This window comes from Eptesicus fuscus, chromosome 17, assembly GCF_027574615.1.
Source record: "Eptesicus fuscus isolate TK198812 chromosome 17, DD_ASM_mEF_20220401, whole genome shotgun sequence".
In the NCBI taxonomy this organism is placed as follows: Eukaryota; Metazoa; Chordata; class Mammalia; order Chiroptera; family Vespertilionidae; genus Eptesicus; species Eptesicus fuscus.
Window position 1 is genome coordinate 36,458,946 of NC_072489.1, and position 144,179 is coordinate 36,603,124.

Consider the following 144,179-nt stretch of genomic DNA (forward strand, 5'->3'; position numbering starts at 1 on the left):
GGAAGGCAGGCGAGCAGTTAGGGACAATCAGGCAGGCAGGCAAGTAAGCAGTTAGGGGCATCAGACAGGCAGGCAAAGTGGTTAGAGGCAACCAGGCAGGCAGGCAGGCAGAGGCGGTTAGGGGCAATCAGGCAGGCAGGTGAGCAGTTAGGGGCGATTAGGCAGGCAGGCAGGCAAGTGGTTAGGAGCCAGTGGTCCCAGATTGTGAGAGGGCACAGGACGGGCTGAGGGACCCTCCCCCCTGCCCCCCGCCCGCCCCCCCCGTGAGTGCATGAATTTCATGCACTGGGCCTCTAGTTACTTTATAAAACACTCAATGCTCCATCATCACTCAGCCATGCAGTGGAGTGGTGGAAAATTGGCAGTTCAACTACTTAGCATATAGCAATGTATGTGGCAGTATTGTAACAGGAAAAGTAGACTGACTAAAAGAAGTGCTCAATCAACGTGCTAAATTTATATAGGTCTGTGGACAGAGGGTTTTCAGATCTGTCACAAGGATGTTTTGCTGGTCTATGAGATTATTAAGTGCACTACTAAGACTTAGTCATGAACACTTACAAGAACTATGCATTCGCATTAGGTTTTCCAAAGTTCCTACGACTAACAAGTGCCGTGCTGGAACTACTATTTTGAAGAACTACTATTTTGTAGTTCTCTCCTCTCTAGGCAAATCCAGACCTTACCCCACCCCCATTCTGGTAAACAACAGTAATGAGAAACCTGGACTCACAGGTTATAGGTGAACAGTGGGGTGAAAACAGAACTTAGGTCTGGGAATTCTTACTTTCTGTTAAAGCTTGTGTGTCATAATTTTTTCCTTGTTCTTTCCCAGGAAGTAAAATTCCAAAGAAGTGCCAATTATGACATAATCTATGATCATGCATTGTCAGTAAAAAGACAAGGGGATCGTATGAATTATATTCATTCCACTTCAGGCCATTTAGAAGTTGTCAATGATCATTTCTGATATTTTCCAGTGTCTTATATACTAAATGTAGAGATTCCTTTTTTCACTTTTTTTCTCCTTTCCTTCCTTCTGCCCTTCCTTTTCCCCCATCCCCTCCCCCTTTTTCCTCCCTTCCTTTCTTTTAATGAAACATATATTCTTTTTATATGCTCTCCAGTTGATAACTCTATATAGAGAAAGACAACTACAAGGAAAAACCTTTGTTCAAACATGGCCATTTTTTGTTCCACTCAGAGCTGTTTGTGCTTTGGGCATTTTCTGAATAAGGCTGAAGAGACAGTGTGTCTATCAGCGTCTGGTCCGTAGCAGATTGCCAGATTACGATGTTATCCAAGGGTCTGGAGATTAGAGTAAATGAATGAGCTCTTCCTTTCTAGTTTTATTTATTACCTTAATTATTTAGAAGGAAGAAAGGGAGGGAGGGATGAAAACTGATTTGTGAAAGCCAAATATTAAACTATTCCAGGCTTCCAAAGTAACTTTGCCTACTGAAACAATTCCCCTACACACAGTCACAAGAACCTCTTCTCTCTCACAATTTTTGAGATTCGTCCCATATATACAATTCTTAAAAATCATCTAAGTGTCAGCTTTGGGCATGGGGACATGTTTTATTTTGTAGGTATATATACTGTGTACATATGACCTGGAAGAAAGTCAATTTGTTGAGGTGCAAAGAACACAGAGATCTGGGTTCTGGGCTTAACTCTGCCACATGTTGCTGTGTGACTTTGGGCAAGTAAATTCACCTCACCAATTTTTAGTTGTTTCATCATATATTAAAGACTTTACATCTACAGTGGTTTTATACATTTCTCCTTATATTCCTCCAAATTTTTATTGTAAATCTTCGTTGAATGCTATTTGGTTCATAGGGACTCATGACTATATCTTCACTGAGGAAACTACACTTGATCAAAATAAAAGTGTTCACTTTTTTGCTACCACTTATTGCCTTTTCTCTTGAATTCTTCATTCATCTCATCATAATGAGTCTTTTCCTTTTTTTAGCCATTTTGATTGACTCATTGGGGGTAAAACATGGAACAACTTTATTACACAAATAATGTTTTTTAGCTGAATTGAATAACTGTTAACAATATTTCAGTCTGATCGCATAAATTTCAGTCAATATCAGGTTGTTGGCCCAGCCAGTGTGGCTCAGTGGTTGAATATCAACCTATGAACTAGGAAGTCACAGCTCAATTTCCAGTCAGGGCACATGACCAGGTTGCAGGCTCCATCCCCAGTGTGGGGCATGCAGGAGGCAGCTGATCAATGATTCTCTCTCATCATTGATATTTCTGTCTCTCTCCCTCTCCCTTCTCTCTGAAATCAATAAAAATATATATCTAAAAAAACCTGGGGGGAAAAAATCACAGGTCAATCAGTGCTGTTGTCTAGGTTGCCATCTAGTGATCAAAATTCTACACAGCAGGCAAGGAGCCCTGAGACTGTCACCACTGAGAGCCACCCTGCTCCTTGAAATTCATTGCTGATATCCTCACACTCCAGTTCATCCAGTAGGTGGGTGCGTGCTAAATGCCCAGTTAACTGCTGTGTGATTTGAAGTGAGTAACCTCATCTCAGCCCGCACCAGACTTTCTCTCCCGCTCCCCATTACTCGTGATCTGCCTGGAGAGCCGAGGGGTCAGAGCCTGGGGAAGGTACACAAGAAGTAGAGTCTTTCCTGGAGACGATGGGAAAACTGAGCTGGAGGAAAGGGCAAAGCCAACAACTGGGCTGAAAAGGTGAGGTCTGAAATTCGTGGCAAAGTCAGGTGGAATCAAAGTCAGAGAAGCAGAAATTCAATGTGATTCAAGAGGGGGTTGGGGAACTCTGTCAGCACCCTCCCTCTCAGGGAAGGAGGAGGGACTCACAGGTCACAGCTGTCTACCAGGCAGTTACCATTTTCCAGCCTAGCTCAGCCTCTTATCACTCAATGCCTCTGGACTCGCCCAATGTAGCTGACCCCTCCCTCACTCTTCATACTGAGCCCTCCCTGCCATTCTCCACTTTCAGGCCTGTAAAAATCCCAAATTTAAGTTCTATTAGAGAGCTGGGAGATCCCAGCCCATTTGTCAACCTAATCCCGATCAGAGAGGACTAAATAACCCAACACTTAAGTTGACTGTACAGTGGATTAAACAAGCAAGGAGGGGGTGAGCCATTGGCTTCCTAGATGTCAGACAGGAAATTGAATTGGACAAACCTAATCAAACTAGAGGCCCAGTGCATGATCCCCTACACGCTTTCGCTTTCGATCACGGGGGAGCTGGGTGCCTGTCTGCTGGTGCACCAGACCTTTCAGAAGCCTCCGCGCACCAGAGGCTTCCGAAAGGCCTGGTGCCGGAGCGGACAGGCACCCAGCTCCCCCGCTTTTGATGGTCCATGGCGGGACGTGAGCTCACTGCCGCAGAGGCCCCTTCTGTTCCACAGCACAGCCATGGCGCAGACGCTGAGCTCGCGCCACCGCTAGTGACACGAGCTCAGCGTCCCGCTGGCCTAATCGGCTACCCCGGCCACCCCAAGTCCCGCCCTCTGCGCCTCCTGCTGGCCCAATCGTGGGCGTAGCGGAGTGATGGTAATTTTCATATTACCATTTTATTAGTAGGATGGAAGTACTTCACTTGGACGACTAAAAAGAAAATGAGTGGCCAGCCCAAAACGACATTTAGGCTTCATAGATCTTGTGGAGAATTTACTTCAAATGCAGGTTCCAGGGCCCCTCCTCTGAGATTTTTATTCCTGTACATCTGGATGACACCTGGGAACCAGGGTATTTAAATTCCCCTGTGAAATGGGATGCAGGTATTTTCAGACCAGACTTTGAAGAGCAAACACCTATCTTTCAAATGCCTCTGCATAGGAGACGGTCCGTCTGTGCAGGCTGCATCCCTGTTGTGAATTATGAAGCGGGCCACCCTGGTTCTGGTGTGGGCCCGGCTACCACCTCCTGGCCATGGTTGACTTCCTTTGTCACTTGCCTGCAGGGAGGTAACCTACAGATCTACTGACATGAATACTCCGCTCTGTCCACAGCTGTCTTTCTCATTATATGAATCAATACATTGGCAATCACTCATTTTCATTTCTGTGGCTTTGCTTACTACTGGTCCCCTGCAAAAAGCAGAGCTTCTCTCCTGGTGCAGACAAAGCCTGCTTTCTGCCTTCACAGACACTGCGCCTTCCTGTGAGCAGATCAGTCTCATGTGCTGACACGTCCAGAAGAACGTTCAGAACAGTAATTTCCAGCTCAAACCATCTGCTCTCAGCCCAGCAGCATCCACTGTACTCAGAGCCTCAGCCCCGCCCACTTGGCCTTTGTTCTCAACTCCCAGGGCCACCCACGGTGTCACCCTCTCCCAGGGCCTTGGGGAGACCCCCCCCCCCCCCTTTACTGAGTGCTTCTTATTCCCTACCACTTCTTGTCTTTCAGACACCTCTGCTCCTTGTTCTCTGAGCTCATCTCTTTCCCTCCTCGGCTTTTGGTCTGTGCTGTCAATCATTTCAATCTGTCTGCTTTCTGCTCTTCTCCCCACCATCACCCCCTCCTCCCAACAGTGGAGCTACAGTTTCCATCCCTGCTAGTGTCGGAAATTCTGGAACAACAAAAGACCCCTTTCTGTTATCTTTGCTTAGTGCATGCCTGACCCCAGAGAGGAGCTGGCTGTGTGCCAGGTCGCAGGGACAGGAGAAGGCGGAGGAAGACTCACCCACCAGCAGGGTTAGAGCCAGACCCTCCTTCCTGTGTTCCACTCACTTCAGGGAACACCACCCCTTGTGAACAGCCTGAACCACATGCATTAGCATTCCCACTGCATCGCCATTCAATGAAGAGAACAGAAGAAAGGCGCACGGAGATTAGACCAATCTTCCTTCCCAGGCAATCCCGGCTCTTAATAGTGGTCTTGACTGACAGACTGCCCTTCAAGCTGTTTACCTCAATAGATGAGAGACAGCCCCAAACAGCTTCTTTTCTTTAGCAACCTGTTATTAAGCCTCTCCTTTATGCCTTCTATCAAGTTTGTCATCCTGTCCTGCCAATTTCTGTAGCCACCATCGTGGTTCTCATTGCTCTAATTCTCATCAGCATCCTTCCTGGCTACTCAGGGGGTCTGATTTCTGTGTTGTCTTCTCTCTCTCCTACTAGAGCAATCTCCATGACGTTCACCATCTCACTTCTGGCTCAGAATCCTACCGGGGCAGGCAGACCGAGGCCCCTCCCGGGTCTCCACAGCCCAGCTCCACCTTAACTGACCCTACTTCCCAGCACAGACTCCGCTTTGCATCCCATCCTGGTCCAGCACCCCAAGGCTCCACCTCACACCTGCCTGCAGTGCCCTCACCTGTACACTCTTCAAAACTCTACCTCTTTCTAAAATGCCAGCCTCAAACTGTGTTGTTTAGAACAGGCAGCTAGGACACAAGGCTATGGTGAGATGGCGCTGGGCCACGGTCCGAAGGTTTCGGCTCTGAGACGTCTACTTTTCAGCCATGTGACCTTGGGTAGGCAACTTAACTCCTCTGAACTTCAGTGTTATTAGACAATAACCATACTTCACAGGGCTCTGTCTTTCCAACCCAAACTTGAAGGATAAATCAGGGAAGGGTTTTACTTTCCACCAGCTCAGGTCTGCCACGGGGTTAGAGCAGCTCTCCCTTCCTGGTCCTTGAACAACAGCTTTCTAGGAACTTTGGGTAGAAGAACAAATCTCACTTCCAAATACTAAAAAGTCCAGTCCAATGCAATTACAACCCCAAAAGCTCCTCCCTCTGCCCCTCTCTTCCCCCTCCCACCCCCTCAGGTTTTGCTCCTGGCTGGGAGACCTGCTGCCCTCCACCCTTTCATCCCTTCCTGCTCTTCCACTCTTTTGCCTGCATCTGGGTCTTCCAGAGTCAGGGCAGGAGGGGGAGAAAGAGAAGAAAAGTGGCCAAGTCTTTACTCAGCAGGCGCTCTCTGAGCCACTGATGCCCTCTGGCATGACAGGAGACTAAAGCCTGGCTCTTCGGTGGGCGTAGATGTGTGGATTGTTTGGAGGCCCCTCTAAGACCTCTGCACCGCTCCCTAAACAAGGCCTCGCGCTCTTCAGCCGGCCCTCGGGGTCCTGTGCCCAGCAGCACACGACACATGGCCTCTTCTTGGAAGAGGGCCGATTCAGTGGGGTCTCAATAAGATGGATGGAGCCAGTTATCTTCCCCAACATCTAATCGCCCAGGGAAATCTTGTGTCTTCGCCGTACCAACACCAGGCATGCAGGTTCCACAAGCTCCCTCCTCCCCTGCCACTGGGCAGCACAGCCTTCAGAATCTGTCTTTCCAACCCAAACTTGCTGAAGGATAAATCAGGGAAGGGTTTTACTTTCCACCAGATCAGGTCTGCCACAGGGTTAGAGCAGCTCTCCCTTCCTGGTCCTTGAACAACAGCTTTCTAGGAACTTTGGGTAAAAGAACAAATCTCACTTCCAAATACTAAAAGTAAGCCAGGCATTGCATAAACTCCATAAATGGTCATTATCAGGAGGCTGTCCTCAAACAAAAGGCAGCTCAGTGTCCACAGCATAGCCAGTCTCTTCTTGTTGCTGAGCCCTAGTCATTTTTTATCCCATTTCACCTTGAAGGAAGATGGAGCGCGGAGCTTACCACTAACTAGGTCAAGAACTCAACAACGCTTCTGCCTCAATGACATTTTCAGTCATCTCTCTCTTCCAGGGTCTCTTTGCAAAGACTAGAGATGGGTGAAGACAGTGGGAGATGAAAGATCAGTTGGGCCTCCTCAGTCTTGCACAGATGTGCCTAAGACTACAGTTATAAATGTGGGGCTACTTAGCATCTATTGTACTCAAATTTGGAAGCCTTATCAAAAAGTCCAAGACCTCAAGAAAAGTTCCTTTCAACATTCAACCGATGGAGAACAATGCAAATTATGTCAAATTCTTGACACAGAGCCAGGCATTGCATAAACTCCATAAATGGTCATTATCAGGTGGCTGTCCTCTAGGAATGGATAAAGCAGTATACTAGTATACATATGAGGTAATTTGATGCTAGTCCTCTCCCAACTCTGTGTAATATTTATCTGTACGTTGCAATATAAATCTATTGTAGACTATCTCATTCAATCATTCTTTCATATGCTTATGAATTGTATTTTTAATTAAAATGTGAACTTTCATTGAAAGAAATAGGTTTTTGCTCTGTTCCCTATAACATCAAAAATGGGGCTGAGCATGTCCTAATTATTTAAGTAATATTTGTTGATTAATTTCTTCTCTCATTTTTCTTTATTTGACCTTCAATTATATTCAATTTATGATCTGATCACATTTTTCTTTGGTGATCATCCTATTGTGTGAGTATAGGAAACTATAAACTTGCTGAGCGTAGATGTCAAAGTGTTTCCTTCTTTGCCATCCGCTTTTCAGTTTAATCCATGAGCAAAGGTGAATAGACAGGGACGGCAGAGCACAGGTTGCAGAAGAAAGGCGAGGCCCCATGAGTACATTGTACTTAATAGAGAATGAGGTCGTTAGAGACTTTCTGAAAAATAGCTTAAGTCTTAGAGATTCCTACAGGGGAATCAGACTGGTTAGCCAAAGGCTGCAAGTCCAGTTCAGACTCACAGGAAAAGAGGCAGAGGAGAGCACCTGCAGAGGAAGACTGGCCAAGGAAGGAGAGGGGATGGGAGCAAGGTTACAGGTCAGAGACAAGGCATCAATGGGCGTATCTTAAGGTTGACAAGAGGCCCAGGACTGAGAATCTAGGCAGAACCTGGCCCAGAACAGGCATTCTCAACTGGAGGGGATTTTGCCTCCGAGGGGACATCTGATCCTGTCTGGGGACATTTTTGGTTGTCCTGACAGGGGGGACTTCTGGCATCTAGTGGGGAGAGACCAGAGATGCTGGTGAACATCCTACAATGCACAGGTCAGCTGGCCCACCCCCCACTTCCTGCACGTGCCCCTCCCCCCAACAGTAAAGAATTATCTTGCCCAGGATATCAATAGTGCCAACGAGGAGAAACCTTGTCCCAGAAAGAGGCAAAATGGAAAGTTAACATGAAACAGACACCATGAAAACTAGCAGGAGTAAGAACTGGGGGTTACCGACAGGATTCAGGGGACCTTACCAGAACCCAACTTGGGAGGTATAGCTTCTCATGAACTTGACAGGGATTTGGAAGCCATTCCCTCCACCTTGCTCACTTTGGGGCCCCAGGCTTCCCTTCCTGCTCTCTGCTTCCCAGCACATGGCCAGGCTGCCACTCCACCCCTGACCCCAAATCTGTACAGAGGCATGAAATACCATCATTGTGCTTATTTGACTTCTCAAAGGGAGAACTGGATTGGCCAGTCCTGGCAACGAATGCTCTGGCTCTGAGTCCGACTTGTAATCAACTACAGCCAGAGGGAAAGCTCGTGTCCACTCCGCAGGGCTGTGGCAGGCCCTGCAAGAAGCATTTTTCCCTCAGAGATGTGAAGAAAAAGAACACGTGAGGCAGAGGGAAGAGAAGCCTAAAGAGCTCAAATCAGGTGGCCTGAAACCTTGATAAAAGAGATGGCCAAGTCCCCTGCCCAGAGTGGGTCCTATGAGAAGAGCGTGGGGAGATGCAGAAGTGGAGAAGCTGAGAAAGAACAGCTGCAGAGAACTTGCAAGGGATCGAGCAGTGGCTCTGAGGATCTCCAGGGAGAGGTGCCTACTCAACCCTGCGAGGAGAGAGGGTTCCTGCCCAGGCCCAGGTTCCGGAGGGCCCACAGATCACTGCCACTGAGGTCTTTATTTGTTGTTCTTTTTCGGTCTTGTGGAAAGTTTTTTTGAAAGTGTGATAAGAGATTAAGCAAATGGGAGTTATGGGAGACACTCAAGCTAAATTGGACTTTCCAGGACAGATTATGAGGGCTGAGCATTCACAGGGCATCACCTACTGTACCCTGGGAAACCAGAGAAAGGGGGGGGGAGTCCAGGCTGTCTGGGCAAGTTTCCCACCACCACCCCCCTGCTCAGGTGGTGGGCCAGTTATCAAGTTACTGCCTCCCAGTTCCAAATACACCCTGCATTGCCCGCTCTGTGATAATGCAGATGGGCCCTTTAAGCATTTTCCCGCAGCAAGCACAGTGGTAAGCTTTATCAGCAGGGAACTTTGGAAGAGGAAGAGTTTCTCTCCCTAGTTGCCATGTGCATCCACTTGCGTCTTTTCCATCCTATTGCACAGCTATAGGAGCTGTGGGACATTGAACAGCAGGCAATTGCCCAGCACACAGCACTTTGGCAAACTTGCAGCCGTGGCCTGGGGACCACTTCATTGTAGCCCTCCTGATGTGGGTAATATGTTCTACATACACACATATAACACACACGTTATGTTATACATACATAAATGACATAAATGTGATGTGTGTGTTAGCAATGATCTCTATGCTGTGGGATCATGGACAATTTTTATTTTACTATTACATATATGCCAGGAATCTAGGCCAACGAAAATATATGTGTTTTCTCAGATTTTATTTTATTTATTTTGTTTAAATATATTTTTATTGATTTCAGAGAGGAAGGGAGAGAGAGATAGAAACATCAATGATGAGAGAGAATCACTGATCGGCTGCCTCCCTGCACGCCCCACACTGGGGATCAAGCCTGCAACCCAGGCATGTGCCCTGGACCAGAATCGAACCTGCAACCCTTTAGTCCCCAGGCTGATGCTCTAGCTACTGAGCCAAACCAGCTAGAGCTGATTTCTTTGATTTCGAAAGATAATCTACTTTCTCCTGTCTTTTACAAATGAAAATCCCCCCAGTTCAACTAGTATATATCAGTAGATTAACTGTCCTCATGTAAGTGCACGGAACTGTTACACTGAGTTCTTGCATTGCTTTGGACGTGGTGAAATACTCAGAAACACACAGTCACTTCAAGTCTACTATTACCTGCTATTAAAGACTACGGCAGCCCGCCTGGGGGGATTTGTACAAAACATAGAAAAATACATCTTGTATTTCTTTCTTAAAACTTGGGAGGTAGGAGGAGAAATTAAAAGGAATGAGGAATGCAAGCAAATATGAGTAATTACACGTGCGAATGTGTAATTATTCCTTTGGAGTGTTTCTTTTACCCTTGCAAATGTATGTTCTGAAACCGCACACGATGACTGGTATGTACCCTGAATCTCTACCTTAATTGCCTTATTGATCTTGGTGTTCCATGAAGGAAAGCCGCAGGAAGGAGAGGGGCGGTGGTGCACTGGGGATGGGTTGCATTTGCAAAAGTAATTCTGCTATAATATTTGATAAACCCAGCTCTCTGCTCTCTTTCCTGTAGGTTAGAAATGTTTGTCTCTAATGCCAAACTGAACGTATTCCTTAGCATTTAAAAGAAACACCCAAGTACATAATCTTAATGTATTAAATCAATTTTAATTTCTGAAAGGGGTGTGTGTGTGTGTGTGTGTGTGTGTGTGTGTGTGTGTGTGTTAAATTCTTTTCCAAGTAAGTCTCTTGGATCATACACCATTGTTCTTTCTTGAGAATAGATTCTTCCTAAGTTACCCACCCATATTTTTAAATTTGCCAGGATTTGAAATAATTTGATGCATTTTTAGTGTCAAAATTATCATTGGAGGAAAAGTTCTACACACCAAACGTTCACCCCAAAAAAGGGGACTCTAAAAATACAAATGTTTGGTTGTTCATGCCAAGAATCAAGGCTAGAGAAGAAGTGAGTTCATGCCTGCCCAAGTTAGAGAGAGAGAATCTGCTGTGTCTCACAGCACAACTCGTCCCCATCACGGCTTGGAGGCCCCTCCCAAGGTGCCCTTCCTCACAAAGGCTGGGTGAGGATCCGGTGAGGTGAGGTGAGGCATATGAGACTGAGTTTCAAACGGCAAGGCCCTTCCTAGATGTTAGGTAGTTTGGGCAAAAGGGAATACACATAAAACGTATACTATTGTACGTATTTGTATCTAAGTGGAAGTTTGGAATAGCTGATTCTTGTTACAAAGAATGAAGGGAGTTGGGAAAGGAATGCATCTTTACTGACTGCTTTTTCTGGTCCAGGCACTGTTCATCCAGTCTTATTAATCCCTCCAGCAATCCTGGAGGTAGATATTAATATCTCTATTTTACAGATGAGAAAATCAGAGCTCACACAGCCAGTAAGTGGCAGAGCCAGGATTTGATCCCAACCCGTCTGCCTTCAGAAACCTACATGATGCTGCTTTTGTAGAGGAAACAATCTTGGGTCATAGCCAATTACCCTGCTTGCACCTCCACTGCCACCCCATTCCACAGACCTGAAGGGGCAGAGTGGGGGGAGAGCACCAGGAGGAACTGCCTAAGGCATGCTGCCCAATGGTGGCTGAGCTGGGGGTAGTCCAGGACTCTGCACAAGAGTTGACTGGATGCCCAGAAGCTAGGAAGCTGCTGCATTTTCTGCACAGAAAAAGGAAAAGATATTCACCCCCACAGCAAGTCAGCAGATCCGAAAGCCACTGGAGTCTGATAGTTAAGTATGTGTATTTTTTAAGCTCTAACTTCCCCCTCCCCATAAATTAAGGAACATAAGAATTTTAAAAGCAATGGCAAAAGAAAATTAATACTACATAGTCAGCAAGGGGAAGATCAAAACTATAGTGTATGTTGTAACACTAAGCTATTATTAAGAAATGGTCATTTATTTAATACTATATAAATTGTATTTATATAATATTAAATAAACCATATACACTGAGTGGCCAGATTATTATGATCTCTGAATGCATAATAATCTAGCCACTCAGTATACATATATATATACTAGCGTTCCCGTTGCAGGAAAAATCCTGCAATAGGATTTCCTGCTGCACTCTACCTCGCCTCCCCTCCACCCTTGTTGCCCGCCCCGCCTTCTCCTCCAGCCCGCCTGCTTTTCCGTTTGCCCCCGGCCCCACCTCCGCTCCGCCCTTGTCACCCGCCCCGCCTTCTCCTCCAGCCCACCTGCTTTTACCTTCGCCCCGGCCCTGACTTCGCTCCTCCCTTCTCCTCCCTCCCGGCTTGCTTGCTTCTTCGAAGCTTTACTCCCTTCTGCAGCTCTTGGCTCTTTTGAGGCTGTCTTGATATGCAAATTAGCTGCCATGTTTGTTGGGGGTAATTTGCATACTCGTCCTGATTGGCTGGTGGGCGTGGCTTGGCTGGTGGGCGTGGCTTAGGTGTAGCGAAGGTGCGGTCAATTTGCATATTTTTCTATTATTAGATTATATTAGAGGGGCCCAGTGCATGAATTCGTGCATGGGTGGGGTCCGGCCAGCCTGGCCAGGGGGAGGGGACATGGGCGGTCCAGCCTGTCTGCTGGTCAAATTCCTGGTCAAGGGGACAATTTGCATATTAGCCTTTTATTATATAGGATATACACTGAGTGGCCAGATTATTATGCATTCAGAGATCATAATAATCTGGCCACTCGGTGTATAATGTTATATATTATTTCTATTACAATGACAGAGTAAAATCATGACTATGATGTAAATACCTAATTGATTAGTATGTCCCAACTTTTTAATATATGACCTATAGGTTTGTGAAGCATGTTGTGGGTATGGGTGGAAAAGTAGGACTATCACATCAGGCTGTAGCATGTTTCAATCTCACATGAGAGGTGCTTAGCTGTCACCTGAACACATTGTGCATTTTAATCTATATATATAAAAGCCTAAGTGACCGAACGACCAGTCGCTATGATGCACACTGACCACCAGGGGCAGACGCTCAATGCAGGAGCTGTCCCCTGGTGGTCAGTGCACTCCCACAGAGGGAGCACCGCTGAGTGCTGTGAGCCTTTCCAGATCTGGACTGACTGGGTGTGAGTCTGTGGCAGGCGCAGTGGGGCCAGGATGAGCGGGAACAGCAGGCAGGAGTGGCAGGCGGCATTGGACTGCTGTTTTCAGCCCAATCCCCACAGGCCACGCCAAGGGATCCCACCAGTGCACAAATCTGTGCACCAGGCCCCTAGTGGTTAATAAAGGACCAGCTTCCTTTACTCAGGCTGCTCCTTCAACCATGAAGCAACACACACACACACACACACACACACACACACACACACACACACCAGGAAAACTCCTATCATTTTTCAAGGTGTCTCTCAAGTGCAATGTGTTTACTAGGTGTATCAGTTAATAATGCAGATTTTTTTCAATAGATGGAGTTACACATATGTTGATATATATGCGATTTTAAAATGTAAGCTATTTTGTTGTATTGAACAGCAAGCTTCAAAACTTCATATGTCAAATTTTCTGAAGGTGTCAATATCATAGATATTTTTACGCTTAAAAATGTCAAATTTCGTGCCCAAAAAAACAGCATTTGCATAAAGTTTTAATTCTTTATTTTATTTTGAAGAAAAAGTTATCGTATACTTCGGGAAGCTTATGGTGAACATGCTCCATCTCAAGATACTTGTGAACTCTGGTTTAAATGCTTTAAAAGTGATGATTTCGATGGGGAAGACAAAAATGTCCAGGTCAATCGAAAAAGTTTGAAGACCAACAATTACAAGCATTATTGGATAAAGATGCATGTCAAACTCAAAAACAACTTGCAGAAAGATTAAACATTGCTCAGCAAACAATTGCCAATCATTTACAAGCAATGGGAAAGATTTTTAAAGGAAGGAAAAAGGGTGCCACATCAACTGAATGAAAGACAAATGGAAAACCGAAAAGTCATCAGTAAAATGTTGCTTCAACAGCACGAAAGTATTTTTTTGCATCGAATTGTGATTGGCGATGAAAAGTGGACTTATTTTGAGAATCCCAAATGCACAAAATCATGGATTGACCCAGGTCAATCATCAACATCGACTGCAAGGCCAAATCACTTCGGAAAGAAGACAATGCTCTGCGTTTGGTGGGATCAGGAAGGTGTGGTTTATTATGAACTTCTAAAAACAGGTGAAACCATTAATACTGATCGCTACCGACAACAAATAATCAATTTGAACCATGCTTTGATCGTGAAACAACCAGAATGTGCCAGAAGAAACAGCAAAGAAATTTTGCTTCATGATGACACAACATCACACACTTCAAAACCAGTTAAAGACACTTTAAAAGATATTGCCTGGGAAGTATTAACCCACCCGCTGTATTCACCAGACCTTGCTCCTTCAGATTACCACTTCTTCCGATGGATGGCACGTGCACTTTCTGAGCAGCATACGAAGAAGTGGAAAATTGGGTCTCTGAATGGTTTGCCTCAAAACAAGAAAAGTTCTATTGGGACAGTATCCACAAATTACCTGAAAGATGGGGGAAATGTGTAGCTAGTGATGGACATTACTTTGAATAAAGCACTTTGGATGTTTCTCTTGAAATCATCGTGTTTTGATTATAAAATCCGCATTATTAACCGGTACACCTAGTAAAAGCTCTGCCAGACGCACTTAGGGAGGATTACTTTCTCCTCTGCATACTCATAGATCTTTGTACATACTTCTGCTGTAGTTTCTTTTCACACTGTGCTATGGTAACTACCTCTACTGCTAGACCAAGAAATCAACAAGAGTAGGAACTATGTCAACATCTCCGTATTCTCAGAGCCTACCTCAATGCGAAGCATACAATAGAATCTCAATGTGATGAACAAAACTACCTGAAAGGAAATGTTTACTGCACTAATACCCTCATGTCACCACTAGGGAGCAGTATGATCAAGATTAAACATCACTCAGGCCACTGTTCCTGCTGAAAAAATCGCTTTTAAAAAGCTGTATCTCATTTCTCAGATTCTTTGTATATTTTTTGCCATGCCTTTTCATCAATTATGTATCTAAATTTGAGGAAATATTCGAAAAATGTAAAAAGAACACTTGAAACAGGCTAAAAGGAGTCTAGGGATGGATTGCCTGGCCTGGAGAGAAGAAATCACACGCTACCAAGGAGATTGGAGATGCTCCTATTCCTCTCAGCTATGAAGCAGCTCTCTCAACGTTACTGCTATATCTTTTCACATTTAAAGTACTTGTCCCTCCACATTAATCCCAGGGTGAAGCATCATGGCCTTTATGAAAATACTGAGGGGGAAAAGAATAAGCAGTTGTGGGTCAGTGCTGAGAGAATACAAATCAAATACAATCTTCAGTCCAAAAAGTTTCTGCCTAGCTGCTTTGGAAGCATAGAAATTCTATGCTACACCTGGTTTTCCTTCTGTTTAGATTTCAGGCCACTGAAGGGACAAGAAGAATTCAAGGGGCAAGTTTCTAATGAGATATCTCCTTCGTAAAATGTAAGTCAACTTTGGGAGAAACTCAATTCGGCCATGGTCCCAGATGACACCTCCTCCATGAAACTTTTCCTGACCCTCCCAGCTAAAAGTAAGCTCTCCCACATTTCACTCCCACAGTTCTTTGTGCCGCCCTCACCTTCTACCTGGCATTATATTTATGTAGGTATGTGCCTTTCTTTACTGGCACTCCTACAGGGTAAACGCATGTTTGTTCATCCTCATTATGCAAAGAGTTTCTATTAATATCTTGCATGTAGTAGGTGTTGAGTAAATTTTGTTTAATAAAACTAAGTGGAATTGAGTTTGTGTTCCAGTAATTAGGAATCTCAAGCCTGCTTTTTTTAGTCTGTTTTCACTTTCTCTTCACACAGCTGATTTAGCAGTAGCACTTATCAGTTTTAAACTCAGATAGATTCTTGTTTGATTTCAAAATGTCCTATCATACACATTTAGAGTCAGTGCCACAATTTAGCTAACAGTTACATGCAGGCATACCTCAGCAATGTTGCAGGTTGGGTTCCAGACCACCATGTAGTAGCACAATAAAGCAAGTCGTAATCTTTTTGCTGGTGGAGGGTCTTGCCTACAACCTGTAAAAAACACACCTATGAAGCACAATAAAGCAAAATATGCCCGTACTTATTTCACCTAACTTATTTCATCTGTGTTTTTAGGGGTATGACATTTATCAAGATCAAGTAAATCTGAATGGCAGTTTTTGATAATAAATGTCTGGCTTTAATGTAGGGGTTACAAGTGCAAAATAGCCAGTAGTTTCAGTTTCCTGTGTCTACAGCACGCCTCTGTCCAGGGAACCAGTGGACTAGAATCCTTTCACCTGGAATATTCTGGTTGCATTTTTCCTGAGGATCAGTTTTCTACTGCGGTATAAGAAAATTAGCAAGAATTTAGCTGCTAAAGCCAAGAGCCATTTATGATCAGCTGGACTAGACTGGGTTCTCTGCTTAGGGTCTCACAGGGCTGAGGTCAAGGTGTTGGCCAGCTGGCTCTTATGTGGAAGCTCTGGGAAGAAACCACTTCTAGGTTTATTCGAGCTGTTGGCAGGTCCAATCTCTTGCAGTTGTAGGGTTGAGGTCCTTGTTTCCTGGATAGCAGTCACTGAAGACTCTTTCCCTCAGCTCCTTTCCTATTCACGGTCTCCTCCATCATCAAAGCCACCAATGGCCTTTGGAGGAAGGGGGGCAGAGAGAGAAAAAAACATCTATTTGTTGTTTCACTTATTTATGCATTTATTGGTTGCTTGTTGTATGTGACATGACCAGGGATCGAACCTGTCATCACTGATGTCTCTCTCTCTCCTTCTCTCTTCCTCTGTCTCTCTGAAATCAATCCTATATAATAAAAGCCTAATATGCTAAGTGTCCGGCTGACCAGTCGACCGTTCAACCAATCCTATCTAATAAAAGAGTAATATGCAAGTTAACCATCACTCTGCTACACCCATAAGCCATGCCCACAAGCCACGCCCACCAGCCAATCAGGATCGAATATACAAATAAACCCAACCAAGATGGCTACAGCCACAGAGAGCAGGAGGGAGGCTTGGGTTTCCCAGGCAATGGAGGAAGCCAAGCTTTCCTCCTGCCCTTGTCGGCCTAGGCCTCCACTCAAGGCTACAAAGTTTCAATTATAGAAGGTAAACAAATCCAAACAGAAATGGCGGCAGCCACGGAGCTGGAAAGAGAGGGAGGCTAGGGTTGCCCCTGGCAATGGAGGAAGCCAAGCTTTCCGCACACCCTGGCCAGCCCCGGCCTCCGCTTAAGGCTACAAAGTTTCAATTATAGAAGATACATAAGTCCGAACAGAAATGGCTGCTGCCATGGAGCAAGCAGAAGGCTTGGGTCCTCTCCAGGCTACAAAGTTTCAATTGTAGAAGATAAATCCCAGATACCAGGGCCTCCGCTTGGGTCGCCAGGGGGCATGGCCAGCCTGCAAACCACCACAGGCCCCTCGTCCAAGCCGCCCTATGCCCCAAGGGAACCCCCACCCTGTTCTGGGACACCCTTCAGGGCAAACCAGCCGGCCCCCACCCGTGTACCAGGCCTCTATCCTATCTAATAAAAGAGTAATAGGGCAGATTGACCATCACTCCAACACACAAGATTGCTGCCCCCATGTGGTCAAAGATCCTGCCCCCATGTGGACACAAGATGGCTGTTACAAGATGGCCAGTAGGGTAGGGTAGTTGGGAGGGACCAGGTCGGCAGAGGAGGGAAGTTGGGGGTGACTGGGCATGCAGGGAAGGGCAGATTGGAGAGGGTGCAGGCTGGGCTGAGGGACACCCTCCCCCCCGTGCACAAATTTCGTGCACTGGGCCTCTAGTCAAAGCATAATATGCTAATATATGCTAAGGCTGCTCAACTGCTTGCTATGACGTGCACTGACCACCAGGGGGCAGACGCTCCAACTGGTAGGTTAGCTTGCTGCTGGGATCCAGCCCATCGGGACTGAGCGAGATGGAGGAACACGCCCTGGAGCCCTCCCATGGTCCCTCCCCAGCCCCGATCGTGCACTGGTGGGGTCCCTCGGCCTGGCCTGTGCCCTCTCACAATCCGGGACCCCTTGGGGGATGTCAGAGAGGCAGTTTTGGCCCAATCCCACAGGCCAGGCCGAGGGACCCCACTGATGCACAAATTTGTGCACCAGGCCTCTAGTAAAAAAATATTTTTTAAAAAAGAGAGAAATGGAATTATGCTGATTAATTCGGAGCCAGTGCCAACTCCTATAACCAGACTCGGAGACATGCTTCTAAAACACATGGATGGGGGTGGGGAGTGTGCATTCACCAGAAGAGGGGGAAATGAATGCTGGGAAGGGACTACAAGGCCCACTATACTTCCCAGATGGTACAGTTGCATTCCAGAGAGCACCATTCTCATGGAATGCAATGTGAAGGCTGCCCTTCCCCATCCCCACCTGATGACTTTGCAACTTGACAGCCCTAATCTCTGGGCAAAGTCTGAGTCTGTGTGTCAATAAGCTACCCAGAGCGTCTGCCGCACACAGTTTCTACCGTGGGAGAGAGCCGAGGGCACTGACATTTAGCCTGGCTTTCCCGGGCCTATCAACAAGAGTCTCATCAGCAGCGATTGACAAAAGTGTCTACCAACCTTACAGGGCCATGACTAAGATCCAGAGTGGCCTTTAGAAGTGCATTTCCAGAAGAGGTTTGTAATCAGTGTAAGTACAGAAGCCTATGATCATCAAGGTAGTCATGGAACTTGTTGGCTTTCCCCAGAGGCTTCTTTAAGAAGTATTAAAGGTATTAATACTTCTAGGTTAAGAGCATTTTTTTTCAAGAAGTATATGTTTTAGTGCCATTTAGTATTCTGTCACTAAGCAAAGCTCCTGCACAGTGAAAGTAAGGATCAGAGATAAGAAACAATAGTCCACGATCATCAGAATACTTCAGTACAGACCCCAGAGCCAGGAACTCTTAGATGTTCTGGAAGGTGTCCTCATGCTGGCAATGCCCGTATCACAGGACACCCCTTCCTATGAAGGAAAACATGACAGAAGTAGAGTCGCCCCAGGAAAGTTTAATGCACCTCCTTTTGTGCTGGGAGGAGACTTACCACGAGTGCATCCTGTGAATGCTAATGCCTATTGCCTAAATAGTGACACTGGGAACCCTACTGTCACATTTGTCTGCCCTTTAAAAAGAAACTCTGTGTTTCAATAACACAGCATTTACTAAAATCTTCCCAGGATGTCTGCTGTTGCTCTCCTGACCAGAACATGACTGTCACACAGTAACATTTGCAGATTCCCCCGAAGCAGAGTCTCTGAAGCACTTAACAGTCAACCACTCAATAATGTTTTCCAGCCTGTGGGCCTTGAGGTTGCAAAAACCTCTGGAGGCAAAGGAATTGTTAGCCAGAGATTACTAACTTGGATTGCAACCTGAATAAATGGTGATTAACTCAGTATCTCTAGTAGAAAGTGTTCCATTAGAATGTCAGGCAATAGGGAGGTGCCAGATAGGCCTGCAGTAACAGTCCTTTATTGTGGCCCAATGTGTGAGTCTTCAACATCCTAAGTGGTATACAATTATAGGTTCTCTAAATGAATAAAATGCACAACTACTCCTGCCATAAACAGTTTTTGAGCAACTATTCTGTGCTTTGTGGGGAGTAAGGAGATGCACAGTTTACTAGACACGATTCCTTAATTTCCCCTCTATAAATGGGCTGAGTCCCTACTCCACAGCACTACTGAAAGTAGGTTCCTGAGAAGAATACGTGAACCAGTCCTTAGAAAGTGCTTACTTAGCACAGTCCCTGGTACCCAGTAAATGCTCGTTAAGTTAGATTTATTAAGATGCATCATCATTTGCAAAGCACTTTTGTATGTTTACTCATTTTGTTTCACAACATCCATGTAAGAATAAGGAAACTAACTCAAGGACAGAGTGATTTTGCCAGGGCCACATAATTAAAAATGGAAGAACCAGAATTAAAATCCAAATTTCAGAATTCCTAATTTTACTCTCTCAAATATCTTGAGTTGAAATATAGATGCATCTTTTCTAATTCTGAAGAAGTTTATGCTTTTACAAATGTCATTACAATTCCTAATAACCGTAGAATTAAGATGACATGTTTTATTTGATTGGGGTTGTGTCTTTACAATGGGAAAAACGTGGTAAGCCAGTCAAAACTCAACCAATTTACCAGTTCTGGTGTGTGTGTGTGTGTGTGTGTGTGTGTGTGTGTGTGTACTGTGTAACAGGAATGTGTTCAGCTGCAAATGACAGAAAAACCAATTAATAAGAATTTAAACAAGATGGGAATTTGTCTCACAAAACAAGAAATCCAGAGCTAGGCAGTCCAAGCCGGTGCGTCAGTGCCATCATTTCAGAAATGTCCCGGATTTCTTTATCTTTCCACCACACTGTCCTAAGTGTTTTGACGTTTATCCCCATGCCTGCAGCCTCACAGGGACACGACGGGAGCACCACATCTACACACATCCTCATTTCAGGCAGAACAAAGGTAGCACAAACCAGACCCATCATCTGAATGAGCACAGCCCAACACTTGAAGCATTTTTTGTAACTCTTCTTGGAAACTGTAACTCTTCAGAGACCCATACAAGGCACATCAAGAAAACATATTTTTTCATTTCTCTGAGCTTACCAGGTGCCTCCTCACCAGCGCACTACAGACAGTGTGCTATACGTGTAGATCCAAGGAATAATTAGGCAGGCCCTTCCTCTCTACTAGTAAGCCTAAGGGGTAACAAACAACTAATGTGGAATGTAATAGGTGTATACGTGTAGGTGCAACATACTCTGGCAGCAGAAAGAAAAAACACACAATTGATTCTAATTAGGACATTAGGAAAATGCTTTCTTTGCAAAGAATTCAAGTGAATGCTATACTAGGGATTTCAGAGTTTTGCTTTGAAAGACCATTGAAGTATTGTTTTAAATATATTTTTATTGATTTCAGAGAAGAAGGGGGAGGGAGAGAGAGATAGAAACATCAATGATGAGAGAGAATCATTGATCGGCCGCTTCCTACAAAGAGATTAAGCCCGCAACCTGGGCATGTGCCCTAACCGGGAATCGAACCATGACCCCCTGGTTCATAGGTCTATGCTCAGCCACTGAGCCATGCCAGCCGGGCACCACTGAAATATTTTTTAAACAAAGGACTTTTAAGAAGTCATGTATTTTGAAAAGGTTTTTCTGATAGCCATTGGAACAGGTAAAAGACTGAAGGCAAGACCAGTTGGCAAGCTATGTAAATAATTTGGGTTAGAGATTTAAGGGCCTTGACTAAGTCAATGGCCATGGGAATCCAGAGAAAAAGAATCGATTCGAGTGAGGTCTGGTTCAAAATATAATGCTTGATGATCGTCTGTTCTTCAGTCTTGGCTCTATATATCATTGTGCAATTTTTTAAAAATTCATCTTCTAAAGATAGATTTTCCATACCACGGGGGGTATTCTAAAGAACTGAGTTGCACAGATTCAAACAGTAGGTCAGTATGTTCTTTTTCTAAATGACAAATCAAGAAGCATTATGTATGTAGACAGACAGAGTAGATAGATGATAAATAGATAGATGGGTTTTGTAAAGATATGGACCCAGGTCTTAGTGATTATCTGATGTTGAGTAGGATCCAGAGTTTATTTTTTTCATCTTGCTCATCTGCATTTTCTATCTTTTTCTATAATGACAATGTATTGTTTATGTAAAAAAGAAAAGCTATTTTTAATAATTTCAAAAAGCTATAGTCATTAAACCTGAAGAGTTTTAACAATGTTTTTAACAATGTCAGCATGGCTAAGGTAAACTTATTTCCTCAAGTGTACTACTTTGGGACAATGCTTAAGTTGAAATGTGAAAAAGATGATTTCTTTTAACAACAAATAAACCAAAAATTCACTATTTCAGAGCTACTCCTTAAAGTATTGGTTATAAAACACTCCTAAATGGCCTGTCAGAACTAACTTCACTATTGTTCTCTAGATTAGTATCACTTGTAATTTGGTCTCCTTTTCTTCCATGGAAGTAACCACTTCTCTAACCTTCCCAGCCCTCCCTCCCCCAAACTCCCATTCTCCACGGGCATAATTAATGAGCGCAGGCTTTCCATCCAGACTTAGGAATATGAAATGTTTCTCCTGACTCATTCCCAGTTTATGCTTGGATGCCATCACTATTGCACTTCTCGCCGACTCTTGGATAGCTGAAAAGTACACTTTTGTACAGAACTCTCTGTATGTCCTGCTCTCTCTCCCACCTGGGCTGCCGGAAGCATGTTGGTGGTGATTGGGAATGTGTCTCTCAAGCCCACTCATTCCCCTGGAACCCTCACTGCAGCTTTCCAGGGCCCTTTCCCCCTCCCCTCAACCCCCACCTCAGAGTGCAAGCGCATGAAGGAAGGATGGGGTGGTGCACTGAGAGCAAACTATTTAATAAAAAGCAGAAGAAAACATCAACAAATTAACATTTCTGACTTGCCTTATTCTGCCAATATTTAAGCATTTTTTTCTATTGAATGTGACTGCGTGTACAGACATACACACTTCTATTTAGTCTCACACATGAAAAGAGAAAGCATAAGGCATGCAATTCTCATCCAAACATTTTAATCACAAATTTCTAAATCCAGTTGAAAACAATAGAAAAGGAATATTTTTCCCCCTAGTATTCTATCAACCTAGCTTGGTAGCACAAAATATATTGAATTGTAGTTAAAGTAAAAGCTTCCATCTATAAAATAGCATTTGAGTTATTGCTGTACCAAAAGGTCACATACTGACTTGCTAAAAGTATGAAGTAAGTGTAGGTTTCTTTGTATAGGATGAGTATTTCAGAGGCTTAATAAGGAAAGAAAATCCTGAAAAATAATTTTTAAAAAGTATTTTAAGCCCTAACTGGTTTGGCTCAGTGGATAGAGTGTTGGCCTGTGGACTCAAGGGTCCCGGGTTCGATTCTGGTCTAGGGCATGTACCTTGGCTGCAGGCACATACCCAGTAGGGAGTGTGCAGCAGGCAGGTGATTGATGTTTCTCTCTCATCAATGTTTCTAACTCTCTATCCCTCTCCCTTTATCTCTGTAAAAAATTAATAAAATATATTTTTAAAATATTTTAAGAAGAATGTTTCAAAGTAATGTATTTAATACATAATTTCCCTCCAAGCCTAATTAGCAATGAAATACTTTTTGCTGACTATATAGCACGTACTCCATACCTTTTGCTAATATTTAAAAAGGTGATGACTGCAACTATATTAAAACTAGAAAGCCTTTTTCTAAATGAAAGTTATAATTTATTATTTATAAGGTAATATTGAATACTAATTATTATATTCATTACATTTTTGTCTCAGATCTGCTTGTTACAAACTCTGGGTTTGAAAAACATGCAACTTCATCTCATGATGCACTGTAACTAGTACTTAGTTATGCTAATAAATGAAATACGCAAAACAATAGATAAACACCATCCTATCCTTCGGTTTCAGAGGTATTTTTGGTTCTTATATTTGCATCTGGGTATCCTTGATCTGAAAATTCAGTCATCCTCGAATCAAACAAGAAAGTCACAATCTAAAAATATGAAGACCTGAAGGTCCAGGAATTCCCTATTTTCAATAGGGGATACAGCGCTTTCTTCCTCTCCTTTCCTCCGGTCAGCAGGTGTCTCCGCCCCAGCTTCGCCCGCCCCCGCTCAACCCGCCCCCCTCCCCCCAAAAGGAAAAGGAGGGGGCGATAAGAAAGGAAAGTAAATTGTGTTGGTGGCTTAGGTGGTGGGGGTAACGGGTTGTTTTAATTTCACGACTGAAAGCTTTCCTCTTCAGTTTTAAAGTTCTTACCCATTATTAATGATCTGACATTTTAAGGATTACGCAGCAGAGTTTGGGTCTGTCCATCTGTAACTTAGGAAAGGAAAGGAACACGGAAGGGATAGAGGGATAGGAGGCAGTAAAAGGATGCAGGGAGGGAGCAAGATGCAGGCGCGTGGGAGCGGGAAGGGAGAGGCGGACTTGGCAGTGAAAGGGGTGAGGGAAGAACAGGAATGGAAAGTGTGGCCTGGCCGTCCCGCCGTCCCACTGCCCCCTTCCCCAAGCGTTTCCTTCGTAGACGGGTCCTCAGGACCTCTAGAGAGGATCGGCCACAGGGAGAAGAAAGGCTGTCTGCGGAGGATGTGCAGGCAGGGGGCGCAGGCCTCCCTGGGGGCGAGGAGGGGGCGGCAGGGATGGCAGGGATCAGCAGCGGCCCGGGACCACCTGGTGGGCGCGGGGGAGGGAAAGGCCCCAGCCCACATCCTGAGGGTCTGGGCGTCCCCAGCCGGGCGGTCCCCGCCCTACAGGCGCTCTTGGGCGCTCTCCATCCATCGCCATCCGAATGAGACCCTCCGGTACGGACCCTCCACGCCGTCTCCCCAACACACCGCAAACGTGGCGTCCCGGCGTGGGCGGCGCACCTCCACCCTGGGGCCGGGGGTGGGCGGGGATGGCGCGGCCCGCGCCCCAGACCCATGAGTACCGAGCCCAGAGCGGCGGGGGCGGCCGCGGGGGTTCAAGCGGCGGGAGCGGCGGCGGCGGCCCGGGCGCGCGCGGGGGCGGCGGCGGGCGGGGCATCCGGGTGCGCGCGGGGCGGGCGCGCGGCGGGGGCGGCGCGGCGGCTGCCGGGGGAAGCGGCACCCAGAGCCCTCTCGCGGTCGCGGCGGCAGCAGCGCCAGCCCAGCCGCAGCCCGGACACCGCCGCCACCTCGCGCTCCCGCCGCCCGAGCCGACATGAGCGAGGCGGATCGGGTGCCCTCGCCCGCCGCGCCGCCGGTGGTGGCGGTGGACGAGAGGAAAGGGAAGGAGAAGGAGCCAGAGCGCGAGAAGCTGCCGCCCATCGTGTCGGCGGGCGCCAGCGCGACTGCGGTAGGTGCCTGGCGGCGGCCCCGGGGCACCCTGACGACGGACACGGGGAGGGCGGACCAGGGGCGCCCAGGGGCCGTGTCTCCGCAGGGGTCCCCCGGAACCCCCGGGTAGATGCGCCCAGGCCCCCTGCCTGGGGCCGAGTGAGAGTTGTGCCGTGTGGACCGCCGCGATCTCTTGGCCAGCTGCACCTTCCACCCTCGGGAAATGGGGTGCCCGGGTCCGCGGGCCGTTTCCCGTTATTTTCTGGGTGGGAAGGTGCATCTTCTCTAAGGACCAGCACCTTGGAGTCGGCGTTATCTGTTGGATGAGGATAAGGTGCCAGGCAGGCGGGAGTGGGTTTTCCACTGAGCTGTCTGCCTGCCTACCTTTGAGAAGCGGAGATGTGCCCCTTTTCTTAGCTTTTCCTTCCTTCCTCCGCCCGATTGAACGGGCTCCGCGGCGAGTTTCCACTTCAGTGAGACCTCCGCGCTGCTGTCAGGGTGGTGGGAGGCCGATGCCTCGGTGATGGTTTTCTTTTTCCTGTGGTACAGACCTGTGGGGGAAAGTGGGGAGGCCTTTTTAACCTGTTTATTTAAACTTAAGTTGCCTAAACTCGGCAGGGATGATTTCCCAGCTGGATTTTCTTACGGTTTATTTGATGAGCGCTCTGGGGCTTCAAATACATTTTGCCGGATGATGTAATGGCACAGCCCCCCTCCCCTGTTTTTACTGGTGGCTATGACTCTGGTTACTTGGGAGCACACAAAAATATCTCTGATTTTTAAGATTTTTATTTGAAATCATATTTAAACACTTTGAGAGTTTGCTTTGGTCCATTTAAAGATCATCACTTGTCATGCGGCTGCCAGTGACAAATAGGAAAAGTTTGGAGGGCAGGACACATTTTTTTTATTCCTCCTTCGTTTCTTAAACCCTCCCTCTTACGTGACTAAAAACTTAACTAAAATAACTCATTCTTCTTTACAGTACTGGGAATGATGTTTTGATTTGGTAGGTTTTACAAAAATATCTAAGGGTCATGATAACTGGAAATTGTTAGAATGAGCTCTTTACATGAAAGCAGTGCAGCCAAGTGGACAGTAATGACACATTTTAAAATGTAGGTCCAGTTGATTGGTAAATTGGAGTTGGTTAGGGATTACTTGGGGAAATGCTTTGAAGGAATATGTCACCCATCTGCTGGCAACACCAGTTCCTTCTGTTGGTACTCGGGATTCCAGAGCGGATCTAGGGAGTTACTAACTTGCAAATAGCTTGTTTCCAGAGTAGCTGTTCTAAATTGATTAAAACAATGCATGCATGTGCTTTCAGAAACAGGTATCTCAAGTGATCACCCTCCCAAAAATATTCATATATCTCAGTATAACTGAAAACTTGAAGGTTTGGAATAAAAACTTGGAGAAATTGATGCAGTGTGGACACAGTTATCTGACTGTTATCTGAAACCCTTGGGCTTTGGGATTCAGAGTTTTTCAGATTCTAGGAAGGTAATGCAGTACATATATATAATATCCAATATTCACTATAATCAAGCATATTAAGAGCTCTTCAGTGAAATATACGTGTTCATGCTAAATGAAGTGAAGTCAGAGTATAAGTAGCTTAATATCAGTTCAGATCAGGTTGGATTGTCAAAGAGCTTAACTAAGGTCTGTTTTGTCACCAAATGAGTTACAAAAACCTTTTAGTTTCAAGAGCTTATAGGATTTTGGAAGTGTTAACAATGGATTATGGACTTGTACTACTAGTGAAACAAAAGAAGAGTTCAAGTTTTTTAAAATTTTGACTTAAGCTCTGAAAAAACATAGACTAAATTAGGAGAGAATGAGGATAAGTAGAAAAACTAGAGATTCTGAAGGCAATTTCTGGTACCTTACAAGGTCTTTCAGGGATGGTAGCATTTTTTCCTTTTTTTTTTTTTTTGAATGGCATTTAGAATTTATGGGTCTTTGAATTGACAGGTTTGCCATTAGCACCGATGTTTTGAATCATCACAGGAGGGAAAATGACTTTTGCTCAGGTTTTGCAGCAAGAGTTACAGGAGCAAGGGGAAGATGAGGAACTTGATGATGATGATGAGGAGGAGGAGGAGAAGCAGCAAGAGGAGGAGGAGGAGCAGGAGATGTGTGTATGTGTATATGTCAAAGAGAGATTTCTAGAGCTGGAATTCTGAGTTACAGCAGTGAAAAGCCTAAGTCAAGAAAATATGTGCTTGGTCCTCTAGGGCAAGGGAGACAGGATAGCTGGGATGGTGACCGAGTTCACCAGCAGGTGAGGAAGGCCTTGGTGTGGGGCAAGGAAAGGCAACTAGTGTCTGGTTTGGTTTTCAGCCTTCACATGGATTAAACAGAGCTTCTAGGAGTTTGCTTAGGAACCTGATTGCCATTGATAACTTTTTTCTTTGAGTCATTTTATTTTTAAATATATACTTATTTAAACTTTTAGAAATATATATATATATTTTTATTGATTTCAGAGAGGAAGGGGGAGGTAGAGAGGGTTAGAAACATCAATGATGAGAGAGAATCATTGATCAGCTGCCTCCTTTATGCCCCTACTCAGGATCAAGTCTACAACCCAGGCATGTGCCCTTGACCCAAATCAAACCCGGGACCCTTCAGTCCACAGGCCGACACTTTATCCACTGAGCCAAACCAGCTAGGGCTAAAAATATATTTTTATTGATTTCAGAGAGATAGAAACATCAATGATGAGAGAGAATAACTGATCTGCTACCTCCTGCACACCACCTACTGGGGAGCAAGCCCACAACTTGACCAGGAATTGAACCATGACCTCCTGGTTTGTAGGTCAACACTCAACCACTGAGCCACACTGGCCGGGTTCTTTGAGCCATTTTAGTGATTCTTCCTTTTTACTCCAGGTTAACAGCTCTGTCTATGTAGATTGTGTTTATGACTCAAATAATGTAGCCCTGCAGTACTAGCTTTTTTCCAAAAATTATGTCATGTTTTAATGAAAGTTTGGAAATAATTTAGAGTGGTAGTGCCCTAAAATAATTAGAAGGCCAGGTTGTGATGGCCCTAATTAAGCCTGAAGAGTTAGGACTATATCCTGGAAATTTAAAGACAGGTGCAGGGGTGGGATTGATGGTGTTGGAAAGAGGAGACCTAAAGTGATTGATCCTAAGATCACCAAAGTGTGAAGGAAGTCCATTCTAGCCAGGAAGTACCTAACATAATGGTCTTAAAACAGATGGACCACAGAGTTACCTTGGTAGCATGTTAAAGTCCTAATTTACAGATCTCATGCTAGAGTACCTTGTTTTCAACCTTTGATGCACAGTAAAATAACCTAGGGGAACTTTTAAAGCCGTATTTGTCCAGGTCCAAATGTAGGCCAATTATATCACTTTCTGGGCATGGGACTCAGGCATTTTAAAAAATTTTTCCAGGTGTTGCTAAGATGGAAAATTGATGCTTCATGTACTGAATTAGAAGCTCTATGAAATCTGTATTTTAACCAGACTTCCCCAAGTCTACATGGTTTGGGGAGCAGCATTTGAAGTGGCCTAGTGAAAGGTATGGAGGCACAGCAGAAATCAGGTGTCGTGGGGGAATGGTGAGAACCAGCAGTTAAATCAGTTTGAGTTAGAGATGCCCAAGAGGCTCAAAATAGAGCCCTCACAGGACTGTCAGTGTTAGGGTTGGCCTTGCAGCTGTGGAGAGATGATGCCAGTCCACTGACTGGAGAATATGGGATTTGAAGTAGTGCATGGGAATGAAGGTCTGATGATGTAAATATTGAATCTACTGAGGTTGACAGCTTCGAGTGGAGCTGAATATTATAAACTAGTTGCTGATGTAACACAGAAGTTAAAAATATTGGTGGATGGGAAAGGAGAAAATGGTCAAAGGAGGAACAGAAATAATAGTGACAAGTGAGGATGAGTTTGTCTACTTCAACATTTACATCAGGTAAACAGGGAAGGGAGATTTTCCACAGGATAGGGTAGCAAAGAATGAAGTCGGGTTCAAGAAAGAGCTCAATTTTACTTAGGTCAGGGAGGTCAAGGGCAATGGAGGAAATCAGTTTGGGATTTGAAAGCGAAGTTGCCCACAGTGAAGACCAGGAGATGTGTCAAGTATGTGGACAGTGAGGGGAAGAGTTTGAGGGAAAGAATAAGGGTGTGGAGAGGTATTGATGGGAAGTCAGTAATAAGAATGAGAAGTCTGTATATGTTGTGTTGGATGTACATAAATGGGCTGTGGAGCCACTGTGCCAAAATGTAACTACCAGTTACCATCTATTGTTCAGCTTCTGGATAGATGTTACAGAAAACACACAGAGAGGGGACTTTTTGTTTTCATTTTGTTCTGTTTTTCAAAAAAAAGTTCCAACTTCAGGGTAGGCAGGGCCAACACATGACATCACAAAGCAGTGTGTGAAAGCCATAGAAACAATTTGAGCCATAGAAACAGTTTGCACTAGAGGAAATCAGAGAGAGATCACTGTGCACAGCTGTGCAGAAAGGCCTGATGTAAAGGTAGTTATTTAAGCTGCTGGCCATCGAAGGGTGACAGGACTCAGATGGGCAAAAGAAAGTGGGGAAAAGCAATCCAGTGGGGAAAGCAACATGAACAAGGCTTAAAGGGGAGAACTGGGGAGTAATAAAGCAAGCCCAATGGAAGCATGCTGGGACTGTGTGGGAGGGGGGTAGGACTGCATGGGGGCTGGAGCCAGATCACCAGGCAGAGAAATTTGGACATTTTTTTCCTGTGGTTAGTGGGAAGCCACTGGAGTTTCTTAAATAAAGGAACAACATAATGAAACCAGTGGTAATGGTTGGAGGTACTTAGACTGGAGGGGGGAGGAGGAAGAGTGTGAAGAAAGGAGCTTTGTAGTTAATTCCTGAGTTGATGGGTACATCCACTAGGGTGGTAGCGATGTGATCAAGTGTGAGGGATGGAAGAATCTTTATGATGTGGAACCTAGCTAGATAACAGGAATGAAAGAGAAGGAAGCTTAATGAAGAGAAAAGATGCTAGAGTTTCCAGATGAGTTGTTAGAGAAAAATGTTTACATAAAAAGGCAATCCAGCCAACATCACTACAAATAAACATATGTACTGTACTTTCCGGCGTATAAGATTTTCCTGGGTTAAAAAGTCATTTTATACACCAGAAAATATGGTATATTGGACTATATTGATGGGATTAGATATAATGGATTAGATATATTGGACTACCGTATTTTCCAGCATATAAGATGACTTTTTAACCCAGGAAAATCTTATACGCCCAGTCGTCTTATATGCCGGAAAATATGGTATGTGTGAACTTACATGAACCATGCCCATCTAGGTGTCTGAAACAATCTCATATATCGAAAATCTTGTGCCTTTTGTCTATTATGTTCTAAACAATAGGTGAGATGACAAAGACTGAAAGTTATAGGGGTGAAGGTGTTTTAAACAATTTAGTAAGCCACAGATATTGTAAAAATGTATCATATATAAGAATATATCATATGTGATATATTATAAAAATATCATATAAAATGTATATTATATATTATATATTTATTATATACTAGAGGCCCGATGCACTAAGATTCATGCAAGAATGGGCCTTCCTTCCCCTGGCTGCTGGTACCACCTTAGCTCTGGCCGGAGTCACCTTTCTGCTTTCCCATGCTGCCCAGAGGCCCCAAGCAGCTGGGATGGTGTGGAACGCCTCCGGCTGCTCGGCACTTGCATATGCAAATTAACCCACCATCTTTGTTGGGTTGATTTGCATACTCACTCCTGATTGGCGGCTGGGCGTCGTGAAGGTACGGTCAATTAGCATGTTCTCTTTTATTAGTGTAGATTATAAAAATATATCATTCCTTGCTACCCTATCCTGTGGAAAACCTCCCTTCCATGTTTACCCAACATCATATATATTTCTCTGCTTTTTCTCCCCTTTTTTTCCTAGTATTATAGTTTAGTCTTTGGGTGAAGGATCCTTTTTTGCATTGCAGAAATGTTAGACTCCTAAGCCTTATACGAATAACTAGTTGTTCCTAAGTTAATATTTGTAACTTGGTGACATTTTGTAAGCAGTCAGTAAACATTTGGGTGGGGGGGTTGAGTGCCTCTTAAAATAATCACTGAAATTTTACTAATTCAGTTGAATTGCAGTCCATCTGAAGTTTGAGCCTAGTCACTAAAGAAAGCTATATTTCAAATTAACTTGGTTTTGATCCAGATTTTTCTATTAAAGAACAAGAAATTGGTTGAGGAATGGTGACTACATCAAAATGTATGTTTTAAAAGTATTTTACCGTATATGGTAATCTATTGATGCAGTTCTTTTCCTATGTTATAAATTAAGTGAGTAAAACCTCCCATGCCACTTTGCCTTCCTGATAAGTCCTGAAATTTCTGGGTTTCAGGACCAACATGTCTTTTATATTAAGTCAGGTTAATTTTCAGTTATCTATAAGATTGATTGTATTGTGATGTTTTTGGTGTCAGAATTTTGTTTCAAAATCCACATCCTTATCTCAGCTTAGTCTCCTGTGAAAGATGTGGTTTCTATCACCTAAAGAAAGCAACTCCTCTTGGGCTGGCGTTATTTAGATTGGGAGGGAAGTTCTCACCTTGAAAGTAGCTAACTTTTCACATCTTACTAGAAGGATGTAGAATAAAGCCCCAGCATCCTAATAGGGAACTGTGAAAACACATGCAAGAAAGAAAAACAAAACAACTTGACCCAGCAACAGGGCCTAAAAATAGTCTCCTTTATAGACTCTAAATACAGTGGAGGCTTCTCATCTGATGTGGCCCCAACTGGTAGCTTAAGTTAGTTTGTTTAAAAAGTTGGTAAAGCAGAGTTTCTTATGTGCTTTTTATTTTAACCTAAAGCATAAAAATATTTTTTCACCCATCTTTTAACACAATAACCTTTGGGTATCTCAGGAAGCCAGTCATTCTTTTTTAAAAAATAGATTTTTGAGAGAGAGGGGGGAAGAGAGAGAGAGAGAGAGAAATTTGTTGTTCCACTTATTTATGCATTCATTTGTTGATTCTTGTATGTGCCTGACCGGGAATTGAATCCTCAACCTTGGTATATCGAGATGATGCTCTAACCAACTGAGCTATTGGACCAGGGCCTACTCTTTTATAAAGTAGTTTTTCCGTGCATCCCAGATAGTCCCTGGACTCACTGGGATGGAAGCAAGTAATTTATTGCTAAAATATTCATCTTTGGATTTGAAAACTAAATTTCACTGAGGTGTGGCTAAAAGTGTTCAGATTGCCATTGTCTCTATGTACATATCAGAAATTACCAAAGCAGGAAACTCAGTTCTTTTTCATTCAGACATCTTTTATTCTTTGTCTATAAAGTATTTTATACCATATTTAAATTTACCTTTCCAATGAATCCCTTCTTCCAAAATAATGCAGGAAATTGTGAATCAGAATATTAATTCTGTTCTTTTTTCCTAAGGGTATATGTTGGGTTGGCTCTAGTTTAGGAAAATCTATCTACATCAGCTCTGTCCAGTTAGAATAATGTGAACCACAAGTGTATTTTAGAATTTTCTAATAGCCAGCCCTGGCCGATGTGGCTCAGTGTTTGGAGCATGGTCCCATGCACCAAAGGGTCATGGGTTTGATTCCTGTTCAGGGCACGTACCTAGGTTTTGGGGTTTGATCTCGGGAGGGGCACATATGGGAGTCAACTAATCAATGCTTTTCTCATCAATGTTTCTCTCTCTCCCCCATCCTCTCTAAAAATCAATTTAAGAAAAACAAAACAAAAAAATTTAATAAAAAAATTTTCTAATAACACATTAAAAGGAATAACAATAAAGAGGTAAAATGATTTTAATAATGTATTTTTTAATCTAACATATCCAGAAATTTACCCTTTCAACATTTAATCATTATAGATGCATAGTGAGGTATTTACCTCTTTTTTTTAAAAAATACATTTTATTGATTTTTTACAGAGAGGAAGAGAGAGGGATAGAGAGTTAGAAACATCGATGAGAGAGAAACATCGATCAGCTGCCTCTTGCACACCCCCCTACTGGGGATGTGCCTGCAACCAAGGTACATGCCCTTGACCGGAATCGAACCTGGGACCCTGGAGTCCGCAGGCTGACGCTCTATCCACTGAGCCAAACCGGTTTTGGCTATTTACCTCTTTTTATACTAAGTCCTTGAACACTGTGTATTTTACACTTACTAGTTATCTCACTTTGCACTAGCACATTTCAAGTGCTCAATAGTCACATGTGTCAAATGGCTACATTACACAGTGCATATTTAAATCATATCTTCTTCCTAAGATTTCTTAGATTAATTCTTAGTCCTAATTACCCTTTATCCCTATTGTGGCAGTCCTCAAAGTGTGGCCTTCTACATCCTATATAATAAAAGCCTAATATGCTAAGTGTCTGGTCGACTGGTCGGCCATTCAACCAATCAAAGTGTAATATGCTAATGATATGCTAAGGCCGCTCAACCGCTCGCTATGACACGCACTGACCACCAGGGGGCAGACAGTCGACCGGTCGACCAGTCACTATGACATGCACTGACCACCAGGGGGCAGATGCTCCAACTGGTAGGTTAGCTTGCTGCTGGGGTCTGGCCGATCAGGACTGAGTGAGACAGTCCGGACATGCTCTGGAGCCCCCTCCTGTGGTCCCTACCCAGCTGGCCAACCTCCCGTGTCTCTCCCCCGGCCCCAATCGTGCACTGGTGGGGTCCCTCAGCCTGGCCTGTGCCCTCTCGCAATCTGGGACCCCTTGGGGGATGTCAGAGAGCTGGTTTCAGCCTGATCTCACAGGGGGAGTGCCGCTCAGCCAGAAGCTGGGCTCAAAGCTGGCGAGCGCAACAGCGGTGGTGTGAGCCTCTCCTGCCTCTGCGACAGCACTAAGAATGTCCGACTGCTGGCTTCTGGGGAAGTGGAACTACACCATCAGTTGGACATCCTCCGAGGGCGCCCGGACTGCGAGAGGGCACAGGATGGGCTGAGGGACCCCTCCCCCCAAGTGCACAAATTTTGTGCACTAGGCCTCTAGTCCTTTTATAAGTACTTGAGGTCAAACTACTTTTATAAAGATACAGAGAGGTTATTTGTCTTGTCTTGTTCCTGCTCATTCTCTCAGGAGTTGACAGTGTCGTTTTCTAGAGGCTACATGACTCGTGATATTGCAAAACTGAGTGCAGAAGCAGATGTAAGAATCCAGCTGTCTTCTATTCAGCCAGGTGTTAAAAATTCTTCTGAAATTGAACATGTCCTGGTGACTCAATCCCCTTTGATACCTGGCATGCAGACAGCTGAGCCAGTGCAGTCCATCTCCCTATGCATTTGTTACATGCTGTCTCTTCAGTAAATAAAACCTCCAGTCTGACCTGTCTAAATAGCTAGACTGCAACACTAATTTTCACTTGATATAATTTAAAATGCAAGCATTTCCAGCTTGTTTTGCAAAGTTAGTTTAAAATATGTTATAATTAATGAATTTTGTAGACACAGAAATTCAATTTAAAATATTTTAATTCAGAGACTGTAATATAATGAGATATTATGACTTTTAAAAGTTTCATTAGGGAACAGAACCAGCAATTATTTCTGTATCAAATTGTTAGAGAATGTGAACAGAGCCCTGGCCGGTGTGGCTTGAACAGAAATGTTTTATCTTCTAAGGCAGCTTTTGGGGATAGAAGATGAACAAAGTAAATTATACTAAAATTTTGAATATAATAGAGCTTGGTGTTCAATACAAAAGCTATTGTGGAAAACCACGAATAACCTTATTGGGGTCTGATAGAAAAATATAAAATTTAACTCAGATATAATCTGTTCCTCAGTAAAGGTTGAAAGTAGGAACTCGTGTATCAAAATAAAATGTTATATAAGGCTGACAATATTCAATTATGTGTTAGCAGGGGCAGAACTGGTACTTTAAGTATTTGTTTATTTAAATTTTTTGAAATTATATTATAATCTTACCTATACACTGTGTGATTGATTATACTAGTATAGTCAGAAAGATCATTCAGGTCTATGATAGGTACTTGTGAAATATGAACATGAAATTTTTCTACTGTTTATTAAACTCGTGGTCAGCCCTTGCTTAGAGAGTCATTTATTATGCCAGGTTTAAATATTTTGCGGTTTTTTCCTCAATGAATTCTTAGAGTGTTTCCTTCCCCCCCCCCCCCCCCCGCCGTGTTCCTTGTTTGTACTTATCTTCAATCTATAAAAGCTGGTTGGGTATCTTGCTACTCTCTGTTCTTCAGCACATCCAGCCCTTATTTGTAGACTGCCCACATTCCAGGACTTCATCTGGAATGCTCTCCTTCTGAGGGACTCAGATAACACTTCCAAACTCCCAGGAAACCAGATGTAATAACTGTGGTAGATGCAATTCTTAGAAGACTTGTAATGTTCTCTAATGTTTAATTTAGTCTAAGGTTTGATGTAATATTAATACCAAATAACTTCTTGATTTGATTCTCTAATTTTTAGTTAATCAGTTTACCATTGCACAACATACTGCCCTGCTTTTCCTCATGAAAAAGTCTTGGGTTATGTGTAAGATTTCTCTTGTGCAAGCTAGTATGGAGCAACTGCCATTGTGAGGGTTTTCTTTTATTAATCTATAATGCACTGTCAACCTAAGAAGCTGTGCATAATTAATTTCATGTCATCTCAAGTATAAAGTATCAAGAGACAGTCACCTTACAAACAAGAGACATATTGGGCCAAGGATTTTGTTTCATGTTGTTTTAAGCTTTTTTATTACAAGGAACAGGAAATCAGGCCATTTATGCCTCCTTTTGGGAAAAAAATGAGATTTAATGGAATGATGATGTGGATTGGGACCATAAAGCAAACAGGAACAAAAACTGGCTGTTCTCTGTGCCTCTGCTGTTCTCTCACTCTTAGTTGATCACTTATTTCCATGTTCCTCCATCTAAAATTTGGAAAAAACTCTTCTGACATCCCAGGAAGTATCAGTGTCCTTTGTGCCAGGCTACTTACTGTGTAGCCTACAGATGATGCCTTTCAGTTGAGTGCCTATCTGTTCCAATCCATGGCCATTCCTGCACAAAGAACAGCAGTGATGCTATGGGGACCATAGAAGCAAACACTGGATTTGGCAGCTGTGTCTCTTCCCTCAAACCTTTGTACCTTCCAGCCACTGGCCTATCTCCCCTTCCATAAAGCTTCTGTACAGAGCAACCCTGCTCATTGCTTTCATCTTCTAAGTTCCCATTCATTTGTCCATCCATTTCATAATAGTTTCTGCCACCTCATCCCCCTGAATCTGTTGACTGTCCCCATGATTTCAGTTGCTCATTCTTGAGACCTAACCACTCTTCATCTTGTGACACTACTGACCACTTTTTTTCTTTTTCTTTTTTTTTCTAATATATTTTATTGATTTTTTACAGAGAAGAAGAGAGAGGGATAGACAGTTAGAAACTCGATGAAAGAGAAACATCGATCAGCTGCCTCTTGCACACACCCTACTGGGGATGTGCCCGCAACCAAAGTACATGCCCTTGACCGGAATCGAACCTGGGACCCTTGAGTCCACAGGCCGACGCTCTATCCACTGAGCCAAACCGGTTTCGGCACCACTTTTTTTCTTGAAACTTTATCCTTTCCTAGTTTTTAATACCATGCCTTCTTGGATATCTTATCTCTTTGGCCATTCATTCTTAATCTTTGTCAGCTCAGATTATGCATCCCCATATTTCCCATGGTTCTGACCTTGTATTAGTTTTGCATAACAGTTGCTACACAGCAGCATAATGATGACCTTATCAATTAGAAATATATCATTATTTTGGTGTGAGAAGCATGCTTTTGCCTAGTGAGCATTAGTTCCTTTTCTAGTCATTTATAAATCATCCTATATATTAAAGGCTAATATGCAAATTGACCAAACGGCAGAATGACCGGTCGCTATGATGCGCACTGACCACCAGGGGGCAGACACTCAATGCAGGAGCTGCCCCTGGTGGTCACTGCACTCCCACAGGGGGAGCGCTGCTCAGCCAGAAGCCGGGCTCATGGCTGGCAAGTGCAGCTGTGGTGGCGGGAGCCTCTCCCACCTCTGCTTGCAGGCGGGTGGTAAGGTGTGAGGGGTTTGGACTGTAAAAGCCCTGGACTGTGAGAGTAATGTCCTGAGGGGTCCTGGACTGTAAGAGGGCGCAGGCCGGGCTGAGGGACACCCCCGGTTCCCACCAGTGCACGAATCTCGTATTTATATAAACTAGTCTAGAATTTTCTCCAAGTTTTTACATATTCTTAAATTATATGCTTCTTTATAGTGAGATGTCAAAATATGTCTAGTCTTCTGAAATATGAAATAAAGCATCTTACTTCATTTATTCCTTTTTTAAAAAATGTATGGATGGGTTCTCTGATTCTCGTTATACTTTACATTCAGACCTGAACTAGCTGTTACCATTTTGCCAGCTTTGGCCCAGGCTGCTGTTGTTCTTCATTCTCTGTTACTACTGTCTCAGTTCAGACTTCATTTCTTCCAATAGGTCTGGTCTAGCTTCTTGTATTAACTCCTCTTCAGTCTATTTCCTACACTGCTGCCAGAGTGATTTTTCTAAGGTATGGATATGATCATGTCATGCCCTGCTTCTAAGTTCTCACTGATTTTTCTCTGTCCCCTTCCAGGGTAAATCTGTATTCCACAGCCTGAAGGCTTCAGGATAAAGTCCCTGCCTACCTTTCCAATCTCATCTCACTGGGCCATTCTCTGTTTCGTATTCTATATTCTAACTACACTGCTTTCTAAATCCTATTACTGCTCAGTCTTAGGTAACATCCATGACAGTTATCAATGAAAAAAACATCCTTGATATATTAAGTTATTGTAGATATTTATAGCTGTTAACAAAGGGATTACTGAGGGGCTATTCATTGACCTCATTTTTCCAAATGTGTTATTTTTGTTAAATAGCGTGTATAAATGGAGTCTACAGTGAATCAAATTTGGTATTTGTTTCCACTATTATTTAAGATGTTCTGATAGAACAAAACATACAAATGAGCAACTTGGCCCAGTAGTTAAAAATCCTTACTTAAGTTTTCTAATATTTATATCAAGGAAAGAGTTCCTTTTTCAAATATATAGTTTATTTTGGTTTTATTTTCCTAATCGACATACTAGTTCTGTGAACTTGAGCATATTGCTTCAATTTATCAAGATTATGCAAATAATGTTATTTACCAAGTTTATCTTTTTACCTGAACTTTTAAAATTGCATCAAAGGACAAGAAAACCTTCAATGAATCGACCTGTGAAGTATCACATGCATGTTAACTATTGAAAATATTTGTGGAGGTCAGAAAAACTATGTTACCTAAATACAAAGTTAAAATAGCAGTTAACATGAATGGAGTGTGTACTATGTGCTAATTATTTTATACACATTATCTCAGTTTATCTTCACAATAACCCTGTGAGCAAAGTACTATTATTATCCCCATTTCTAAACTTTATTAATTTATAAGCAGTTAGATGATATGACTATTTTCATTTTATACCTAAAACAATTTGGTCCCAGAAAAGGTAAGTCGATGTTATATACATGTTTTGTCTGTCTATGCTATATCATCAGATTAAAATCTCTATTATAAATGTTTATGATTTCTGTAATGAAATAAATATAGCTAGTAGGAATTTTGCTGCAATGTTACCTTTTTGGTTTTTAGGGTTTGGACAGAGGATCCAAAGGCCAAATTTCGACTTTCAGCAGTTCTGTTTCAACTGTCAGCCAGAAGCAAGAAGCCGCTGAAAACAGAAGTTCACCCACACACCCTGCTTTCCCTAACATCAAGAACGGTAAAATAAATAAACAAATTTTGTAATTATAATTATTCATAGTATACATAATCTGAATATCCTGGCTGACAGTATACTTTTAAACTATTGAAAGAATAGTTTTTAATTACCCAGCATTGTTCTGATAGGTCTAGATAGTTAATACAATGAGAAAAAGATATAAACTGTGTAAATATTTACACAAAGGAGCAAAATCATTATTTTTGAGTGGTTATTATATAGAATAAGAGAGTGAAATACAAAACTTATGAATAATAAGAAAGTTTGATAAGGGAGCCAGACACAATGCAAATATATAAAAACTCAATAGATTTCCTTCATTTGAGCAGTAATCAATTAGAAGACTTGATGGAAATCATATTGAATATTTAGAAATAAACCTAAAAGAAAGTGAGCAGAACCTATATGAGGAAAACTATAAAACTTTACCAAAAGACTAAAAGGTAGTGTGAAATGAAAAATTTAACATAAATATTACAGCAATGTCAGGTACACCCAATGTGCTCTCTATGTTTAGTAAATTTTTCAATAGTTTTGTTTTTTTTGAAACTTAGGAAAATTATGCTCAATTTGATCTATCAGAATAAACATCTGGGAGGATGAAAGAAAAAATGAGGGGGGAGCTCAACCATCCATCGAACCATATGTTATAGAGCTTTGCTACTGATAACACAATCACCAAGACAGCCAACCAGATGGAAATAGATCATAAAGAATGTTGAGCACAAATTGTATTGAATTATTTTAAAAGTGAAATTAGGTCAATGGGCTAAGCTGTTCAAAAAAATAACTTTAGATTTAAAAAATACATATACACTAGAACACAGGAAATTGTTTTTATAATAAAATTCTTGGGATGACAACAATGCCAACAGCCATAAAACAAAAAATTGGTAAGTTTGAAAACATAAGAAAATTTAAAACTTCTATAGGAATTTTAAAAGTCATAAAGTTAGCCTGGCCAGTGTTGCTCAGTGGTTAAGCATCTACCTATGACTCACAAGGTCACAGTTCAATTCCCAGTCAGGGCACATGCCTGGGTTTAGGGCTCGATCCCCAATAAGGGGCGTGCAGGAGGCAGCTGATCAACGATTCTCTCTCATCACTGATGTTTCTGTCACTCTTTCCCTCTTCATCTCTGAAATCAGTAAAAATACATATATTTTTTAAAGTCATAGTTTAAGTTCAAGCATCTCAGTCAGTGAAAAACATATGCTTGACTCATAAAGATCATGAATATATCTGTAAAATGAGCATTCCATTAGAAAAAAAGGCAAAGGGTAGGAACAGACTAATCAAAGCAGGAAATACGGACAATTCATACACATGTGCAAGGATGCTCAGTCTCACAGTATTTAAAGAAGTACAAATTAAAACAAGGATTCAGACTTCCCAACTCATTTGCAGAGAATGAAAGTATTTAAATCTGTATTACTGTCTGAAGAGCATGAAAATTGGCACTTTTATGAGTGGAGGGCTTAAAAATGGATAAAAACCTTTCTGGAGGGCAAATTATTGACCTATACCCAATTTTTAAAATGTTCATATACTCACTGACTCAGTAATTCCATTTCTAGGAATTTATTTTAAGAAAATAGCGTAACATAGCATAACATGGAAAGAATGTATATTATTTATAATAGTTATATTTAAAGCAATCTAAGTGAATGGGCTAACTAAATTATGGTAATCCATATTGTAAACACTATGCTTCTATCGAGAAAAATGTGGTATGTATATAGAGTATCAAGGAGAAATGCCTTCAGTACATTGTAAAATGAAAAATGCAAGTTACACATTAACAGGTGGAATATGACTCCAATTTTTTCAAGATTTTTGAGCATATAAAGAGGTAACAGAAACCATTCCATTAGTGGCTTCCTCAGAAAAAGTGGGATTGGGTGCATATTATTAATATGTTCTATTTCTGTGTACAACTCTGTATTGTTTTATCACAGAAAATGTATGTCACTTGCATAATTTTAAGTACCCCTTTCTCTGTAACAAGACAAAACAAATCTGCAAAAGTTTAAATGTCCCTCACACTCGAACAGAACAAAACAAACCTAGAAATGATTAAGGACATAGTTTCCAGTAAATCGACTGTATCCATAAACTGCATGTGGTGTCGGTTACGTCTGCACAGGTTTTTTGTTGACACTTCAAGTTGGTACTGAACCTATTCTACACTCTTTCAGGGTAGTATTTACATTATCCCAGAACCTTCTTTGTGTGGACTGTTCGTTCAGATTTCCTAGCCCCTGATTTCACACTGATTCCTATAATCTTTTCTGTCTGTACAGATTATAATCTTGGTCTCTGAACACAACTTGCTAACTTGTATGCCCACACGCTGCCTGCCGCCTCCTTGGGTGGAAGTATTGACTCTGAATATGTCCACTTTCTTGAGCTCCCACCACGTGTGGGCTTCCCTCTCCCCTCTCATCTGCACCAGTCTTGTGGAGTCTTGACGCAGCCCCAACTGAAACTGGAGTATTTGTACATGCCAGGCTAGAGGAACAGACCTCTTAGCAGACTTTCTTTACCTTCTTGGAGCTCCTAGTGCTGATTTCTCCTAGCTGTTCTGTCCGGATGCCACCTGAATTCAGGCGTGGCATGGAGTTGGTATGTCAGAATTCTTTTACGGAAGGGGAATTAGACTAAGTCTTCCAAATGTAAACATGTTTATAAGTCCTTGATCTTTTGGGAAGCCTCTCTTACTTGCCAATAACGTTGTCTCAACGATGCAGCATTCCTGGCAGTTAGTACAGCTTTCTTCCCTCTTCTCTGATAGCAAGACCTGTGCCGGGTATTTTCTAACAGCTTGTCGCCCCGTCTGATCTTCAAGTGGGATGAGAGAAGCTGCAAAAGCCCAGCGTGGGCTCGCCTAGCAGCTGAGGGATGCCTTTCCTGTAGACTACATGACGTGGTATGCCTGTGGAGTTGGCTGTCCTTTTCAAGATCAGCAAGTGTGGGAGTTTTACCTACTATAACAGCTGCCGGGATGATACATCTTTAGAGAAACAATATACATGAGAAGTAATGGGGGAGAGGGTAGCACTAACTTCTCTCTTACTCTTTTGTATCCTCCTTTCTAAAGTGATTATGCCCCTTTCAGACTTATTTAAAACTTCTTTAAACAGCACAGAACATCTTTAAAGGAAATGAATTCATTTCTCCCCAAATCTTTAAAAATACCTTTGCACTCCTGGGTCATTCAGTAAAGAGTAGACAGGAACTCTGACGTTCCTATCAGGGGGCCGGCTCCTCTCCCCACTCAGTCTCTCTCAAAGAGCCCTGCGTGACATAAAGTACAGTTCACACACTCTGGAGAAAGGCATCTCGTGACCTTTGCCACGCTGACATAGCCCAGGGAGGACAGAGTGGTCTTCGGCTCAAACAGTGATCGGATCTGTGTATGGGGGCCTTCGCAGGTGAAGTACCACAGAGTTTCACAGTTTTTCCAAGAGCAACTTGAGAGGCAGGTGGGGAAACAAGCTGTTAGAAGAAACCCTGCACAGGACTTGCCATCTGGGGAGAGAAAGGGACTTGCAATACAGTAGTTGCTTTCAGATTCCTGTCCAAGACCTCACATGACCCATCTCCAGGTTTCCCTGGAGAATGAATGGATTTTGGACTAAATCTCTTAGATCCTTCCCTAGGTCAGAGTGAGTACCTTGCACATGGCTTTGCTTAACCCAGGCCCTGGGAGAGGTGTATCTATCAAGAACTCAGAATACCTTGCTGCATTTAGTTATTTACTTGTCTGTCTCTTTACTGGTCTGTAAGTGCCCCGAGCTTTTCTTTTGAAGAGGGAAAGGGCCATCCTTTTTATTTTTTATGTTAAAGTTAATTATTTTTAGTAAGTAACACATTTATGTGTTTCAAAAATCAAAATAATAAAAATAGGTGTTTCAGATGTCTCACTTTCATCCTCTTCCCTGCTTTTGTATTCTTTCCTGTGGTTTTTATAAAAATGAAAACATGTAAATATACATTCTCATTTTCCACCTTTTCTTAATGAAACAGTAAGTATATACACATTGTCCAGCACCTTGGTTTTTTTTTTAGTTATTGTATCCTGGATATCTTTCCATATCAGGACATAAGGAGCTTCCTTAGTCTTTTTTACAACCATATTGCATTGTACTGGACATATTAAAACTTATTTAATAAGATCTTATTAAAAGAAATTAGTTGTGTTCATTCTTTTGCTATTGTAAACAATGCCACAATGAATGACTGTATACATGTCATTTTGTTCACATATAGTTGTATCTATAAGATATTCCTAGAAGTCGGATTGTTGGGTCCGAAAGTAAATATATTTACATCTACTTGAGTGTTGAATTCACCTGTATATCTCCAGGATCCAGATCCCCTGGTACATGGAGTCTTTACTCAGTACTGTAAATTACTTACTCGGTGAGGAAGTATATAGGAGGCACTTTTTCTGGGTTTCTGGTCATTTTGCCCTGTTGGAATGTCAAACCCATTTAAGGCTATAATAAATTCTCTAAGTTATGCCAGATTAAGGCATCTATTCCATCAGAGATAACCTTCTATGAAGAGGACTTTGGATATTTTCATAACTAGACCCATACAAGAACATTTCACCTATGCTTTTGTTGTGGTTTTACAAACACATACATCATTTAGCTTAGTAAAAATTACATCTCCCCAAACCAGTGAATGTACCGTTTTATTTGGCTCTGATGGCTAACATCCTGTGAGTCAGAGTCTTATCCCCCTCTTCCTTCCTTTCTCTCTCCTACCTCAATTTTATTTCTTTCCAAATGTTCAGAAAACCCATGCTATAGAGTGATATAAACATCAACTGTGATGAGTAATCCACTCTGGTCTCCCCCGGTTTCAGTTCCCTGCCACTACTAAGTAGTCAAAAGCCAAACCAAAGTACTGAACTACCTACTCCCAGTAACTGGCACTGTGACCTGAGACAAACTTAATTCTCGTGAGTCTTCATTTACAGAAAGAGGAAATGGGGCGATAAGAGTTATAAAATACCTTCTACACCTAAGTTTTATAATTTAAAGAATTAATTTTTCAACATACTGATTTTTTTTTTTTTTTTTGCTCCCTGTTTTGTTTTGTTTCACATTTCATAATTTACTAGCACCTACTTCCATGTAAAGGTAGGGTTCAGTTTTGCTACTTGCTTTTAGACATGGTGGAAGGTTTCACATTACTTGATAGTGGGAATAACATGGGTTTTGTAACTTAACAGGGTGGGTTTGAATCCTGGCTCTGCTGTAACTTACCAGCTGTATGATCCTGGAAAAGTTATGTAACCTCTCTGTGCTGGTTTTCCCATCTGTAAAATAGGATATTAAGGAGCTACCTCATAAGGTGTAAAGATACATGAAAAACAGCATTTGAAAGTGTTGGGTTCCCTGCCTTATGGAATTTAGTAAATGTGAGCAGCTGTGTTGTGGGGAAAGGGAGTGTAATGGGGCTGAGCCGCTCTGAGTGAACACATTCATGCAGCCCCACTTCCCTGAGGTGGCCCTTGAAGGTCTCCAGAACTTTGGGAACGAATGATTTAGGCCATCTCTTTCAAAATGTCCAAACTGAGGCCTAAGCAGTTTCAATGGCTTGTGAATGTTATGAAAGTTAGTAACTGTCTAGTAGTAGGACCTAGTCCCTACTGGTGCTTTTTCCATTCTTATTATTAATTACAAATTATTAGAAAAGAAACGTAGGGTATAGCACTTTGCAACAGTGTGTCACCAGCAGCAAAACTATTCTATCAGCCTTTCCCCTCCAGCAGTAGGGGGATAAGGAACCCCAAGGCCCAGGTTCCTCCTTCCAAACACCCAACCTACACAGAGACTCCTGTTTCCCTTGGAAGATGCTGTTGCCATCTGTCTGGCTGGCCAGGAACAATCTTCCATTTCTTAATCATGGGGCCAATTTCAAATATCTGTCTTCATTTTGGTGGCTACAGTTACAGAAAGCTACATGTTACTAGTTTTCAATGAGAGTCAGCCTATCATAGCACCTTGAAAACACTGAGCTGGCAAAATGTGCCTGATAATCTCACACCCTTCTACATAGTTGTATTATGATCTTTAGGCTTTTAAAAATATACTGCCAGCCTCCACCATAACTTTGACTCTTCTTGCACTGGCTTCAAGTGTTTTACTGAATGTTTCTAAGCAACCAACTAAAATTGGCAACACTATTAAAAGAAAGGGGAAATGATTACTGCTTATCCTTTTAGCACAGAGCGTTCCCAAGTATTGGCTGAATGAAACCTAAATGACAGGTTTTCACTGATAAAAATATTTTTGCCTTTTTCAGTGTATTACAGTATTCTGCACTGCAGCAAAAGCTCCATCTGATAGAACAAAGATTTGCCTATTCTATTTATAATATCAGTTTGAGATTTAATTAATCTTATCACCACAGTTATTGATTTTCTCTCTTGAATTAGACTATAATAACCATCTGGGAGAACAAGCTGAAAGCCTGTCTCTGGAAACAATGCCTTGATATTCGGGAACATGAGAGCAGCTGCAAGCCTTTATACCTCCTTTTTTAATAGCTGAATGTCACATCCTGTAGTTTGGCTCTCATTCACTAATGTGAGCAAAGGATTCTGCTTTTATTTCTGACTCAAGTTCCATTAACATAGTACGCTAACATTTCACATTACTCTTCAGTCCACATTACCTTTGGAACTAAAAATAAATCCCAACTGGGCCTCTGGTTCAGACCTCATCCTGTAATTCTCTTGGCCTTGGCATTACTAGTTCTCCTACGTAAGAATCTCACCACTCGTGGCTTTGCCAAAATCCAGTTCTCTTCTTAATTAAATTGCACTCTTCCACCTCAGCATGGTCTTAATAAAAATGACTGGGTATAGAAATGTACATATATGCTCTGTGAGTGAATAAGTTAATTTATTTTTGAAATCAGAGTCTGTTTGTATCTAATAGTGGGTGTTTACAGCCAGGTTGGGAAAGGTGTGTGTGGGAAGGGACAGGAAAAAATGCTATCTGGTGAAGAGGAAGAGAAACTGTAGAGGAACCTCAAAAGGTAATAGTAACAATACTGGTTGGTGTTGGAGAGAGGAGACTATGTATCATCTATTTCTTTCCCATTAGGAAAGATTTCTAAACATAATAAGAAATCATTTGTTGAGATAACCTAATTTTACTTGCTACTAAACTCAGCTTCTGTCCAATTTGTACTTAAAGTACAAATTACTAGAAGTTGGATATTTCCATATGTAATAAAGAATGTAAAAACCAATTATAGACCTGAATGAAATAAATTTAGTCACGTGTTTTATATTGTCAGCATCACTGCTCTCCTAAAGCTGATGAGCAGTGTTTCTCGGTGTGACCCTCAGACCAGCAGCATCAGCAGCATCTGGGAACATGTTAGAAATGCCCCAACCAGAGCTACTCAATCACACACTTTGGGGGAGGGAGGACCTCATAATCTGCGTTTTAACAGGCTCTCCAGGTGATTCTGTTATACAGTAAGTTTACAAGCCATTACTGTTGAGTACAAGAAAATGACATCTCTGTACTACCTTCTAATATGAAATTTACTTTATTATAGACCTTAACACTAATGAAATGCATCATAGTCTGTTGAAGTCAGTGGCAGACCCCACGGATAGGTGTTTGTTTGGGAGAGTGGATAAGAGAGGCAGGAAGACAGCAGGGCTATGTTAGCGCTGCGATAATGATACAGCTGTTTGCTTACTTGAAAATATATTCTGATTATATTAGAGGAGAATTAAATTCTAGATATGTACACTTCCTTATTGTAGAATTTAGAGTCTATAAGATACTAATCTATTCTATTGGCTTGGAAATATTAATAACCAATTAATAACTTGAGAAAATATAATAACCAATGTAAAATGCTTATAGAGGATGGGCTCAACAGCACAATGAAAGGACAGGAATTAATGAGCTGGAATATAGAGCAATGGAAATTACCCAGTCTAAACAACAGAGAGAAAATAGACTTGAAAGAAAAAAATGAATTGCTCAAGAGACCTGTGGGACTATAACAAAAGATGTTACATCCTTGTCATTGGAGTCTTGGAAGGAGAGAAAAAAGAGCATAGGCTGAAAAGTACTCAAAGACATGACTGAAGGCTTCCTACATTTGTCCAAGAGACATAAACCTAGAGGTTCAAGAAGCTGAGCAAACCGTGCACAGGATAAACCCAACAAAATCCACATTAGGACATATAATTAAATCTCCGAAAAGTAAAGACAAAAAAAAAATGTTGAAAAGCAGCCAGAGAAACATGACAACTTACCTAGATATGGGAAAACCATTCAGATAACAGCAGATTTCTCGCAGTAACCATGAAGGCCAGAAGGAGTGGCTGAAAGAACTGCAAACCCAGAAGAATCCTATACCTGGCTGGAGAGGAAATCAATATATCCTCAAATGAAAGAAAACTAAGAATCTGTTGCCAGTATACCTATCCTAAACCAATGCATTAAGAGGTTCTCTAAGCAAAAAGAAAACAATAAAAGTAGGAACCTTGAAACATAAGAAAGAAGAACAAGATAAGCAAAAAATAGGTAAATACAACAGACTTTCCTTTTCCTTTCATGTTTTCTAAGTTACGGTTAACAATGGAAACAAACATAACATTGTAAAGGAGGTATGTAAAGGAGGTATAATTTCAACTAGTGAAATGATGACACCAGTAGACTGGTAAGTTATCTATATATATAGAAGCCTAAGCGACTGACCATTCAACTGTCCGACCGGTAGCTATGATGCACACTGACCACCAGGGGGCAGACACTCAGTGCAGGAGCTGCCAAGCTATGGTGACTTGGCAGCTGCGGTTCTCTGGTGACCCACCTGGAACTAGAGAGGAGGGAACCCGAGTCCAGGGTGTGTCACCCAAGAACCGTCCTCTTGCAATCCGGTACCCCTCGGAGAATGTCAGAGAGCCAGTTTTGGCCCGATCCCCACAGGCCAGGCCAAGAGACACCCCCTCCCCTGTGCACGAATTCATGCACTGGGCTTCTAGTGTGTATATAATATCTGGATATCTGGAGCAGATAAATCAAAATGGAATTCTGAAAAGTGTTCACATAACCCACAGGAAGGCAGGAAAATAAAAAACAAAAAATAAAATGACCGATTTAAGCCCTAACATATCAATAATCTATAATAATAAAAGCGTAATATGCTAATTAGACCGAACATCCTTCCAGATGACCTTCCAGATGAAGCTGGGGCTGTGAGGGAAGCCCGGGTCCCAGGTGCCAGAGGGAAGCCAGTGCTAGCAGCCAGGAAAAGGAAGGCCTACTCTTGCACGAATTTTGTGCATCGGGCCTCTAGTTACATATAAATGGTCTAAAAGGATAAGCAGGGCAAATCACCAAAAGCATAAGATAGATCTCCAGGGTTAGCATCCCGGCAGGTGTAAGCAAAGGAAGCATCTGGGCTATTTGATGGACCTGAGAACAGGAAAGCTGCAAAATAAGTAACAGGTATCCATTGGAGAGCTCAGGAGGCCAGTGAGAACAAAGGCTGAAATTGAGAGGTTCTGCCAAGAGGAGATGAATGCAGAGAGAGCTCATGCTAAATCTGAAGGGAGCATGTCACCCCTGTGAGTTCTCAAAACTGACTATTAGAGCCCCTTCCAGACCTGGGCCCCATACTGATTGATTTGAGCAGCATTGGAACAATAGGGATTAAGGAATGAGGATACCTAAATTAAAAGTGGAGGAGGGAAACAGGGCCTGGAAATCCCAGAAAGCAAGCTGCCATATATTTGAGTTCCACAAAAAAAAAAAAAAAAAAAAAAAGGGGGGGGGGCTACACCTCCTCCTAAAAGTTTGGGAAACTAATTTCAAATAATATTGGCAGCCCAGCCAGTGTAGCTTGGTGGTTGAGTGTCAACCCATGAACCAGGAGGTCATGGTTTGATTCCCTGTCAGGTCTCATACCCGGGTTGCAGTCTGGATCCCCAGTAGGGGGCATGCAGGAGGCAGCAGGTCAATGATTCTCTCAACCATTGATGTTTCTACCCCCCTCCCTCTCCCTTCCTCTCTCTGAAATCAATAAACACGTTTTTTTAAAAATATATTGGCCCTAACCGGTTTGGCTCAGTGGATAGAGCATCGGCCTGCGGACTCAAGGGTCCCAGGTTCAATTCTGGTCAAGGGCATGTACCTTGGTTGCAGGCACATTCCCAGTGGGGAGTGTGCAGGAGGCAGCTGATCGATGTTTCTAACTATCACTTTCCCTTCCTCTCTGTAAAAAATCAATAAAATATATTTTTAAAATATTGGCAACAGAAAATGAGCAAAAATCAAATTCCAGATTTGTTTTTAAAGAATAGTTCATTGATTTTTTAGAGAAAGAGGAAGGGAAAGGGAGAGGGAGAGAGAAACATTGATCGGCTGCCTCCTGCATACCCCCTACCAGGGATCGAGCCCACAACCCAGGAATGCGCCTTTGACTGGGAATCGAAACAGCAACCTCCTGGTACAAGGGGTGATGCCCAACCAACTTAAGCCACACCAGCCAGGGAAAATTCTATAATTTTTTATTACAAGATTTTATTGTACTAAATAAGAATAAGAAACAGAATAACAGCCACTTGAACAATGAGAGCCCATCAGAAACAATATCCACAAAAATAGATAAAACCCTATTTCAAGATGAGCTGAAATTCATTAAGAAAATATGACACTTGGAAGAACATGGAATTGTAAACATTGAGAAATGAGGTGATAATAAAGAATTAAAAATATTTTTAAAACTAGGAGAAACACAAAAGCAAACAAACATAACAAATCATGCCGTAAAGGAGCTATAAGAAAAAAGGTGGAAATGTGTAAAATAAATGAAGAAAAGATAAAAAGGAATCTGAAGAAATTAACATTAAAATAGGCAGAGTCTACCCAACATATGGGTAGTTGGAGCAAGAAAGGGCTGGTAACACTATCCCTTGACTTGTTAGTGGTTTCAAAGGTGTTTGTCTTATAATAAATACTATTCATTAACCCATACATTTGTTTTATGAGATTCTTGTGTATTCATTTTATTACATAATTAAAAGGTACTAAAGTACAACAAAAGAACAAACAATGAACTGGCCAATATTTGCAAACAGAATAAAATAAAAATTTCATGCAAATTCTTAAGAAAATGCTAAAACTCCAATAAAGAATTGCTGAGAATGCAAATAAATGATTTGGTCATATTCAAAGAGCTACGAAACATTTAAAACATTGAATCTCACTGAAATATTCCCTGAAAGACAACTTTTGGGAAAAGAGCAGGGGAAAGAAACTGTTTGACATCTGTAGATAAGTTTTAAGGTAAGATACAGCCCAATATCTGTTATGGGTGAAGTTGGGGAAGCGGGGATAGACCTACTGTAAGTGCCCTTCCCTATGGTAGGACTTTGTCACATGACCCCAAGTTGAATGCAACACAAAACAACTCATTTGTTTTCTGTTCATGTTGAGTTAGCCTGGCATTTTATAATTTGGAGAAATTTTTGTGATTAATTACACTGAATGCTTTTTTATGCTTCACAGTGACAGACCTACCACCAATTTGCCTTGATGTTAGACAGAAACAGCGTATCTCTACAGATGCATCATCTGAAATAAAGGCCGCAGTTCCTCCAGAATCTGCCCTTCCTATCCAGCCCAAAACTATGAAAGACTTTCAGTAAGTTGCAGCTCACTATTATATTAGACATATAGTTATCTGCATGTCAGTACTTTATATAATTTAATAGTTTTGTGTGAGCAGTTGATCTTGTGGATCATGATAAGGTTTTAGCCAAGAGTGCAGTCACCAAAGACTAGATGTCTCAAGTGGAAGGTGAAAAAAAATATGTATGTAACAGGTAAGGGGTAGATGATGTCGCAGCAAAAGAAACACTAAATAAGAGAATATGAGTCAAAACAGGCAAAGCAGGAGACAAAGGTAGTAATAAAATAATAGAATGTTTCATTTTTTAAAAATAAGATTTTATATGCTATGTAACACATGAACTATAAAAGCTATGTCACTACTAAAAAATTCAACTGAATATTTGAAGGAGCAAAGGAATAATGAGAAAGTAGAGACAGAATATAAACAATACTTCTCAAGACGTTTGGCTCTGAAGTGAAGTAAAGAAAGAGTGTTACTTGTAATAAGCATGTCAAGAATGAACTTTTCAAAAAACAGGTAAATAGGAAAACTAAAGCTGGATTAATATCTCAATCTAATTAAGGATTATAGATCCATAAATCATATTTACAATAACTGGAACATGTTTCTGTATTCAGCTTCATTATATCAAGTTGCATGTTTGGTGACATTTATGTGTAAAGAAGTAATGCTATTTTATCTGAATAATATTTCCTTCTATTATAGTTAGTATATGTTTTCATTTTAGGGAAGATGTAGAAAAATCTAAGTCGTCAGGAGATTGGAAAGCAGTACATGATTTTTATCTAACAACGTTTGATTCTTTCCCAGAACTAAATGCTGCATTTAAGGTAATAATACATGAAACACATTTTTCATTTTAAATTAAAAAATAGATAAGTTTTCTTTTTCGTACCCAATATTGACTTAAGCAACTATTTAAAAAACATATATGTATTAATTTCTGAAATTACTTGTATCACAAATATTACTTAAGTGATATCTTAGATTTTATTTGTATTAAATGTTAATATTTGTCTCCATTCTTTCAGTTTTAAGTTAAATAATTCTTCTATATTCATTTTTTATTTTAGCAGTTTTGCCCTGAATGTTCTTTATCATCATACTAGAAAATATTAGAAATTATGAAGGAACAATTATGATTCAAATATGACTAAGAACAGTCCTTAAAATTTTATATACACTTAATTCTTTAATTGGATTTGCAGAAAGATGCCACCACCTCATTTAATACCATTGAAGACTCTGGGATTAATGCTAAATTTGTGAATGCTGTATATGATGCCTTACTTAATACTGTAAGTATTATTTATGAACACATGCAAGTAGTATAATTCTTTGTCTCTTCTGTATTTCAAAAGCAGCTACACAAATATTGTAAAAATCACTCTGATGTAATGTTATAGTAAATTTAGTTGGAATTCTCAGAAAGTTAGATTGTTTTTATTTTTATAACTAAATGAGAATTAAGCAGAAAATACATTTATGTCCAGTCCTTGTTTAGGGAGACTTACTAACGTAAAATTATGCTTCCCTTAAGCAAAAGGAGGTCAGTTATTTTATTGTATTGGCATTGCATTGAATCTGCAGATGAGTGGTTCTCAAACTTTATCATGTATCAGAGTCACAGGAAGGGCTTCTTAAAATGCAGTTTCAGATTCAGAATGTCCGGGATAGAGCCCAAGAATCTGTGTTTCTAACAAGTTCCCAGGATATGTTGATGCTCCTGATCCAGGGATCACATTTAGAGAATCCCACTGCTATAGATCAGTATGTGAGGAATTGACATCCTTTCAATCCATGAGCATGGTATATCCCTCCAATTACTTAAATCTTGTTTAAATTTCTCTTGGTAATGCTTCACAGTTTTCTGAGTAAAGGTCTGACATATCTTATGATATTTATTTCTAGGTACTTGATTTTTTTATCCTATCATAATTCATTTTCTAATTGTTACTAGTATGGAAATACCTTCATACATTTATCTTCATTTACCTTGCTAAATTTATTCATTAATTCTCACAGTATATCAGATTTATTTGGATTTTCTGTATAGACAATCAAGTTGTTTGTGAAAAATGAGTTTTATCTCTTTCCAGTCCTTGTACCTATGTATGCATGCATAGTTGTATTTGCCTTATTATATAATTTTAAATAAAATAAGTTATAGCAGACATTCTTGCTTATTGCTAATCTCAGTACTTCACAATTAAATATATGAAAGGGTACTTAATAACATTTGTCATTAGAGAAATGAAGATAAGATTATATATCCATTCAAAATTAGTAAAAAAAAATTAAATTTAAGAACCTTACCAAGAATAGGCAATATTGTGGAGCACTTAGAACTTCCATAGCCTGATTGGGTAAGTATAAACAACCACTTTGGAAAACTGCTGGGCATTATTGCTAACATATTTTGCTTATGCATACATTGTGACCCAAAAATTCCACTCTTGGGACACTTCTCTGACTTTTTCTGACTCGGAATGATGTTAGTATTTTATAGGCACTAAAAAATTAAAAATATACAACATGAGGGAAAAATCCTTTAAAATGTAATATAAACAGAAAAAAAAACCACCTAGCTATACTTTGAATATTATAATCATACCTTAAAAAAATTAAGCCAAGTAACTTTTATACACAGTATTTTATGTATCTTCAGTCTAAAGATTTTTTTTAAATACGTAAACAAATCTTTAGTTTTTCTTAGTTTTTGGCATTAAGAAGACATCATAATGAACTCATGGATTTTAATAGATGGATATGGATGTGTGTGTGTGTGTGTGTGTGTGTGTGTGTGTGTGTGTGTGTGTTTCCTAACACTGTTCTCTGAAAGGGCCTAGAAGAAGTAACACCCAGTAGCAATGAGCACTTGAGCATGCATGGTTTCTAAATACCATTCCTCACAGAAAGGAACCAGAGTTCACTGGAGAAATGGCTAATTCCAGGACTCAATATGGAAAATACAAGATGAACCTATCAGTTTTTCACCATTAAAATTATGTTGACTCAAGGATTTTTGTAAATGTTCTTTACCAAATTGAGGAAATTTCCCTCCATTCCTAGTTTGCTGAGGCTTTATCATGAATTGGTGTTAGATTTTATCAAATGCTTTCAATGCTATTGATATGATCATATGATATTTTCTTCTTCAGCTTATTGATGTGATGAGTTACATTAATTGATTTTCAAATATTGAGCCAGCCTTGCATACCTGGAATAAATCCCACTTGATCATAGTGTATAATTTTTTGTATACATTGTTGGGTTTGATTTGCTAATACTTTGTTGAGGATTTTTACATCTGTGTTCAGAAGAGATATTGATCTGTAATCTTTTTCTTGTAATATCTTTAGGTTGGTATTAGGATAATGCTGATGTCATAGGATAAGTTAGGAAATATTCTCTCTTCTGTTTTTTGGACGAAATTGTAAAGAATTGGTATCCTTCCTTTCTTAAATTTTCAGTAGAACTCACCAGTTAAATCTTCTGGGCCTGGTGTTTGTTTTGCAAAGTTATTAATCATTGATTCAGTTTCTTTAATAAATATAGGTCCATTCAAATTATCGATGTCTCTCTGTGTGACTTTTGGGAGATTGTATCTCCCAAAGACTAGGTCTATTTTATCTAGGTTTTTAAACTGTGGGCACAGAGTTGTTCATAATAGTTCCCTGATATCCTTTCAGTGTCCAGGTATCAGTAGTGATGATCCTGCTTTCAGTTCTGATATTAGTAATTACTGTCTTTAATCTTCCTTTCTTGGTTAGTCTGGCTAAAGGTTCATCAACTTTATTAATCTTTTCCAAAAACTAGCATTTAGTTTTATTGCTTTTTCTCTATTAGTTCCCTGTTTTCAATTATATTTATTTCTCTTCTAACCTTTATTATGTATTTTCTTCTGATTACTTGGACTTGATTTCCTGTTTTAATTTCCCAAGATTGAAAGCTTAAATCATTTATTTTAGATCTTTTTATTAATACATTCATTCACTACTTTTGCTGTATCCCACAAATTTCAATAAGTTATATTTTCATTTTCTTACACAGCTAAACAAGTTTACAATATGACCCAGAAGTCGTGCCCTAGTTGTCTAACCACATGATTCAAAACTTATGTCCACCCAAAAACCTGCACACAAATTTTATAGCAACCTTATTCAAAATTGCCGAAAATTGGAAGCAACCCAGATATCCTTTAATAGGTGAATGGATAAGCAATGTTTAAAAAGTCACTTTAGTAGCTAATCCTAATTATTTTATGATTTTCTTTTGCCTACAGCCTCAAGACATTCAGAAGACAGTATTAAAGGGAATCATTAACAGCTTGTTACGAGAATGGAAAGGGTAATTGTAATTAATATCTAGCTAGTCAGTATAGATGGTTAGTTTACACATCTCATACATCTTATGTTACATATGTATGTATTTTACCCTGAGTCAATTTTAGTTGTTGTAATAAAAACAAAGATGAGAAAGAAGTTATAAACCATTTACAACAAAGTTTTTAAACTTGAGATTTGTGACTTCTCAGGAGGGTCTATGGGTGGGCTTTAAAAGATCTCTGAATCCTTTAACATCGTATATAAAATTTGCGTACAGACATGAGTGCTATACAGATATGGGATGAGTAGTACATGTAACCTAGGATGAAATAATATGGGCATTAAATTTAGCCTTGGACTTTCTGGTAGCCAAAGCAAAATTTTTTATTTCTAATATAAGAAAATGTAAGTTTAACTGCTGAAATGTTTTTTCTTAGAACCAAATATTGAATCATTATTTGAGGAGTGATGGGCAATGCAATTGATACTGTTTTGAACTGAGAATATGTAGAATATAAAAATATACTTTCAAAAGTACATATTATTTAAATTGATACTGTTTAAACAGCACTGTAATTTCAATAATAGCTTCTATAAAGCCATATGAATACCATAAAATTATAATTTACATGTTTATATTAAGCCCAGTCTAAAAATATTACCAAACTAGAATTCCTAAATATAATATCAAATGTACCTTATATATTTTAATAACTGTTCAAAATTTAATAAATTTTCAAAGAGATGCCTAGTTGTTATAGAAAATTTTTAAAAGCCAGAGTAGTGTAAAAAAAAAGTAAAAATGTTTACATTTTGCTATTTTTGTCTAGTCCTCTTTTAAAATAATTGAAATCATAACATATAATTTCATGTGATTTTTTAACTTAAACAGTGTTTTTCCTAATTTATCATTCTACTATATATTTGTATTTTCCTTGAATTTTGTATTTCTGGTTGTACACATAATGCTTCATTAAAAATGAAGAGAAAATTAGAATGTAAAGATCATTTGTAGGAGAATGAGGAAGTCCAGTGGTCTGAAACTGCTGGGATCTCAGTCCCCTCTAGTAAGCTTCCCCTCTCTGCTCTTGAAAAGTGTGTCCAATACAGATTAAAATGACAATGTGATGGGACTCATGTTTCAGAGGAATGTATGTTCAATACCTAAAAATCTTGTTTTATTTTGATTTATTATAACAACAACAAAATCTAGTTTATTGACTATTATGGGCTAAGTACCTTCCTAACAATTTTACATGTGTTTCTCATTGAATCTTTACTACAATTCTATAAAATAGGTAATATGATTATTTTCATTTTACAGTTGAGAAAATTTACAGAGTAAATTGCCCAAGTTAACCCAGTAAGTCAGGATTAGAACCCAGGCAGTTTGGCAAAGAGCCTGTGATCTGAACCACAATTTCTATAGCCCGAACTGTATACTGTACTGAAATACTAGTGCATAGGCCAGAGAACTGGAAATCACAATGGTGCAGCTATAAAATGGGAAAAAGTAGGACTCTCCTATCACCAGAAATTTTAATATTTATGAATTGCCTTGAGTGTTTTAAAATATTTTCAAATATAATTTATAAAACAAAACATTAGTCCACTGAGAAAACAGTCTGAAAATTATGTAGAATATTACAGACAGAAATGGTTTCTATTTGGTTTAACCCTTTGCACTCACTTGCTTTTTTCTCGATTCCTGCTACCGATGCTAACCGTGTCGAGTCACACTTGACATCCAAGTGCAAAAGGTTAAACCTAAATAATATAAATAATTATTTCGTTGAGATAATTCTCCTACAAAGAAATATTACTAATTTTAAAATGTTATATATACAAGCATATACATATTAATTTCTAACTTTAATATATATGTAATACATAGTTATATTTCAGATTATGTGGCTTTATATTTTGTAAAGGTCATTTAGTACATTTTGGGCAATGATTTATATTTTCATACTTAATTTATAACTATAACAGAAAAGTAAATCATTATTTCATCATTTTATTTTCTTAACGGAAATTCAAGGAGATACTTGGAGGTGAACCATTTTCCCCCCAACATTGAATTTTGAAAAATTTCAAATTACAGAAAAGTTAAAGATAATGAAAACTCATTCACCACCACCTGAATTCACGAGTTGTTCACTTTTTGCCACATTTGCTTTTGCTTTTTCTCCCTATGCATGGAATTTGTTTTTAATAAATGGAAGGCATCATGATACTTTGCCCCTAATTACTTCAGCATGTATTTCCTAATCACATTTTTCTCTGTGACCATAATACATTTAATATTCATTTAATACTCTCTAAAATACAGTCCACATTTAAATTTCCATAGTTGGCTCAAAACTGTTCTTTAATATCTGGGTTTTATTTTTCAATCCAGGATTCAATCAAGGATCATTAATTGCATCTAGTTATCCCATAGGGGGACCATTTGTAATGCAAGAAGTTACTTCCGAGTGTTTGTCAGTGTATTTAATAGATCTTGAGAGGGCAAGTAACAGTCATTAGCTTGGGGAATAAAAACTTGGTCAAATTTGATCATGTGGAAATCCAGATTAACATGGCACAATTAAAATTTACTTTTCAGGGGTATTCAAAATAAGATTCTTTTTATTGGAAATATACTAGATGTATTCAAAGTGTGATTTGACCTGCAGACACTTCTACATCTTTCACTTCAATAATAGAACTGTACTCCCAAGCCTATTTCTTTTTTTAATGCATAAATACTTTTGATATCTCAGTTATCCTTTATTAAAACAAAAACATAAGTATTCTAAAATTGTTAATTATTTTCCAGGCTCTTAAGTGTTTCTAGAGTTAATCGTGATATTTACTTCATAAAATGTAATAGCCTAGTTAACTCCGTTTTTAGGTATCTTCAGAATCAGCCTAGAATAGGCACAGAGGAACCTATATTCTCAGCATATTAGAGATATGTTACTGTCTCAATAATAATACATATTTACTTAGGTCTAGTTTTTGGCTTTTATCGACTCAATTCTCACAGAAATATTAATGGATCATTTTTATTATATACTGTAATCTCTAATCAATTATACTTCTTTTTCAGTCCACGAACAAAAGATGATCTTAGAGCATATTTTATACTTTTACAGGTAAGAAAGCAAGAATTTTAGTTATCTAATTTAGACCTCAGTCTATGCATGTATATAGGTGAAATTATATTAAATATAAAGTATTCTTTTGAGCAACATTATTGATACTTTTGGATTGTAGTTACTTGTAGTGAGAGAATTAAAGCTACAAAAAACAAACAATGGGAAGCTAATTTATCTCTGGGATTAAATTTTTAATTCTTGCCTTCCTGCTGTGGTATTCGGGCACAAACAGAAGGAAAGAACATCCTCCCCCTCCAATTAATCTCCTTTCTTATAACAGGAATGGGCTCCAAAACTTTCTTTTATTTTCTAAGTAGTAAGTTTCCAAGATCTCTGTGTATTTTCAATAAATGCTTGAGCTAGAATACGAATAGAAAAATCAAAGTGGTTTATATTTGCAAAACAAAGGTGATGAACATATTTCTTCTTGAGCGCTACAGATTCACAGATAGAAAAAATAAGGTCCAGACAAATGCAAAGTAATTTTTAGTTTTTACTATTTTTAAGGAAGAATTATATTATTACCATAGTTAGCATACTGCATCTGTCATTCTTTACAATTTGCAAAAGGTGCAAATAAGTTACTACCTCATTTAAAGGTAAGAAAATAATATATTAAATAAGGTAGTGCTTAGTTCATTACTGTGTCCAATAAAAGGAAATATGCAGGGTAAAGATAGAGAAGTGGGAAAAGAGGAAAAAAGAAAAGTGTGTGTGGGGAGGAATAGACAAGAAGTAGTTGAGAGATGTAAGGAAGGAAAATGGGGGAAAAGGCAAAACTGGGGGTGGGGGATATATATATGTAGAGATAGTGAATGCTAGAAAACAACATGAAGCTTAAGTTTTTGAGGACTGTATATTAGCAATAAGCTCTGCTCACTCAGACCCAGATCTGTCTCAGTTCTGAAGCTCGTGCTCTTTCCACTGTGCCACAGTGGAACTGTACCAAATCTCTGCTAATTAAATAATTAAACAAATAGATGACTGTTTTAAAGGATTTCACCTAGTATTTCATAACTTCAAATCTCGTCTTCTGAATTTACCACTTACCTCATTAAGCTTAGTGTCTTTCTTTTTACATGTTTACAATATTTTAACACAATTACTTTTAATATCTTTTTCAGAATCCTCAGTTTAATAACACATCTACATACGTCATCTATGCTCACTTGCTAAGACAGATAGCTGCCTTAGTGGAAGCTGACCATCATTTCTTAGTCCACTGGGTTAAAAAGTAAGTCCTTCTATGATATTAAGAACTTACATAATTTTAGAGTTTAAATTTGCTATGATTTAAATATATTTATACTTATACTTTACAGTGCCTCAAAAGGCAATTATATGCATATATTTTAGTACTACATAGAGGGTAATTAAAAATCTGTTTCTAATGTCAGTAACCATTTTGCTTGTGCAAGCTGTGGTTGAGATTTCTGTCCACTACTCTTGCTTTTATACAGTGCATTTCTATCACTGGTTTTTCAAACATCTCATAGATGGTGCCTGGATTTGCTCAGACATTAGTATTTTAATTTGTGTCTTTTTATTTCCTGTCTCTGTATCAATATAAATTTCACCATTATTTACATGGTGCTTTTCCTTCCCCAAAAGCATCTTTATAAAATGTAGATTAGCCATCAATATCAATTTATAAAAGTACCATACTTTTTTCATAGTATACTCCATCAACAATTACTTTTCTTCATGATTGATAACAATTAAAGAGGCAAAATATTTTCAAAATTAATTTTAAAATACAGTCGATTCTCATTATTCACATTAGTATCCTATGTAATAAAAGCCTAATATGCTAAGTGTCCGGTCATCCAGTCGGCTGTTCAACCAATCAAAGCATAAGATGCTAATGATATGCTAAGGCCACTCAACCACTCGCTATGACATGCACTGACCACCAGGGAGCAGATACTCCAACCAGTAGATTAGCTTGCTGCTGGGGTCTGAGACTGAGCAAGACAGGCCGGACATGCCCTGGAACCCTCCCATGGTCCCTACCTGGCTGGCCAACCTCCCGCTTCCCTCCCCGTCCCCAATCATGCACCGGTGGGGTCCCTTAGCCTGGCCTGCACCCTCTTGCAATTCGGGACCCCTCGGGGATCTTGGAGAACCGGTTTCGGCCTGATCCCGCAGGCCAAGCCAAGGGACCCCACTGGTGCACGAATTCATGCACCGGACCTCTAGTGTTCTATAAATATACTGTGAACAGTGAATTAGTGACTACTAAACTATTGCCCCTAAAGGAAACACAGCATTAGGCTCCTTCGAGCTTTAAGGTCAACATTTTCATCAGCTGATGACTACATAACCTTGCTTTACCTGTACTTCTATTTAAAGACATCTTATCCTATATAATAAAGAGCTCATAGGCAAATGGTCATCACACCCTTGCACCAGGGCACCTGAGGCCACGCGGGGGGACCTGAGGCCTCGACCCCCACCCTGGGGCTGTGGGACCTGAGGCCAGGCTGGGGGAAGTGAGGCTGCACATCCCCCACCCAGCAGGGCTTGACGGGGGACCTGAGGCTGCGCGCCCCCCCACCCAATGGGTCTTAACGGGGTTGGGGCCGGCCATGTCTGGGTCTCACACAATTTCGAGGCACACGCAGGTGGGCAGGGACTTGACTCTGGGTCCCGCAGCGCACCCCCAACTCTGACAGGAGGGAAATTTTCATATATATTTTACTAATTTTCTTTCATCTCTGACACTTCTATTATAGAGAAAGGGCAAATAGCAATATTAAAATATTTCCTCTAATCAATTCCCTTTTAATGTGCACAACTTTCGTGCCCCAGGCCACTAGTTTAAGATAAATTGTTGTTTCATTAACATTGAATTTATAGCCAACAGCACTATGATTCATGTCTGAACAAATGTTATCTAACACAAGTGTATTGTCTGTATGGCATACAACATCCTTCTTGTACTTAGGAAAACTAGACAAAACTTTAACACTACTTTTGGGGGCCATTTTAAAACAGCAAAATCACTAACAAAAAGCACAAAAATGTGAAAAACGTGACACTATGCAGACTGCATAAAGGTCGCTTGCTTACAGCATGAGAGCTAGAACAAGACAGAGCGTTCCTTTTTCAGCATCAGCTGGGAATGTGCACATTGGGCAACTAGAATTTTTTGCCACTGTTTGCACATCTACAAGTGACAATGAAAGAGCCACATTATCAATTTGGGGGGTTACAATTAATTTTAGCAAGTAGGTGAACTTGCACATACAGAGTCTGCGAATAATAGAATTGACTGTTGAAAGCCTTTACACATCTGAGTTTTTGGCATAAAATTAAATGTTTAATACTAACTTTATAGTAATATTAATGTTTATTTCTTATTCAATTAAGAAGTAATAGTCCAGGTGAGATTTTCCATCTTTTCAAATGTTTGGCAATTTAAAAATAGAATTTGGGGGAATATTCTAAAAGTTTATGCATATAGAATGCACTTTACTATCTAATGAATATATTGCCAAAATAGACAATGTGAATTTTGATTGGAATTATTTCAAAATCTTTACCAGATTATCACAGAAGAGGTTCAAACAATTGGTAGAGAGATTGCTGCAGTTTATTTCTTTACGACTGTTTCCTGCAAAGCCTGAAGAATTTCCACCCCTAACAAAATGTTCCTGGTGGATCCCATCAGCATCTAAAGTGCTGGCTTTACTTAGTAGGTTTTGTTCTTCTATCATCTTTACTTTTATTTTGTTTTTAAATATTAGAGACATTTCCATAAGGATCTCTAAATACTATGGAGGCATTCTTACATTTTAAAGCATTTCTTTGAAGTGGAGAGTTGTAATTTACTTTCTGTTTTGAAAATGGAGTTCACGGTTAATTAACAAGCATGAGAGAGCTTTATGCTTTTTATTGGGCAGTATTCTGTGTTAATGGCTGTCAACTGCAAATAATCTGCTAAGTAGTGACTCCTAAGAACACAAGAACTTTCATGAATTCCTGAGGGATGCTAAGGAGAGAACACACTTACGGGGGAACAGAAAGAGTAGAGGGCCATCTGGGCGCTCCTTTTATTATACTAATACAATCCCCACCACAAGTTCTTTTGAAAAAACACATTATTGGCTCTATTTTGATCACTATTATAAAACTACTTTTTCCATTGGAAGCTACAATTGCTTAAAATAGGAACAGGTTAAGACTACTTGGTAGACATTAAAATGTTCTTCTTATTATTAGAGTAAATCATGTGCATGTTGGAAAAGATCATTATGTTAGAATTTATCTTTACAGATACTGCAAACAATTTGGTCCACCCTCCCCTTATTCCTTATACCGATTTCTATAATTCTACACTGGATCACATTGATCTCATGGAGGAATACCACACCTGGCAGAGCTTTGGAAACTCCCACAGGTACAGTCAGAAGCTCATTTGGTTACTCACCTAAATGAAATACTGTTCAAAATAATGACTGGGGTTTAAGTTTGTGTCAATAACTTTATTAAATCTACCCATACCTTTACATATAAACTTATAAATGTAGTTTAATTATTCAGCCTTGAAATACTATATTTGTGAAAGCATTTTCTTTTTCTGTTGCATTTTGAATTCATATGCATGTTAATTTGTTTTTGGTTTGATTAATAACATCTTTTTAAGAAGGGAAAGGTCCTCTCTTAATATGCAATTTCTTGTGGTTTCTTATTCTATATGCTATTGTCTAGGACAGGGATTAGCAAACTTTTTCTGTAAAGTACTAGTACTAGATGGTAAATAATTTTTGCTCTTTGGGCTATACAATCTCTGGTCTGTTGCAGCACAAAAAGACAGCCTTAGACAATAAATGGGGGTGTCTGTGTCCTACAACTCTTTATTCACAAGCACAGGCGAAAGGCCATCTTTGTCCCATGGGCCATAGTGTGCCAGTGCCAGATCTAACACAGTGATCACACACATGTGCACGTAACACACACACACTCACTCCTTTTCTTCCTTACTCTGTAGGAAAAATGGTTGACCTTTACAAACAGTATTTTAAAAATGGGTATTAGAGAAAGATCTTTACCACAAATGATTACAATGGTATATAGATTTTCAAAACACATGACCAAATTCTGTAATACACTGCCCCTTATATCCACACTTACTGTTTGAATTAAACCAGCAAGACGATCCCAAACAATTTGTTCCCAGACCAGGAGATGTCCTGGAGAGTTCATGGAGACTGACTAAGAGAGATGGGATGGATGTAAGTAACCTCAAACCGCAGACTAGTTCATAAACTGGTTCAAGCTTCCAGGGACCTTTTCTACAAGAATTGGCCTAAAATATAAAATGGCCCACAGGACATATTTCAGTCCATATATGAACACTCGGAACTGAATAAGAATTCCATTTCTGGGGACCTCTGTCAGTCTGATGAATACTTTCTTGGGAAAGTTTATTTTACAAAGAAGCTTTTTTTCTCCCACTTTAATATAATTATAACGTAGACAAAACCACAAAACAACTCCAAGAGTTATTGTGTGTATTTTAGTGACAGCTTTTAATACAGAGCACCTCTAACCACTGTACCACAGCATTGTACCAAGAATGAAATGGACTTTTGATCCTGTGATCCCTCCAGCCCTTGGAAAGCCAGTCTGGACCTCGAGTGGGACCTGGAGCCCTAGGGCAAGTCACCCCTGGCCATGAGCAGCCTCAGCTGTTTATCTAGTATCTCATACACATAGTATCATTCTTCTAAGTGCCAGGACTAGGGAAAAATCTCAATCTTTTTGTTTTAAAGTACATCCTGCTAAGTTCATTTCACTTATCCTACTAAGTACATTACACTCATTTCTTAATATTTAGTTAGCACTTAGTGATTCAAAATCATTACACATTAGTACTGAACAACTCTTAACTATTTTTAACAATTTCGATTCAGGGGAAAGCTATTTCATTTTCAGTTCACCCTAGCGCTACCTCCTGTGTCCCCATATTGCCTTCAGGGCACTTGGTGGTCACGGATGCCTTGCCTGACTGCACTCGGATGGATTCCAATGAAAACTGATGGATGCATTGCAGCCACTTCTGATGGAGTCTAACTCCTGAAGTGTCAGTCCTGCCATGCTAGTTCTCTCCAAATGCCTTTCTCTCTTTGACTGTGGCTTTTTTACATAGCATAGAATGAGCACTGACCCAGGAAAAAAAAGTTGTTTTCATTACCTCTGATCATAACGTTGTACTTTTACAAGCACATATCATTTCATATTACTATATCATTAAGTGCAGTACTAACAGTAACATATTTTTATTGGCCTTAAATTTATTACTCTGCTTGTTACTACTATAGTTATTACAAGATTTCCTCATTTCTGAAGCTCTCACATCAGAAATATCCATTTAATAATGGATTTTTATAATTACTTTCTGTACTTGAACTTTCTGTCCTAATCCTCCTTCATCAACACTCTGCCTCTTGGTTCTGGTGTTGGCCTTATTTTTCACAGGTAATGATGTACAGGTGACTGTACATAAACTGGAATTACTATATAACAATGTAAGTAGTTAGCACATATTTCATTAGATGTAGCTTCCTCCAGAAAACAAAGGTACTGAACCCCTGGTAATGACACACACTTCACAGGGCTATGGTGATTAAGAGAAATTATGTACTTGAGATCATTTTGTAAATGATAAGACATCATTCAAAAGTAAAGTGTTGTATTGTTAGAAGGGGTACCTTACATTCCCTTAGTATAATTTTGCTAAAAAATACACAATTTTGCTTTTTCTGTTTCCACTTGTTGGGCAGGTTTTCCTTCTGTCAGTACCCATTCGTTATTTCTATAGCTGCAAAAAAAATCATTATTCAGAGAGACTCAGAGCAGCAGATGATAAGCATCGCAAGGGTAAGCCAGCTACGTAAGCATATTTATGCTGACTATAATCAATACAGTAAATAATTTAATAAGTCAAATGTCTTATGAATTGTTCTAGCATAATTAGGAAATGTTAAAAGTAAAATTCACATTATATTCCCCCCAAAAGTGTTTAAACCTGTTTATGATACAGGAAAAAGATATCCCTCACCAACTTCTGATTGTTATAAATACAGCAGGAAGATTAAATGTGTCTCATAAATCCAAAGTACTAGGAACTTGTTGGACATTATTTTGTAGATACCATATTCCAGCTTCAGTAACGAGCAGAGAGCTCTGGTGAAAATTACAGTGAGGGCAAGGAGTGTCCTAAGAGCAAACCATTAAAATGTTTTCTTGGTTTTATGAAAATCAAATAGAAACAACAGCAACAACAAAAAAATAGAAGATGCAATAAAACATGTATTCTTAGAAAACTGATATGTCCAAAGAAGGTAAAATATGTTTTATGGTTTCTTAGGAAACCAAAGTGCATGGAGGCCCATAGAAACTATGGGGGATCTGTCAAGTTGGCTTTAGTCGAGTTACGGAGCAGGACAGAGTTTATCTCTGGCCTGCCCTCACCACTCCCTACCACTTGTGTTTCAGCACAGCACAATCAAGTTATATACTTTAGTTAGTAGGCATCAGATTAAGTGAGCTTTTTTTTTATTAGAGCTTTAGACTAGACACTTAAATGCTCATGTATTTTGAGTATCTGAATTTGGGACATGATTACTTACAACTTGAAAAATTAAAGGGAAAGTTGGTTGCAGTCTTTTTAAAATAAAAAGAGACACAGAGTAAAAAAAAAAAAATGGTTTCCATGTCTTTTCCGAGAATACAAAAAGAATGCTAAAGCATAAATTATGTTACTTCCAAATTGCATACAAAATAAGAATTGTTTATTCTTCAGTAATTCAGTTCCCAGAAAGTAAGTACTTTTTCCTATTACAGAGCTGGACAAGAGATTTGAGGGACTGGTAACATCCCAAAGTCAGCTTACACCAATTATGAGGATATTAGAAGAAATGTTATTGACTATATGCAAGGGAGTTCCATAGCCACACTACTCCCTTCCCCCAAAAAATTTCAATAGGTATATTTGGCACAGAATTCTTAATCTTGGGTAGATATTGGCTCAAAGATTAGTCTATAGTCATTTTGACATTTTTTATTAGTTGCATTTAAGCAATTTCATGCAACTTTTTAGTATTTTGTTTTTACATTTTATATCTAAAATGTCACTATTACCGTATTTTTCCGGCGTATAAGACGACTGGGCGTATAAGATTTTCCTGGGTTAAAAAGTCGTCTTATACGCCAGAAAATATGGTATTTCCATCTTAGAGGTGAAGTGACTTGTGCTCAAAGCTGCATAGATATTTACTGTATTTTCCGGCGTATAAGATGACTTTTTAACCCAGGAAAATCTTATACGCCCAGTCGTCTTATACGCCAGAAAATACGGTACTTCTTTCATTTGAAGCACTTTTTATTAAATACTAGAGGCCCAGTGCATGAAATTCCTGAACTGGGGGCAGGGAGTGTTCCTCAGCACAGCCTGTGCCCTCTCACAGTCTGAGACCCCTCGCTCCTTACCACGGTTGGCTCGCTGTTCCTTAGCGCTGCTGCTGCAGAGGCAGGAGAGGCTCCTGCCAGGGCTGCTGCGCTCGCCAGCTTTGAGCCCGGTTTCTGGCTGAGCAGTGCTCTCCCTGTGGGAGCGCGCTGACCACCAGGGGGCAGCTCCTACATTGAGCGTCTGCCCCGTGGTGGTCAGTGTGCATAATCAGCGACCGGTCGTTCTGGTTGTTCCACTGTAATGGTCATTTAGGCTTTTATTATATAGATTAATTCTTGATGGGAGGAGTAGTCACTGAGGCTTGTCATGTTCAATTAGCATCCTAGATAATGTGTAGGGGGGACATTTCCAGTATGATGGCTTCCCAGGAGGTATAGACTGGGAACAGAAGGTAGGAAAGGGGAGTTTGAGCATGAAAGGTGTGACCCAGAGAAGAGAAAAATCATTGAAAGCCTTTAGAAGTAGAAATTGGGGAAATGAAGAAGGGTCTGAATTAGAATGTTTTATTATAGTAACCTACTAAATCATAAGAGTAGGATTAATAATAGAGATTTGGGATATTAAAATTTTATCTACTAAAGCAAATTGCTGCATATATTTAAAATGTCTGAAATGACAGTCTTTAATCTGCATAATAATTCATTTAGTTTGCTACCAAAGATGAGGTAGTCTGAAAAAGATTTAGAGAAATTAAGTATGCAAATATGTAGACTTTATATGATAGAGAGGGTATTTTATATAGTCCTTATATTTTTTAATGTGTTGTTTTTTACATACTCATTGCTTATATTTTGAAAGAACAAAATATAGGTATTTTCAGTCACCCATGTTTTCATCACCCAGACATAACTTTTAACATTTTGGTAAATGTTCTTTTGATATTTTTTACCTATATTATCTTGTAAGGGCAAGAATTATATCCACAATTTTGTTCCCTGCTTTTTTTCAGTTGTGCCTTCCTTAAACATCTTCCATTTACATAGTTTTTAGGACCATCATTTTTGATAGCTGTATTATATTCTATTAGATAGATACAAATTTAGTATATTTCTAAAGTTTTGCTTTTATAGTAATGATCTGATGACCATCTCACTGAATGAAATATTTTCTGTTTTTATAATTCCTAGAAGAGGAATTAATGGGACAAAGATTATGAACATTATTAATGTTTCTGATAAATACTGACAAACTACTTTCTAAAAGTAGACTAATTATGCTTTGAGAGTAATTCAGTATCTAAAAAACCTTAAGCCAAGTTTATCATCCGAAGTATATGTTTCAAATGTTCCCACACTATGCTTTGTATTTATTAAACAGAAAACCTTGCTATTTAAGAGATGAGATATGTGGAAACTAAAACATAGCACACTTTACTGGTGAATTATTTTTGGTCCTCCATTTTGGATCCCCTTTGGTTACCATTGTTTCAAAACAAAATAATAGAGCATTTTCATAAAACAAAATTTTTACAACTGAGTTTATGAAATTATTTATTTGAGATATGGTATAGAGAATAAGTGATTTTTACTAAAGTTTTAAATGTTTTAAGTGAAATTAAAATTTAAGTAAAAGTGAAAATGTTTGCTTTCTTTTTCAATTAGCAAAGTCTGGTGGATAAAGTATCTCGAAGACAGAGACCTGATATGAATATGTTATTTCTAAATATGAAAGTAAGGAGGACACATCTGGTTAGCGATTCTCTTGATGAGGTATAGATCATTTATTCAAAATGATTTCATTGATTAAAGCTTTAAGTACATTTCATAATTCTAAAGTTTTAATAAATTACCTTATTTCTCTATGCTAGTAAGTGTGCTTCCTTATATTTTGATACCATAGTTAAAGTCAGTTCTGTATTCACAATTAAGCCCATTTTCATATATTTATTAACAGTTTGTTGTTAATTCCCCAAAAAGGGATTTTATATAGAACAACTATATGTATAACTATGTAACCTAGATTGTAGACCCACCTTTCTTACTGGTTGGGTGTGTAACGTATCATTTTAACTTTGCCAAGCCTCAGATTATTCATCTAATAAAATTAGGGGTCCAATCTACAGGGCATATTTGGTCAATTAAGGGTCAAACCTACTTTGATTTTATGTACTATGTATTATAGAGCTTCATATGCACGTACAATTCTTAGCCAGATCTGCATGTAGCTATTATAAGTTAAAGGCTGATTTAGTTATGTGATATTTAAAAGTTTAGTATTGAAGGCAAGTTAAAGAAATGAATTATTTTATATTGTAATCTGCTAAATTAGAATCTTGGAGACAATATGAACCTGGGAGACAAAGTACCTGACCTTCTCTATTTCTGTTTCTTGATCTATACAACAAACCTAATAATACCTAGTTCACAGTGTCTGACAGATTCATTGGATGGATGATGGATAATGGATGGATGGATGGATGAGTGGGTGGATGAGTAGATGAATGGGTGTTTTGTGACACTGTAAACAAGATACTGACTACCTAACACATTTCCCAAATTTTAAAAAGTTAATTTCCTTTTTCTGCCATTTGTTCTCCTCTACTATATACTTTCTTCAAATAGTTAACCCGGAAAAGAGCAGACTTGAAAAAGAAGTTGAAAGTTACCTTTGTAGGGGAAGCTGGTTTGGATATGGGTGGCTTGACTAAAGAATGGTTCCTTCTTCTAATTCGCCAAATTTTTCATCCAGATTATGGTGAGTATTTAATTTTTATGAATAGTATTACTTCATAATTAGATTCGATTAGGCCCTCTTATTTTTAATCTACCCTACGGTTTTACAGATTTTTTTTTTGTCAACCATAAATCTTGAATAATTTTTAAGGACTGTTATTTAAATTTTAAAAATTGACCAAATTGATTATCAAAATGTTATTTTATTGGGAATCATACACAAAATAAAGATTTGAAAGTATATATTTGCAAGGGAGCATCCACTTCCTTTCCAAATAAGCCAAATGCATGAGAATTTAATTTGTCATTGAAATAAAAAACATTTGAAATTTTAAAAACTAGTTTGCTCTTCTACACTAATATTTAAAGCCTTTCTCATTAAACAATGAGACATTTTAATGAATAAGAATTCATTAATTTTTAAGACAGACATAATCATTTGAAATTTAAATTTGGGTTTATTCTATTTGGAGAAAACACATATCTAATCATTATTTTTATTGTTTTTCTTCAGAGGAGAATTTTAAGTGTTTATTTTTCTTTATTTTGTACATATTCTATATATATGTGTATATATATATATCATCTTTCTGGTAATGGGAATTAGAGATAACATGGATAAATTGAAATCTCTACATAATCCTCAAAATTAATTTTGATCATAACCAATAACTTATAAAACTAGAGTTTTTATAAGGAAAATCAACTGATTTTCTGTCTTTTTACCCCATGTTTCAGGATACCAATGAACAGTAAAAGGCTCATGCATGCTCTCTGTACATATATTTGATATATTTTAACATGAGAGATTATTTGTAACAGAACTATTACTGAACTGTTTTGTTTCTAATCGATGAAATATATATATTTTTACCACTCTGATTTTTAAATCAGTCACACTAATGAAATCATGTTTCTTTTTTTCAGGCATGTTTACATATCACAAAGATTCACACTGCCATTGGTTTAGCAGCTTTAAATGTGATAACTATTCTGAATTCCGATTGGTTGGAATTGTATCCTTTAAACTTTCCACTAGGAGGTGCTAGGAGACTAGAGATTTTTTAAAAATTTTATCTGAATATTGGAAAACTGTTCTCAAGCATTTTATTCAAATTAAGCATGCTTGTCAACTTTACTGATAGATTTTCAATAATCTTTATTATTTGTAATATCACAGCTACATGTTAGCAGATTTAATTGATTGAAAGGAATGACTGAATTTTTATATTTTCCTGAAAACTTTATCTCAAAATAAAAATATTTTATATTTCATATATTATCTAATTTATCAGAAAATTAAGACTTTTAAAAATCAAAGTATCTTCTGTTCATGATGAATTGTTTTTGTTCTAATTACAAAGTGTAACAACTAACAGAAAAATAGTTTATTTCACTCAGTTTACTAAATCAAAATTGTGTAAATTAAATCTAGGTCTTTAATCTGCCCCTCAAATCCTAAAGTATTAATAAAAATTGAAAATATTGGGAATATTTAATTACTTTAAGTATTGTTAAAGTTATATAAATCCCTGTGCCATCCTCTGACCCGTCAAGTGTACTAGAGAAGGCATCTTGTATTGGGTGGAGATTGGACAAGATACTTTTCACATTAGCTTTTTTAATCTATGAAGTATAATTGTGAAAGGATAGAAGAATAAATAAATGAGCAAGCACTGGAGATACATAGGTTAAAAAAGGAACATACTATCCACCTTTAAGAAGTTCACCATTTAAATGGGCAGATGACCACCATGCAAGACAGTCAGTTCTCATAGTCAAATGACCACTTGACATTAATTGCTAAGGAGTTCTGAGGAGAAAAAGATTAAATATAGTCCTTCTACAGAAGGTAGACATTTAAAGATGGAGCCATTCTATCTGATTAACACAGGTCTGTAAAAGAGTAAGACAGCCCTGCCGGCATAGCTCAGTTGTGACCGTCAACCTATAACCAGGAGGTCACGGTTTGATTCCCGATCAGGGCATATGCCCAGGTTGTGGGCTTGGTCCCCAGTGTGGGGTGTGCAGGAGGCAGCCAATTAATGATTCTCTCTCTCTCTCTCCTCCCTTCCTCTCTAAAATCAATTTTTTAAAAAAATTTTTAAAGACATACTAGTACAGTGGAAGAATGACTAGAACAAAAGGCTGTGTTGTGCTGCGCCTGTTACAGTGCAATGTGTAGGTCCAGTTGATTGAAGCAGAAGGCACACTGGGTGTTATGCAAGACACCTTCAGAAGGAGAGTTAAGAGCTATCTTCCTCTCTGAAATCAGTAAAATATATATTTCTTAAAAAGAGCTATCTTATGGAGAACTTTGAATATCTTTGTTGCATTTGTTGGAATAAATCCTGAGAAATGTATATGGAAATTGAGAAACTAAATGTATATGGAAATTGAGAAACCTTTAGAAAAAAGATTCTAGAAACAAAACTACACATTGAAATGGTAAACTCAATTCGCAATTTTGTGTATACTGCCATGTCTAAAGGTCCAACGTGCCAAGTTCCACAGTATAGAACACTTAACAATTCTTAGACTTTTGTTTCTGTTGTATTGTTCACAGTAATCATTTGTTAATGTTTCAACTTCACTGAAAGCCTGAGTCGTTGATGCTTCTCATTACACTATGAGCTATTTGGATTTCCTGATACATGTTTGTCACACTTTACATTCTCATCACAGCTTACATTTGAGTGATATTTTGACTTTGTAATATTTGTATTGCAGTATTAGATTTTACTGAGCTATCACATTTTTAGAATGTTATACTAGTACATACAGTCATTAATTTGCTTGTTTTCTTTTTTAATTTTTTTAATAAATTGATTTTTTTAGAAATAGAGGAAGGGAAAGGGAGAGAGAGAGATGTAAACATCAATTGGCTGCCTCCTGCACACCTCCCATTGGGGATTGAACTGCAACCCACGCCTGTGCCCTGAGCAGGAAACGAACCAGTGACCTCTTGGTGCATGGGTCATTGTTCTAGCACTGAGCCACACCAGTCAGGCACTAATTGTTTTCTTTACAATAGACATTAGTTTCTATTCAGTCATTACCCAAAAGAGCATATTAAGCATATTTACTTACGTTGCATATTTCAAGTTAAACAATTACAGTAAGTTCTCACTTAACATTGTCAATAGGCTCTATGACTTTAAGTGAAATGACATATAACGAAACCAATTTTACCATAGGCTAATTGATATAAACAAGAGTTAAGTTCCTGCAGCATCTGATTAGCATTAAAAGGAAACAACACTGATTGAAATAATGTTATTCAAGGACCTGCCATAAATCTAAAATTATTATAGCCACTACATCTCATTGTTAATGTGTATTTATCTCACACAAAAATAATCTGTAGAAAATAAGACTGATGCCTTAAAAGCATTAGAACATATAGGAAAAATGTGAGGCAATAGTGGATTGTGATCATGTAAGTGGTGGAGAGATCTACTGAAGGTGAGGAGAACTACTAGTTAAAAATTGAGAACAGGCATAATGATTGAGAAAATGTAGTTGGTTCTAATACTTCATTTTTAAATATGTTAAGGCTTTGGCATTTACATGAGGAACCTATAATAATAAAAAATTTTTGAAGACTGCATGATGAGATATAACAATTTTTAAAAGTATGATGCTTATACCACAAGGGGCATTGGAACTTAAGAGTGCAGTACAGTGCAGGCTTTTCAAACTCTGTTTATAGCACATGACACCTGATCCCCATTCCTGCTTCAACCAGAGCACATTGATTTAGTGCGAATGCAAGTTTCCTACAGCAAACCCTGTAAGGCTACTTCCTCATCTGTTAAATTATAATTAAAAGAACTTTTTAAAATGAAAAGTGCATAGAACTTATCACTAGAGTGTTGATTACTCGTAAATGTAACTACAGTAGTATTGTGGTTATTGCCATTATTGCTATATCACAATTAAAGACACATATTAGGACTTCTTTTCAATATCTGTCCCTTGCATACACTGCTCAGTCTGTTACTATGGTTACCAATAAAATAGCATATCTATTCCTTAAATTATTAACCTCATTCTGCCTTAGCAAATTGAAATACAGGCTGTCTTCTAATTTTTTTTAATTGTTCACAGTAATTTGTCCAGCCCATACAATAAGATTTCCTTTTGAGCCTACAAAATGAATGACTTCCTTAATAACTTGATATAATAATCTTTATTTGATAGTTGAAATATGAAATTTGTTATAAAACCCCTCTTTCAGCAAATGGATGTTACATTCTGCCATATAACTGATAAATAAAATACAGTTGGCCCAGCGGCTCAGTGGTTGAGCATTGACCTATGAACTAGGAGGTCACAGTTTGATTCTCGGTCAAGGCATATGCCCAGGTTGCAGTCTTGATCCCCAGTGGGGATTGTGCAGGAGGCAGCCGATCAATGATTCTCATCATTGATGTTTCTATCTCTCCCTTCCTCTATGAAATCAATAAAAATATTTTTAACATATAATTGGGCAAAGTTTATATATATAACATCTTTAGGTTTTAACTTTAACCCTTTGAGTAAACTCCAAGTATTAAAGTCCTTTCAGATATTACCGTAGGAGAGTAATTATCCTGTTAGCTTATCAACAGTGTGTATGTATGTCTCTGTGTGTGTATACATATGTTTATTCAACTCCGCTCTCTTTAGTCTGTATTTAATTTTAAAATAGATAAAATGGTCACCAAAAGTAGTAGTGTGTTCTTCAGTGAGTTCTACTAAATAAATTGCTGCTGCTACTTATAAAATCACCATCTTTGTTTAAATTTAGAAAGTGATTCTTATATATTAATTTTTGGATATGTGTGAAACTGTTATCTGTTGTGATCTTAAATAAACTTTTCTAAGGAAATCATAAATACTATCAACTAATTCCCTCCTTTTTACATGACTTGGTAATCAAAAAATTATGTGGGGAAATAAATGAAAGGAAAGGAGTATGTGGTAATTCATTAAAAAGTCAGTATTAGCCCTAGCTGGTTTGACTCAATGGATAGAGCGTCAGCCTGAGGACTGAAGGGTCCCAGGTTCGATTCCGGCCAAGGGCACAGGCCTGGGTTGCGGGCTCAATCCCCAGTAAGGGACGTGCAGAAGGCAGCCAATCAATGATTCTCTCTCATCATTGATGTTTCTATCTCTCCCTCTCCCTTCCTCTCTAAAAATCAATAAAATATATATTTTTAAAAAGTCAGTATTATATCTGAAAGAAATATACAAGAAACAGACTGATGCATAATTTAAAACTTATTTGCTGTCATGGGTTTTATGTTAATACTTAACATTTAGTATGCATAGCTTATGGGACTAGCTGTTTATAACAGCATTACACTGGATATTCGTTTCCCCCCCTGCTGTTACAAGAAATTATTGAGCCCTCCCATCGTTCCTAGTGATCAAAATACACCAGTGGGCATCTGCAGTGTCACCACTGATGACTTAAGTCAAATTATGCCTGTAAGTATAAAGCTACTAGCATCGTATTCCTTAATGCTAGCATCCTCTACCTGCACAGTCTTTCTCCTCTTATGCTATTCTTATTTTTAAATATGGTTTCTCTCTACTTTTGTAACCCATCTCCTTTTTTATCTAGATTTCTCCTTTCTTGTGGAGACACTGCAGCATTCTTCAGCTCTTATACCATAGACAACAGGCTTTGAAGTCAAAGATGCAGAGATTTGAATCCAAGCTCTGCCACTTATTAGCTCTGTGAACTTAGCTAAGTTGTTTCAAGTTTCTGAGCTCTAGTTTCCTTATGTGAATAATGAGATAGTAAAACTCATGTATTTGGGGGGTTACAGGAGATAAGAAAGCACTTATTAATGATTACTTCTATGGATCCTTATTAAGATGATACTGTGCAGTATCGTTAACAGTGTATGCAACAACATCTCTTAAAATAATACAACATGAATTTTATGGGACTGTCTTGTAATATTCCTCAGTTCAAAATTTAGATTTCTGATCAAATTTAATCTAAGGTAAAAATTTAGTAGAAAAATAGATAGTATGCACATCCTCCTGACAATCCCTTATATTTTTTGCTGCTTGCAAAATAGAGCAGGCTCTGATTAAGAGATCTGTCTTCTATAGTCTTGTCTCTGCAACATACTGTACTTAGCTGTGATCCTGGATGAGTCACTTAATTTTCTTATCTATAAAACAATGGGAATACACTAATCTCTGAGTTACCGTCTCATTTTAGATTTTTGGGATTTTTTTGTCCCACTTAGTTTTTGCCAAATCTTTTACTGATAAATTTCCTAATTTTATTAATGATTTTTGTCACTAAATTGCCCGATTCTATGATTAAAACTATTTTAATTTGATTCATTTAGACCCAGTTTTATTTTTTTAGTAAATAATGGATATTTTATAATTGACTAAATGCCAATATGTTGTTTTATATTATGGAGCTGAAGATTTCCCTGAGCCTATATTCTTTTAGTAGCTCTTTAATAATGAATCCAGATTGTGCCTATACTATGAGATCAACTATTGAAAAAAACTGTTTCTGTACATGCATCAATAAAGATTGAAAGCAAACAGGAAAATTGCTGCTGTGTTAGGATGGTGGAATGTGGGTAATTTTAAAAAATGTTTTATAAATTGATTATCTGTTTATTAATTTAAAAAGCACCTATTAAAATTGGCACCTAATTTCCATTTCATAGATGGTAAAAATATACCCTAAAATTTTTAACTGCTTTTTTATTCAATTCTTTATCATGTATTTGTATACCCTGTTTTCAAGAAGAGGGAACAGGAAATTGAAGAGAAACATATAGTAGATACGCTTCTTAATATAAAGACATCTGTGACTATAGGACAAAAGGTAGAGAAAGTAATCAAAATATTCCTCAATGGAGACTTCAATAAGGTGTTAATAAATGCGATAATTTCCATGAATACTCCACTGCTTCTCTGAGAGGCGAGCCATGACTTGGAGCAACAGAATGGTCCAGAAACAATAAGAAATCTTCCCAACAGTCTCGTGAAAATTATACTGGAGGGTTTATGTTGCAAACAGGAGAGGCAGCATAATCTAGAATTAGTATGTGTACTATCTTTTTTGCTTCTGCTAAAGCTATTCTCAAATATGCTGTATTAAATAAGACCAGGGTATTCAAACTGTGCAAAAGCACTATTCTGTAACTTCACACACAGTTTATTTAATTATTCATTTACAAAAATCATTTTGAAAGTTTAACTGAATGGGTATTAAATATTTTAGAGCTAGTGTATTACAGGTGAGGGTCTAAGATTGACAGTATTGATATAGACAGTTCTCAACAAAAATTGGGGTTTGAAAATGCAAAGGCTGAGTTAAAAAGGTCTACAGTCCTGAATGTAGCAGATCTGAGTATATAACTTCATGACCTACTGACATTGTTATTTTGTCATTAAAAATTTAATCTTTGAAAAAAGATGGTAAGTCCCTTCCCTTGGGTTCACCTGGTGGTCCCTGAAGTTCTTAATAAAAATCACAAATCTCCCAATTATAATTTTCAGCACCCATAATTTTTTATTAATAATTGCAATCTATGCCCATCTAAATTTTGTATGAAATTTTCTGTTTTTAATGGATGGAAAACTTTTTATGTAATCTCTTAATAATTTAAAATAAAGTAAAACTTTTTTCTTAAAACCTAAATTTAAAAAAAAATATTTGGTTACTTTTTCCGTTTGTTTAAATCTTTGCTCCTTGGTAGCATGAGTTGTAACCTAATTCAGGAAAATGTTTTTTTCCACTGTTCTCAACTTCTTGGAAAAGCAGGGCATTGTAACTAAAATATAAACTCCACTTACATGCATGAATGCTGTGTTTTTGTGTTTAAAAGGTGTATCCTGAAACAGCATATTTTTAAGAATGTAAGTTGAAAATGAGAAATACTGCAAACTTATAAATAGTAAGTTGCAGATAGCATTGAATCATGATGAGAACTATGCTCTTAGTTGCTGCATAAGAACAGTATGAACTGGGCATTTACCTCCTATATGACCTTTTCCAGTGAAAAGGTAGATGGTAGAAATCATTAACAAATATTTTATCTGGAAAATACATCTCAAATATTATCTTTATTTCAAAATCTGAAAGTTTATCTGCTCTATCTCACATATAGATGAGTTATACATCTGCTTTTCGGTAAGACCATTTGGTTTAAAACCACAGATAATAGATTTCTTTTTATAGGAGCTGGCCCGTGGATTAAGTGAACTCCTGTCATATGAGGGCAATGTTGAGGAAGATTTCTACTCAACATTCCAGGTACAAATAGCTTTCTGTTAACCATGTATTTCATATATGAAAAATGCCATTTGTTATGAAACACCCATTATTAGAAAAGATGAACAGGTTTAGTCAACACATACCAATAATATCCCCTATCACAGAGGATCTTAACCTGATGAAATAGACAGAAGGAGCAATCGATGAAGTGCTTAAAGAAATTCACCAAAACTCATTTCCACTCCGGAGCCTACCAATAATTGGGAAATGGAAATTAAAGTAATCCACATAGCTCCACAACACTTAAATGGCTACAGGTGTTTTGTGAATATCAGTAAAGTGTTTAACATTCAACAGAGAGGGTTAAGTTAAAGACCTACTTTTTTACCTTGCAATGCATGTGATTGGTACTAAGATGGAGAAAAATTGCTTTTTAAAATTTACAAAGATGTTCACTAAAGCCTGTTATCATATCAACCATGCCAATAAATATCTTGTGGAATCTCCCATCAGGTTTTTCAGGAAGAATTTGGAATAATTAAGTCCTATAATTTAAAGCCAGGTGGTGAAAAAATTTCAGTTACCAATCAAAATAGGAAAGGTAAGTTAGACACCATTTCTTAATTCAAATGCATTATTGTTTACCTTTTACTTTTACTATGTAACAGATGGAAAATTGCTTTTCAGAATATGTACAGCTTTATATTGACTTTCTTCTCAACAAATCCATCTATAAGCAGTTTGCTGCATTTTATTATGGATTTCATAGTGTGTGTGCTTCAAATGCCCTTATGGTGAGTTTAAATCTTTAAATTATGCTTTCAGTTAGGTTTTATAGTGTTATAATAACTGACAAATAATTCCTTAAATATTTTAGTAGATAAGCTTTTAAAATAGAAAATATTTTCTACTTTTTAAAGGTAGAGCTAGAAATAAAAATAGTTCTCCCATTTCAGCCTTAACTCTCTGAAGGGAAAAAAGACCAGTCAACTCCATTTTCCTCCCCTTGTGCTATGCCTTATACTATGTCTTTTAGGGCTTTATTTTTTATTTTATTTTTTAAATATATTTTATTGATTTTTTACAGAGAGGAAGGGAGAGGGATAGAGAGCTAGAAACATCGATGAGAGAGGAACATCGACCAGCTGCCTCCTGCACACCCCCTACCGGGGATGTGCCCGCAACTAATGTACATGCCCTTGCCCGGAATCGAACCCGGGACCATTCAGTCCGCAGGCCGATGCTCTATCCACTGAGCCAAACCGGTTTCAGCTAGGGCTTTAAAAAATTCCCCCAAGCAGAGTGAATGAAGAAATCCTGTGGGCTCAAGGTTTTAATACTGAGGGGCAAAGCACAGAAAACAGTTAACACATAAGTTTGGGGGCAAAAGCCACCTCTTATTGACTAAGGAACACATTTATAACTGCTTCCTTCTGCTTCAAAAATTCCTTGACAACTGCTTTGTCTTTTACCCAGAAAAAGTAGTTTGTCTCCAGGGTCATTCTGGACTCTGATTGGTTTGCCTTATCTGAGGCATGTGAACATGGGGCAGCCTCTATCTAGAACTCCATGTTGAAAATATAAGATAAAAGCAGTTTTCTAAAGAACTGGTGCTCTTCACCCCAGCTACCCAGGGCACACGCTGTCACGCCACTTTTATTTCCCCTCAGGTTTATTATGAGAGTTTGGAGTAAGGTCTTTCATTTGAATTACTTTCATAGGGGAGAGCTAATTTCAGAGTAACCTTTGTCACGTGTGTGTTGTTGAAAGGAACTTTGAAAATGGAGCACTGAGTTTTGTCTGTGGCACACTGGTAATTGTGGGAGTGGAGGGAGGGGAAAAGGAATTAAATGGCATAGCATGGTTTTTCTTTTTCCGTTTTAATCTCCTTAAGTGGAAGACAACATACGTAGGTAAAGAAAACCAGTGAGTAACACAAGCAGACTGTATGTAACCAAGTACCTAAACTCTACAGGCACACATCCTGTGCATTACTGGAAGGGATATGGAGGTATTGAAAGGAGGCAGGCAGATCAATAAAGGCTGAGACAGTTTCAAGCTGGGTTTGGGGGAAGAACTGTAATTTGGATTCATATTTAGTCATCTGCTTGTTTTTCTGGCAAACTGCAATTACTGTTTGCAAAAGGGAGAGAGAGCCCTAGTAGTTTGACAAGATTTATGAAACTTTTGAAAGCAAAAATATATTACCTCAGTAGGAAAAATATAAATGGATATTTTTTAAATGATTTACTGTAAGAGAAGTCATGATTTTTATAGTTTGATTCAGTGAAAATAATTCCAATTTCACTTTTTAAAATTATCACATTTTATTGTCATTTTTGGTAAATAATTATTGGCAGCTGCTTCGCCCAGAAGAGGTTGAAATCCTGGTGTGTGGAAGCCCTGAACTGGACATGCATGCTCTGCAGAGAAGTACTCAGTATGACGGCTACGCGAAAACTGACTCGACTATAAGGCGAGCACTTCATACTTCTGATCGCGAGGTCGCAGAAGAGGGGATGAAAGACAAAGTGGTTTCGTTTATTTGTGTAACTTGCAATCTCAGGATCAAGTCAGTCAGCTGAACTACCGTGGAGTTCCACACTGCCTTATTTAATTTCTAAGGAGGGAGGGATCTAAATAAGTTTCTATAAAAGCATAGAAATTTTACTTTTCAAAAAATGACTTTGGTTCTAGAATTTCAGGGATGCTACATATTTAAATAGGATTTTAATAGCAAATGTGTTGAAAAGTAAGAAAATTATGTGGGAGAAAACTGGCTGTTGTCCTATCCACTGTTGGGCCACTTTTATAATTTTATAAAAATGTATTTTTATAATAAAGTTAGTCAAAACCCTAATCTACACTAATAAAAGAGAAACATGCAAATTAACCATCACTCTGCTACACCCACAAGCCACACCCACCAGCCAATCAGGAGCGAGTATACAAATTAACCCAACCAAGATGGCAGCTGGCCACAGAGCTGGAGCAAGCAGGAGGCTTGGGTTGCCCTGGCAATGGAGGAAGCCAAGCTTCCTGCACACCCTGTCTGATCCTGGCCTCCGCTCAAGGCTACAAAGTTTCAATTATAGAAGATAAATAAATCCCAACAAAAATGGTGGCGGCCATGGAGCTGGAACTGAGCAGGAGGCTTGGGTTGCCCCTGGCATAGGAGGAAGCCAAGCTTCCCACCTTCCCTGGCCTCCGCTCAAGGCTACAAAGTTTCAATTATAGAAGATAAATAAATCCTAGATACTTGCTTCTAGCCAGCCCTGGCCTCGGCTCAAGGAGGCGCTGAAAAAAAGGAAAAAAGGAAGGGCTGGGACCTTGGGTTGCTGGGGGGTGATCAGGCCAGGATGAAATGGCAGGGGCTATTGGGGGTAAGCAGACCAGCAGAGGGGCCAGTTGGGGGGTGAGCAGGCTGGCAGGCAGAGTGGTTAGGGGCAATCAGGCAGGCAGGCAGGCAGGTGAGCGGCTGGAGCCAGCAGTCCTGGATTGTGAGATGGATGTCTGACTGCTGGTTCAGGACCAATCCCTGCAAACTGGCAGTAGGACATCCTTCGATTGGAGAGGGTGCAGGCTGAGCTGAGGAACACTCCCCCGCCACCACCACCCCTGTGCACAAACTGGACATGCATTTATTACATTAGTTCTATGTAATAAAAGGGTAATATGCAAATGGACTGAACAGTGGAATGACAGGTCACTATGACGCACACTGACCACCAGGGGGCAGACGCTCAATGCAGGAGCTGCCCCCGGTGGTCAGTGCACTCCCACAGGGGGGAGTTCTGCTCAGCCACAAGCCGGGCTGATGGCTGGTGAGTGCAGCGGCCCATTCCACAGCAGCACTAAGGATGTTCGAATGCGGCTTAGGCCAGTAGTCGGCAAACTCATTAGTCAACTCCCCATGGGCCTAGACCAGTAGTCGGCAAACTCATTAGTCAACAGAGACAAATATCAACAGTACAATGATTGAAATTTCTTTTGAGAGCCAAATTTTTTAAACTTAAACTTCTTCTAATGCCACTTCTTCAAAATAGACTCTCCCAGGCTGTGGTATTTTGTGGAAGAGCCACACTCAAGGGGCCAAAGAGCCTCATGTGGCTCACGAGCTGCAGTTTGCTGACCACGGGCCTAGGCCATCAGTCAGACATCCCCTGAGGGCTCCTGGACTGTGAAAGGGTGCAGGCTGGGCTGGGGGACCCTCCCAGCCCCCCCCCCCCCCCCCCCTGCACAAATGTCGTGCACCGGGCCTCTAATTCATATATAGAAGTTGTCATTCCTTAATTTCACAGTAAGAGTACTATGTATGTTTAGGGAAGTTTTGTTTCCTTAGAGCTTATTTTTATGTTACTTTATTCCAGCAATTTTCAACCTTTTTTATGCCATGCCACACATAGTTACTAAAATTCTGCAGCACACACAAAAATGTATTTTTTGCTGATCTGACAAAAAATTAGGTATAATTTTGATTCATTCACACTGGTTAGCTATTGTGTTGGCTGTTGTCATTTTTCTATTTGACAGTCTAAGGGAAAAGAGGTCATACCCCTAGCTGAATAAGTATTGCATATTTTAAAAATTCTTGCGGCACATTGGTTGAAAATTGCTGCTTTCTTCTGATCCTCAAGACGTTCATATAAATTTCCTTTGGTGTTCTCCAGATACTTTTGGGATGTTGTGCTTGGATTTCCTCTTGATCTTCAAAAGAAGTTGCTACATTTTACTACAGGAAGTGACAGAGTCCCTGTAGGAGGAATGGCTGATTTGAATTTTAAAATCTCAAAAAATGAAACTTCTACTAATTGGTAAAATTTCCAGATTAAAATTTTATTTTTAATCTATAAGTTTTGCTAATAATATGTTTATAATTAGAGGATTCTTTCAATATGAAGTCATCTTCATAGAAAAATCTGGGGAGTAAACATGGCCTTTAAATGAGAAAGACTGTGGCTTCAGGTCCTCTATTAATTTTCAGACATACCAATACTAACTGATAATAACCCCTTTCCATTAACTTTTTGCTTTGCTAAATCTACTGCTTTATGGTCTCTTTTAGAACTAGCTTGCTTTTAGTAGTATAGTGCCTAACCCTCATTTTTATTTAAAGGTGTTTTTTATTAAAAATACTAAGGTGGGGTTTGGCTATTATTATTAGTACTAGAGATCCTCTAGTACTAGAAGTACCTCTAGTACTAATCCTCTTTTTTTTTTAGTCTAATGCTCTTTGCATATGAAAGTGATGACGATAATGATGGCTTTACATTATCCTAATATATAAAAAGCCAGGGGCCATCACAACCAAAACAACCAGACTGATGACCGAACAGCAGGCTGCATGGGGCAACCAGGCTGGCAGGCAAGTGAGCATTTAGGAGCCAGCAGTCCCGGATTGTGAGAGGAATCCTGATCGGGCCTAAACCGGCAGTCGGACATCCTCCGAGGGGTCCAGGATTGGAGAGGGTGCAGGCTGGGCTGAGGGAACAAATTTCGTGCACCGGGCCTCTAGTTTTCTAATAATGTTGATGGATTAATGTTGATCTACTTCTTTTCCTAATCTTGTAATTTCTAAAGCTGATTTGAGTAGACGCTACTTTGATTATAATCATTTTTCCTGCTGCCCTATATATTTCCTGAGTTCTGTCAGTTCTTCTTTTCATTCTTGAACTGGATTTTGTCCTTTCCCACTGCTATCACTGACAAATATTCTGATGGTGTGGAGTTCATAGATACTGAAGGAAAGAGTCTAAAAAATCTGTAGAAATCTTGAACAAAGATGACAATATCATCAGGTAGAGGTTGGGGAAGCTGATCACAAGGAGTCAGAGGATGAATATTGTATGTGCATTGAGGACATCAGCAATAAAAGTGTGGGTAGCAAATGTCTCAAACAATTTTTGTTGTTTCTTCTTACAGTCAAGATTGAAATAATAGTAATAGTCATACCATCTACTGTTCTGCTAGGTGTTTTATATACATAGCTCTTTTAATCTTTTAAACAACCTAATTGGATAGTTTACCGAATCGTAATGATGAGGAAACTGAGATTTGGAAACATGAAGCCATTTGAACAAATGACAGCTAGTAAGTGAGGAAGACAGTATTCAAATTCAGATTTGTCTGAATCCAAAAATAATGCCTCCAGAATGAAAGTCTGATGAGAGCAGAGACACTGACTGTCTTGTCTGTAAACCTAGTCCCATTTCTGGAAGAGTGCCTGACACATAGTGGGTCCTTCATAAGTATTTGTTCACTAAAGGAAATAATGAGTCATCTCTTGGGAAAGTAAAAGAGATTTGAATGGTATTTTGAAAGTTGCTCAGCAAGCATTCTGTGTGTGTTTTAAGGCTTAGTATCTTTTAAATTTTTCTTTTCCTAGGTTGCCTGTGGCTCACACCTGCTTCAATCAACTTTGTCTTCCCCCCTACAAGAGCAAAAAGGACCTGAAACAGAAACTGATCATTGGAATTTCAAATTCAGAAGGTTTTGGACTTGAGTAACCTAGAAGACTTGAAACATATTTTATATGTAGCATTCACTTCCCTCTTATTGTGCCTTTAACCTTTTCATGTTTTCGTCTCAAAACACCTTGACAAAGATCACCAACTTTAAAATACTGATTTTTTTTAAAAAATAAAATATGAGTATGTCAGTGGAGGCATGATTTTCTAAAAACACAGACCTTGATTGAGTGGGGAAAAGACCAGATGGCAGAGACAGGTGGGTTCAGTCATTCTTTTTTACAGCACTTTATCATTCTCCATACGTAGCTTGTCGCAAGTGTTCCACTGGGGAGCAACGTGCCGTCAAGAGAGCACCCCTGGGATGGCACAGTGGAACCTAGTGGCAGATTATATGCGGCAGGACACAGTAGCAACACAGATAGCTGCATTATCATTCATGTAAGGCATGTAGCCATATTTTCATATAGAGGTAAACAAAAGTATAACTGCAAATGCAATTTACAGGGTTTTTTGATATACTGGCTTTCGTCCTAGTAAGATTCAACTGTTGCTAAAAAGCATGTAAATAACTCCATAATAGCCTGAGAATAATGGGATTTTGATAGTGCCATTTGTTGCTAAAGATTTATTTTTACAAAGTAAATTCAGGGTTTTAGATGTGTATACAGCTTTTACAAACCAATAAAGATGATTGTACAAGAGTGTAACTATTTTCAGATTAATTGGATTCAGGTTATATTCTTTTAAGTATTGTTAGTCTGCATGCACTTTGGCACTAGTTACTTTAAGTATAATGTAATATTTGTATAATGATCATTTCTTCTTAAGGGTCGGGATATTAGAACAGAAATCAGATAACTAATCATTGATAAATTAAGTCAATTACAAGCACAAAAGAAAATAACTGTTTTATATATACTTTGATTGATGTACAAGGCTTATTTCTAATATTTTTTGATCACCAGTTGTACTGCAACACTAATTTTTAGAAAAGCTTAGGATAAAATATTTGACAAAAGTGAATACAATAATTTGTGTTAAAACGATGTACTTGGTGTAAAAAATCAAGTTCAACATTTTGACCAAAATGTTTTGTTTTTCACTGGATTCTGAATATGGGAAATTCAAAAGTACCCTTTTTGGAGTTTCTAATAAAGTAGCATGTAAAAAGAAACTGTATTTTAAGTCAGACAGTAAATGGTTTTCTTAATTTACAGCAAATGAAGCAGTTTTATTAGCATGCTACAAATATTTCCTAATCAAGACTTCTCTATTATTCTTTGATAGTTTTATTTCAGAAAACTCTGAAGATATATTTGCAATAATAATGAAGCCAGCATTTAGTACCAGCATCTAGTTCTCACGCAAATAATACCTTCCCACAATTTTTTCTGAGCTACATTATTTTCTTATTGCTATGCTTCCTGCACCCAACCAGCAGAATTCTTTTAGGGTGGAGGAACTAATCAGCTTGTTTTCCTGCAGTTCTGAAGCCAACCCGTGAATCTTTAAGGAAATGGAATTACTACTTGGTTTATTATTCTCTTCGAAACAGACGTGACTCTGCTTTTTCATTTGGATATACTATTTAAAGGATTGTCTTAAAATTCTTGAAAAGCCTAAGAGAGTTAAAGGCATGTTGGTTTCATTTTGTTTGCTCTGTTTTTAATCCATATGCAAATAAAACTGCTTCCCTCTTACACTGCTTGAACTAGAAAGCAAGATGTTTAATGTAGGTTACTACTAACTAATAAGCACAAAAGAATCATGTATAAGAAACCAGACTTAAGTGTTTTAAGTAAAATGTAAACAACGTTTTTATTTGGTAGAGATGGGAAATTGTACTGGCTTGGTCTGCATGTTTAGTGATGTGCTTGTTTATTGATAGTTATGTCACTTTTAAATAAGAAGTACACAAACAAGCCAGACTTTTAAAAGACAAAGTCCATAAATAACTGGAAAATTTTTGTTGTTTGTTTAGTTAAAATGTATAACCATGTATCACTTAATTGCACATTGCCTTTATTTATTTATGCTGTTTTTGGTTTACAGTGTAATAATACCTCATTTTTTTTAAAAAAATACCACTACTGTTATATTTCGTTAATTTAAACAGCTAAAAATTCATATAGTTGCTTTTTTTATACACTGTTAATGAATTCTTGATTTTTGTATCTGCCACAGTAACTTAAAGCATTACAATATTTACAAAATGTCCTGTCCTTTTTTAATCTTTGCTTAGTCATATTTTTGTCTGTATGATCAGAAGTTTTTAACAGTTCCTGTTTTTTGTACAAATCTGTATTGTATTAAGTTGTTAACTTCTGGATAAAAATTTTCAAGTATTAAAGTTATACAATCAATCAAATTTCAGTTTATTTTTTAAATATTAGGCAATTAATTAAAACCATAAGTTTAAAATATCTTATAAATGCCAACTATTCTCTTCATTATACTATCTCTTAAACTACTACTTAGGAAAACTGCTAATATAGATAGCTTCAAAAATATGTTGTTATTGACACCAAATATAACCAATTATTTTTATTCTTAAACAATGTATATCCTGTGTCTGGATGGTCACACAGATATTCCACCACATAAATAATGCCCTGGAGGCGACCCAGAAATTAACTACCGCCAGAAATTTACCAAGTATGACATTTCAGTAGCAACTTCAGAGCTTAAGTATTTCTTCCCAAAACTATTAGTTTGCCCCGCCCCCCTTTTTTTTAATTGCCCACATTTCCTATGCTTAAGAAAAAAGAGAGGAGAGTATGAGAATGTAGGGAAAAATGTCATTAGTGGAAAAAGACAGGTAGCTCTATGGAAGAAAGACTAGGGTGGGTTTTCACAGGAAAAGGTGCAAGATCAGTTTACCCAAATGGCCACACAAACTTTTAGTCCAATACAGTGGGTAAGAATTGAGCTTTGGCCTTAGCTGGTTTGGCTCAGTGGATAGAGCGTCGGCCTGTGGACTGAAGGGTTCCAGGTTCGATTCCAGTCGAGGGTACATGCCTGGGTTGTGGGCTCGATCCTCAGTAGGGGGCGTGCAAGGGGCAGCCAATCAATGGTTCTCTCATCATTGATGTTCCTATCTCCCTCTCCCTCTCTGAATTCAATAAAAATATATTTAAAAATAAAAGAATTGAGCTTTGGGTCAGACTGCCTGGGCTTGGGTCTACTGTTTCCTTGGGCAAGTTACTTAATTTCCCTGTGCCTCAATTATCAAATGAAAATAATGTGTAAAATGGAACTAATAAACCTACCTATTTCATTTAAAGGATTGTTGGGAGGATTAAATGAGCATGTGAAAAGAAAAGCCCTTACAGAATGCTTGGTGTAGAGTAAGCAATATAATGTGATACATGCAGGAATCATGGTGCTAATGTGATACCATCTTACAACCACTGCTGCTGAGGCCTGGGGGTTTCTGACTATCAGATATTGGGTGCAACTACAGATAACAGCACATAGTGCTTCTGAGGCATTGAAATTGTGTTAGAGTATTTCTGACTCTAAACAGTGCTTTAGAATTTATCCTTATAGATGTCTCACTAGGCAAGGGTTTTTAATACTATTTTACAGATTGTGTAACAAGATGTAATTTTAAAATTCAAAATTAAAAGAGCAGTTTATTTTTAATGAAACATTTCAAATGTAGAGAAAATTTTCAGAGAGTAACAATAAAACCATATTCCCACTTTCAGAGCTAACAAATGTTAACATTAAAAATAAGAAAGATGGAGTAGAAGCCCCTTTTTGTGTGCTTCTCAATCCCAATATATTTTCTCTCTTTTCCCCATTAAACTACATTTGGTGTGATTACAAATGTCTCTGTAAACACCACACAGTATCTTTATTGTTGCATATCTAATATCATACTCTATCTTTACAAACTTTTTATACTCAATACTCTTTTCTAGATTTATCCCTGAATATACAGTTAGATATAATTCCCCCATTTTAATGGCAGAATAGAATCCTATTAAATGAATATACCATAGTTTGTTGAATCATCCCATTTAGGATTCATTATGGTTCTTGAATTTATATCTTTCAATTCTAGAAAATTCTTCAGCCATTTTTTTCTTTGAATATTGCTTTTCCCTGTTCTCCCTAATCTCCTGTTAAACATATGTTGGACCACCTCACCAACCATTCCATCTCTCTCTATGCCTAATCTGTTGATTAACAAACAGAGAGTGGTTGTTTTGTTTTGTTTTTCAGTGGCTGTATTTTTCATGTCTAGAAATTCTTGTGGTTTCTTTTCAAGTCCACCTGCTCTTTTTTCATACTATTCTTTCCTATCGTTTTCTTCTTTAATAATTTCCAGCCTGCTTGTTTGAAACTCTCTTTTGGGTTGTTCTACTCTCTTCAGTTCTTGACATCCTAATTCTTTATACATTAATCTACTGCCTCTCATAGTGATTTGTTTTCTTATGTATTTGTAATTTTGTGTTTTTGCTTTTTTAATTTTGTGTCCTGAATAGTAGAAATGTCTTACCAAGGCCCTACAGTTTCCCACACCAATTTTGATGTTCACTTCTTGGATTAAAGTCCCTTTTCTACTTGTGTAACTTTGTGTCCCCTCAAATATAGTGGCACAGGTTAGAGCTTATGAATAGGGTTTTTCTATCCCCATTTCATAGACATAGCAATCCTTTTAAACTCTTGCTTTAAGAAGCCAGATCAGTTTTGGCTCCTCACCTTGAATTAGGCCTAAGGTATGGCTGTTGAACTCATGTGGGCATTAAAATCCATTAGAGGGTTCATCACCCTCATAAACCACCTAATCCTGCTTACTACTTTTGGATTTTTATTTCTTCCTCATTTCCCTTAAATGATGACTTCCCTTCCTTTCAACCTTGGCCATTGACATTTTAAGATTTTTGTAGAGATATGTTGTCTAAAATGTGTAAAAGTTAATAGTAAACAGCCTCTTCCATTTTAGCATAGCCTGTACAAGCATGCCCTTGATTCTTTCCCCCAATCCTATATAATAAGAGCTAATATGCTAATTAGAACAAACAGCCAAATGACCTGCCTGATGACCTTCCAGGCGAAGCCAGGGCTGCAAAGGGGCCAGCCAAGACTGAGGGGCTACGAGGACCGGCCGAGACTGAAGGGGCTACGAGGGCCGGCCGGGGCTGCAAGGGGCTACAAGGGTTGGCTGAGGCTGCGAGGGCCAGCCGAGGGGCTGTGAGGGGCTGCGAGGGCCGGCCGAGGGGCTGTGAGGGGCTGTGAGGGCCGGCCGAGGGGCTGTGAGGGGCTGCGAGGGCTAGCCGGGGCTGAGAGGGCAGGCCAGGGCTGCAAGGGCTGGCCGAGGCAGCCGGTGCTGCAAGAGCTGAGCCCCTTGCACCCATTTCGTGCATCAGGCCTCTAATCCAATGTATAAAACTTTTGAGTACATTGTTCTCTGTAGATTATTTGCACCAGTGTTCACTAATTTGTTAATTTAACATTTGTTTATTGAGTTCCTATTATATATTTTTAAATATATTTTTATTGATTTTGGAAAGGAGACGGGGAGAGAGATAGAAACATCAATGATGAGAGAATCATTGATTGGCTGCCTCCTGCACACCCCACACTGTCCTGACCGGAAATTGAATCGTGGCCTCCTGGTTCATAGGTCAATGCTCAACCGCCTGGTTCATAGGTCAATGCTGAGCAATGCCGGCTGGGCTAAGTTCCTATCCTATCTAATAAAAGAGTAATATGCAAAATGACCATCACTCAAACACACAAGATGGCTGCCCCCATGTGGACACAAGATGGCCACCACAAGATGGCCGGCAGAGGAGAGCAGTTGTGGGCGATCAGGCCAGCAGGGTAGGGCAGTTGGGAGGAACCAGGCCAGTTGTGGGCAATCAGGCCTGCAAGGGAGGACAGTTAGGGGTGACTGGGCCAGGAGAGGATAGCAGTTGGGGGCGACCAGGCCTGCAGGGGAGGGCAGTTGGGGGCAACCAGGCTGGCAGGAGAGGGCAGTTGGGGGGAACCGGCTGGCAGGGGAGGGCAGTTGGAGGTGACCAGGCTGGCAGGAGAGGGCAGTTGGGGGGAACCAGATGGCAGGGGAGGGCAGTTGGGGGGGACCAGGCCAGCAGGGGAGGGCAGTTAGGGATAATCGGGCTGGCAGGGGAGCAGTTAGGTATCCATCAGGCTGGCAGGGGAGTGGTTAGGGGGCAATCAGACAGGCGAGCAGTTGGGAGCCAGCAGTCCTGGATTGTGAGATGGATGTCCAACTGCCCATTTAGGCCCGATCTCATCAGGATCGGGCCTAAACGAGCAGTCGAACATTCCTCGAGGGGTTCCAGATTGGAGAGGGTGCAGGCTGGGCTGAGGGACAAACACACCTCCTCCCATGCATGAATTTTGTGCACCGGGCCTCTAGTTATATTATAAACTGGGGGCTGATCTTCAGCTCCATACATCACTTGCTTATTCTTTACAGATGTAAAAAGCATATATATTGCTGAATACTTATGTTATGAAGCACTAAAATGTGTACCACAGCAAGAAAATATCCCCAGGATTCCCATGACAATTATACAACTCAATGTTTTCATGCCATTTAGATATTACAACTCTGAATGCATGGGTATGCATACAATAGGAGCATTAGTCACCACTGAGTTAAGCTGCTAGGTTTGTCTACAACCTGACTTGACTTTTCCTCTGTGCACACAAACAAAAAAATTACAATAGAAAGCCAGAATCATCTCAGTGGGGTTTCTCAAGGAGCACAATCTTGTGCTGTGTTACCAGTTGTAAATAGGCCACCTCTCCTTATAAGACTCAATATGCCTTCCTTACTTGTCTGTTTCTGTCATTGGCAATCTTACTCTCCTGATTCGCTTGGCTTGTAAACATGAATCTTATTTTTACTTTTCCTTCTCTTCAATGTCATGTTAGCAAAAGCTCCATCTTTATGTTGCTTCTCAGATTTGACCCTTCCTTCTACTCCATTTCTACAGCCTCCTCTTTGGTTTAGATGCTCAACCCTTCATAGCTAACCAGCCTGCCTGACTACAGACTTACTCCTCCCCCATTTTTCCTAAGGTCCCTGCAGATAATCTTTATAAAATTACTAGAGGCCCAGTGCTCAAAACTTGTGCACTGGGGGAGGGGGTTTCCCTCAGCCTGGCCTGCGTCCTCTCACAGTCTGGGAGCCCTCAGGGGATGTCCAACTAACGGCTTAAACCCACTCCCCGCGGGGAGCAGCATCCTTAGCACTGCCGTGGAGTTCAGGAGAGGCTCCCGCCACTGCCACTGCGCTCACCAGCTGTGAGCCCGGCTTCTGGCTAAGCAATGCTCCCTTTGTGGGAGTGCACTGACCACCAGGGGGCAGCTCCTGCATTGAGCATCTACCCCCTGGTGGTAGTGCACATCATAGCAACCGGTCGTTCCACCATTCGGTCAATTTGCATATTGGCCTTTTATTATATAGGATGTTCTTATCCTGTGCCTTCTATCAAGTTGTCTTAAGATATATCTGTTGTTTATCTGACCACCTTCAAGTCCAAAACCTAGCATTTGTTCCACTTTTATTTTGCATATTCCCTAACACCAACTTCCAAAAGGTCTCCTGACACACCCTACTCAGTCCCATCCCTGCTCAGCCTAATGCTCCTAAGGTGCTCTTCCTGCTCCCCTTCAACCAACCCCTCCCTCAGTTCTATCCCAATCCAGCTCAGGTCCTCTGCTCTCCACAGCCTCTCTGGAACAGAACTTTCTCTCTGCAACCAAACCTTGCCCTGAACCATCATGGCCACACTGCCCCTAAACAAAAAAGCCAGCTGGAAGGCAAATTTTCCTCTTCTTCACACCCATCCACCTACCTTCTTTTCTCAAGTGGCACTTAGTATTTTCAAACCTGTGTACGGTTCAATGTGTGCATATCAACAGCTTGAGAACAGGTATTTCCCTGTGTCCCCACCTAGCAACTAGCACAGTATGGGGTCAGTAAACTCAGATAAAATCCTACCTGACTTGTTGACTTGACTGGGCAGGCAGGTGAAACACTCATCAAATCAGTGGAGTGGACCAGAGACCTGCATGAGTAAACAGTTTCATCTTTAGCAGCCTATCGCCCTGACTCACACAAACCTGCTCACCTGCTGGCTGTCAAGACTTCAGTGTCTTAAAAAAAAAAAAAAAAGACTTCAGTGTCTTACCGATCTATTCACCTAACTAGTTAGCTATGAATTATTGGAACAATGGAATGATTCCATTGATGGGAGAATCTTGCTCCTCTTCCTACCTACCAACCTTGAACCATGAAAAAAGGCTTTTGATTCACCTCTCCCCTCAGGGAGTGTCAGAATGAGAACTTGCTCTCTGACTGCCGCCCCCAAGGGCAGGGCAGCTGCTTTTTGATTGAGGAGAGCCTGGTAGCAGTGGGCCACGTTTCATAGGATCTATGTACAGAAAAGCCGCCCCCGCCTTGCTCTTCTCTCTAGTTCTCCCAGAATTTCTGGCCTGCTTGAGCCTAAGCACAGTGGGCACGTGATCTTTGGTTTCCTCTGGTCAATGGCCACCTCCCAGAGACCCACCATTCTCTAGCTCCTCCACTGTCTCTGGGAGGTAAGTGCGAACAGGAGGTAAGTCAGGGAAGACTAATTTGAAGTTACAAATAGATTTCCCAAACTCAGTGGCTTTATGGAATAGTTCATTTCTAACTCACTTAACAGTTCCAGGCAGAGGTTCAGGTCAGCAGGGCAGCTCTGCGCGTCATGATGCCCAGGCTCCTTCCATCTGTGGTTCCACCATGCCCTAGGGCTTCTTTGATGTCTGTATCCAGCGGGCTGCAGGAGAAAGCATGATGGATTACCCAGGTTTTCATGGGCCAGGGCTGAAAACAGCACACAGCACTGCAGAGAACCCAGAAGATCACAGACTGGATTCTCAGGAAGCAGATGCAGACATGAAGTTTGGGAGGGGCAGGAAATTTATTAGGAATCATTACATGTAAAAGGACGGGGGAGGAAACAGAATTGGGCAAAGGGAGAACTCAAGCTGTAGCACCGTCCTGACAGAGCAATGGCCAACCCAGTGGGGAGCTCTAGAGCAAACGGTGCCTGTCAGAGTCTTCCTCTACGGGACCAAAATGGCCAGGCTTCCCTGTCCTGCTTCAGGCAGTCAGGCAGAAAATAGTCATACCTTGGAAGGGTGTGACATTGGGCGAGGTGGCTTTCTGCAGCTGAGGACTACCCTGAAGGAGCTGACAGCCAGAGACGGTCTACTAACTGTACTTCCTGCACCTGGGCAGCAAGACCTTCCTTGAATGAGGGTCTGGAGGCACACCTGCATGTCTACCATACCTGAACACACCTAATGCAAGAGAATCTGAAAAATACAGTCCACCTCTGGGCCGAAGAAGAGAGGGAAGCAGTCAGGGACGCTGTCAACATGTTTGACAAACTGATTTTACAAAGGAGCCTGCGCGTGGGCACGAAAGGACAGAGCAGATAGTCTGACCTCGGTTTGGCCACTTGTGTTTACTCCATCTGCTAGAACTTGAGGGGGTGGCCTGACAGACACAGGAACCTACCCCTGGCAATAATGTCCATCCAGGGCCTGGACTGGAGGTGCCTGGTCAATGTGGCTCCCGTCAGCAGCTTTTATTGCTGAATTGGGCTTCTTTGAGAGCATGAACAGTCCAGCTCATCAGTGCCCCGGGAAAAAGGGGGAGATGAAATGGCCTGAAAACAAAGGTACTTCCTGTGTCCCCACTTAGCAGCTGCCCTTGTTTATGCCTGGGCCCATCAGCCTTGACCTCTGAGGTGCTGAGGACCTACAGTCACTTTCTGGGTCCAAGACAGAAATCTGGAGACCTAGAAAAGAATCCCCCACCTTGTACCAAGTGACCTACTTTTCTCTTTTGACTGTCACTTCTGAGGCTCCAGTGGTCAAAAAAAAAGTTGGGAAGCTCTCTGTACCTGTCACAGCTAAGGACACAGCCACATGCCCTCCTCTTTAACCCCACACATGAAAGCATTGGGAAATTTCAAACCAAGCACAAGTCCTGACCAGCCAGGTAGCTCCTGATCATTTGGAACCACAGAGAACCAGGACTGGGTGCCATCCCACCTCCCTGAACAGGGAACCTGGCAGACTGCCTGCAAAGATGGGTGAAGGTCAGGAAGGTTGCCAACTTGGCTGGATGGGCAAGTCTGGGCCCACCTCCTCAACCTATCACCTCTCAGGGATGCCCAAGGCTTGGTATTCCCTTTTAGGGAACAGAGGATCCATCACAGAACCTGATAAGGCCCTAGCCCAGGCGTCCTCAAACTACGGCCCGCGGGCCACATGCAGGTGTTTTTGCCATTTTGTTTTTTTACTTCAAAATAAGATATGTGCAGTGTGCATAGGAATTTGTTCATTGTTTTTTTTTAAACTATAGTCCGGCCCTCCAATGGTCTGAGGGACAGTGAACTGGCCCCGTTTAAAAAGTTTGAGGACCCCTGCGCCTAGCCTAATCAAATGACCTCATAGAGCCTCCAGGATGCAACCATTCAATGGGGCGCAAATAGCAAGTCCACCTACCTCTCTGTTGGCCTTTTAAACCTTGGGTCTGTGGACCTCCAGGATCCATGCACTTCCCCCTAACAACCAATAGGCTCCCCTCTGTTATTTTTCTTTTTTCTTTTTATAACCTATAATGACTTCTGCAAGCTGACTCTAGCTTACCCAAGGGCCATGTTATACTGAGTACTGGGTTAGTTCCTGGACATCTGGAACCACAGATGTTTCATGATCTTAGACAGTATTTGTGTTGGGATCCAAAGGCGATCAAGGCATTTCAGCATGCAAAGACACATGAATGAAGGTGGTGTAGTTATTATTGCTGTAACAAATCACCACAAATTTAGAGGCTTAAACAACACAAAGTTATCTTACAGTTCTGGAGATCAGATAATCCAGGATAATCTGCCATTTCAAGATCCTTAGCTTAATCACACCTGAGTGGGATGTTTCCCACTCACCGTGTAAGGCTGCATATTCACAGGTTCTTGGGATAAGACGTGGACATCTCTGGGGGCCACTATTCTGTCTACCACAGACAGTCTTCCATTAGTTCAAACAGTCCAATGGCAGACAACATGGGCATAATAATAGGGAATGATCAAAATGGCAAGGTGAATCTTTTCCATTCATTTACTAATTTCCTATAACAATCCAACTGCCATTCCTGTGGTTCTTTAACTATATCTGAAGTATTTGAAAAATAATTTCAGATATTCTCTTCCCAAGTACAGCAGAAATAATACTGAAAATAAAAGAAAACAAAAATAGACTTCACTGGTTCTTCCCTTTTCTAGTCCCCCCAATGCATTAAGATCTCTTCTTGTTGAAAGGAATGAAATAGATGGACTTACATGAAAAGCAACCTTCAGAGCAGCATGTTTAATGTGATCCCATTTCCATAAAATAATAGATGTTTGTTGCCATATAGGAAATACCCACAAGAATATAAACCAAACTAATAACATCGTTATCCTAGGGCAGTGATGGGCAACCTTTTGAGCTTGGTGTGTCAAACTTCGCCAAAAAAACTGAGCATAACTCGCGTAGTGTGTCACTTTGAGGAAAAAACATTATTTCGCAAATGTTTCATCCTCGGCATGCGGCCGCCTCAGCGGCCGCGTGTCATCAGAAATGGCTACGCGTGTCAGAGCTGACACGCGTGTCATAGGTTCACCATCACTAGGGGCTCTGGGCAGCAGGCAGGAAGCAGCAATAGGAATCTAGAGATTTTCACTTTATAAATCATAATTTCTGTAATGTTTAATTATACTTTTATTATATGTTACATATTATATTACTATACAATTATTTTGTGTATATATTTTGTTTTTATATAATAAATATTTTATGTAAAATATTATATAACATAATATATAAACAAACATTTATAACCATGAAAAAAATAGGACTGCTTATTTATGTTAAAGACTAAAAGGCTCTTCTAAAATATAGCTTTTTCTAGAGAATAGCATCAACCAAAACTTCAGGACTCTGCCCAATCAATGTGAGCCTTAGGCCTTACCTCTGAGTGCTATCTATTCCCTTCTATCCAATTCCTCCTTAGAAAACTTAGATCTGCCCCCTACCATTGCAATCACAGGAAATGTAGGTCAGGTAATAAGTAACCAGGGCTTATTTTCTTTGGAAAATAGTACACTCAAGCAAAATAAGCCCGTTCCCACTTTCTAGGGCAGAATCCTAGAGCTCTGTCCAGGGGAGGGACCCTGAGGTCACTGAAAGCAAGCCCCTCGTTGTACCCAGAACTAGGTCACCAGCTAGTAAGCACAAGCGCTGGGATTCAAGCCAGGTCTGTGGGACTCCTGAGCCATGTTCTTGCCCCTTGACTGCCCCTGGCCAACTACTGAACATGATCTTTCCTGGGGCTCCAAACTGGGCTCCAGAGAGCTGGCAGGGCCCAGGTATGCAGTAATGGCTCCACTCATGCCCCACTTGGCCTTGAGCTGGGACACTAGTGGCCATGGGGAATGACTGCGAGCATGTCACCCAAATAATTAGCCCTGAGATAGGCATGTCACAAACAGATCACAGGTTTTGGGGGGTGGGGTGGGGACTGGGCAGCTGCTGCAAAGCAGCACCACCTGCATTAACACTGCAGTCTTGACAATTTCTTAAATAGCCTTTGGCTCTACGTGTGGTTGCACAACCAGGCCATTCTCTAGAGTGAACTGAATGTGCTACGACTCACAGACCCCAGAATGGTTCTGGCCAATGAGAATATCAGTGCAGACAAATGGGAACGGCTTCCAAAAATTACTGGGAGTGCTTACATCACCCACCAAGCTTCGGGAGAGCTGGAAGAGTCTCAATGCAGAAAAGCCTGAGGTCCACGCAGAGGGTGAGGACAGGAGGTCACAGGATACAGCAGCATGCGCCCCGGGGCTCACCAAGGAGCAGGAGTCTAGGCAGAAAGGCAGCCTACATGGCAACCAGCCTGGAAATGCTGCCTGGGGTTTTCTTACCAGTCTTTGCTGGGGGGGGGGGGGGGGGGGGGGGAGGGGGAGGAGAGAGAGAGAGAGACACCACACTGCGTATGAGACCACACTGCGTATAAGCCTGTGTGTGTGATGAGTGGTCCACCACCGAGAATATAGGGTGGATGCGAGACATCAGGAAGCCCTATCTTCCAAATGGAGGCATTTCGTTCCTTCTGAGTTCCTATGTTCAAAGGCCTGGGCACTACAGTGAGGTGATTTCTGTACCACCAAAGCTTGATTTGTTAAAAGGCTTGCTTCTTTCTTGCCTCTCTTACGGTGGCCAATTATCACAGCCTGGCTGCAAGGGACGCCAGAGCCCACAGAACCTGAAACCTTCCAAGCTGGGTCAGACCCTCAGAGACCACCTGGGGGGGATCAGAGTCACACCACCGGGGGCTCTGTAGGCAAGATTGCAAAGGAGATGAATGGTTGTAGGCCCTCCAGGGCTCTGGGAGTCATCTCGGGAGAGTAGCCGCTTTTGCGCCTCCGATTTCCAGTTTCCCTACCCAGGGTGTGCCAGAAAGCAAGAAAAGGCAGGCGGTCCCGGGGGCCCAACCACCTCGGGAGTCTTCCCTCCCTCCTCCACCCCTGGACCTCCCTTCCCTTCCCAAGGATGGAAGATTCCCCCGCATAGGAGAGGGAGCTATAGAAGGAACTAACAATAAGCCTGGCGCCGGGGTCAGAGCCGAGGGCAGGAGAGGACGTGAGAAGGACGAAGACGGGACAAAGAGGACCAGGAGAGGAAAGGAGAGGAGGTCGTGCGCTCACCTCTTCCTCCTCTTCCCCAGCCTCAACTTTGAAAATGTCGCTGTGAAGGTGCACTAAACAGCGTGGACACGCTTCGTGGTCTCGTGTGCGTGCGCGCGTGCGTAAGCGTGCGCGTGCGCGTCTCGTACGCGGAAGCGTGCGCGCACGTGGGCACGTGGGCACGTGGGCACGTGGGCACGTGGGCACGTGGGCACGTGGGCACGTGGGCACGTCCGCAGCGGGAACGGAGGTGGGAAGGCTTCCGCTCACGCTTTGGAGACCTGCCCTGCACAGGCGAGGAAGAGCCTTGCAGCCACGCACAGAAATCCGCCGAGAGAGCGGCTGCCTTGTTTGGCATTGTCACCTGGACTCCGTCCTGCAGTTCCCCCCAGTGTCCCATCGGAGAACCTCAGGGCCTCCAAAACCCGAAGTGGAATCAGTCACCCATCCGACCAAGCCCCTCAGGGAGCAGCTGCAAGAGGAACCGGGGGACGGGGGGCGTGCTCCTCACTGTCACACCCTGGCAGGGCCAGGCAGGGCCCGGCATGGGCTCCCTGGGCAGCTCGGCCTTGACCAAGCCACTCCTCCGCTTTTCAAAGTTTCTTGGAGCTCCGACAGTCATGTCAACTTGCAGGAAGGCCTGTGGTTGCATCATGACGGGTCCTAGACAGTTTGGGAAAGGGTTTGACACGCCGGGCTCCTCAGGGCCGGGTGGCCCAGAGCTGAGGCCCCTGATAGGGATGGAGGTCCTCCTTCTGCCTCTGCTCACTGAGCCTGATGCCTCTAACCAAGGGGCACCGGCACCGAGGAATCCCTCTGAGGTCAGAGGGGTGTGGCTGGAGAGGGAGAGGTGTGTGGGTGGGGGGGGGGGGGTGATGGACGATGGCAGCACGATGGTCTTTCTGGTGTCTCTGAAAAGGCAGTACAAACAAGAACTTGGGAGTGATGTCTATAAAGCATTTGAGACTTGATTATTGGTTGGCATCAGCTATCAGAGCCTCTTATTTCTCTTACTGTTACAGAAGTCGGGAGAACCAAGCAACACTTAAGAGACATGGAGTTACACTTTATTATTATTACACGAGGGCCGAGAGAAAACTGTATTTCAAATTCTGGGCCCCAACATGGAGGAACTTTTCCTATTTATATGTTTTTACCTTCATGATCTCCCAAATATGGGGTTTTTCCAGTCCCCTTTGCAAGTTCTCAAAGAGCCCTATGTGCTGGGGCTTTGAGACCTCAACCAACGGCTTGGCCTGGCGCCAGCACTGATAACTTCATCTGGGGAAGGTTTATGGCCTTTCTGGAACAGGGAGTGGTCTTATTTGCTTATTATTTAAGCAAACAAGCATCTACAGAAGCCAAAATAGCAGGGTTAAAATTTCAAGCAGCAGTTTTTATATAAGATGGATGCTTCATTACCACCCTCACTGACCTCCCTACGCCTCCCTAAGCCCTCGTCCAGGCAGTTAACACCCAAAGCACTAGGATCTCCACTCCTCTACCATCCCCTCATGGGACCTCTGTCCCAGTTCACCACCCTCTGCCTGTAAGATCTCAGGATCCTTCCTGCTAACTTCAGCCCCCAAAACTCCGCCCAAGGACTGTACACGCAGGTTTGTCTATAATCCAGTTCTGGGCTGCTTTCTCTGCCACCTTGGAAATCACAGAGATGAATGAAGATCCAGCCCCACCCTAACAAAGCTTTCCACCTGGGAGAGAGATGGAATCTATATGCACTAGTCCCATAGATTTATGGCACAGGGTGCTGTAGGAGAGAATCATCAAAGAGCCATGGAATCCCAAGAAGGGAGCCATCATTTCAAAATGAGTAGACCTGGGACAGCTAAGGAAGGGTCAGAGGGTAAAAAGATGATGAGCAAGGACTCTTGAGTCAGGCAGACTAGGGAAATCTTCCACTCCCTACTGTGTGACTTTAACCCGGTACCTGTTAACACCCTGAGCCCAGTCTTAACAGTAATGTAGGGATAATACCCACCTCACACCGTTATTGAAGACTTACTGAAGATTGTGTACTTGGAACTTGCTTCCTTGTGGATGCTCAATAGGCATTATTTCCACAGAGGAGGAAACAGTGTAAACTCTCTGAGGACAAGGCCTACAGTAGAGTTTAGGACAAGGGCTCTGTGGAATCAGAAGAACTGAGTTTGAATCCTGACAAAGTCGGTGGCCTTCCTGAACTTCAGTTTCCTCATGTATAAAATGGGAATGATAGCCCTCGCCGGTTTGGTTCAGTGGATAGAGTGTCGGCCTGTGGACTGAAGGGTCCCAGGTTCGATTCCGGTCAAGGGCACATGCCCGGGTTGCGGGCTCGATCGCAGCATGCAGGAGGTATCCAATCAATGATTCTCTCTCATATTGATAATTTCTATGTCTTCCTCTCTGAAATCAATAAAAATGTATTTTAAAAAATAAAAATAATAAAATGGCAATGATAATAGGACCCAGCTCAGAGGCCTGTGGGAGGACTAAATGGAACAAGCTTAGTTCAGGACCTGGTATTTAATAAGCACTTAGTAAGTGTCAGCTATTGTCACAGCTTATGGGTTCATGCAGCCTTGCCCAACTGGTACATGTTACTCACTGGCCCAAATCCCAAATGGCCTACTGGCTGGACATGAAGTGAGGGTCTCTTGGAGGCCACAGAGAGAACAGACACACCCGTGGGCTCTGGTGAGTCCTTTTATAAAGAGACCATTCTGCCAACGTTGCACAAGCTCAACTAATTTCAACAACCTGCCTGTTGGCTCCTCTATCCCATGAAACCAACCTGTTTGTCTGGAACTTTCTTCCTGATAGATGTTTACAAGTTCAACTTCAAGTAATCAATAGTATCATCAATATAGTCAACCCACTCTTCAAGTTAGTCAGTCTAAACACCAGTCAGGTTGGACTTCGATCTTGCCTCTGAGCTGTTATGATAACACAGTAGTAAATAATGTCTGTCCGGCGTATGCAGCACCTTTGCCACACACTGTCACACTGGATCCCCACAACAATCCCATGAGGCCGATGGGGCAAGGATGTCCCAGCTGGTTGAGAGTAAATAGACCTTCAGCAGCTGCTCTAGTTTTTCTAAGCTGTCATTGTTTTAGGGGTCAGCAACATGGAGAGGGGATTCTCTTGAAAACTGGCACTCATAGAAACACCCTGCTGTGGGTTAATTTGGGGGTGGCTTGGGGGAACTAATAGCCACCCCTGGGAAACACCAGACCTTCTATATCATCTAATTCAACTTTCTCATTTTACAATGGGAGCAGTTGAGGCCCAAAGAAAAGGAACAACTTACCCAGGGTCATAAGATGGTCAATGAAGAGCTGGAAACTTTGAAAAGGTTTCTTTATTGCAGAACTTGTCAGTCTTGATTATAACAATGTACATTAATTTCTAAGAAGATTATTTTTTTAAGTTTTTCTAAAACTAAGTCCTCCCCCCCCCCAAAAAAAACCCCATGTATTAATGTTTTGATAAATAACACAGGTGGTGTTGGTATCATCTTGCCTATCTACTTGCATCTAAAAAGAAATCATTTCTTAAGCCAAATATCAATCATAATTAAGATAAAAAACAGGGACTTCTTGAAAAGAAATAAAACCTCAAGAAAGTTTCATATGAGGATGAGATTACATTGGCTACAGGTCCTTCCTCCACTATTTGATGCCTGGAACTTAGTTACCCACCTAATAGCAGGTAAAGCTTGAGGGAGTGTGCCAGATTGTATTCTTCAAAGAAGCCTGCAAAAATCTCATCTCTACACATTCTCTCTCTTACAAAGCAAACTTGCCACATTTCCATCAGAAAGCACAGTCAATTCCCCTTCCCCTTGAATCTCAGTGGCCTGTGACAGTTTCGACCAATAGAGTATGGTAAGAAGTAACACTGAGTGACTCCTAGAGCTGAGTCATAAAGAGTAATGTAGTCTCTACCTTGCTCACTGGCATACTCAAGGCCATGTATATAGTCCCGTTACCCTGAGGCTGCCATGCTGTGGGGAAGCCCAAGCTATACGGAGAGATCATGTAAGTGCTCTGGTCAGCATTCCTGGTCTTCAAGTCATAGCAGCCAAGGCCCAGTCATATGAGTAAAGGCAAGTAAAGGCACCTGTAGATTATTATAGCCCCCACCTGTCTAGTTACCCCAGTCTTTGAATCTTCACAGCTGAGGTCCCAGATGTCATGGAGCAGAGACAAGCCATTTCCTTTGTGCACTGTCTAAAATCCTGACCCAAAGAAACTGTGAGCATAATAAAAATGCTTGTTGTTTTGAGACACTAAGTTTTGGAGTAGTTGGTTATGCAGCAATAATAACTGGAATAGGGAGAGTGTGTGATATGAGCATGAATGAGCATATTTAAATAGAGGGGTTAGGTTGGAATCAATATTATATTTAATATCAATACGTGATTCCCTCCTGTATAATTTTTTGATTGGCTTCAACTTTTTGATCAGGGACTCATTTATTCAATAATATGGATTAAGATCCAGTTATTTGCAAGATCAAAGGGACAAAGCACAGATGTGGTACTACCTCCACGGAGTTTCTATTCCATATGGACACTTAGTCAAATACTAGTATCGCACAATTGGAAATACTCAACAGGAGGGAGGGTCTAGGAGCAGGAAAAAGCAGAGAAACCCCTTGGTAACCAGGAGATAAATAAAGCTCTAGATGCTTGAAGCCATGGAGACAGTAAGTCAAAAGGCTTAAAGCCGGAAATGGTTATCCAACCAGCTGTGAATTTGAAAATCCCATATGTGGTACAACATTAAGCTGCTATTTTAGAAATTCTTTCATCTTTTTCAGAGGCATCTCAGGAGCCCTTCCTTCCTCTTGGAAGGCAGCCAGTTCTCTGTAGAAATCACTTCATCAGCAGGATGAGGCATTACGCACGCAACTGTATAATTCTGGAAATGTAGCTTAAAAATACTCTCTCGAAAGAAACATCGCAGAGCAGTGTTTCTGTAAGCACCAACTGGGCAGCTTTGGATGCATTTTTTTTTTCCCTTTTATTCCCTTTGAAATGTCAGACTCCTGGCACCTCTAGGTGAGTGTAGTGCAACATTGTTGATTTTCTTAAATGAGTGATGATTTCACTTCTGGGTTACTGGCATTTTTTCATTATCACCAGTGTCCCTGGCACGATTAGCATCCTCTGAAAGGTTCAATTGAACTTATAATTATTCACTGGGTATCTGTGTGAGACACTGCATCGGGAGTTGAGATGGATTAACAAACAAGGCAGTCACAGTGTCTGCCTTTACCTAGCCTGCACTCTAGCAGAGACAGCATACAAACAATTGTAAGAATAACAGGTATTACAAAGAGAGAGGAAGGTGAAGGGTGCAAGCAGGGGCCAGGGAAGCTCCGTCTAAGCAGACACTAGAAGAAGGAGTAGAAGGTAGGCAGACAGAGCTGGTGGAGGAAAAAGCATGACCAAGGTCTGGCCACTATAGAACTGAAGGTACTTAAGGAAAACAAAACCCCTGGATGGAGAAAGCAGATGGGGAGTGGCATGAGATAAGGGTGGGGTGGGCAGGGCTCGACTCAGGCGGAGCCTGTGAGCATGTTGAGTATTGGGATGTCGTCTGAAGCACAATGGGCAGTGGTATGAGCACGCACTAGTGTCTTGGAAAGATCACTCTGGCTTTAGTATGAAGTATGAGTTGGCGTGGGCCAAGAGTGATGTCAGGCCAGGTAAAAGGCTATTGTCATAGTCCAGGTGAACAATTTTGCTGGCCTGGACTAGTATAGTGCCAGAGGCCATAGAGGATGTAGAAATAGGAGTTGGGAAGCCGGAAACTCTGACTTTTGTTTAACAAAACACTCTGATGGCCCTTTTCATTGTAGTAAAAAGTGGTCCAGAGGTGGAGAGTTAGACCAAGGGAACTAGGTTCCTGGCCTAACAGTGTATGAAGTTGAGGTCTTCATAGGCAAACTCAAAGGAAGGGGTGAGGATGCACAGGAATGGGCAGACATTGATGCAATGAGAGTAGAGGGGAGCCCAGCAAGATGGCAAAGGGCTAGGATTCTGGGGAGAAGCAAAGACCAGTGAGAAGTCTCAGGTGACAGGGATAGTAGAAGGGCATTTAAGGATCTGGGTTCTGTACTGTGTTGCTACAGTTTAATGAGTTCTCCACCCACACCACCCCACCTTCCAATTCCCTCTGAATCCCCTGAGAGCTATGTGCAAGCAGCATTTGGAGGAAAGGAAGGGAAATGAGCCATGATCCGTGTGTGGGTGGGCACTCGAAGGAGAAAAGCAAGTGGCCTTAAGAAGAGGATGTTGAGACTTTACAAAAGCAAAAATTGGAACGAGAGGTGACCATGAGAAAGGCACAGGACCCCAGGATTTCCTGCAGGCTGTGGAAAGGGGGTTTGAGGCCTTTGTGGTCATATAGCACAGGTCAGGTAAAATGTTAAGTAAAAACTCTACTTGCAGACTTGGGATTCTGATTTGAAACCCAACTATGAAAAGTAATTGAGCTTTCCAGCAGTGGATAGCTCCCTACGAGAACATGCCTCTCATAAAGGATCTCCTTCATCCCTCGTCCCTCTCCAGAAGAGAAGAAACAAGGAAACAGGAAGACATGCCTCGTACAGAGCGCCAATTCCTGTGTCATGGGTGTGAAATGCCCGGATGCTATCCAATCGCCACGCCTGTAGCCATGTGCACACTGGGGTCTGGTGTGTTCGCTGCTCCACTGTCTCTGCCAAGTACAGGAACAAAAGCAAGGCTTACAGAAAGATGCCCTCAGATGGAAGCAGCACTAAAAGCACCCTGCATTGGGATGAGTGGGAAACCATATTGAAACACACATTTTGGAGAGAGAGAGAGAGAGAGAGAGAGAGAGAGAGAGAGAGAGAGAGAGAGAGAGAATACACACATATATGCAATTAAGGTAGAGAAATTTGAATATGGACTTGATATTAGTGGTATTTAGGAATTAATTATATTTATGTGATAATGGCATTGTATATGGGTGGATTGATTTTGTTTTTGGTTTTAAATCTTTTCTGTTACAGTGATATACTGAGGTATTTATGTGTGAAATAATATGTTACATCTGGGATTTGCCTTTAAAATGTCCAGGGGAAGCCTAGCTGGTGTGGCTCAGTTGGTTGAGCATTCATCAAAAGATCACCAGTTCGATTCCTGGTCAGGGCACATGCCCAGGAATGATCCCTAGTGGGGGGAGGGCGGTATGCAGGAGGCAGCTGATTAATGTTTCTCTCTCCCTCTCTCTTTCTCTCCTCTCTCTCTAGAAACATTTTTTAAAAAATAAACTATAAAATGTCCAGGGGAAAGAACATACACAGAAAAGCCCCGGATCCAGATGGCTTCCCAATAGTATTCCACCAACCCTTTAGGAACAGATCATTGCAATGCTATTTGAATTGTTCAGAGTACTGGAGATGGATTCAGTCATTTAATTGTCACAACAACCCTATGAGGCAGGTAGTAAGTATCCTTATTTTACTTATGAAGTCCCTAAGTCACAGAAAATGAAGAATCTAGTTCAAGGTCACATAGTTGGATCAGGGAAACAGATTTGAAACCAGGTGATGCAATCCCAGCACAAGTGCCCATAACCTTGGGCTTCCACATACGGTCCTTGTGAATAGCACCCCCTGGAGTTGTGCAGAACACAGCACAACCTTCAAGAATGTTCACGTGGGCCTACGTTAACCACTATGCTCTTCAGCCGTTCATAAATAAATGAGTGAATAATTACATGAACAATGAATGAGTGAATTCTCTTCTTTGCTTCTCACTAGTTTCAGTCTCAGCAGATGGGTTCCCTGAATCCTGCCTTATTCTCAAGAAGGCTGAATGCAGAGGTATCCATGCCAAGACTGCAGTGATTAAGTTCCAGCAACCTCTTTGCTAACTCTGCTTTATTGCTTGAGAACAAACCAATTATCAAAATTCCCTGTTGGGAAATGAAGTGATGTTGGCCTGGCTCCTTTTGGCTATCCTGGCTTCCTCCAACTGAGAAGAACAGTAGTCAACCCCTGACAGAAACCCTGGCCTGAGATAAAGGAAAAAGCCACCGACACAGTGGGACGCAAAAGAAGCCAGAGGCCTACCCACTCAAAATTACTTACCTCCCTGGACTTCTTCTGTGCTTGAAACTCCTGCCATTAGCTACTCTTGCCTGGATGAAGGCCAGTTTTTGTGTGTGTGTGTGTGTTGTTGTTTTTTAAGTGACTCTGTAAGCTGAGGGTAAGAGCATACAGATAGCACTTAGTATCACTTGCACATGAACACAGATTTCTTCATCAACAAACTAAGAGAGAGTAGGACCAAGAGGAATGGCGCCCAGATGGGTATGATGAGAGAAGAGAGGAACCCCAAAAAGTCTCAAGTGTGGAGCTATGTGTTGGGAAGCATCTGCCTCTGTCTAGAGCCATTTTTTGGAAGGAGGCATGGCCTGTGAAGATGCGGCCAGGCAGCATGTGGACATTGAGACCAACAGAAGGAGGATCTGGGAGACTGGGAGTTATAAGAAGAGAGAAGACTAAGAGAGGGATGTGATGGATGTGTTGGTTTTCATTTTTGCATGTCCAGCATACTCTCACATGCTCTTCCCTTTGGATTCTTAGGAAATTCCTCCCCATGTCATAAATTCCTCCCCTGTTGAGGCTGTCAGTCACAGTGTCTGACCTCATCTCAATGAAATGAGTATGTGACCCAGGCTAACCAATCTCCCATGTGATTGCTACATGGACATTGAGAGAGAAAGGTCTGCAGTTAGCACCTTTTTTTGTTAATTTTTAATTTTAAATTTTCAAAACAATTCAAACTTATGGGAAAGTAATAAGAATAGTATGATGAACTTAGTAAGCCCTTCACCTAAACTAACATTTTGCCAAAATTGCTTCATCATTCTCTTTCTCTCTGGATATTCTATTCTATTCTGTGATATTCTAGTATTGTTGTTACTATTGTTTGAACTATTACTGTGTTTGATATACTTTCTGAAATCAAATGGACACCTGAAGACATCCTGCAACCAGCACTTGCAACATTTTGTCACTTGCAACCAGCGATTCCTGACTCAGTACAAAGGTAATAAAAATATATGTCACAATTGGAACAGAAATCTAAATTGTAAGGAGGCTTACTGATAATCTCATTCAAATCCACCTACCCTGAACTTTTATTCTATGGAAAGAAAGCTCACAACATCATCGAAAGGAAGTATAGGAGAAAATTCCAAATGCCAGTGACATGATGACCAGCATATCACCCCATCGTAGGCAGGTTTGCACTCTGAATAACGGTGAATGGTCCCACACTTACAACTATTGAAGGTTCAATGGATGGTCTTAGAGGCCCAGAGCTTCTGGTTCCTGAAGTTGGCTGGCAGTTCAGTAATGAATTCCTCACATTACAGAATAATCAGGAGACATGACTCCCAACCGGTTTTCCCTCTGATGTTTTTTAACTCTGAATAGCCACAGGGGCTATGTCCTTGTGAGAAGGAGAAAATAAAAATGACTCCATAGAACTGAATATCCAAGTGTTTGCCACAGTCTTGGCAAAACCCAGCATGGCCAAAGGAGCACATAGCCACAGAGAATGACACTTGCCTACCTAAGACCTTGGAGGAAAATTCTGGACTATTCAAGCACTTCTGCCTCTTCCAAATCTCTTTAGCTATAGTTTCCCCCATTTCAGTCTATTAATAATCCTAGTCTCGGTTTGGGACAGAGATAGAAGAGAGTAAAAGGCATGGTCCATGACCTCACAGAGCCTGCATATAGCTGGGGAAAAACAATTGGAAGCAAAACTGTGGGTTCTCTGAATGGTGTATGCAGGGGAATCAGGGAATGGGGTGGTCAGTGTGGACTGAAATGACCGAGGAGACTTCCTGGGACAGGACTTGAACTAGGTCTTGAGAGATGAATTGGCTGTATTTATTTTTAATATATTTTTATTGATTTCAGAGAGGAAGAGAGAGAGAGAAGCATCAATGATGAGAGAGAATCATTGATTGGCTGCCTCCTGCATGCTCCACACTGGGGATTGAGTCTGCAACCCGAGCATGCGCCCTGACCGGGAATTGAACCGTGACCTCCTGGTTCATAGGTCGACACTCAACCACTGAGCCACTCCAGCTGGGCGATTAATTGGCTTTAGACTCATACAGGAGGGATGGGAAGTGTGCATCCAAGCAAGGCACCGAGGCAGAGAGGAAGTCAGTACATTCAGGGCCCACCAGGGAGGCCAACTGGAGAGGAGCAGGAAACCTGGCCGGTAAGTAGGATGAGGTTGGGAGGGAGGCTATGAAAAACAGATGGAGAGTAGAGCGAGCAGTTTGAGTCGGATGGGCCCTGCCAGCACATGGGTCGCTGATACGGGCTTTTGCGCGGTGCTGTGGCTGAGGTCCAGCTGAGGTCCACAGGGAGAACTGGGGACAAGGAACATCACCGGGACACCCCCTGAGCCCAGAACAGAGGCCTGCGTTTTGGAGCCTGGAGGGGAGAGAGCCAGCCAGAACTAAGGAGATGGGCAGACTGGAGAAGCTCCAATAGAGGCAGAAAGGGCAGAGCTGCAGGTCTAGGCACAGAGAGGAGACACAGACCAGGAGGCCTGGCTCTAGGGCTTCCCAGCCAGGACACCAGAATTTCCCCTTGTGCAGGCTGAGGACACACCCAGCTGCTCCCCATCTGCGTTAAAATTCACATTTACACCCCAGGGTGGTTAGCAAATGGCTTGGCAAGGTCCTTCTCTGCTTTTTGGAAATCTCTCTGAGGAAATGTCTGCTTCCTCTTCCCCCTCTCCTCCTTCCCAAGCATCCCTCTGCTCTCTCCCTCCTCCTTCCCCACCCTCTCCTCTTTCTCTCTCCTCTTGCCCTCCTCCTCTTCTAACGTTCTAGCTTTTAGGGGAAAAGCAGCCACAGTCCCCTCCCACTGTGCCCCCAATTCCTGGAGGACAGACCCACCCTCTCTAGGAGCCCTGAAGGTATCAGGAAGATGCCTGAACTCCTCTGCCCGCTGCTCCCACCAGCCTGGCTCCCATGGCCCCATCCATAGAAACCTTTCCAAAGGAGAGGGCCCAGTGACACACGGAGCCCCTGTTCCTCTCAAAACTCCCCAAGCTGCTGCCAACCAGCTTGGGAGGAGAGGGGACACAGTGGCATTTAAGACAGGCAGGACATCAGCTCACTAGGACAGCTGGCTTCTATTCAAAAGGACCATGTGGTTTTGATCTCATAAATATTTTTTGTTTCTTGGTCATCCAGGGAGTATTTACGGAGGGCCCGCTGTCTGGAAGGCCTGTGCGGGTTGCCAAGGGAGATACTGAGCCGTTGGTCCCGTGGCGCTGAGCTCTGTGGCCATGCAGCCAGCACAGCCCTCTGCCAGCCTTGGTATGTCTCCTCAAGGGGGCAGGGCTGCCTCTCCTTGCCTGTGTTCCTGCAAGTGGGTGCGCACACACGGCAGACACACACAGTGACTCACCCAACTTTAGGAAAACATCATTCCCAGTTGGTAGGAATGGACGCTTGCAATTCTAGATGGGAATTTAAAACTCCAGGTCAACACGGAAACCAGCGGTAACCACTTCATTGAGCCACGGTCAACTCCATTAATACATCTGGTGCCTGTGAAATCCTGGATCTCAAAAAGAGTGAGAGCCAGAGAGGAAGGAGGGAGGGAGGCAGGGAGGCAGAGGGGGGAGAGGGAAGGGAGAGGGAAATGGTTCTGCTGTAGAAGGCATTTGACCTACATAGGCTGAGATTTCTAAGCCCTCTCCTTTGTGCAGCTGTCCTCCCAGAAGAAACCACTGCACACAGCGCTCTGCACACGGGAGGTGCCCACAAAGGCTGTGCAAGGGGGTGTGGATTTTCCCAGAGAACCCTCTAAACCACCAGCTGTCTTGGCTGCAAGGTGGCAGCTTCTACTCCAGCCTCTCCCGTTTGTAATTTATCCAAAGCCATTTGGTTAAGCTCGGAGCCCTGAAACAGCCCACACCTGCAAGGCAGGTGATGCTAATGCCAAAACTTTGGAGCAAGGTGCACATCCTTGAGGGTTCTTCCCAAAGGGCAGGGGTTGGAGGATGTGACCAGTGTCTGGAATTCACACCCAAAGTACCGTTCTCCCTTGAGACTTCCTCTGCAACACATACACATGCACACCACCCACATAAACACGCAGACACATATGTACCTGTGTGCACACGTTAACATATTCACATGCACACGTACTGACATGCACTTTATTTTTTTTCTGCTTTGTGCACATTTTTTATAATTAGGTAGCAGGCTTTCTGACATAGGCAACTATTACAGAGTTAATGTTTTAATGTAATAATCTTGATCCCTCAGTGTCAGAAGTTGGTAGCATAGGGCATATTCTTCTCTATCTTTCTCTGTATCTTTCTCAAACATATAAACATTCATCAAGGAGTTTTAGATCTAAAAATAGGATCATTACTAAACTTGTGTTTTCAGCAATTTGCATCTTATTTAACACCATATTTTGGCCATTCCTTCATCTCAGTACATAGCTAACTCTTTTCAATGGCTGCATACACACACACACTTAATCCACATTTACTTATGCTAACATAGATATGTGTGTATAATTATACACACACACACACACACACACACCTCACTCCAAAGTGATTCATGCTGGCACTGGCCCCAGCCTGCCCAACCTGAGGTTACTGCTGTGTGGCTTTCTCCTCACAACCACCTCCAGACCTCACTGGCTTAACTGTCAGAGGTGGTTGAAGGCTGAGCATCTGAACAGGCTGCTCTTGAATCTTCCCAGCTCCTACTCAGTCATCCAGGGGTAAAATCTTTAGCCTGGGAACATGGACCAAGCACAGGGCCAGGCAAACATATTTGGAGGCCTCTATAGTGATGGGAGGAAGGAGAGGAAATGGGCCAGTCCAGTAAGCAGCAGGGGATCTCTCTCAGAGCAGCAGCACGCCCCCCAAGTGTAAGGATGAGAAACCTGGGTTCCAGCCCTAGCCGGCACACTGATTCACTGTGTGACCTCCAGCAAGCCTTCGCCCTCTCTGAACCTCTGTTTCATCTTCTGCAAAACAAGGTGTGAGCACTGACTGATGTCCTTAACGCCCTTCCAGCACAAGCACTGAGTCTTGTGTCTCCCTCTGTGCTGGGAGCTCCCTCTCACATCTATCCTCCCCTGGTTCCCTGTTCCCTGCCCCCTCAAGCTTGAGGGTCACTGGGAGGGAGCTGGTGAGGCCAGGGAAATGGCTGGGTCTAGACAGATAGGCTGGCAGAGAGCTGTCTTGAAGGCCAGAACCAGACAAGGGTTTCCTAGGCCAGGGCAAAGCCTCGCCACCTTCCCCCCACCCCCACCCCCCACCCCCGCCCCGCCCGCCCTGCTCTCACTGGGCTTTGGAACCATGCTGCACAGTAATTACACCTGGTGACACCACGTGCTTTTTCATCTTAACTTTTTTTCAAAAAAGGTAATTTTCAGCAGACTCTGAGCACTTTCTATCTTGCTGAGTGAGTGCTTGTCTGTTCTTCCCTTATTGACCTTGGCCCTTAAGTGCAGCTTCTACTATTACTCATCTCCATATCCCCAGGGTCCAGATTGGTCCTGAGATATGCTAAGTGCACAGTAAATATTCCTTGTCTTACTAATTTATTCTAATTACAAATGTGATGTATTCTTGTTGTAAAAAAAAATCCCATACATGAATGATTATACTTAGTATGTGGAAAGTTTCCATCTCTCTCTCTCTCTCTCTCTCTCTCTCTCTCTCTCTCTCTCTCTCTCTTCCATATAAATTAATATTCCTGTTTCTGATTCCCAGTTTTCAGTGGTCATAGTCCATTCATTCATTCTTTCCTGCTAGGAACTGTGCTCATAGATATATTTAAAATACTAAACTATAAATTTTCTACCCTTGTCCCCTTCACAGGTATTTTCAACCCCCAAAATGAAAAGAGGACATGGGAATGATCATGCCCAGATTCAGACAGCTGCACCTGAATCTCCACCCACGCTGACCTACTCCCTTTCTGCCTCCTGCCCACACTCCTCCCTCTGACTGGCGGCCATAGTGGGCTAGGAAGAGAGAAAGGGGCAAAAAAGAGAAAGAAAAAGGAAAAGCTGGGTACCCTTGGCTTTCCTTGGAATGGACAACCGAAATAAATGCCACCCAGAAAGACGAGGGCTCTGGGTTCTCTTACACCCACCACACCCAGCACCACCAATGCCAGACCCCTGCTAGAAACATCTAAGTGCTTTGTGAGTATCCATCTCCCAGAAGTATTTAATCCCGGTCTTGCCCAACCAGTCTCAGCCCTAACTGTTTATTTGGGCTGGGCTGGGCTGGGAGCAGAACCTGTGGAGGCCCACAAATCAGGTTACTGGCACAGCCTCCGGGTATTGATTGATTCAAAGATTACAGTTGAGCAAACAGGAGCATGTTAATTTTTAATTTCACTTTGTTGATTGATGGTCAGAATTTCTCTTTGTCCTGTGACCTATAATTACCCGGTCAGAAGAAACAGGCAATCATTGCCCTGCAATGAAAGTCCACTCATCTGGCCCTCCTGGCCCACACTGGACTTTTTAAAGCAGCCTCCATATTGATTTGGCCTCAGTCAACAGTTAGAGAATCAAGGGATTTCCTCTGAGTTGGGCAAACCAGAGCAACCTAAGACCCAAGCTGAGCAGCAGGATCCTCTAAGGATAAAAGAGGAATTCCCAAGGGAGGTCTTTGAGCTTTGGACTTAGGGTAGGGAAGGGGGCTTCCTTCTAACAAAGAAGAGAAGTGACAAAGAAATGTTTCTCTCCGTGGCCCCCAATGAATGATGTCACCACTTACCACAGACACCCTCGTGTCCTGGAGCCCAGGTTCTTCTCACCCACCACAGGACGTGAGGGCAGAAAACAGCAGCAAAGTATGCATCACCCCATCCTCCCAGGAGCTCTGCTGTTCAGTGTGTCTCTTAGTTCACATCGACCTCCTGCCATTCCTGCAAGGTCAGCACCCACAGGTGTGGAGGAGGAAACAGGATAGCTGGCCTGCCCGGGGTTGCACAGTTCTTCGTATCTTCAGGGGGCGCAGTCACGTAGTGCGAAGATCTGCCACATACTCTTGCTTTTTCCCTTTGCTTTTTAGAGGCAAAGTGATTTCAGTTTGAAAACCATGATGAATTTACCAGATCAAGAAAAACCACAGAAGCAATTTTTCCCATCTGGGAAGGAATAGATTCTTCTATTTTATGCCATTTGTCTACCCTGTCAACTGCGGAGAAAACATTCTATCACTGTCCTTTGTGGCCTGAAGCCCTTTTCCAGGAGGAGGAGGAGGAGGAGGAGGAGGAGGAGGAGGAGGAGGAGGAGGAGGAGGAGGAGGAGGAGGAGGAGGAGGAGGAGGAGGAGGAGGAGGAGGAGAGAAATGAAATATTTGGTCAGAGCCTGAGTAAAATTTAAAAGTTCATCAGAGACCCACAAGCAGGGATCTACTCAGTTGGTTATTTTAAATAATTCCCTCTGGAATAAGACTGTTTGAGCACATGTGAGGTATATATATCACCAACTTCAACTTCATTCACAGATGTTGAAGAGTGACTAAAAAAGGAAGGGAAATGTTGTTCAGTGCTCAGAGATGAATGTACCAAATTATACAAGCCCCACTGAATTTGAGAACTGAAAGAAGACTAAGAAATCAGTAGAGTAGGTCAGGACTTGTATGTAACCTTTTTCTGGAGAGCAATTTCTGAGTTTCCTTGAATTTTATAATCACAGGAGACATAATTCTTGGTGTGGCTGGGGAAGCAAAGGGTGGTGTTTACTGAGCACATAATGCTACCATTTACCTGCTTTAAAGTCTCACAGTCTCCCACTGCCTGCAGTAGCATTTCTGTGGAACATCAGTCTCGTGGGGTTCTCCTCTACAAAGGTTCACATGGTGACATATGTTTGGGAAATGCTACATGTCATATCCTACTCTTGGATATTTGCAATGCACACCCACAGAATAAATGCTGTTGCACAGAGAAGTCCTGGAATAAAGAAAATTTCATGGGCCCTGGCTGGGTAGCTCAGTTGGTTAGAGCATCATCCTGATACTCCAAGGTTGCAGTTCTAATCCCGGGCCAGGGAGCATACAAGAATCAACCAATGAATGTATAAGTGGAACAACAAATCGATGTTTCTCTTTCTCTCTCTCTCTCTCTCTCTCTCTCTCTCTCTCTCTCTCTCTCTTTCTTCCTTTCTTTCTTTCTGGAAAATGGGGATTGCATATCCTCAGATAGTTTTAATGAGGATTAAATAAGCCAGTACTTGCAAGGGCTTTGAACAATGCCCGGTGCACTGTAAGTGCTCAATAAACATTAGAGATCACTCTGGGAACCCACCACATTTTTGTGTATCCCTCAATGACAGTGCACTGCACACAGTAATGAGTTACTTCCTTACACATTTGTCTCTCCAAAGAAATCATGATTTCTTCAAAGACAGGAGGTCTCTGAAATTCCTAATTGAGACTTAGCACAATATATGGTCCTTGACTAGTGTTCAACAACTGCTTTGTGAATGAGTGGCTGAATGATCTTCACACTTCAGGAAACTGAAATTCCAAAAAGGTGAAGTGAGTTTCACAGCATCATATAGACAGAAAGTGCCAGAATTTGGAATCTGGGTCTCTCGACTTCTGAAATCAGGAGCTCTGCAGACACCTACAGATTGCTTCCCACCATGTGACAGCATTCCTATTATTCAATTCAACAAACTTTTTTTTTTTTTTTTAAAACGACATTATATTTTTTTTCTTTTTTTTTTCTTTTTTTTTTTATATTTTATTGATTTTTTACAGAGAGGAAGAGAGAGGGATAGACAGTTAGAATCATCGATGAGAGAGAAACATCGATCAGCTGCCTCTTGCACACCCCCCACCGGGGATGTGCCCGCAGCCAAGGCACATGCCCTTGACCGGAATCGAACCTGGGACCCTTCAGTCCACAGGCCGACGCTCTATCCACTGAGCCAAACTGGTTTCGGCTACAAACTTTTTTTTTGAAAACCTACTTACTATGTGCCAAACACTCTGTTGGGCATCCTACCTAATAAAAGAGTGATATGCAAATTGACCACACCTTCACTATGCCCAAGCCACGCCCACCAGCCAATCAGGGCGAGTATGCAAATTAGCCCAACCAAGATGGCAGTTAATTTGCAGACACCCAGCTCCCTGTGATCAATCACAGGGGGGTCCAATCATGAACCAGGCTGAAAGCCTCCAGCGGAAGCTTTCGGCCTGGTGCCAGAGTGGACACCCAGCTCTCTGCTCAGGCGGAGGCTTTGGGCCTGGTGCCGGAGCAGACCCCCTGCAATTGATCGCAGGGAGCTGGGGGTTGCTTCGGCCTGGTGCACGAGTGGACCCCCTACGATTGATCGCAGGGAGCTGGGTGTCTGCTCCGGCACCAGGCCGAAAGCTTCCGCCAGAGGCTTTCGGCTTGGTGCAAGAGTGGACCCCCTGCGATCGATCATCTGGGCAGGGAGCTGGGGGTCTGCTTTCGGCCTGGGCAGGAGCGGACCCCCTGTGATTGATCACAGGGAGCTGAGGATCCACTCCTGCCCAAGAGGCTTTTGGTCTGGGCAGGCCTGGGCAGGGGCTGAGCCGGTGATCAGATGGAGGTGGAAGGGCCTGCCCAGGCCTAAAGCTTCGGCCAGAGGCTTTAGGCCTGGGCAGGGCCCAGCCCTCCATTGGTGTGAACTACAGAGGAAACACCTTTTCTGTCTGCACATTGGCTAAGCTTCCTGTATGCCACTGGTAATATTCTTAGTAACTTGGGTAATAAGAATCCAAAAAAGTGATCTAGGGTTTTTCCACCACACTTCTGGAGAAAAAAAATGAAGGTCCACTGCTGGAGGGCTAAGAAATGTTATATCCTGCCCTAGCCGGTTTGACTCAGTGGATAGAGCCTCGGCCTGCCGACAGCAGGGTCCGGGTTCGATTCTGATCAAGGGCATGTACCTAGGTTGCAGGCTCTTCCCTGACCGGGGCCCAGATCAGGGCTCATGCAGGAGGCAATCAATCAAAGTGTTCCTCTCACTTTGATGTTTCTCTCTGTCTTTCCCTTTCTCTTCCACATTCTCTAAAAGTCAATGGAAACATATCCTCAGGTGAGGATAAAAAATAAATAAAGAAATCCATAACCTATGAAAGACACATCTTCAAAATGCCTAAAGAAAGTTGTCATTTTTTCTTGGTGAAGGGACTGGAGTCCGTGTTGATGAAAACACCTTGGTGGTTGCGGTGACTGACAGTGGCTGCAGCAGCGGGGTGATGGGGCTGGTGCCTTCCCCTGATCAGCCCAGTTGCCTCCCACAAAGGGAGGCCAGACTGCGGCTTAGGCCCGCTCCCCGTGGGGCACTGGCCTAAGCTGTCAGTAGGACATTCCCTGAGGGCTCCCAGTATGTGAGAGGGGGCAGGTTGGGCTGAGGGACCCCCGACCCCCCAGTGCACAAATTTCGTGCACTGGGCCCCTAGTGTGTGATAAAGAAGACACAATCCCTGCCCTCAAGGCATCATATAACCTTTCCCTGAACCAAAGCCTCCAGGCCGGGCTCCCTACATCCAGGTTTCTGCCCCTTAGAGCACCATCAGAATGACTTCTTGGTTTTACAGGCTCCAAAAGCACAACCTCCTAGGAATAATGTACACACTCCCGGCCTGATAATGTGGCAACCCATTCACAATTTAATTTTATTTACCCACATAGGTTGATACCTGACTACTGGCAAATTCAACCCTCTCATTTGTGGGGACAAGACTTCCTACCACCCCACAAACCACATGGCAAACTTATTTCCATCCCTATACCTTTATTCCTTTGGTGCCTCCCACCTGACAAAGTGCCTTTGCTTCTTGGTTCCTGCAGTTGAAGGATCAGTCTAAACAATTCAAAAGTACTTATCTGCCTTAGGGATACATCTCTGTCCTAGGTCCAGGTCCTAGCTCCTGTAATCACACCTACCTGCCAAACCCTGTCCCTGTCCCTGTCCTCAGAACTTGGTTCTAGTGGTTTCTAAACCCATTACTATGACTGTGTTGAGCGCAAGTCATGAAGCCAGACTCCCTTTCCCTATGGTAAGCCCTCCTCTAGAGGCCTTAGAGTGATTTTCTGCCAGTGAGTTGAAGGTCCTGGCCACCCCAGGCCATCCCCATCCGATTCCCTTCAGTTCCAAGCTCTGCAAAAGGAGGTTGTGCTCCTGTCCTTTCCCACCCAGAAGAACCCTGGGCCTTGTATGCAAATTGACCCAACCTTCTTCAGAGTGCTGCAAACCAAGGAGAGAAGCAGTTGCCATTAAGCCACAAAAGAAAGCAAGTCCCTATTACACCTTTCTCCCAAGCCAATAGGTGTCCGCTGTATTTACTTAATAAAGAGACACCATTTGAGTGACTCTTCATGAACCAAGGTGAGCAGCTGTGTTCATCTTCTCAGAGGCGTGCTGGCTGCTTCCCACTCTAAGTTGTTTTTTAGCTTGTTCTCTACCTAGTAGCATATTACATAGCCATCTCCTGTCTTATCCTTCAAAGGCCCTGAAAAATCAAAAATAAAGTCTCTCTTCTAAAACTCCTGTTGTGCTTCTATATAGTCCATCTCTTGATTCATTTGCTTATTGAACAAATAGCTATTGAGCACCAACAATGTACCGGGCCCAAGCACTGGAGACGCCCAATTAAATGCGCCTCAGCTTCTGCACCCAGAACCTTCCTATCAATTGGATTTTATATTGGCCTATGTTGGTCAGTTGCCAAAGCCCTGTGCCCACAGCTGTAATGCCAGAAGGCCACTCACTCTATTGCAGTTAATCTGCTGGATGATAGATAAGGTTGTAGCTACGATCAAATTGCAGCCCAGCTTCTGCCTTCCGTGGTCATTAATAGTACCTCTTTCTGCCTCCCAGCCTATCAATACCTGCTCCATTTGAAGGACTGTGAAAAAGGATCTCCTACTATCCTATAGAAATATTTGTAAGTGATAAGGCTAAAAGCATCTTAGCTGAGGCATACACACTCAGGATTGGGTTGGATTTCTGAAAAGGATATATAACCTGGTGCATTCATCAAACAACTAATTCAGTTTCACAAATGTTTATATAGCAACTGCCATATGGCTTGATGAGGAGACAGTTTCAATCATCATGTTGGACTTGCCCTCTTTTATTGTTAGTTGCAGCTAACAACAAACCTATTATACATAGAGTTGTTTTGTAAATATGAATTTCTCTTTGAGTGAAGGGGAAGTAAAAGAAAAAGAAATGGCCCTAACCCGTTTGGCTCAATGGATAGAGCTTCAGCCTGTGGACTGAAAGGTCCCAGGTTCAATTCTGGTCAAGGGCATGTACCTTGGTTGCGGGCACATCCCCAGTAGGAGGTGTGCAGGAGGCAGCTGATCAATGTTTCTCTCCCATTGATGTTTCTAACTCTCTATCCCTCTCCCTTCCTCTTGTTACAGAAAACCAAAGAAAAACCAAGCGACACTTTTAAAGAAGAGGAGGGACACTGTTCAATACACTGGTGGACTCTGGGAATAACTTTCCAAATCTGAGTGAAGGAACATGCATGGGGCTTTCCTTTATATCTCCCTGTGGTCTTTGTCCTGCAAATATGGATTATGCTTCTGGTCCTTTTCGCGGGCCTTGCAAGAAGGCCCCCAGGTGTTGGGGGTCTCCAGGCCATATCTGATGGTCTGGCCTGGCGCCAGCGTTAATAACTCTCCCTCCGGGGCAGTGAACTATTCACAGTAACAGGTTCTGCAAGACCAGTATCTGGGAAGGAGGTAGTGACTTAATTATAGGTTATCAAGAATGTACACTGAGCTTGCGGGCATGGATTCAGATCACTATCCCCCAAATATCAGAGTTACATTGGAATTAGCCCTCTCTCTCTCTCTCTCTCTCTCTCTCTCTCTCTCTCTCTCTCTCTCTCTCTCCCTCTCCCTTCCTCCCTCTCTCTCTCTCCCTTCCTGTAAAAAATCAATAAAATATATATTTTAAAATAAAGGAAAAGAAATGCCTGGGAGTATGTGGGTAGCTGCCTAAAAAAAAAGACAGGGGGTTGTAGTTGAGTGAGATGCTGGACATTGAGAAAACTCTCCCCAATCTTGGGGACCCAGGTGGAGGAAACAGTACAGGTTTCTGAGTAGAATCCAGGCGAAGGAACCAATAGCACGTACTGGCTGTGAAAGAGCTGTACTCGATGTCCAGCCAGAAAGGACCAGTTTCTTCAAGAGCTGGCACTGAGCAGACGAGCTGGCCAGACTGGGCAATGAACAGAATGCATACCGGCGGGGCGAGCTGGACTCGGAGACATTGGAGCGTACCTGTAAATTACCTGCTTACACATCACATAGGCCCCGAAATTCCTCACAGGGGAGTCACATTCAGCTCTGGAAAGGTCATATGCTTCAGAGATGACTCACCACAAAACAAGTTTAAGGGAGAAAGAGGAACAAGAAGTCACATCTTAGGTCTTAGCTCACAGGCAAGAGAAGGAAAAGGTCTCAGTTCCTTTGGGACTGGAAGTGACCAACAGTGAAAGGGGGAGCCTCCCATTTGAGGTAACATCACCATCCAGGAACTGACCAAGAGCTAAAATAAGAATTGTTTGTCTACTGGAGGAGGGATTACAAGTTCTCCGATAGGGCTAGTTGGCAGGGAGAAAGCAATCATGCTGTACACTTTGGCAGGGTCCTGGCTGCAGCCTGGCTCTCCTCTAAGTGGTGGATCCCACTTATAAAATATATTTAAGGAAGGAAAGAAGGAAGAAAGGAAGGAAGGAAGGAAGGAAGGAAGGAAGGAAGGAAGGAAGGAAGGAAGGAAGGAAGGAGAAAGAAAGAAGAAAGAAAGTTGCCCTGGAAGAAAAGCTCAGTTGGTTAGAATGTTGTCCCGATATGTCAAGATTGCAGGTTCAATCACCAGTTGAGGCACATACAAGAATCAAACAATGTAAGTAAGTGGAACAACAAATTGATCTCTCTCTCTCTCTCTCTCTCTCTCTCTCTCTCTCTCTCTCTCTCTCTCCCTTCCTTCCTCCCTCCCTCTCTCTCCCTTCCTGTATCTCTACAAATTTAAAAAAGAAAGAAACAGCAAGTTGTCTGACTAGGAGGGAAATGGCCCAGGGTGTGACATTGTGACTCACTGCTGGCCCTAGTCACTGATGGAGTTCATGTGTATTTATAAAGGGGTCCTTGGAGGTGGAATTATGTGATACCAGCCTCTTCTGTGTCCAGAGGGGGAGACAGCAATTTACCTGGGAGCAGATGTTTATATTTGTGAGAAAAATTACTTGAGTGACCTTTAATCCAGAGAAAAGGAAGAGGGAATTTTTCCTGGAGACTAGCCAAGGCTGCCCTTTGTATGCAGAGTCAGTGGGGCCAGGAGAGGATGACAAGCAATTTCCAAAGGAGCCCTTCTGGAAGGGAAGGAAGGAACCAGGACCACACCCCTCTTCCCAGAGAGGAAGTGTGGAATTGAGTAGCCCTGACTACCACCCCTCCTGGAGGAAAGAACACCAATAGTCTCTGGATGAACTTGACACAAGATAAAGGGGGGCCCTGGACTGGTGTCCTGAGTTTCATACAAAGTTAAGGCAGTTGGTGTGTCACAGGGTGAGGACATTGGACACAGGGTCCCTTGGGTCTCCAGCCACCCTGATCATGCTCTGGAAGCATCCACTGAGCACATAAGAGAACCGAGAATTATGAACCTGGGTCCAATAGTACTGCCCAGCTGTGATCACTCAGAGCTCTCTGCACTGTTGGACCAATGTCCATGGTCAGTGAGGGATAAAATGCTATAACCAAAACATTGACTCTATTAGAGTAATAGAGCATTCCAGTTCTCCATCTGCCTAGATTTGGAAATGGTATTGATAGCCACTTATGATTTTTGGCTAATTTGAAGGAGATGAGCTTCAAAAGGAGGCTATCTGACTTTCTGCTGCTGAGAGCAGAGGAGCTAGAGCAACTAACTGGGGAAAAAAGAAATTGAGATGTGACCATATTGTACTTCAACCTAACGATGTGGTTAAGGTTTTCCAGAAATGAGAAAGATATGCCCAATAATGTCCTACAGCAATAAAGCAGGTGACTGGTGAGTTGCAATATGGGAGGAAGAGGGAGGAGCCTGAGGAAAAGGGGCCTTGCCAGAGAGGCGAGACCCCAGGATGAGAAGCAGTGTCAGGATGGCAGGAAAGACCATGAAGGCAGGCTGATGCCATGGAAGAGACACTTCCTCTATGCAAAAGGCCTACCTTGGGCATCAGCTAGTCCTCATCTTCCCCTTCAAAAATTATAAAGATATTTAGGATAGACTTAAACTGCCACACAGGGATTTAATTTTTATATATAAGGCAACAGAGAAGGTTCCTGTCCTCAGCCACTATCACTGACCAACTAGAGTAATGGGTCACAGTCTCCTCTGGGCCCTTCTCACGCCACTTGCTCATGTCCATATGAGCACTCCCATGAAGGTTAGCTAATGCCCAGTGTTCCAAGACTCAGCCAATTCTTGGCATTGGTTCCCTCCCAGCTTTCATAACACCCTTCAGTGATGGGCAAACTGAAGTGGCGCCACTCCCACACATTAACACCTCCTGCAGCCAAGCTCTTCTTGAACTACTCCCAAAGCATCTTCAGAGAGGAGACCCTCTTCAGAGTCCCGCTGGGCCAAGCACCATAGATGCCATCCCAAGGATGACTATGGAGAGCCAGACTCTGCCCATGGAATAATCAGAGATGAAAATGACAGACACTAAGGACACCAGCTTAGACTCCAGTGACAAGGCCTAAATGAATGTTCAGTAACCCCACACTCGCTGTGGCTTGTTCACCATTGGATCTCCCTGGCACAGTACTTGGCACATGTAGATGCTCAGCAGATGTTTGTTGAATGAATAAAAGAATCACCAAGTCAGGAGACTAGGATTTTCTCTGGCCCTCCCTGTCATTAATTAATGTGTGACTTAGGACAAACCACTTCTCCTCTTTGGGCTTCAATTGCCTGTTTAAAAAATTAGATAGTGAGGTTATATAAGTTGTTCTATGGTACTGAGAGTTCCTCAAGAAATGAAATATTGTTCACTAAAAAAATAAATATTTTATATTCCTAGGACTCCATTCATTTTGTTATTTGGGTACAAATTTGGATTTTGCATAAGATTTTTTGAAACATTATTTCCTGATCTATTCTGTGCCTATTCCAAAGGGATGATAAAGTCAAACTGAAAAAGTGAAATTAATTGCCACTTAGTTCCACCTCCAGGTAAAATTGTGACAGAGACCAAGGAGACTAAGGTAGGTTCCCATGTCCTCTGCAGACCCCTCATTCTGACACCACCCACCCTCGGACACACTAGTGTGTTGGGCCATTAATCAGCTGGATCTCAATCCTGGCACATGCCTCCACATCAAGTCTGTTTTCCTCATATCCCCCTAAGAGCCTATTATGTCAGCTTATCTGTTGGATTAACCAAGCCATGCTAATGCCTTAGGATCATAGGGCTGGTAACAAGGCCCAGAGCAGGACAGTGATTTGTCCAAGGCCAGAATCTAAATCCAGGTGTCCCAATTCTCAGGCTATGGTTCATTCCACTGACCAGGAGTTCACACTCTGGGCTGTACTAGTAAGTGAAGGGCGCCAGGAGGGCTTTGTAAAGTCCTGTACTCAGGCTCCACCCCCAGAGTCAGATTTCATTTGTCTGGAGTTAGGTGCAGGCATCGCTAATTTTTTAAAAGATTTTTATCAAAGTATAACATGTACAGACAGTCCTCGGGTTACGTCGGACTCGACGTACGTCGTCGTTTCATGGTTATGTCGCCATCTCCCATTTATTTATTTAAAAAAAAGAGTTATGTCATTTCAACATATGTACATATGTGCTTTATGTTTTTTATTATTTACTGTATTTACCACAAGTAAAGGTCAGGAATTATCTTTCTTTTAAATTTTTTTTTTTACTGTTTCACTTCATTATTGCTGTGTATGTGCTCCATGTGAGTGACGTAGGTGCTGTATACAGAAAAGTCAATAAATCAAAAATGCACATGTTAATAAACTTTCACAAACACCCATGAACCTAGACCAACAATCAGAAGATCCCTAGCACCCAAAACTCCCACTAAAGATAATTGCTATTATGATTTCCAATACACAGATGACTTTATGTAAATGAAATATACAGAATGTCTTCTTGTACACCTGATTCCTTTTGCTTAGAATTATACTTATAAGATTCATCCATACTGTTCATTCTCATTGCAGTACAGTATTTTATGGTGTGAGTCTACTACAATTTGTGATCGATTCTATTGTTGATCATTACATCAACACATTACATTTGGATAGTTTCCAGTTGGGGATTTTGTAAATAGTGTACATTCTAGCACACATCTTTTGATGAGTATATGTATTCGTTTTTTGAGTGTGTGCTTAGAAATGGAATTGCTGTGTCATTGGGTAGGCCTAGGTTCAGTTTTAATAGATACTGTGAAACAATTATCTAAAGTGATTATACCAGTTTATACCCCCAATCTGAATTTTAAGAGTGTCAGTTATTTCCAAATCTTCACCTACACTTGGTCTTACCAATTTTATTGTGTCATCATTCTGGTGAGTGTGTGCGGATATTACATTGTTTTAGGTTTCCCTAATGATTCTAATGGGCCACAAAGATCAGAACCTCTGCTTTATCCCTACACTCATGACCACTTGTGATTTATTAAAATAATGCTCTTTCTTTTATAACTCAGAGACCCTATAATAGTCTATAAGCCAAACCCAAAGTCTTAGGCTACTAAAATAAATTTTTTTAGAAAAACTTTTTCTAATGTATATAAAAAGTAATTGGTGGATAAAATTTTGTTTAATTTTAAGTTCTCCAGTAAATTTTTCTTACATTTTTTGGCATCCATTGCTGCTTTCCACTAGTGAATGCTAGCAATCAGCAAAAGAAATAGGAAATGAGACAATAACCTCTTCCATGGAATTATAGAATAGGCAATTTGCTTCTGTAAGTTTTTTTGGTAACCATAAGCATTTTCTGCTAAGTGTACAAGTTTCTCTGTGCTCAAGAGGCCCTTAGCATCCTTCATTTTCCTCTTTGGGATTCCATCTTCCTCACAGCTAGGAAAGGAAGCCCTATGTACCATGTGATCCTCTCCCAACTACAACTGATTGGATCAAGAGTAAACTTCTGATTCAAGTTGGGTCAGCAGAGCCTCTCTCCTTCACAAATTAGGAATTAAGATTTACAGGCTGAGTCATTTATTTGGAGCCATACCGCTATGTAAAATTGGAACCAAAATTGGCATCAAGTTACTTGAAAGCCACATAAAAGCTGGTATGACATTAGTATGAGCAGAGCTTAGCAGTATACCTACAAGAGAACCTAAGAAGAAAACTAAATGTCGATTGTACAAAATAATTTCAATCTCAAAAATCCAAATTATTTTAGTTCTCTGTTATCCTGGCAGAACTGAGGGAGATGGATGTCAGCCACTTTGTGTCACATTTAATATCATTTTTTTCTGTACAGTTCTAAATCCTTCCAATATAAATTCTCCAATCAGGTGGCCATTTGGTACCAGACCTCCAACGATGGAGGAATTGAATTAACAGAAAAGTTATGACAGAATCAGCAATGGTCCATTTAACAGGTTCTTGGTTTACTTTTGATAAATGTCTGTATCAGTCGGGATAGGCTAGGTTTTGCTATAACAAATTTCCAAAATATTAATGGCTTAAACAAATAAACATGTATTTTTTTGTTCATACTACATTTGCTGTAGATAGGAGAAGAGCTCTACTTATCATAGTATCACCAGATGGGGTCTGGGCCCAGAGCAAGTCTACCTTGGGCCTACCGGTAGTGTGTGGGTCCTTGAGTCCGTGCACAAAAGATTTTACAATAGGAGTCCAGGTGATTTTGAGAATATGTTTATTAAAGCTGGGGACAGTAAAACAAAGGAAGGGATTAAGAGGCAACAGGAGAGAGCCTAGGCAGGGCTGCTTTGGCTCATCGAGAAATAGAAGTCACAGTAAAAGAACTGAGCCAACGTGGGGCTGCTGTTAGCTCACTGGAAAGTCACAGCAAAGGGGTCCTTAAAGACAGGTTCCCGGTGAAGCCCAGGATGCGCTGCTGCTGCCCGCTGCTCCCCTGGTTGCAAGTCTTGTGGGAATCCTTACAGTTTAGGAGAAAAAGAGTGGAGATACAAGGCGAGGGTGTGCTCAAGTGACAGCTCACAGTGGGTCCTTTGTCTTGAGGCTCTTTATCTTCCTTTGGCTGGTGGGAATCCTAGGGGAGGTCTCAGGGGAGGGTCTTAACAGAATATTCATTAGCTTTCCAGGTGTGTCCTTCAGTCTGTTGATTCATCAAAATATGTGTATAGAGAGGTCAGGAGAAAAGGAAGCCCTATGTACCAGTGATCCTCTCCCTTAGTTTTATTTTCAAAGAATGTTATCAAAGATGGACTGGGACCAAGGCCGTTCTATCCCAGGACAGTTTCAAATGTGTAAATCGTTTGCTTGTGTCCTTGGTTAGGGAAGATAAATATCTTGGAATTCATTAGCTGGCTGTAAATTGCTCAAATTGTTTGGCTTTGTTTAATTATTCTGTCTCAGTTTCTCTTATTCCACTTGTCAAGGAATCTCCCTAGCTTCTTACTATCCTGTCTCAATAACAACCCTAGGACTCTGGCAAACAGAAGCTCCATCCCAAGGTGGACTTCCACAAAGACTGCAGCATGGGGAAGGTGAGGAGGAGACTCAGACGCTGACTTTAAAAGTTTCCACTCCCATTTCTTTGGCTAACGCATGTTATATGGCCACGCCTATGATAGGTAATGGAGAAGCACGTTCGTTGTGTGCCTGGAAGAACCAGAATATGTGTGACTAGTCTTAACAAAGAATGCAGTGTGTGTGATCACAATGTTATATTGTTTACTTTCCTGCTGGTAAATTTGCTTCTTATTTGTATGATGGAACTAAGTAAATCAATAATTCATGGTGTTCCACAGGTGCACTGGCACCTGAGTTCATTTGAAAACTGCTGACCTTAACCCATGGTGGGAATTCCAGTTAGATGGGAAGTTATTGGGGGCTGGCTGAAGCTCACATGCACCACACCACACAGACAACCTTGTCCACCATGCCTCAGGCCAGTCCACTTTCCAGCCCCTGGTGTAAATGGAATATTGTAAATCTGGCTCTATCTTGGGTTTTGGCGAGGGCAGAACTAAAGAAATGGAGCAAAATAAATAAGCCACTCTGAGGGAAAAGAATCCAGCTTGGTGTTTTGAGTCCTATTGACCTACAATAAGTACCATAGTGCCACCACACCTGTGGGGGTGAGGGTCAGTGAATACCACAGTGTTATGTCATGAATAGGCTATAAGTCTAAAAAAGTTACCTTTCTTTTCTGGAGCTGTCAAATGACAAAGTTGGAAAAGAACAATTTTTAAGCATACAACTCTTAGTGGAAATAGATCATATTCAGAGTCCCAATGTGTAAAATCTATACAAAGTAATGGTAAAATCTATACAAAGTGATGGTACATCCCCTTATACCATACAGCAAACAACAATCCCCCCAAAAAAACCTTCACATAAAATCTTCAGAGCTCCAGGGAACATGACTAAAAAATGCCAGGATTATGCAACCTCAAAGATCCTTTCCTGTGGTTGTTATCCTAGCTTCCATGCCAGCACCTCCTGGTCCCAAATCTAAAGCAGCAGCCAGCACACAACCCCTCTCTCCCAGACTGTGCGTGGCCAGCCTGGCCCTCGCCCCTTCACTCCTCCTACACCAAACAGCCTTTCTCACCTACTTCTCATGCCCTGAAAACCGTATTGCAATCCTAAAGCTCTGTCCCCCAAACTGCCAGCAACGCTGACATTTTCGCCTCTGTGTGTGAGAGGTCAAGCCATGCCTGTGATTTAGAAATCCCACAAGCCAAAGGCCTTTTGTTTCTATGCCGGGGTTCCTTTCCCACGTCTGTTCTCATCAAGCGCAGCTTCTTCATCATCCCAGTGTCATGAGGGTTGCAAATTGCCGTGCAAGGAGGCTCCTGTCCCATCTGAAAACCCCTTGGTAATTCTCCAGGTAATTAATGAGAACTCTGGGAGACACTGGGGATGCCTCTGGAATGTTAAACAAAATGGCTTTTATTCTGGCTGTCTTGCGGCTGCTGCTGCTTCCGTTCGTTCCATGAAGGGGCTGATTGTGCTGTTGATGGGTGTGTCTAGAACATCACTGGCCAACACGGCCCGGGCCTTCCCTTGGCCTGTTGAGTTGGTCTCATGTCAGGGTGTTTCTGGTGGAAGAGGGACAAGATCTTTATTTTAAGACTCCCATAACAATCAGAAACACCCTTTCCAGTCACTGGCATTTAAAATGCTGTGCCATTTGCCAAGAAGCCCTGTCTTTTTCTAGGTCATTTGCTTTGTCTTTATCTGAGTCATTCTCTAGCTACTTGTTATTTACTCAAAGAGTGGTCTGGATCCATAGACATCACATGGGAACTTGCTAGAAACGCACAACCCCAGGCCCCTCCCCAGACCTACTGGATCAGAACCTACATTTTAACTACATCCGTGGGTCATTACTCTAGAAAACTGTAAAAGTTGGAGTGACTTGGTCAGTGGCGAGAACTCAGCTGCTTCAGAAAAGCACGTCGACAGAGGGCACTGGTCCAAGAGTCGGGAGACTGGCTTCCTGTTCCGATTTGGCCACTAATTCAGCTGGTGACCTTGGCCAAGTCACTTAACCAGTCTGGAATCTTTGACGAGCTGGACTCCCAACTCTCCAAGTGCCTGCTCTGAGGACAGGAAACAGGAAGGTGAGCTCTCTCCCGTATGCTGAAGACATGGTTTTATTGCCAAACACTTCACAGAAAATTGTCCCCAAGATCTAATTAAGGCAAAAAGAGGAGCTCCAGAACCGCTACCATAGTCATTTGGTTTTGTTAACTGTCCCTCAGCATTTAATTGTTTGATCGATGCCAGTCTCTCTATGGCAACTCACTGCACTCGGTTGTCTGAGGGTACCTTGGGTACCTCGCTGCAGTTGAGCTCTCTCAGCTTCTAAAATATGAATGATCATATCAGCCCTGCCTGCATATAGGGCTGTCATGAGGATCTGCTGAGAAAGCACCTTGAAAAGTCTGACGTGCTGACACACACACAGCAAATTGGCAGAGCCTTCTGGGGAAGGCCATTTGGCAATATGAAAATTTAAAACCTTTAAGATATGCTTACCCTCCCATCACATTATCCACTAGGCGTAGACCCTGGGGAAAATCGTGGATGAGTAGGAGGCTGTTTATCACCATAGCGCTGTTAGTAATAGTGAAAAATTGTAAACAACCTAAATGTTCAACCATGGGGAACTGACTAAATAATACACCCCTAATAATAAACAGTCGATGGTGGCACCCCATAACAGAATTCCATGAGCCATGGAAACAAATGATGCTGAAGATGCTAAGTATTGAAAGATGTGGATAGCTGTTGGTGATTTTTCACTGACTAATGAAAATACACTGAAGACTATAGTACAGAGTATGATTATGTTCTGTTTAAAAATAAAGTGTATAAATATGCATTGGAAAAAAGATGGAAATCACGGCACAGGCCTTCCCTTGGCCTGTTGAGTTGGTCTCCTGTGAATACTGGTGCACTCTGATTATGAGTAGTTTTACGTTCCTCATTATATTCCTCAGTTTGCTTTTCTCTATTTTCTATAGTGCAGGTACATTACAATTTTAATAAGGAAAACGTATTTTTAAGAAAGAAAGGCACAGCATTCCTTACAAATTCGAAGTACTGTTTTTACCATCATTGTACTCATTAGTGGAGAAAGCCCCCTCTGACTGGGGGAGAGGGGACCCAAAGAGCAGGGTCCCACATTGGCCGCATTGCTGCCCTCACACCCACCATATGAACAGACTTTAGACAATATGCAGCATATGCAGGGGGCGAGGAGAGCTCTGTCTTGCATTCAGGGACTCAGAGGAGAGGGGAGACCAGGAAGGAAATCATAAATTCTTCCTGGAGAACAGAAACAGACTCTCACTGCCCTGCAAGCGGAAAGGCAGCAGGAGGAGGTGGCATGCCTCCTACAAGGCCATCAAATCCAAAGCATTACTCTGAAGCCAGGGGGTGGGGAGAAGGGGACGGGGGAGCCTGCAGACAGCATTTCTCCTATCTCCTTGGACTGAAAGCAGCAAGGCCAATTGACCTGCCAGATGGTCCTTCTAAAACCCAAAGGAAGGTTATTTGTTTTCAAGAGTGAAAAGAAATTTGATCCTATGAGTCTTCCCTCCCAGTTCATTGGAAGGTAGGTGTGTTTTCTTCATTTTTAAATACCTCCATCTGGAATAGAAGAGAAATAACAGTGAAGGGAAGCCTGCTTTGTCTTTTTTATTATAAATAACTAGAGGCCCGGTGTACCTGGCCTGTGGGGATTGGGCCCAAACCAGCTCTCCGACATCCCCCAAGGGGTCCTGGATTGAGAGAGGGTGTAAGCCAGGCCGAGGGACCCCACCAGTGCACTATCGATCGGGACCAGGGAGGGACCACAGGAGGGTTCCAGGGTGTGTCTGGCCCGTCTCGCCCAGTCCCGATTGGCCAGACCCCAGCAGCAAGCTAACCTACCAGTCAGAGCGTCTGCCCCCTGGTGGTCAGTGTGCCTCATAGCGACTGGTTGAATGGTAGAATGGTTGGACACTTAGCATATTAGGCTTTTATTATATAGGATGGTGGTGGTAGTGGTGGTGGTTAATGGTGGTGGAGGTGATAATAGAGGTAGTAGTGATGGTGGTAATAGCAGTGATGGTAGCAGTAGTAGTAGTAGAGGTAATAGTGGTAATAATAACATGTGCCAGGAATTTTATCTGTCTGACTTTATTTAAATCTTCATGGCAACCCTATGAGATGGGTAGTGTTATGAAGGAGGAACCCAGGATTCAGAGAAACATAGAGTCCTGGCCCAGAGTCACATAGTTAGTAAGGGCTAAAAGCTGATCCCAACTAAGTTTGTGAACTCCAAAAACCCTTCCTTCTACTATACCACACTAGAAAATTAAAATGCAGCTAGTCCCAGCTATATTTATCAAAAACTTGATGATTACAGGCTAATTCAGTCCTGGATTTGCACCCATACATGGCCTGAATGATCTACAAGAGTCCAATTACACTCAACAAACGCAGAATGCTTTTTTTAAAATTCAATGGCTTTCTACGTCAATAGTTAATGAGACTCTCAAAACATTTTTTCTCCACTAAAGAACCACTTCACTTTCCAGGAGATATTATTCTTCCGCCTGGATAATGTATCAGGCAACATTCCCTAATTTGGCTATCACCAAGTGGGAGGCTTTCCCTGGTCTCTCCCCTGCTAGCACACTATTTGCTGATGAGAAGAATTTAATATAAGACTAGTCCACTCTGATGCTTGCCAACACCGTTTGGTTCAAAAGAATGAAAAGAAATTTTATTTTTTTCAGCTTTTATAGAGTGATCTGTTAGGTCTGCCCCAAAAGGAGCCAGGCCAAGAGATTGTTGTGAGAGTTTAAGAAACTTTATTACATTTTCTCACAGCGGGCTGAGACCAGTGTGTCGGTGTTAGCCCCGAGGGAATAGTTAGATTCTCTTACATATGGTAGAAGTATGCAATATAGGGTCAGGATGTGGGTGCATGAGTCGGTCAAGCAGAGAGGAGGGCACAAGTCAGTTAAGAGAGGAGAGTGCACGGGTTAGTCAAGCTGAGAGGAGTTCTTATCTTGCTTCTGCAGGCACCAGCTGTCTGCCCCAAACTATGGGAAAAGGCTTAAAACAGTACTAGAGGCCCTGTGCACAAAATTCGTGTATTGGGGGCGGGGGAGGCCCTCAGCACGGCCTGCACCCTCTCCCCAATCCAGGACCGCTGGCTCCTAACCACTCGCCTGCCTGCCTGCCTCATCACCCCTAATCACTCTGCCTGCCTGCCTCATCACCCCTAATCACTCTGCCTGACTGCCTCATCGCTCCTAACTGCCTCTGCCTCAGCCCCACCACAGGGGCTTCATCTGGAATGATGTCTGGAAGGTTGTTCAGCTGTTCAGTCTAATTAGCATATTACGCTTTTATTATTATAGACTAGAGGCCCGGTGCACGAAATTCATGCACAGGGGTGTGTGTCCCTCAGCCCAGCCTGCACCCTCTCCAATCTGGGACCCCTCAAGGGATGTCCCACTGCCCGTTTAGGCAGTCGGACATCCCTCTCACAATCCAGGGCTGCTGGCTCCCAACTGCTCGCCTGCCTGCCTTCCTGATTGCCCCTAACCGCTTCTGCCTGCCAGCCTAATCACCCCCTAACCACTCCCCTGCCAGCCTGATTGATGCCTAACTGTTTCCCTGCCAGCCCGATTGCCCCTAACTGCCCTCCCCTGCTGGCCTGGTCACCCCTAACTGCCCTCTCCTGCCAGCCTGGTCACCCCTAACTGCCCTCCCCTGCCAGCCTCATCGCCCCTAACTGCTCTCCCCTGCTGGTCTTGTCCCCCCCCCCCCCAAACTGCCCTCCCCTGCAGGCCTGGTCCCTCCTAACTGCCCTTCCCTGCAGGCCTGGTCCCCCCCAACTGCTCTCCCCTGCAGGCCTAGGTCCCCCCAGCTGCCCTTCCCTGCAGGCCCAGTCGCCCCCAAATTCCCTCCTCTGCCTGCCTGGTCACCCCTAACTGCCCTCCCCTGCAGGCTTGATTGCCCCCAACTGCCCTCCCTTGCAGGCCTGGTCCCTCCCCATTTGCCCTCCCCTGCTGACCCGGTCCTCCCCAACTGCCCTCCCCTGCAGGCCTGGGTCCCCCAAAACTGCCCTCCCCTGCAGGCCTGGTCACCCCCAACTTCCCTCTCCTGCAGGCCTGGTCCTCCCCAACTGCTCTCCCCTGCAGGCCTGGTTCCCCCCCCCCTCAACTGCCCTTCCCTACAGGCCTGGTCGCCCCCAACTTCCCTCCTCTGCCAGGCTGGTCACCCCTAACTGCCCTCCCCTGCAGGCTTGATCACCCCCAACTGCCCTCCCTTGTAGGCCTGGTCCCTCCCAATTGCCCTCCCCTGCTGGCCATCTTGTGGTGGCCATCTTGTGTCCACATGGGGGCAACCATCTTTGACCACACGGGGGCAGCCATCTTGTGTGTTGGAGTGACAGTCAATTTGCATATTACTCTTTTATTAGATAGGATATTAATATTAAAATAAATGTTCTGGAAATTTCAGTTTGCTCTAGGAAGGAGCTTACAAAAATTCAGAGCCAAGTTTAAACAGGAAATTCTCAGGAGTAACAGGTATCCTGTCAGTGACAATGGACAAGCCTAGAATAATAGTTCCCTATGGGAGGCATCTGGCAGTAGGACTACAGATGTTTGTGATCCACACATTGGAGCATTTATGAATTATTTCCAGTACTCCATGCATACTTCCAATAAGCTATGTGCAACATTTTAAAATCTTGCATATTGTTCTTTATATATTAAAACTCTACAGCAAATCTAAGAATATAAACTTTAAGTCATTTCATAATTATTATTTGCCAATAAATTGTTATCTTGGAATGTTATATCTTACAGAAAAGCAAGGTTCTTTGTCAGCTGTTTTATGTTCAAGTCTTTAACCATGTCATTTTAAGATTGTCATTTATTCTAGATATAAGGAAGCTTATTTATGTCCCTAGAAAAATTTGGTAAATATATCTTCATAAGAAATATGAAAACATTTATATGTTTCTCCCTACCATATCCCTCCAGAATTTGACAACTCTCAATGAGTGAGTATTATAGTTCCCATGGCACTGTGTTTGTTTGCATAAATCCAATAAGAATCTATTCTCTTTATAAAATCAGGTTCCCACTATGGTTTTGTTAACCAAGACTTTGACTGGAATGTCATATCTGAGAGACATGCCAGGACTCTGGATGTCACTGAAAGCCTTAAGGAATAAAAGATTAACTTTAAAGCCAGTAAGAACGCCTTGGAGAAATGGCTAGTTCCTTGCTTGTTCACTTGGTTCACAGCAATCTTTCCAGGTAAGAAACGAAGGTTGCTTTCCTGAGAGATAGCAGAAAGAACCGCAAGACATCTTGAGGACCTCAAGAACCTGAGGAATCCACCCAGACCATTACAAGCAAAGCCAGATGGCAACTGTGTGGCTTGGCTTTTGTGCCCTGGAGGGCTGACTGAAGCTCAATCTGAATACTAATATTCCTTATAAGTGAAATTCCAGCAAAGTAAATCTAAAAGAGCCTATATAATCAATTGCTATTCTTATTGTGTTTATACAAATAATCAGGTCAAGTTAAAACCTAATGCAGTCTCTTTGATAAAAATGAGGATGATTTTAGGGAGAGAAATTCTGTTCCAATAAAAATCACAATGCCCAATTATGAGTATTAAACTCCAGTACAATTAACTGCCTTCAGAGTTTTGTTATATATACTATACAGACCTCCACACCTGATAATATTACCAGAGATGTTCTAACTACAGACAATGTATCAAATTGTCACTGCTTGCTTGCTTTCAGCAAAAGCTTTGCATTTAGAAATCTTAACTGGTTTATAATTTGTTAACTTTTGTGTTGTTCTTTCTATTTCATAGGGAAATAATTATTAAATACCGTATGACCTTATTAAATACCTGATTATTTGTTTACCTTGAATTAAACCTATTTCTTATAAGTCCCCACAGGAACCTCAACCTGAGACCTACTCTGGTGAGCCCATTGAGGACCTCAACCTCAAGAAACAAGAACTTATTATAGATAAATTATGTAATAACTAAACATTGATATTATTGTCCTCCACTCCTTACAGCATAGCCACCCTCCTGCCATAGCACTAGCCTTCAGGACTGTCCACTACAAACCCTGCTCCCTAGATGACTCTCATTCGGACTCCTGGACTTTCAGTCAGGGTCGTCCCCCCTTAACAGCACGGAAGTCACTATAGAAGATGGACCTTTGCCCATGCTCCCTAGTTATGAGTCTATTATTAAGATTAATATTGTTAACACAAAGAAGGAAGAATGTTAGGATGAACAACCCCTAATCTCTCCTGCTTGGACATGTTTTCTGAAACATGTATTGTTATAAGCCTTCTCCCATAGCTTGGGGCAGATGGCAAACACCTGCAGAAGTGAGATGAGAAGAATTCCTCTTTGCCTGACTGACCTGGGCCCTCTCCTCCCTTATCTCCCTTGACCAACTTGTGCACCCACATCCTAACCCTATATTGTATACTTCTACCATATATAAGAGAACCCAACCACGCCCTTGGGGCAGACACCAACACACTGGTCTCAGCCTGCTGTGAGAGAATGTATTAAAATGTCTCAAACTCTCACAACGTCTCTTGGCCTGGCTCCTTTCAGCATGGACCTAAGAATTTGATATCTTCTTTTCTCCAGTGATGAAACTATGAGTTGAAGGCCATTATATAGCAGAGATATTTCTGCATCTATCTGTCCAGGGAACTCCCATCTCTGCTGAGCCAGAAATGTGGGGATTGTCTGAGGATCAAGAGAGAGGTATCCCCCAAAGGCTAAATAAAACTCTTATAGAGAAGCTCTAAGTATCTAAAAAGATACTCATGAATTCAGGTTATTCATTCATCAAGTGTCTTCCATGTTCCAGGCACAGTTCTTGGCACTACTGATTCACTAGACACAGCCCCTGCACCAAACGAGCTTAGGGGGGAGTGGGAAATGCATCAGGAATGCTCTCAGCTGCAAGTAACAGAAAACCCAGCAAGCAGTAACTTTTTAAAAAGCAGAGTCATTTTTCTCCGTAATAACAAGTCTGTGGGTAGACAGCTTACAGCTGGTGTAACAGCTCGGTTAGGGCATCAGAGTGCTTGTGTGTTTCCCTCTTTCCAATCCAAATCTTCAGCATGGTGGCTTTTCCATTTTGTTTACCACATGTCTCAAGATGGCGATGGCGGCCACAGCTCTAATATCACATCTATGTTTAAGACAAAAAGAGAGGGGAGAGTTGTGCCAGCACTGTCTGATTATTTTATTCGGAATATAAAGGCTTTCTAAAAAGTCCCTCAGCTGACTTTTGGTTAGATTGCATTGGCCAGAATGGCTACATGAACCAGCCCTTGCTGTAGGGGACCCTGGAAAAGTAAGTATCTGGTGAATGGAATTACAGTGAATGACTGACTAATCATGATTCAACCTCTGAGGCTAGGCTATTGCCATCCTAAACAAAACCAGGTCATCAGAAGAGCTAAACAAATCATGTTTTGTGGGGAGAGAGGAAGGAAAGCAGGTAGCTGACACAAACTGTCACGATGAGTAAGACTCAAACCAGCGTGAGGAGTTAAATGTCTAATGCTGTAAACACTTGACCATCCCAACCGTGCATGAGGCTGAAGATGTGCCTTGGGATCCCAGGTACACCTCTCTCAGAGGGAACACAGTCCCGGGACCAGAGGCAGCAAGAGCTGCTCTAGAATCAGTGGTTGACAATGTTGTATGTGAGTGTTCTTATGTGAACAGCTGCCTCCATGTGTCCTGGGCTTATAACCTGTCTGATCACCAGGAATCTAGAGGTCTCTTTGCTCCCTGTCACCATTTCTAATTCCTTGTTTTTTAGTACTTAGAAGCTTTTCTTTGGACTGTGGATTTCTAAGAAATGACCTTTTTCTTCCTTAGGCCCTTGCTCTCTGCCAAGAAAAAAAAAATATAGCCATAATGGTTAAAGAAATTATGGTGTCTCTTTACAATAAAATGCCATTTGACAGGTAGAGAGTGTGAAGCAATTCTATATGTGCTGATATGGAGAGATCTCCAAGGTGTTTTGTTAAATGAAAAAAAACAAAAAACAGATTGCAAGACAACACATAGAGCATAATCCCATGTGTAGGATAAACTCTGTGGTGCTTGTAAAATATGTCCAACTCTGTGACACAATCCCTTCACCCCTCTGCCCTGGAGCGTGGGCTAGATTCAGTGACTCACTTCTAATGAACAGAATGAAGCAGAAGTAGTGGTTTCGACTTCAGAGACCAAGTCATAAAAGGTACTGTGGCTTCCTCCTCACTCACTCTCTCTTAGATTGCTCACTCTGGGGGAAGTTAGTTCCCATGTCACAAGGACACTTAAGCAGCCTATGGAGATATCCATGTGATAAGAAACTGAAGCTTCCTGTCAACAGCCATATGAGTGAGCTATCTGGGAAGAAGGTTCCACACATCCTGTCAAGCCTTCGGATGATTGTAGCCTCTGCCAACATCCACACCTACAAGAGACCCTAAGTTATAACCACCCAACTAGGTGCTCCTGAACTCTTGATTTACAGGAGCTATGAGATATTAAGTGTTGGCTATTGTAAGCCACTAAGTTTTGGTATAAATTGTGATGGAATAATGCATAACTAATATGACCTCTTATTTTCATATCTCATAATAAGGCTCAAGCTATTATTCTGTGTTAGTTACTGTTTTAAAAATACCAACATTGAATCCTCACAATAACTCTGTAAACTAGAGACCAATATTATCCTTATTGACAGAGGAAAAAAGCAAGGCACTGAGAAACAAAGTAATTTTCCCAATTACTATTGGTAAAGCTATTTGAACCTAGGCAACTTAGAGTGACTACTTATAACCTCTTACACTATACAATACTCTTATAATATACTATGCAAGACCTCACAATGTTGTCAGTAGGTTCTTGGAAACTGTGACTTTAATAGAAATGATGTATAATGAAACCAATTTTATCATAGGCTAATTTTATAAACAAGACTTAAGTTCCTATGGCATATTTCTGTTTCACAAAACACATCACTAAACTTCTAAATAAAGACCCAAAACATTTCTAATATTAAAAATTGAGACAAATGTGAGCTATGCGTGCATTTAAGAGACATTAATAAAAACAAGATCATTATTTTCCAATCTGTTTATTCCAGGTCAGGGTCCCAGTGGGAGGAGCCTATCCAGGCAGCTCAAGGCACCAGGTGGGACCCAACTCAAACAGGATACCTTCCATCACAGGGCCACTCACACACACCACACTCACTCAGACTGGGACAATGTAGATGTGCTGATTCCCCTCACAGGCACATCCCTGGGATGTGGGAGGAAACCAGAATCCCCAGAGAAAACCCATGCAGACATAGGGAGAATGTACAAACTCCACACAGACCTGGCAGGAATCAATTTTTTTTCTCATCAATGTTATAATGAAATGACGTTATTTGAGGACCTGCTAAGTGTACTATTATACTATACTATACTATACTATACTATACTATACTATACTATACTATATATACTATACTATATATACTATACTATATATACTATGTGTGTGTTGCAGGTATTGTGCTGTTCTGTGTGGTATGTGCATAGAAAAAGTATGAAAGACACATATCAAACTGTTTGCCACAGTTATTCTGGGGACAGAGGTTGAATTGGAGAGAAAAGGGGAAAAAGGGAATTTTCTTTTTTTTTTTTTTTTCTCAACCTACTCCTGTATTGTTCAAAGGTTTTTACAACAAAAATGTATTAATGTAATACTTGTGTAATTACATCTTTAACTGAGCTGGCTGACAGATGTATGCTGTTCAAAGAAATGAAGGATTAGGGAAAGAATAAGCACATCTGACCAAGTACAAGTCATCAGCCATGGACTTGCTTAGGAGTGAATCAGATTGGCACCTTCTGTGGATTTGCAGATGTAGAGGGAGCATTCTCAGCCCCTCCCCTCCAGCCCCACCAGCCCCTCCAGCACCTCCAGTCCCTCCAGCCCAGAGCTTCCTCCTTTTCCCATAGCCCAGGAGGCCAGTAGAAGGTACACCCTCCCTGACACAAAGAATTTTCTCAAGATATGCCCAGGAGTCCTGCGTGCTTGTTAGTACATGATACATGGAGTCCTATCTGGAGATCACAAGCAGTGCTGGTGGCCAGGACACAGGGAATCTATTTTCAGTCTGGGCCTGAGCCTGGTTCAGGAATAGATTCTAAGAGCAGAGTGGTTGGGGTTTCTCCCCTTGTGCTTGAGAAGAATCATGTGGCCAGTGTGCCCCCTGACACTATCCTTGTCACTGTGATGAAGATATATTTAGCATCTGGCCTGTGACAGAGTTGTCACTAGAATCTCACTGCCTTGGCAACTCTAACGCACTGATCCCAACCTAATCCTGTCTATATTTGCAAGCTCGGTTTGGGAAATGATGATAAGAGTTATCTTTCTTATGCAAGACTATCAGATCAGCCAGCGCCGGTTGCATTTTGGGCATGGGGTGATGGATGGCCTTGAGCTTCTGATATGTGAGAAGTCACACCACTGCCCACTCCACTCCCAGATGGCTGTAGTGTGGTAGGAGGTTCACCCAGCATGTGGGAATAGGGTTGTCACATGTGAGTGTCAGATGCATTATGAAAAAGTCCAAAGCCCAGTGGGCGTGGCTCAGTGGTTGAGCATTGACCTATGAACCAGGAGGTCATTGTTGAATTCCTGGTCAGGACACATGCCCGAGTTGTGGGCTCAATCCCCAGTGTGTGTTGTGCAGGAGGCAGCCAATCAATGACTCTCTCATCATCGATGTTTCTATCGCTCTCTCCCTCTCTCTTCCTCTCTGAAATCAACAAAAATATATATTTTTAAAAAACCCAAGAAGGCTTTTTCCTCACCTCTGAAAGAAAGGAAACCAGGGCTCAGACAACAGATTCTTGCCCCTAGAGTCTCCATTTCTTAAGCAACAACCACAGTGATGTCATTAATTGATCCCGGTAATCTTTCCCACTGAGCCCTCAAAATTATCCATGGGAGATCATCTCTAGAAGCCTCTACCAAACACTACCAGTTGCTCTCTAAGATGAAAATTATGAGCCATCTTTGGGCTGGAGGGACTAAGAAAGACATTAGTGGAAGACTTGATTAGGAAAGGGAAAGAAATGGTGCCAGTTTCAGAGGGGGGAGGTAAGGTGAGAAAGCCTCGGTGCATTGCATTGGCATGGAAGAATCAATGAGGGCTGAAGGCTGGAATATGGACATTAATAAGAGTTGGTGGAGCCACTGGGTTCAAGACTGAATTACAAGGACTTGAACCTGTGACCCTGAATAAGTCCCTTTGCTACTCTGAACTCAAATGCCTTACTTCAAAAATGAGTGAGCCGGACTGGAAGCCTTTATGACCACTTCTAGCTCTTACATCCCATAATAGATGTTATTTACTATAGCATGCCATTCAGTGACTACCAACTGTAGTGCCCTTAATTTTCTCTTCAGGGTCATGTAGAAGAGACTACTAACAATTTCCAAATATCTTTACCCCCTTTTTCATGAGTAAAAGAACTTCAGTTTTTAGCCAAGCAATACCATTCAGCTAAAAAACTCAATTTCCCTACTTCCCAGAAATGTAACTATGTTCTATCCACTAAGATGTAAGTGGAGGCACCATGGGAAACTCTCCTTAAAAAGGAAGATGCCAATAAGATGGATAACACAATCTCTGCCTTCGAGTTGCTTAAACTCCGTTTTGAAAGAGAGAGAAATAAAACACTGGGAAAATTAACATACACATGACAAAGACATATATGCCTTTGTCTTTCACCAGTTGTTCTAGATGTTTCATTTAGTCTTCTGGGAGGAAGTAATTGCAAAATCTTTTTTAACTATTCATTCAACAAATATTAAACTCTCATTATATTCCAGATCCTGCCAAATTAATTACAAACAAAAGTTGGCCTCAAGTGCTCCCAACCCAACAAACACACAATATTGATGTAATATTTTAAGAATAAAATACATATTTTTCAACTTCTATTGAATAATGGAGAGTTAGTAACATGGAACTTGCAATCCCACCTAGTAACAATTTGCTGGAGCTGAATAGCAATGCCTTCTTTCAAGGGGGTTGTATTCTTCAGTTTATGACAATTGTCACCACTTGTTTTCCTTAAACAAAAGTACTCTATCCATTTCATCACTTCCTAGATGGCCCTCTAGGGCACTGGGGGATCATGACCCCGGTCCTAGAAGCTGGAAAGCGAAGTTATCATCATCATCAAAAACACACATTTATTAAGCACTAATATACCAGAACACTAAATTTGCAATATAGTAGGCTCTAAAGCCTACTTTGAGCCTCTATGCTGGTATTTGGGAAGAGAGAGAAAGAAAGAGGAAAAAAGAGATGAGGGGAAGCAGTACAAAGAACAATAAAATCCTATTTCATCCTTTAAAGGGTGAAGGGTAACACTTCATCCTGCTTTACAGTTGGCTGTCTGGGACATGGTGTGATATGGATCTCTAGCATCCATCTTGGGCAGGAGAGTGAAAGCTACACTCAAGAAATGATGGACCAGAGATGTGGCAGGAGCCTGAGTCCCTGATGACTTCCTGGAACTGCCACAACCAGTATTATGTGAAAGAATAAGACCTTGGGGTGAAAACCATTATTTTGCATTTCCTGTCTCATGAAGCCAAACCTGATCTTTCTGATCCCAAGATGCAAGTCCAAATCCCAAACCTGCCTGAGAGATCTTCCTGGTTGCCCCCTGACCCCCACCCCATTTTATGCAGGAGCACAATCGAGCTGCTACTCAGTAAGACAATCCCAAATACTTTGTTTACTCCCTCATTACCTCCTAGTAGTCACAGGGATCACTCCAGCCACTCCAAGGGGCCACCTAAACACCAGCTAGCAAATCTGATCCTACCTGGCCATATGTAACAATAAGGATACTGTGGGCGACAGATAACAGAAAGTCCAAGTAAACAATAAGGACACTGTGTTATCTTACTTAACAAGAAGTCCAGAGGTAGAGCAGTTTTAGGCTGGTTAATCCAGTGGCTCAGAGTCACCATCACAAGCTCAGGCTCTTTACATCATTCCACTTTGCCATCCACAGTGAGCTGGCATTTGTCCTCCATATAATCCCTCTTGGTTGCAATTACTCCAAGCATCCTGTCCTCATCCAATAAACTCCAAAGCCTTTGAGACTAAGACTGTAGTCTTTACTATCATTGCTCTTTAAGATGGAAGAAAATTTTTCCAAAAGTCCCTGTCAACAGGCTTCCCTTTGTGTTTCATTGGTTAGAACTGTATCACATTATCACACATTCATCCCCAAACCAGTTACTGAGACAAAGAAGGTAGAATTAGTACGATCGGCTCAAACTAATCAAGATCCATTCTCTGGGGACAGAGAAGGATAGGTAATATCTTTCCTGAAACTGTTACTGTCCAATATCAAATAAAATTGAGGTTCTGCTAGAAAGGAACAAGGAGCAGGAAATGGCTGTTGGGTAAGCAATGAATAATTCCACCCAATCATTTTCCATTTCTGTGCCTGAATTTCCTTATCTGTAAAACAGGAAGCATGGACTAAAAGACCTCTAGAATCCTCCACGTTATCTTTCCAATTGATTATGAGCATCCAGTGCTATAGTGGCAGAAGATGCTGACTGACATTTAGGCATCAATAAGAGCCTAAGAAGGTCTAGAAAAGAGGTGGTAAGACTGTGGTGCCTCTCAGATCATTGGCTTTTCCAAGGGGACGCTGATGCCCATCACTGATCCCCATTCATTCATTCATTCATTTGCTACTTAGGATCTCCTATATATTCTGAATTCTGCATTGGGCCTCTGCTCTGCTCTCCTAGTGGATAAAGTGAGGAAGGATTTAGGCTACAGGGGGTAGGGGATGGATAGAGGAAGAGCTATATAAAATCTAGGCTCCAGATTTTCCTCTGCCAGTAAGTTAAATTCTGTTTCACAACTCACTTCTCCCAGGAAGTTTACAAGATTCTTCCAGCTTTCTGTTCAACCTGGAACCTGTGTACCCACATAGATACATTCTAATCTGCCAGAAGAATGAGAAGTCACAAAACAAATAGGATGCATCTTTCTGAAACATCAGTTAGCATGGAGATTGGGGGAGAGGGGAAGGTAAGTTATGAAGCTGGTCAATGGTTTAAAACACTAATTTGGGTTGAATTAACCATGGGCATAACAGAAAGCAAAGATGGTATGGATTTTTTGAAAAATAAATATTTTCTTTAAAATGTCAAGTTTCAAGCTATGGCACACAGATCACTTAGAGGGTGACAGACATTCATCCTCCTTGGTCACTTCTGAGAACCCATTCATTCAAACTCTGGGTCTGCCACTTACAAGCTTGATAGTTCCGTGTCCTTGGACAAACTAACATCTGGAGGCCTGTTAAATGGAAGTGTTGACTATATTTGCCTCACTAGATGAGTGTAAGGACCAGAAGTGATGGTGCCTGGAAACGCTTAGCTTGAAGCCTCAATAAATACTAGGTTTTACTAAATAATAGGTGCCTAGTAGTCAAAAAATAACAAACAACTAATTTGTGTTAAGCATGTCCTATGTGCTAAGCACTGTGATAGGCATTAGGGAAATAAAGGTAAGAAAGGAGTATCTTACAATCAAGTGTCTACTTAGTGCCAGGCACTGGGCAAGGTCTGAGCCAGGGGCTTTCACATACACTTTTTCATTTCATCAAAGATAAATAAAACGTAATCCTGTCTTTCAGGTGCAAGGCAGTGTGCTGAGAGCACGGAATGTCTGGTGGTTAGAATTTTACTTCATTGGATTATCATGGTTATGACAGTGATTTATGCTGCTCCGGGTATCTTCTCTTAAAACCCACTCCCTTTAATTGACATAATAACAAGGCACCGAGTGGATTCTTAGTAGATATGTGTTATAGACAATTATCAAAAGCAAGGGACCAGAGACAAAATGAGCAACTGCCAGTCACCAAAACCCTATCACCTCTAATTTAACCATCACTTCCAGCCTCCTATTTCACTGTATCGTTCTGTGCACTTTCTGTCACTTTTGCATTCAGACCCTGTGCCACAGCTGGAATCCCGGCTGTGCCCTTTACCAGCTGAGTAACCTAGGGCAAGCCACGTGCCCTCTCCAAGTTTCTTTTTCTTTCCATTTGTAAAATTGGAAATAAAAACAGTTCCTTCCTCAGAGAACTGAGTGGTTGTTTCGTTATGCACCAAGCAGGACAAAATAAGTTCCAACCTCGTACAATTGAATAAAGCAATGCACCTAAGTCCTTGCCTGGGATGTAGAGAGGGTAACATAAACGAAATAGCGGCTGTTATAATTATTATTAGCTTCTTACCGCTCTACCTAACCTTTTCCCAGAGCCGGCGCACTGGCTCATTTTGCTCCTTGGAATGAGTCATCTCCTGTCATCTCGCCTGGGATAAATATGAGAGACCAGTGGGCGTCCGTGAAACGTGGAAGCAAGCAAGTCCTCGGCTAGAATAATCCGCCGTTAGGGATGATGACAGAACTGCCCCTGACCGAGCAGGTGTTGTGCTGGACCCTTAAATTGCCTCTTCAGAGCTGATCCTCACCTTGCTCTATAAGAAAAAAGTCCACGGTGACTCTTCACGAACCACTTATTCTTCCTCCAGAATCAAAAGGGGGAAATGTCACCCTGGCCAGTGTTGCTCGGTGGTTAGAGCGGCACCCCATGCACTGAAGGGTCACGTGTTCGATTCCCGGTCAAGGGCATGTACCTGGGTTCCGGTTTACTCTCCACCCTTGGTCCGGGCATGTGCAGGAGGCAACCAGTCGATGTATCTCTCTCACATCGATCTTTCTCTCTCTTTCTCTCCCCCTCCCTCCCTTCCACTCTTTCTGAAAAGTAATGGGGAAAAAAAATATCCTCAGATGAGGATTAACACAAATCTATAATAATAAAAGCATAATATGCTAATTAGACCAGACGTCCTTCCGGACAACCTTCTGGACGAAGCTGGGGCTGCAAGAGAAGCCCGGGTCCCAGGTGCCAGAGGGAAGCTGGTGCCGCCAGCAAGGCCTACTCTTGCATGAATTTCATGCACCGGGCCTCTAGTAATAATAATAAAGGGGGAAATGTCTCCTCTGACGTTAATAGCTATGACCTCATGTGTTTCCCTACCTAGCTGAGACCAACAGGGTGACATCATTGTATATATTCATTCCTTACCCACGTGTCAGCCCATTTTAACTTTTTTTCAGGGTGTTTATATGAGCATCTGTGTGTTTGCCATTTTCAGCCCAAGTGAGCAAACTGTCTTTTAGCTTATTAGGGCGCACACTGGGTATTTTTGGCGCTGTAATTGTTCAGGAAATAGTTCTTCCCAAATAGAAAGGCAGACCAATACCATGTGTTGGCTCCAGAGACCCTGGAGAACTGAGGAAGACGCGACGAGGGAAAGAGCTCGGGGCAGCAGGGTGGCTGGCACAAGCGAATGGACACTCGGCATCTTAACCCTTCTGGGCCTCAGTTTTCTCTTCTGTAACATGAAGACATCGGACCCCATGGTCTTAAGTTTGCTTCCTTTACTCATTAAACAAGTAACTATTAAGCTCCTGCTGCATGCCAAGCAGTGGGGATACAGGGATGACCAAGACCGCCTAGGTCCTGCTCTCACGAAGCTTACTTACATTCCTGTCACAAAGACAATAAACAAAGAAAACCCTTCCGATAGTGAGGAGTACCAAGAACAAAACATAGAAGGACAATGAGCTGGTCAGCGCCTTGGGTGGGGCAGGGGAGTCACTTTTGATGGGATGGCCAGACACTCCCCTAAGGAAGCCACATTTAGGCTGAGCCTTGACTAAGGAGATGCAGCCAGCCCTGGGGAAGAGGATGCCAGGCAGAGGGGATCCTTGTAAAAGTTGTAGACTTTTTCCTTGGGAGATAATCTAGGTCAGGAAACAGGAGCCCCTGAGCTGGCCCAGAGGAAGAAATGCAGATTTTACATATCCTGTGATGACACTGACCCCCAGCCCCTGACAGCTCCCCGCAAGGCCTAGCACTGTGAAGTCTGAAACACTGCTGAGAGCCAG

At 41.6% G+C, this 144,179-nt stretch overlaps 1 protein-coding gene and 1 long non-coding RNA gene across 2 annotated transcripts; one reads left to right on the plus strand and one right to left on the minus strand.

The window, feature by feature from the left end:
- Positions 1 to 15,733: 15,733 nt before the first annotated feature.
- Positions 15,734 to 91,574, minus strand: LOC129152021 (uncharacterized). Its single transcript, XR_008558736.1, has 3 exons — positions 91,498 to 91,574; positions 25,006 to 25,172; positions 15,734 to 15,818 (listed from the first exon to the last, which is right to left on the minus strand). It is a non-coding gene; the product is annotated as an uncharacterized LOC129152021 (long non-coding RNA).
- Positions 24,479 to 84,076, plus strand: HECTD2 (HECT domain E3 ubiquitin protein ligase 2). The gene is made up of 21 exons (XM_008156917.3): positions 24,479 to 24,640; positions 38,353 to 38,482; positions 50,047 to 50,182; positions 50,901 to 51,003; positions 51,382 to 51,471; positions 54,459 to 54,523; positions 57,596 to 57,641; positions 58,769 to 58,878; positions 61,193 to 61,341; positions 61,923 to 62,046; positions 64,433 to 64,529; positions 67,722 to 67,829; positions 68,682 to 68,814; positions 69,720 to 69,808; positions 74,109 to 74,267; positions 77,005 to 77,079; positions 77,554 to 77,641; positions 77,728 to 77,834; positions 79,401 to 79,516; positions 81,711 to 81,854; positions 83,426 to 84,076. Exons 1-21 carry the CDS (start codon positions 24,506 to 24,508, stop codon positions 83,544 to 83,546), a joined length of 2,325 nt encoding a protein of 774 aa, XP_008155139.2. The 5' UTR covers positions 24,479 to 24,505; the 3' UTR covers positions 83,547 to 84,076.
- Positions 91,575 to 144,179: the final 52,605 nt, after the last annotated feature.

Bases quoted from the DNA above. Each gene is read 5' to 3' on its own strand.
- HECTD2 (XM_008156917.3), top strand. From the start codon at position 24,506: ATGAGCGAGGCGGATCGGGTGCCCTCGCCCGCCGCGCCGCCGGTGGTG. The intron at 38,483-50,046 runs GTAAAATAAATA...TATGCTTCACAG, and splicing joins TTTCCCTAACATCAAGAACG to TGACAGACCTACCACCAATT. The intron at 69,809-74,108 runs GTATCCTTTAAA...TAGTATGCATAG, and splicing joins AATTCCGATTGGTTGGAATT to CTTATGGGACTAGCTGTTTA.